Here is a 144,179-nt window from a genome sequence, read left to right as displayed (position 1 = left end):
TTAATTTCATATCACCCTCATGTATATACTAAGCAATCCCTTAGTTATTAACCCTGATGACTGTTTGTTAAGTATATTATTACGTGAACGAGTCGTTGTTTCCCATGTGAGTTCTTATAACCATGCTAATGGACGATAAAAACTAAGACGTACTTCAGACGTCGTAAACTAAAATGATGTTTGTCACCCTCGGTTGACTGTAGCTAATAGTCAAGGTGCGGGATTGTCAGTCCCGTATAGATCTATACACAAAATCACGCTCTCGCTCCAGGAGACTCTGGTTCCTAAGGAGTAGACTTCCCAGAAGTCGTGTCTCACAATGTAGTTCTCTCAACGAATTCACGAATATTACTATGAAAACCCGTTTTTGTTATTAACATGTATCCTTATGAAAATAGTACGTTTGTTTGTAGTTCAAATTTAGTAAGTTCTGCGTTCAAATGTATGTTAGCAATAAGGAAATATAATAATTAAATTATATTTTTAAACACCGATTACTTGTGCTTTTACTTGTATTCCCCCTGAAAACGTTAAAATAGTAAAAGCATAGTGGTATGAACTCACTGTTGGTTGCATGTATGTGCCGGACAATGAGACTAGATATGATGACCCTCGAGTTTGTTGTACGCAAAGCTAACGGAATCCTAATAATAATTAAACACATATATGCATTTTTATTAATAAAACCATTAATTTATAGTGTTGGAAAAACACTTGCTTTTGGTTTAGGAATGTTATCAGGACTCGATTGAATCGGAAAAAGCGGGTTTTCAACCAAGTTCACGGCTTAGGGATTGTTGTGGCCGTGAACTGTTGTCGGTCGTGAACGGTCTTTGAATGGCTTACGACCTGTTCTTGGTGTTCTTGGTGAAATATGAAGATTTGAAGGGCAAACGGCCGTGAACTAAAGAACAACAATGCTTGATTTGATGAAAAATGGATGTTTTGATGCTCCAAAATGAGTTCTAAGGCGGATAGAGTGATAGATGAAGAGAAATCTTGTGTTTTCGGGTGATGATTTTTAGAGAGAGAAAGGGTGTTCGTGGCCAGAAAAGTATAAATAAGGGTAGGAGTCACGTATATATAGGCTAGGGGTATGGTCGGTGGTAGGGTGTTCCAACCGTGAACAGGTTTAGGGCCGTGATCGGGTTCACGGCCGTGAACAGGTTTACGGCCGTGATCGGGTTCACGGCCGTGAACACTAATCAGGCCGATTTTTACTGATTTTCAAAGAAAACTCGGGTTTTTGCGCGATTTTTGGCTCCGAATCTTATATAAAAAAAAATTTAATTATATAAATTAATGATTTTCCAAGACAAAAGATTGTAACAGAACAAATAAAATTTAAAATTTTATTTAACGGAATTTGACTAATGTTAACGAGAAAAGGTTCGGGTTGTCACAACCAGAGTAAAATTTCTTCGCTCTACTACTCCATTTTGTTGCGGTGTGTAGGGAGCAGAGAAGTTGTGACTAATACCTTTGGAAACCAAGAAACTATCCAAGAGATGATTAGTGAACTCGGTTATGTTGTAACTTCGGATTCTACGAACTGGTAGCTTGATTTGGAGTTCAATTTATTTTTATGAAGTTTATCAGGACCTGCGGTGTTTCAAATTTGATTCTCTGGAAGAAGATACCTGTGACACGAGTAAAGTCATCAACTATAACTAGTATATACTTTCTGTGATGGAGACTGGTTATGGTAGATGGACTGCAAAGATCAATATGCAGCAGCTCTAGGGTTCGGTTCAAAAATAGACGAGTCAATGACAAGTGGATGGCTTCCCTTAGATTGTTTTCCACACTCACAAGCAGGGCAGAGTGTTTCGTTGCTGTACTTCAGAATTGGGAGGCCTCAGACGGGTTCTTCTATGAGAAGGTTGTTGATGTACCGAAAATTTAGATGAGCTAGCTTGCGGTGCCACAACCAGCTAACTTCGGATACTGCTTTGGACAGAAAACATAATTGTAGTTTCCTAATGATCAATGAGACATCCAAAGGATACATGGTCCCTTCAGACTTTGATTTGATGAAACAAGTGCTTCTATCGCTAGTCATGGTGTAGTAGTATTCATTATCAAACTCAACCCGATAACCTGCTTTGCATAGTTTTCCTACACTGATGAGATTATACTTGAGGCCTTCTACGTAAGAAACCTTTTGTATTAAGGAATTTCCTATTATTAATACATCATAACCTCGGATGATACTGTTTGCATTGTTACAAAAGGTGACATGTCCTCCATTATATAAAACCCTAAAATCCCGAAGGTATTCTAACCTTCCCGTCATGTGCAAGGAGCAGGCACTATCGATCATCCACTCCTCTTCTTGTTCCTCCTTGCACAAAGCCTGAAAATTACATGGTTACTTTGGGAACCCTAACAAGTTTGGAGCCCGGGGTTACAAGTAAATTCTTCCTACATACACGAACATGGAATGTGGGGACAAGTTTCGTATTAATTTTAAGACCTAGACCTGGGTGTTTTGCGGTCTTTTGAGAGTTATGAGGTTTTTGAAAGTTACGAGGTTTCTGAAAGTTATGAGGTTGGACTTTGTTTTGGCCTTTTCTGATGATAATATCCAAAGGTAAGATTTTTTTCATTTAGCCAGACACTCTACCTGGTCAGCGGTCTAAAGGGTGTGGTGTGAGGCTTGTGACATATCCAAGAATGAGATTTGACTGAGTTGACCTTGGGATTTGAAAAATTTTGGGCATTGGACTTCCTCCTATGTTTTCATCTTTTGTCAAATTGACGTGACTTTAAAAGTGTAGGAGTTGGCAAAATTCCTTTCCATTTTGGGTCATCTGAGGAATAGTTTTGAAAATGATATCTATGAAAAGACTTGACACTATTTTGGGACTTGTCAAGAGATTTTGAGAAAACCATTGGAACTGTACATTCCTTTTTGTCTGTTTTCTTGATTGGGGTGTTTTTTTAAGACTGATTTGGCATAACATGTTTTTCAGGACCCATTTGTGTTGAGATTTTGGTTTTGTTTTTTGAAAGAATTTCCCTTTTTTTTCACAAGATTTGGGTTCCTCTTTGAAAGCTTGTTTTGCCTGAGTTTTTGGGGAACCACAGTCAGTGAGGTTTAACTGAGGTTTCCTAGAAAAATTTGACTCTTTTTGAAGATGAGGAATTGAGTTGTTTGAACTAAAAGATACAGGACCCTGAGAGCATTGAGCATATTCAAAATTTTCTATGGGCAATTCATGAAGAATTAGATGAATGGTCAAAGTGCTCTTGACTGCGGTATGTGGTAAAGAAGACTGGACTACTTCATAGTAAGTCAAGGTTAGTTCTTTAGTGGGACACCTAATGGATGGTAACCGCGGTTCAAGACTACAGTTTGGGGGACTGCGGTCTGAGGGCAAAATTGGATAGTTCACAAGAACTTTGGGTCCTTCAACAAGGATTTCCTCATCGAAAACTGATGAAGTCTGAGAGTTTGGATATATTATGCCAATGATGGGTATTTGATCACATGGATGATCTAAGGTTTCAGGAAGAATTTCCTTGATGAAACAATTATTACTTGGATTGTGAAGTCGACCGAAATGGGCTCTGTTATCTTCGGGAAATGTTTTTTCATTCACAGCGAAGTGAAACTATCGGTCCGGAGAGACATAGGGACGGTCTTTGTTAAACCGAGGTGATGAGTCCTTTGCAGTGCAGTACCCATTGGACCAAACCCAAATGTACGTATTGTCTATGGTTCCATTATTAACAAGATTTTCAATGGCTTTGCTTTCGGTGAACAAATTTTCAATTAACAAATTCAAACGTATAATTTCTTTTCGTGCTAAATCCCTCTGATCTAAAGCTATTCCTAATTGGGTTTCACATAACATTCTTGCATCCTTTTCTAACACTAGGTCTTTTTCTAACATGGCTACTTTTAGTCTTTTGTCTTCAAGTCATCCTCTTACATGGAGCATTTCTTGGGACGCTATGTTCTTCTCATCTAGGGCTTTGTTATAGTCTAAAAGGACGGCAACACAAGTCTCATTAAGTTTATCTAAGAAGGGTTGACAATCATGCATGCTAGAATGAAGAGTTTGAATCATGAGTTTTACTTGCTTGACAATGCTTGGTGTTTTGTCTTTGGCCATGAAACATTAGTTCTTTTCCAGCTTTGTCAAACCATCTTCATTAGCAGTTGCCAACATGCAAATTCCAGCTTTTCCAAAACCATCTTTGTTGCATTTATGACAAATAACAGAATCATATTTAACTTCGGTCGAGGGACCAGAGTCAGTTGGCTTGGAAAACTGTGGTACCTCCTTGGCTTGATGTGTGTTCATAGGTTGTGTAGATGGTGAGGGTGTTTGGGGGTATCGAGGTTGATCGTTTTGAGGGTTGAAGTTTCGGTTGGATGGAGGTTTAGTGACCTGCTGATTTTTTGTCACACCCCCGAACCAGACGGCGGAAACGTCCGGGGGCTGTCGTGACTCAATTGAATACCATCACAATGAATATACATGAAACATAACATCATACAATACCAAGCATTGGAATATTACAACTGGTAGCGTTTACATTCAGTACATAGTTTGAAAATATTACATTCCCATAAGTAAATTGTTCGATATTAATTAAACAACAGCAAAACGTCATAGAGTACAATTCTTCCTTCACTTTATCTATTACCTGAGAATACAAGTATTTTGAAAAACGTCAACATATGAAATGTTGGTGAGTTCATAAGTAATGTTTGAAATCCAATGTTTTGTATCGTTTTGAAAACCACCAGAAAATCCGATATTTTCTGAAAATTGTATAGTATAAAAGGTGTGAAGATCCGAAAGTATGCTTGTTTGTTTCTATAAATGTAAGAGTACGATTTGTAAAACTCGGTATGTAATTCGTAGGTGTAATAATTGAAAATCCTAGGAAAACCCGACGTTTTCCCATTACTTTGCATTAAATAATTTTATGTTTCGTTATTTCGTTACGACAGGTGTATTCGTTGAGCTCCGGGGACGTTGGATTAATTGTGGATTGTGAATTGTTGTAAACGTACATTAATGAAAATGACCAGTTGACAACCGTACAAACGATTCCCTTAGGCGTCGCTCGCACTATTCACTTAACCCAACCACCCGGACTCATGTAGCCCCACGACCGAGGGGAAAAAGTGAGTGCGAAGCCCCAGGTAATTCCCTACGTCGTTCAAGGCTATAGTGAATGCGAAGGGCCCTTAGCCCAACTCGCATTGGTGAATTCTCGACTTTGCTAGCAGTACCGAAGGACCCTTGGGGACCAGCAGCACGTTGCCATTGAAAGTCCTTTTACGCTGTGTTGGATCATGTAAGACCCAACAACTCGTAAGGTTGATGTCTTCGGGCCTAAAGATCAGGTCATTGGGCTAGCTAGGCCCAACAAACAAGATTTTACACTTTTGGGCCCAAAGATGGTGTATCGACGTCTGTGCACTCTCACGTGTGTATTGAATTCCCAAATTTTCCGTGTATGAATCGAGTTGTCGTCGTGTTAGTAGTTTCGGATTTGTTATTGATTCGAGACCGAATCAATTCCTTTGATAACGATTTTTGGTGTTGTTGTGCATTGTAATTCATCGGTAGTCGCAGTGTCAATATTTGATCACAACGGATGTATTGAATTAACATTGAAATTTTTCTGTTTACAGCTCCTCTTTAGTTTGTCAATTTACTTTTTCAACCCTTTGAATAAATTAATTTCCGGTTTAGTCCTTAAACCATTTTTCTTGGCATTCTAACACCAAAACTTATTGAAATTGATATTTTTCAGCACATTTTTAGTTGAAAACAGTTCTAGTCCCTCAAAATACAGTTTTCTCGGCTGTAACCTCTCTTTTCGCAATTTTTACACTTTTGGCCCAAATTGGAAAATTTTTGCAACTTTGGTCCTTTTTAATTATGAAAAGCATTTTTAAACTTTGAAAACGACTTGGAACACTAGTAGTCCACTGTTTTACGGAAAAACACAGTTTCAGCCCCTCAAATTGGAAAATTTCGCATATTGGGCCCTATTGGGCCGAAAAGTTCATTTTTAGCCCATTAAGTTTAGAAATTTACATTTTAAACATTCTAAAGTGTATATTTCTGGAAAAATTCCTTTATGAACCTGTTTTGACACTTCATAACCTACAGAATTTGTATTTTGACATTTTGGGCCCTTAAACTTCATATTCTTAGCATTTTAAGTCCAAAAATGTGATTTTTAGCCCAAGATGTTCATCTAAACCAACTTGGTTATTTTTCTAGTAATGACTTATGTATAATGATATGTTTTAGCACTTGTTTCATGCATCATAACACAAATCTCGATTTTTAGGTCCTTTTCACTAGTTTCAACACCATAAACACACAAAAGTATGTAAATAAACATAGAAATCATACAAGGCATACACATAATGATACATCTACACATTTGCTTGTATTCCCCCCCCCCACAAAACTTATAAAAACCAAAAATAAGGGGGTATGAAGCTCACCTTAGGGTGTGGTTTCAGTTTTGGAGGAGAAATGGAAGAAAGTTTGGTGATTTTCGGCCCTAGCACCCCTTGATGAAGATCTCGGCCTTGAGGTGTTTCTAAGATACAAGATCATGATTTCTCATGAGTTAAGAAGAGATTTTTGATAGATCAAGGAACCTAGATCATAGAATTTAGTATAACCTTACCTTGGAGGGTGATTTTTGGTCAAAAATCTCCTTGGAATGCCTTTAAATCGTGAAAATTTTAGGAGAGGGATGGAGGAATGCTCTTCAAGACTTAGAGAGGTTTGGAATGAATTTTTTGGTGAGTGTAGGAGAGTGTTCGGCCGAGAATGAGAGAGGGGAAGAAGAAGAGAGGGTTGAGTTGACATACATAGATGTATGTTGGTCCATGCATGGAAGTATGGTGGACATAAATGAGGTGGCATGAAGAAGTCAACTCCTTTCTTCTTGGGCATGTCTTGGGACGAATTTTGGAAAGAAAAAGAGAGTATTGGGCTTTAATGCCCCTAAGCCCAATATTAGAGTTAGGTTGGATGATTTTTGGCCCAAATAAAAATATAATATGATTTTTACACTTTGTTGGGCTAGTTTGAGTTAATTATGATTCATAATATTTAATTTATTTCATTGTAGGCTCAATATGGCCAAAAATGTTGAAATAAATAAACGTGGGTCCAATTAGAGCCCATTTAAAGGTTCTAATCCCATGATAGTCAAATTGGAAGCTTATTGGCCCATTGAATCCAATAAGGAAGTCCTAGTCCAAAATGGACCTAAACAAGAACTTCTAGGGTTTCCAATTGCTTATTGACTATTTGTAGCATTTTTATGGTGTATTTGATTGAAATTTTGTTGTCATAGAGTAAGCATCATACATGCTCTTTGAGTTTTTGATTCTACATTTTACTTGAGTGTAGTGATTACAATACACAAAATTTCTAGTTGTGACATCATCCCCCCGTTAGAGGGAATTTCGTCCTGAAATTCTGTTTGAAAGCTAGATTTGAGAATGCTAAAATAGGTGAGGGTACTTTTGCTTCATTTGATCCTCGCGTTCCCACGTGAATTCTGGCCCACGCTTCGCGTTCCACCGTACTTTCACGATCGGGATGCAACTTTGCTTAGTACGCTTCACCTCCCTGTCCATGATTTCAACCGGCTCTTCAACGAACAGGAGATTCTCATTGATTTTGATCTCGTCAAGGGGAATGACGAGTGTTTCATCCGATAGGCACTTCTTTAGATTAGAGACATGGAAAACGGGGTGAACATTGTTTAGCTCTGCGGGTAGCTGCAGCTTATACGCCACTGGACCTATTCGGGCGACGATCTCAAAAGGTCCAATGTATCGTGGGTTCAGTTTTCCCCGTTTTTCGAAACAAATAACCCCTTTCCAGGGTGAGACTTTCAACAGTACTCGATCCCCGACCTGAAAGTCTAAGGGCTTTCGTCGTTTATCGGCGTAGCTCTTTTGTCGGTCGCGCGATGCTTGTAATCGAGCTCTGATTTGGACGATCTTTTCCGTGGTTTCACGAATGATCTCCGGTCCTGTTAGTGCCTTGTCTGATGTATGCATTTTTGCTAGTTGGGTATCACCTACCTCAGCCCAACATAACGGTGATCTACACTTACACCCGTATAGTGCTTCGAAAGGAGCGACCTTGATGCTCGAATGATAACTATTGTTATACGAGAATTCGATTAAAGGTAAGTGGGTATCCCAAGACTTCCCAAAGTCTATCACGCGTGCGCGGAGCATGTCTTCGAGCGTTTGGATGGTTCGTTCGCTTTGACCATCCGTTTGCGGATGATAAGCGGTGCTCATGTCGAGACGAGTTCCCATTGCCTTATGGAGTGATTGCCAAAAACGTGACATGAACCTACTGTCCCTATCCGAGATAATAGAAACTGGTACTCCGTGGAGTCTTACGATTTCTCGAATGTATAAACGCGTCAATCTCTCCATCTTGTAGGATTCTTTGATTGGCAGGAAATGGGCAGACTTCGTCAGTCGGTCGATTATTACCCATATGGTGTCTAGTCCATCCGACGTTTTGGGTAGCTTGGTCACGAAATCCATAGAAATCCCCTCCCATTTCCACTCAGGAATTACCGGTTGCTGTAATAACCCTGAGGGCTTCTGGTATTCCACCTTTACCTTGGCACACGTAAGGCACTTACTAACATAGGTAGCAATTTCTGCCTTCATGTTAGGCCACCAGTAGTGTTGTTTAATATCCAAATACATCTTGTCTGAACCAGGATGAACGGAGTATCGCGTCTTATGGGCTTCCTTCATAACTACCTCCCTAAATCCTCCGATTTTAGGGACCCAAATACGGTTCATGAAGAAGTATACTCCATTCTCCTTTGCCTCTAGGTTCTTCTCCATCCCACGCAATGCTTCGCTTGCCCTGTTTTCCGCTTTCATGGCCTCCGACTAGGCTACCGCAATTTGAGTGACTAGGTGAGATTGAATGGTTATAGAGAGAGTTTTCGTACGACGATTTGAGTACTCCTTCCGACTTAATGCGTCGGCTACCACGTTGGCCTTGCCTGGGTGGTACTTGATCTCACACTCGTAATCGTTTAATAATTCAACCCATCTTCTTTGCCTCATGTTCAACTCTTTCTGGTTCAAGATGAGTTGGAGACTTTTGTGGTCCGTGAAGATGGTGCACTTCGTACCATACAGGTAGTGCCTCCAAATTTTCAGAGCGAAGACCACGGCTCCCAATTCCAGGTCATGGGTCGTATAATTTACTTCGTGCGTCTTTAGTTGGCGAGATGCGTAAGCTATCACCCTTCCACGCTGCATGAGAACGCAACCTAAGCCCTGATTCGACGCGTCACAGTAGACCACGAAATCTTCCGTTCCCTCCGGTAGCGATAGTACCAGGGCGCTACAGAGAGCTTGTTTCAGGGTTCAGAATGCGGCTTCTTGTTTGTCCGTCCATTTGAATGGTACGCCCTTTTGTGTAAGCGAGGTAAGTGGCTTGGCGATCTTAGAGAAGTTTTGAATGAATCTCCTATAGTAGCCTGCTAGACCCAAGAATTGACGGATTTCCGTAGGTGTTGTCGGGATTGCCCATCCTTCAACCGCTTTGACTTTAGAGGGATCCACATGAATTCCATCTTGGCTAACTACATGACCTAGGAAGTTCACACTCCGGAGCCAGAACTCACACTTGGAGAGTTTTGCGTATAGCTTCTCTGATCGCAGCGTTTCTAGGATTTGTCGGAGATGTTGGCCATGCTCTTCTTCGCTTCGGGAATAGACGAGGATGTCGTCGATGAAAACAATGACAAAGTTGTCGAGGAATGGTCGACAGATTCGGTTCATTAGATCCATAAATGCAACAGGGGCATTTGTCAGACCGAAGGGCATTATGAAAAATTCATAATGTCCGTAGCGAGTTCAGAAAGCGGTTTTTGGAACATCCTCTTCCCGGACTTTGAGTTGGTGATACACGGACCGTAGATCTATCTTAGAAAAATAACTAGCTCCTTGGAGCTGGTCAAATAGATCATCAATTCGTGGGAGTGGGTAGCGATTTTTGACAGTGAGTTTATTTAACTCTCTGTAATCGATGCACATTCTAAAAGATCCGTCCTTCTTTTTGACAAAGAGGACTGGAGCTCCCCATGGCGAGTAACTAGGGCGGATGAATCCTTTGTCCAAGAGTTCGCTGAGTTGGCTGGATAATTCCTGCATCTCAGCAGGAGCTAATCGATAGGGTGATTTAGCGAGAGGAGTTGCTCCTGGAACGAGGTCGATTCGAAATTCCACTTGTCTCTCCGGGGGTACTCCTGGAAGATCTTCAGGAAACACGTATGGGAACTCACATGCTACGGGAATGTCTTGAACGTTAACCTCTTCCTTAGTCTTATCAACTATGTGAGCCAGGAACACCAAGTTGTTCTTTTATAGATGTTTTCGTGCCTTGATGCACGAGATGAGGCGAAGGTTCATGCTAGGTTTGTCTCCGTAAATTACTAGGGTTTCGTGATTTGGTGTAACAACGCAAATTTTTCAAACAAATTTTTCATTTTAAAAATAAAGTATTTCCATTCAAAACAAGGCATAACTAATTTAAGTGTCATGGCAAATACAAATTGTCTAAATCCCAAGATCATAAAAACATCCTTCAGTGTGTATCGATCACGCCGGCGCCTTCCCACGGTCCTCGCTAGTACCTGAAACACATGCATAACAACTGTAAGCATAAATGCTTAGAGAGTTCCCCAATATACAACTTACGCACATACGCCTTTCCAGGCCGTGACCTTCCGGTCCACAACACAACGCCTTTCGGCCCATAACATATTCGCCTTCCGGCCCATAACATATTGCCTTCCGGCCCACATAACATACATAGCACGCATAACAATTAACTTACCACATATAGCATACATATCACATATCATATCCGACCTTCCGGTCACACAGTCAAACCCTTCCGGGTACAGTATAGTGAGAAGACTCACCTCGTAAATGTTGAAAGCTAGCAAATCCTGAAATCACTCGTGCTCGATCCGTCGAGCTACAAACTCCCTATAACATCATATATCTCTTATTAACACTTTTATCTTCTAAGTTAACTGACCCTAAGAAGTCACACATAGGTCAACTTTGGTCAACGGTCAACTCGACCGGACCCGGCGAGTGCCATGGCGACTCGGCGAGTCTAGACGTCCTCCAATCCTCTAAGATTCCCCTTCTACTCGTCGAGTATCCTCCTTGACCCGACGAGTTACTCCTGGAAGAATCGCGGGGCCACCCCGACTCAACTCGCCGAGTCTGAAGAACAACTCGACGAGTCCCAGTTATTCTTCAAGCTACTCGCCGAGTCTGTTCATCGGACTCGGCGAGTCCATGCCATGCAACCGCTCAAACTGCTTCCTAAGGTCAGAACTGCTCCGACCATTCATAGGTCTGGCCTTCCTAGATTGATCCATCATGTAAGGTCCTCATTTCGGTGCTCATGATACACCCCATGACTTATAATTTACATATTGACCTAAGGCATAAGGATTCCAATCCAAAACCTTCATCAATTCCCGAAATGCACAGGCATGGGACATTCTGGACCTTCAAAGGTCCCAATACAGGGTTACAATCGTTTGGGGGACTAGGGTAACATTCAATCTACCCACAAAAGGGTTCCATAAACCCTAATTCTCTAAACACATCACCATAGCAGAGTATACTCGAATTCTTACCTGGATGATGTACTCTCTGTGTCCCCAATCCTCAGAACGTGACTCCCTTGCTGTTCCTTTAGCCAAGCCCTTCTCTTCCTTGCACAACAACTCCTTCAAAATCACCAATGGCCTTTAACCTTGCTCCAGATGCACACAATCAATTTAGGGTTCCTCTCAGAAGGCTAAAATGAACAATGACGGCCAATAAGTGCCTTTTATACGTCCCAAACCTGAACGGTTAGGGTTTTCGCTAAACAGCGCAGACTCACCGAGTCCATATCTGGACTCATCGAGTCCAGTCGCGAACCCGCGACCAGGTCTGCGATCCTACTCGGCGAGTCTAGGCTCCAACTCGCCGAGTCCCCTCTTAAAACACCCCAAAAACATAATTTTAACAATACCTGAGATTCCGGGCTGTTACAATTCTCCCCCACTAGGATTAGACTTCGCCCTCGAAGTATCACTCTAAAAATAGTTCTGGATGCTGCCCCCGCATCTCACGTTCCGGCTCCCAAGTCATTTCCGATCCCTTCCGGTGTTGCCACTGAACCAACACCAGAGGTACCTCCTTGTTCCTTAGAACCTTGATCTTCCGATCCCTGATGGCCACTGGTCTCTCAGCATAATTCAGGCTCGCATCCACCTGAATGTCCTCTAATGGGACCACTGCCGACTCATCGGCTATGCACTTCCTCAATTGCGACACATGAAAAGTGTCGTGGATCTGCCCCAACTCCGCTGGCAACTCCAAACGATAGGCTACCCGACCTATCCTTGCAATCACACGAAATGGCCCAATATACCGGGGCCCCAACTTGCCCCTCTTCCTGAATCGAATCACTCCTTTCCAAGGAGAGACCTTCAGTAGAACGAAGTCGCCGACTTGAAACTCAAGCTCCGATCGGCGCCTATCTGCATAACTCTTCTGTCGGCTCTGGGCGGTCAATAACCTCTGTCTAACCTGCTGAATCTGCTCTGTCGTTTGAAGCACGATCTCTGTGCTGCCCATCACTCTCTGTCCCACCTCTCCCCAGCAAATGGGGGGTCCGACACCTCCTACCATACAACAGCTCAAAAGGTGGCATACCAATGCTCGAATGATGGCTGTTGTTGTAGGAAAACTCTGCAAAGGGTAAATACGCATCCCAGCTACCCCCGGAGTCTAACACACATGCTCGAAGCATGTCCTCCAGCGTCTGAATTGTTCGCTCACTCTGGCCGTCTGTCTGGGGATGGTATGCGGTACTAAAATGCAATCTAGTACCCAGCTCCTCATGGAATTTCTTCCAGAATCTGGAAGTGAAACGCACATCACGGTCCGAAACAATCGAGATCGGCACCCCATGCCGAGATACCACTTCTCTCACATATATCTCCGCCAACTTCTCCGCTGAAGAACTCTCACTGATGGCAAGGAAGTGTGCACTCTTCGTCAACCTATCCATAATCACCCAAATGGCATCGACTCCTCTGGCAGTCCTCGGCAATTTGGTAATGAAATCCATAGTGATCTGTTCCCACTTCCACTCGGGAATCTCCAATGGCTGTAACTTGCCATGCGGTCTCTGGTGCTCGGCCTTAACTCTACGGCAGGTCAAGCACCTTTCAACGAACCATGCGACGTCCCTCTTCATACAGGGCCACCAATACTCTTTCCTCAAATCCAAATACATCTTCGTAGCACCGGGATGGATCGAGAATTTCGATCTATGAGCCTCTTCCATCAAAGTAATACGCGTACCGCCCACGAACGGTACCCAAATCCGACCCTGAAACGTCAGAAGCCCTCGTTCATCCTTAACGAACTCTGAAATTAACCCAACGACTCGCTCTTTCTTCTGCATCTCTGGTCTCACAGCCTCGGCCTGTGCCCCACGAATAGCATCCCATACTGGAGTCATCACAGTCAGTCTCAAACATACATCTCGCAATGGAGTGCTCTCCGCCCTGCGGCTCAATGCATAGGCTACCACATTAGCCTTGCCTGGGTGGTACAGGATCTCACAATCATAATCCTTGACTACATCCAACCACCTCCTCTGACGCATATTTAGGTTGGGCTGATCCATCAAATACTTCAAGCTCTTATGGTCCGTGTATATCGTACATCGAACCCCATACAGGTAGTGATGCCAAATCTTGAGAGCGAACACTACTGCCCCCAACTCTAAATCATGTGTGGGATATCTCGCCTCATGAGGCTTCAGCTGCCTTGACGCATAAGCTATCACATGACCCCTCTGCATCAACACTGCACCCAGTCCTGAAATCAATGCGTCGCAATATACAACAAAATCTTCCATCCCTTCCGGGAGAGCTAATACCGGGGCTTCGCACAACCTCTGGCGAAGTGTCTCAAAGGAAGTCTGTTGCTCGGGTCCCCATGAGAATGCAACACCCTTCCGGGTCAATCTGGTGAGCGGCACTGCGATCTTGGAGAAATCCTTAATAAATCTCCGATAGTACCCTGCCAACCCGAGGAAACTCCTGATCTCAGAGGGTGACTTCGGCACCTCCCAACTCATCACAGCCTCAACCTTGGCCGGATCGACCAATATCCCTTCCTGATTAACAACATGTCCTAGAAATTGGACCTCCCGCAACCAGAAATCACATTTGGAGAACTTTGCATAAAGCTTCTCCGACCTCAATACCTTAAGGACCTCCTTCAAATGCTCCTCATGCTGCTCTCTAGATCTCGAATACACTAGGATGTCGTCGATAAATACAATCACTGACCGATCCAACATCGGCCTGCATACCCTGTTCATGAGATCCATGAACACAGCCGGGGCATTGGTGAGCCAGAAAGGCATCACCACAAACTCATAATGCCCATATCGCGTCCTAAACGCTGTCTTCTGTACGTCCTCATCCCGTACTCTCACCTGATGGTACCCTGACCTCAGATCAATCTTGGAAAACCAAGATGCTCCCTGCAACTGATCGAATAAATCATCGATCCTCGGCAACGGGTAACGGTTCTTGACCGTCCACTTGTTGAACTCCCGGTAATCAATGCACATCCAGTGTGAACCATCCTTCTTCTTGACGAACAGAATAGGTGCTCCCCACGGCGAGCTGCTCGGCCGAATGAATCCCTTCCCCAGCAACTCCTGGAGCTGCGACGACAACTCTTGCATCTCTGGAGGTGCAAGACGGTAAGGCACCTTAGCAATAGGCGCGCCCCCCGGAACCAGATCGATACCAAACTCTACTTGCCTCACAGGAGGTACTCCCGGCAGCTCTTCGGGGAAAACATCTGGAAACTCACGCACCACTGGGACCTCCTCCACTGACCTCGGTCTCTCGGAAACCTCCTGCGTATCCATCACATACGCCACAAAACCCTTACAGCCCTGCTGTAGACACTGCCTCGCCCTAGCGGCCAAACAAAAAGCTGATCCTGAACGGGTACCCTCGCCGTACACCGAAAGAACTCCCCCACTATGGTCTCGTATAGTCACCAGCTGACGCTCACAGTCGATGACAGCGCTGAATCGGCTCAACCAGTCCATGCCCACGATGACACAGACATCACCCATCGCAATAGGAATCAGGTCAATCGGGAATTCGACCCCGAAAATCTCTAACACGCATCCCCGGAGAACCTCCGTGGCACAAATCACTCTCTCGTCAGCTATAGAAACCCTCAGAGGCTGACTCAACGACTCACGACTAATGCTGATATGCTGACTAAAAGCTAAAGATACAAAGGACCTACTCGCACCCGAGTCAAATAACACTAGAGCAGGCACAGAGTTCACAAGGAAAGTACCTACACATATAATAACATAAGCATAACATCTCGACTTTAAAATAAATACATGAATTACAGCATACCTGCCACAACATCGGGCGCAGCGCGGACCTCCTCCTCAGTCAGCTGAAAGGCTCTTCCACGAGCCCTCGGGGCCTCGACCTTCACCGGTCGAGTCTCAGTAGTCCTGGCAGTAGGTGCAGATCCCTGACGAAGCTGAGGGCACTCGGCCTTCCGATGGCCTGTCTGGTTGCAATGAAAGCAAACCATAAACCCCTTGGGGCACTCCCTGGCAATGTGCCCCTCCTTGCCACACTTGTAGCAAGCACCAGCTCGACACGCCCCATCGTGACCCTTGCCGCACTTTCCGCAAGTGCGGCCCTTCGGACCTCCCGTCCTCGAATCGGCGGACTTGGTCCGCTTGGCTGCCGGCTGAGACTGAGTCGGACGCCGGTCCACCTGCTGAGACTCGGCCTCCTCCCTGGCCTGGGTCTCCAACTCGATCTCGCGCTTCCTGGCATTCCCCTGAAGCTCAGTAAAAGTATGATAGGTGGAGTTCGACACAAACTCCCGGATATCCCTCCTCAAAACACCCAAGTACCGGCTCATCCGAGCCTGCTCTGTGGACACCAGCTCGGGGCAGAACATCGCCCTCTCATGAAATTTCCGCATGATCGCCGCAACCGAATCAGTACCCTGCTTGAGGGTTAAGAACTCCTGAACCAATCGTTCCCTCTCCACCGGGGGAACGTACTCGTCCCTGATCATAGCAGTAAACCCCTCCCATGTCACTGCTGTAATCTCTGCCAGAGTGAAGTTCGCCGTCACGAACTTCCACCAATCCTTCGCTCCCAGACGGAGCTGGTTCAAAGCGAACCGTACCCTCAGGTGCTCCGGGCATGAACAAGTGTAGAAGCACCCCTCTATATCCGCGATCCACCTCATCGCAGCAATCGGATCCTGCGTCCCATCGAACTCAGGTGGCTTCGTGTTGCTGAACTCCCGGAACAGCAACGAGTCACCCCCCTGTGGCCTGGCAGCGGCCACAGCTGCGGTAGCTGCAGCGGTTGCAGCCACAGTCAATGCGGCGTACCGCTCATCAAACGTCTCCATCAGGGTGGTCTTAATAGACCCAAACATCTCCGGGATCTCAGCCCGGATCGCCGCCGCTACCTCCTCGTGAATCATCTGATGAATCTCCTCGTCACTCACACCGCTCGAACTCGCTCCGTGGCGTGGTCTAACCATGATGTCTCTGAAATACAACATAAAACTATCAGAGACTCCATCGAGTGTAATCGCACTCGATAACGCAACCCTACTCAATCTCCGATATCCAGGGATTCTTACTTGGGTCTCCCACTGACCCGGTGTCTTCGGTAGTACGGGCCCAATACTACCGACCACACCGCATCAGCATTCATCCCAAATCTTCCTCCCCAAACCCCGGATAGTGAGTACTCTACTTCTGTTATGCACTATCTACCCGCACCCTAGCAAAGCATCTCATATCGGCAAACTTCCCTAGACTATGGCATCACAAATCAGGCCACTCTAGTCCTATCATGAATACCTAGTCTTCTAGCATGCATAACAATTCATATCATATAATATTGTAAGGTATTTTGGGGATCTTTACCGTTCGGGCGCTGACTGATCGTACACACTGCTTCTTTCTTGTTCACCACAAAATCATTCATAAAAGTTTATGCCTTTATTTGTAAAAGTTTTCCTCAAATCCTCGGTTTGAGTTCAGTTACGCCCGAAGGTGCACCCGAATCCCTCAAACCAAGGCTCTGATACCAATTGTAACAACGCAAATTTTTCAAACAAATTTTTCATTTTAAAAATAAAGTATTTCCATTCAAAACAAGGCATAACTAATTTAAGTGTCATGGCAAATACAAATTGTCTAAATCCCAAGATCATAAAAACATCCTTCAGTGTGTATCGATCACGCCGGCGCCTTCCCACGGTCCTCGCTAGTACCTGAAACACATGCATAACAACTGTAAGCATAAATGCTTAGAGAGTTCCCCAATATACAACTTACGCACATACGCCTTTCCAGGCCCTGACCTTCCGGTCCACAACACAACGCCTTCCGGCCCATAACATATTCGCCTTCCGGCCCATAACATATTGCCTTCCGGCCCACATAACATACATAGCACGCATAACAATTAACTTACCACATATAGCATACATATCACATATCATATCCGACCTTCCAGTCACACAGTCAAACCCTTCCGGGTACAGTATAGTGAGAAGACTCACCTCGTAAATGTTGAAAGCTAGCAAATCCTGAAATCACTCGTGCTCGATCCGTCGAGCTACAAACTCCCTATAACATCATATATCTCTTATTAACACTTTTATCTTCTAAGTTAACTGACCCTAAGAAGTCACACATAGGTCAACTTTGGTCAACGGTCAACGGTCAACGGTCAACTCGACCGGACCCGGCGAGTGCCATGGCGACTCGGCGAGTCTAGACGTCCTCCAATCCTCTAAGATTCCCCTTCTACTCGTCGAGTATCCTCCTTGACCCGACGAGTTACTCCTGGAAGAATCGCGGGGCCACCCCGACTCAACTCGCCGAGTCTGAAGAACAACTCGATGAGTCCCAGTTATTCTTCAAGCTACTCGCCGAGTCTGTTCATCGGACTCGGTGAGTCCATGCCATGCAACCGCTCAAACTGCTTCCTAAGGTCAGAACTGCTCCGACCATTCATAGGTCTGGCCTTCCTAGATTGATCCATCACGTAAGGTCCTCATTTCGGTGCTCATGATACACCCCATGACTTATAATTTACATATTGACCTAAGGCATAAGGATTCCAATCCAAAACCTTCATCAATTCCCGAAATGCACAGGCATGGGACATTCTGGACCTCCAAAGGTCCCAATACAGGGTTACAATCGTTTGGGGGACTAGGGTAACATTCAATCTACCCACAAAAGGGTTCCATAAACCCTAATTCTCTAAACACATCACCATAGCAGAGTATACTCGAATTCTTACCTGGATGATGTACTCTCTGTGTCCCCAATCCTCAGAACGTGACTCCCTTGCTGTTCCTTTTGCCAAGCCCTTCTCTTCCTTGCACAACAACTCCTTCAAAATCACCAATGGCCTTTAACCTTGCTCCAGATGCACACAATCGATTTAGGGTTCCTCTCAGAAGGCTAAAATGAACAATGACGGCCAATAAGTGCCTTTTATACGTCCCAAACCTGAACGGTTAGGGTTTTCGCTAAACAGCGCAGACTCACCGAGTCCATATCTGGACTCATCGAGTCCAGTCACGAACCCGCGACCAGGTCTGCGATCCTACTCGGCGAGTCTAGGCTCCAACTCGCCGAGTCCCCTCTTAAAACACCCCAAAAACATAATTTTAACAATACCTGAGATTCCGGGCTGTTACAATTCTCCCCCACTAGGATTAGACTTCGCCCTCGAAGTCTCACTCTAAAAATAGTTCTGGATGCTGCCCCCGCATCTCACGTTCCGGCTCCCAAGTCATTTCCGATCCCTTCCGGTGTTGCCACTGAACCAACACCAGAGGTACCTCCTTGTTCCTTAGAACCTTGATCTTCCAATCCCTGATGGCCACTGGTCTCTCAGCATAATTCAGGCTCGCATCCACCTGAATGTCCTCTAATGAGACCACTGCCGACTCATCGGCTATGCACTTTCTCAATTGCGACACATGAAAAGTGTCGTGGATCTGCCCCAACTCCGCTGGCAACTCCAAACGATAGGCTACCCGGCCTATCCTTGCAATCACACGAAATGGCCCAATATACCGGGGCCCCAACTTGCCCCTCTTCCTGAATCGAATCACTCCTTTCCAAGGAGAGACCTTCAATAGAACGAAGTCGCCGACTTGAATCTCGATATGTAGGCATCGATATTCGCATTCTGCACAGTGAGGTTCCACATCTCTTGCTCCATTTTCCGAATCTCACCTCGTGGGCAGTATTCAGCCATCATCATTTCTTTCATCTCCGCCCACGACATAGAGTTGGCTACAGGAAGTGTCATGGCTTCCACATGTCCGTTCCACCAGGTGAGCGCTTGATCGACAAAAGTTCAGGCCGCGAACATCACTTTCATCTACTCAGGACAATCGCATATCTCGAATACCGACTCCACCTTCTCGATCCATCGCTTTAGAGTGATCACTCCGCCAGTGCCGTTAAAAGTTCGTGGTTTGGCATTTGTAAAGCCCTTGTAGGTACATGTTTTAGTAGGTCCTTGATTTAAACCGTTGTTCGAACTCCCTGCCCCTTGCCCTTTGCCTCCTCCGTTATTCCCTTGGTGGAGTTGTGCCATAGCTGCGGTGACCGCAACAGACACGGCCGCCTGGAATGCAGTGGAGTCAACTTCGGGTGGGGTTGGTCCAGGGTTTCCACGAGTAGGTCGGTAAGGCATCTTCTTGTCACGAAATGGAAAGATGTTGAGTGTACGTGGTTTCCGTGAGGTTGTGGTCCTACTGACTAGGTGTATGGGACGAACTTAAGTACTTCTATCATTTAGCATACAATCATAGATTCGCAACAGATAGTAAAGCACGTAAAAGTTCACTAATATTATCCTATGCCTCTTCCACTATTGCAGACTAAACATACGTTCTCTTTTTAGTGATAAAGGGGTATAGTTTTAGGTTCCTTAGCTATCACGATCTCATCAGAACGTGTGTTAGTTTTACTTTGGAGAGAATGTAGTTGATCAGGCTACGTCCACTCCTTGGTACCACTAAGAACAGTCCTGAATTAACCGAGATACTAGCATTATTTTCTTTGGTTCGACGTTATGTTCCTTATCCCTAATGCAAGCAAAGGTGTTTTATTGTTGTATTTTACTTGTTTTGTTCAGACTTATGTTAGTCCCTCTTTTGGTTTAGAGTTGCATATCAATGTATGGTTCGATATGCTAGTTCACTATAAATAGAGCTCTGATACCAACCTGTCACACCCCCGAACCAGACGGCGGAAACGTCCGGGGGCTGTCGTGACTCAATTGAATACCATCACAATGAATATACATGAAACATAACATCATACAATACCAAGCATTGGAATATTACAACTGGTAGCGTTTACATTCAGTACATAGTTTCAAAATATTACATTCCCAAAAGTAAATTGTTCGATATTAATTAAACAACAACAAAACGTCATAGAATACAATTCTTCCTTCACTTTATCTGTTACCTGAGAATACAAGTATTTTGAAAAACTTCAACATATGAAATGTTGGTGAGTTCATAAGTGATGTTTGAAATCCAATGTTTTGTATCATTTTGAAAACCACCAGAAAATCCGATATTTTCTGAAAATTGTATAGTATAAAAGGTGTGAAGATCCGAAAGTATGCTTGTTTGTTTCTATAAATGTAAGAGTACGATTTGTAAAACTTGGTATGTAATTCGTAGGTGTAATAATTGAAAATCCTAGGAAAACCCGACGTTTTCCCATTACTTTGCATTAAATAATTTTATGTTTCGTTATTTCGTTACGACAGGTGTATTCGTTGAGCTCCGGGGACGTTGGATTAATTATGGATTGTGAGTTGTTGTAAACGTACATTAATGAAAATGACCAGTTGACAACCGTACAAACGATTCCCTTAGGCGTCGCTCGCACTATTCACTTAACCCAACCACCCGGACTCATGTAGCCCCACGACCGAGGGGAAAAAGTGAGTGCGAAGCCCCAGGTAATTCCCTACGTCGTTCAAGGCTATAGTGAATGCGAAGGGCCCTTAGCCCAACTCGCATTGGTGAATACTCGACTTTGCTAGCAGTACCGAAGGACCCTTGGGGACCAGCAGCACGTTGACATTGAAAGTCCTTTTACGCTGTGTTGGATCATGTAAGACCCAACAACTCGTAAGGTTGATGTCTTCGGGCCTAAAGATCAGGTCATTGGGCTAGCTAGGCCCAACAAACAAGATTTTACACTTTTGGGCCCAAAGATGGTGTATCGACGTCTGTGCACTCTCACGTGTGTATTGAATTCCCAAATTTTCCGTGTATGAATCGAGTTGTCGTCGTGTTAGTAGTTTCGGATTTGTTATTGATTCGAGACCGAATCAATTCGTTTGATAACGATTTTTGGTGTTGTTGTGTATTGTAATTCATCGGTAGTCGCAGTGTCAATATTTGATCACAACGGATGTATTGAATTAACATTGAAATTTTTCTGTTTACAGCTCCTCTTTATTTTGTCAATTTACTTTTTCAACCCTTTGAATAAATTAATTTCCGGTTTAGTCCTTAAACCATTTTTCTTGGCATTCTAACACCAAAACTTATTGAAATTGATATTTTTCAGCACATTTTTAGTTGAAAACAGTTCTAGTCCCTCAAAATACAGTTTTCTCGGCTGTAACCTCTCTTTTCGCAATTTTTACACTTTTGGCCCAAATTGGAAAATTTTTGCAACTTTGGTCCTTTTTAATTATGAAAAGCATTTTTAACCTTTGAAAACGACTTGGAACACTAGTAGTCCACTGTTTTACGGAAAAACACAGTTTCAGCCCCTCAAATTGGAAAATTTCGCATATTGGGCCCTATTGGGCCGAAAAGTTCATTTTTAGCCCATTAAGTTTAGAAATTTACATTTTAAACATTCTAAAGTGTATATTTCTGGAAAAATTCCTTTATGAACCTGTTTTGACACTTCATAACCTACATAATTTGTATTTTGACATTTTGGGCCCTTAAACCAACTTGGTTATTTTTCTAGTAATGACTTATGTATAATGATATGTTTTAGCACTTGTTTCATGCATCATAACACAAATCTCAATTTTTAGGTCCTTTTGACTAGTTTCAACACCATAAACACACAAAAGAATGTAAATAAACATAGAAATCATACAAGGCATAGACATAATGATAGATCTACACATTTGCTTGTATTTCCCCCCCTCCCATAAAACTTATAAAAACCGAAAATAAGGGGGTATGAAGCTCACCTTAGGGTGTGGTTTCGGTTTTGGAGGAGAAATGGAAGAAAGTTTGGTGATTTTCGGCCCTAGCACCCCTTGATGAAGATCTCGGCCTTGAGGTCTTTCTAAGATACAAGATCATGATTTCTCATGAGTTAAAAAGAGATTTTTGATAGATCAAGGAACCTAGATCATAGAATTTAGTATAACCTTACCTTGGAGGGTGATTTTTGGTGAAAAATCTCCTTGGAATGCCTTTAAATCTCGAAAATTTTAGGAGAGGGAGGGAGGAATGTTGTTCAAGACTTAGAGAGGTTTGGAATGAATTTTGTTGGTGAGTGTAGGAGGGTGTTCAGCCGAGAATGAGAGAGGGGAAGAAGAAGAGAGGGTTGAGTTGACATACATAGATGTATGTTGGTCCATGCATGGAAGTATGGTGGACATAAATGAGGTGGCATGAAGAAGTCAACTCCTTTCTTCTTGGGCTTGTCTTGGGCCAAATTTTGGAAAGAAAAAGAGAGTATTGGGCTTTAATGCCCCTAAGCCCAATATTAGAGTTAGGTTGGATGATTTTTGGCCCAAATAAAAATATAATATGATTTCTACACTTTGTTGGGCTAGTTTGAGTTAATTATGATTCATAATATTTAATTTATTTCATTCTAGGCCCAATATGGCCCAAAATGTTGAAATAAATAAACGTGGGTCCAATTAGAGCCCATTTAAAGGTTCTAATCCCATGATAATCAAATTGGAAGCTTATTGGCCCATTGAGTCCAATAAGGAAGTCCTAGTCCAAAATGGACCTAAACAAGAACTTCTAGGGTTTCTGTAACAGCCCGGAATTTCAAATATTGATATAATTATGATTTGGGGGTGTTTTAAGAGGGGACTCGGCGAGTTGGAGCCTAGACTCGCCAAGTAGGACCGCAGACCGGGTCGCGGGTTCGCGACTGGACTCGACGAGTCCAGATATGGACTCGGCGAGTCGACGCTGTTCAGCAGAAACCCTAGCCGTTTGGTTTTGGATCGTATATAACGCCTCTTAGGCCGTCATTGTCCGTCTTTTGGCCGATTGAGAAGAACCCTAATCGTTGTGGACGTCTAGAGCAGGAGAGAAAGCTTTTGGAACCTTGAAGAATTTGTTAGGCAAGAAGAAGAAGAGTTTTGGCCAAAGGAATATCAAGGGGATCGAGTTCTGAGGTTTGGAGACGCAGAGAGGGTGTTATTCAGGTAATATTTCGGATCATTTCTGCTATATTGATGTGTGCACGAATTTAGGGTTTATGAAACCCATTTGGTGAGTATATGGATTATTATATTGTTACCCAAACGTTTGTAACCCAGTAATAGGATGGTTAGAGGTCCAGAAGGTCCCATGATTGTGTATTTCGGGACCATACGTAATTCAGGAAGCAGTTGATCGTCTGCATGGCATGGACTCGCCGAGTTGTTCTTCAAACTCGGCGAGTAGCTTGAAGATATACTGGGACTCGCCGAGTTGTTCTTCAGACTCGGCGAGTGGAGTCGGGGTGGCCCCGCGATTCTTCCAGGAGAAACTCGTCGAGTAAAAAGGGGATACTCGACGTGTAGAAAGGGAATCTTAAGGAATCGGTGAGTCAAGGGCGAGTGGACTCAGAGTCGTTGAACTCGGCGAGTCTTGGGGTGACTCGGCGAGTTAGGTCGCGGGTTGAGTGAAGTTCTGAGTATGGGGACTCGGCGAGTCACAGGGTTGACTCGACGAGTAGGGTCAGTCAGGGGTTGACTTTGACCTTGTCTTTGATCAAGGATTGACCAGTGGTTCCAGGGGTATTTTGGTAATCGTTGTTTATCGTTTGAGTTCAGTGCATTGGCGGCTATCCAGGAGTGGAGATCGTATCAGTGATCGGAGCAGCTTGAGCTATCTGTTCAGTCGGCAGTTTCGAGGTGAGTTATCCTCACTATATCGCTAGGGTTTATGGCATCAATGCCAACCCTTTTTTCGGATGGAAATCCGGGTAGTTGTCAGTTGTTATATGTTATGGGCCGGAAGGCAATATATGTTATGGGCCGGAAGGCATTACTATGTGGACCGGAAGGTCATGGCCTGGAAAGGCGTATGTATGCATTTAGTATGTTGACTGATTCATAGGGTAATGTTATGATAGTGACCGGCTAGACCGGTATCTTGTTAGAGTAATGCTATGATATGTGATCTGTTGATCGATTGTTGTCTATGAACTGCTATATGATTGTTTGTTATGTTATATATGCATTTTATGCTTATGGGCCGGAAGGCAATATGTTATGGGCCGGAAGGCGATATGTTATGGGCCGGAAGGCGATATGTTATGGGCCGGAAGGCGAATATGTTGTGTGATGGACCGGAAGGTCGGCGTGGGTAGGACCGGAAGGTTTACCCAGCAGGGACGGAAGTCCCCTGAGACACATGGACCGGAAGGTCAGGGCCTGGAAAGGCGTATATGTGGTTGGTATTCTGGGGGTATCTCACTAAGCTTTCGGGCTTACAGTTGTGGTTTTATGTTTCAGGTTCTCAAGAGTCTGTGGCAAGGCAAAGGCGTGATCGTACCGTTCCTCGCGTTGGTGTTTCATGATATGAACCTGGGAAATTACTCTGTTTAATAATGTATTGAAAACCTTTTTGTAACAACGTTAATAAGATGGGCGAAATTGAAAAGTTTTAATTGTTTTGAAATTTTGGATGTTACAGTTTCTAATTGCTTATTGACTATTTGTAGCACTTGTATGGTGTATTTGATTGAAATTCTGTTGTCATAGAGTAAGCATCATACATGCTCTTTGAGTTTTTGATTCTACATTTTACTTGAGTGTAGTGATTACAAGACACAAAATTTCTAGTTGTGACAGTTAAGAATGAGAAGACGAGTCATACTTCATTCCAAAACAATTCTTTGAGTCATACTCCAAGATTGTAACATTGAGTGACATAAAGTAAGGTTTGAAACACTTATCAAATGTAGTGTAAAATGTTCCTACCCTTACATTTGAGATTGGTAAGTTGTGATGTCTTGGATGAGACAAAGACCAACTAAGACCAATTATGTGAAGTGTTAGTCTTGATAAGAATCCGCACTATCCCTTGAATATTTGTTTTGTCAAGGAATGGTTCTTGACTGGGGAAACTTATATGTCAAGGGGACAGTGGGAGCCTTAAAGATCCTGAAAGAGTTTCAAGATTTAATCAAGAGTAAAACCTGTAATTTATCACTAGCACACGACTTAAGGTTTGCAACCTATCGTGTTGACATAATTCTTATTTTTGTACCTACTTCAAATAAGTTGAATTTTCATGTGAGTTATCAGAGTCCAACTTGGAAGCATTGGTGGGCCTTGTGCTACCAAGGTGACAAGAAACTAAGATTGAACAAGTTTAATCCATGTAAGGCTGAATTTGTCACTAACCTTATCTTGTGATTATGGTTTTGACAAATTCACATGGATAGGAACTCATACACTATAAAATCTAAGTGTCATAAGGTTTCTCTCCGATTCATGAAAATGATGGTGAGGAAACGCTTTCACTAAGTAGATTTTAGGTAGATATCAATTGTGTTATTTGCATTTTCAAAAGTCGTTAGTGGAGCGCGTGTGGTTAACCAGCACACTAACATGGACTTGTGAGAAATGGCAAATGCCTAAGCAATTGAGACTATGATTACGGTATCCCTTTTCATAGTTCTGAAAATTGTTTATACACACATGTGAGCTATCTAAGAAAGGGTGTATGAATCTAAATTTCAGAAGTCCAGCAGATTTCTGGAAATATGTCAGAGCTAGTGGGAGCATAAGTGTTATGCTGATAATCATCATGTTAGTGGGAGCATGATTATTACGTTTAGTGTTGCAAGTTAGCAATGTTAATTATAGAAAACAAAGTTTCAATTCGTGAAGTTGCAGGGGTTGAAAAGTTGTCTTACTATAATTAAGGGAGTGGAAATTATACTTCATTTCAATTCTAAAGCTTATATTGAGATTTTAATCATCTTTAGTCAAGAATATACATATATATATATATATATATATATATATGTATGTATATATATATATATGAATTTTATGTTGGAATGGTTCAACTTGAAGAAATTCTATATATATATATATATATATATATATATATATATATATTGCATTTTCAAAATCCGATTATGATTATGGCATCCCTCTTCATAGTTAAATTTTGAAAACATGGAAAATAAAAAATATTGTAGAAAAAGACTTGTCTAATATCATGTCTTTATGTCAAACATCATGAATCGTGTCCCATATGCTTCGGATATAGGATCGATTGCATGTGCTATAATATTCATCTTTTCTAAATTTTCCAAATGCTTAAGGCATTGAGAAGGGAAAAGTCTAGAACTGGATATGACTAAAGTGATTAAGCAATTGTCGAGGACAAATCTGAGGTTCGCCAAAGATTGGTTGCTCAGGGAAAGTTGGAATTATGATGTAAGTTGTCAGAAAGGACCATATTGACATATTCTGAAAAGAAGTAACTCTTGTTCGGAAGTGATAGTCAAAATGGGACTATGGAAATGTCTCCATAGGTGGAAGTTATTCAATATATGTAAGATTAGAAAACCTTAATGCAAGAAGGATGTTCAAAGCAATGTACTTTGAATATGAGACTTCCATTCCATAGAAGTTGACCTTCTTTGGAATACTCTGTAATGACTGGTGACAAGGTTTTGGTGACTTTGTGAATAATCATTACAAGAGGAACATTGCATAAAAGTTTAAAATCTAACAGATTTTTTGGTAAATGATAGGAATCGGGGATTCTCACATTTAAAATAAGGATTTGGGATTGTGAAATGAGTATCATTGGAATCATGTTCAATTGATCTACATCACAATGTAAGGATCATAGACAAACATAGTGTGCATACTTGGAGTATGGCATAACTATTGTTTAGAAAACAAAGTGTACATGCTAGGAGCATGGGACGACTGTTGTTTTTATTCAAGTCTTAAGTTGATTGTTTGAAACATTATACAATGAATAATGTGTAATCAATACGGTGATAAATAAAAGGTGGTTCTATTTATATTCAAAAGGGTTCTGAGACCATATTGGTTCGACTATTATTGTGTTTCACTTTGCATGTTTTGACTTCCAAAATAGCTAGGTTATTCTTTCCGAATAACTAAGTTATTTAAACACTCCACAGTCGTTCATATGTTGGAAGTAGGTATGAATCAAGACTGTCATGAATCGAGTTTGTAGATGGCTAAATGGGTTTAGTCATAGCAATGGTTGCTGCAACATTCATGAGTGCTCATAAGTTATGAGTATTGGAATACACCCACGCTCACTTGTATCACTTTATGGAATTTATCTCGGGTGATCGTGAGACGGTAATATCATATAAATCTTCAAACCTAGAGATATGAGTTGTTACCTTTGAGTTGGTTGTGCATTGATTGCACGTAAACACATCAGTAACTTGATGTTATAAAACGTGCCTTTGTGTACAATTCAACAAGTAGTAGAACAAGCATATGAGTCGAAGTTTATATGTTCCTTCTAGAAATAGAAGCGATATCTGGGCCCCTCGATGATTTTGTTGTGACCTATGTACCGGCCAGTCAGAACAAAATTGATGTGTTCGATTAAGTTCTTTGTCAAACAAATTGAAAATCGGGAAACAAACTGCTGGACAATAAGTATGACGTTGTTCCATGTATTTGTCCGGCTGATATCATGAGAATAGAGGACTATATGATCACTTATCTAAAATGGCGCTTCATAGTTCAACAGAGTTTTCGAGAGCTACGATTGCTGGTTGGTTCTTGAAGTAACATACGCAAATATAGTTATTAGACTTATCCAAGTGGGAGTCTGTTGGATAAGGTGTCTAAGTCCATAACTTATTTGGTATATACTTGACCCGACCCGGCATGGTCCATTTGGGTTGCACTTCACCCGAACTATTTATGGATAATTTTATGAGAGTTATACACATATGTTTATTAATATATTATAAGTTATAATATATTAATATGAAGCCATGTTATTTAATTAGTCTTAGTCTTAAATTAATTATGAATTAATTTAGAGATTAAAAGGAAGACTAATTAGATTGTGGGCTATTGTTTTATATGGTGTGGGCTAACACTCATTTGTTAATGGGCTAGGCTTATGAGGAAGTCCATGGATGATCCATGGAGCTTTTAACCCATGGATCCTTGGAAAGGAAAAGACATGGGTTATTAGGGTTTCACCCTAATCATGTACACTATATAAGCATGCTTATGTTGCATGAAACGGTCACTAGTGACACTAGTGTGGTTTTGTGTGTGTGGCCGATTTTCTATGTGTGCATACACTCTCTCAAAGTTTTCCAAGTGTTTGTGGTGATTTGTGATTCCATTTGAGGCATTCACACTATTGGTGCTTGGCTCTCAAACTCCAAACAATCAACCATCATCAAAAGGTATGTATTTCTACTAGTACTTTTATGATTCATAATCCTTATGCTATGCTAGTTAGGATGAAACCTTGGAAAATATTATTTGCATGTATTTTAGAAGAAAACATAGATCCAAGGTTTATTAGGGTTGCATGCACACTTAGGAAGTGTTAGATTGCTCAAAACCCAACAGAAGGTACATACACTATTCTGTCTAAGAATTCACCCCATTCTAATTCTTGGGTCCTTGATACAGGTTGTGGTACTCACATATGTACTAATTTGTAGGGACTAAGAAGAAGTGAGAATGTGGAGCATGGGAAGACAAAATTGATCATGGGGAATAGGAAAGCTTCACCTATCACCAAGATTAGAGTTTATTCTTTGTTGCTAAGTAGTGGATTAGTATTAGATTTGAATAAATGTTGTTACTCGTCTGGAATGGTAATAAATATTATTTCCATTCATGGTTTGTACAAACAAGGTTTTACCTTTTCATTTGATAATGATAGTGGTGGTATTAATGCTTTCTTTAATAATTTCTTTTATTTTAAAGCATTACCTTGTGATGGTGTATATGAAACTGTGTCGGTTGTTGATAACCTAGGAAATAATGTATTGTGTATCGATTCTTCCACTAGCTTGGATAAAGCATATTTATGGCATTGTCATCTTGGACATGTAATCAAGAAACGCATAGGCCAACTCCAAAAGGATGGAGTCTTGGATTCGTTTGACCTAAGGTCAGATGATAGTTGTGAATCTTGTTTGCTTGGGAAAATGACAAAGCCACCCTTCACTGGTATTTGTGCTAGAGGTGAGGGTTTATTGGACCTCATACACACTAATGTGTGTGGACCCTTCAAAACCGCCACAAGAGATGCTAACCGCTTCTATGTGACTTTTACTAATGATTTTAGTAGATATGGATATGTCTACTTAATCAAGCATAAGTTAGAGACCTTTGAAAGATTCAAAGAGTTCAAGCAGGAAGTCGAGAATCAGTTGGGCAGGAACATTAAGATGCTTCGATCCGATCAAGGTGGTGAGTATCTTAGTACAGAGTTCCTTGACTATCTTAAGGAATGTGGGATTATCTCACAAATGACACCTCCTAGGACACCACGGCTTAATGGTGTGGCTGAAAGGCGCAATCAAACCTTGTTGGATATGGTTTGTTCCATGATGAGTCGAGCTTCGCTACCAATCTCATTTTGGGGGTATGCCTTAGAGACTGCCGTCCATATCCTTAATCTAGTTCCTACAATGAAGGTTGCCAAAACACCTCATGAGATGTGGTTCGGAAAAGTTCCCAATCTGGACCACATAAAGATTTCCGGTTGCGAGGCTTTTGTGAGGCGCGAGTCTCATGATAAGCTTGAACCTCGAAGTGAGAGGTGTATTTTCATCGGCTACCCACAAAGATCGTTTTGTTACCTCTTCTACAGACCTAGTGATAATGTGGTCTTTGTAGCAAGGAGAAGAGTCTTTCGCGAGAGAGAATTCATGAGCCAAGGAAACAATGGAAGGCAAATTGACCTTGAAGAAATTCAAGAGTCAAGTGGTGAAGGAACCTCAAACCCTAGCAATCAACCTGAGGAGGAAACTCCTGTTGATCCGACAGAAGAGTTTGTACCTTTGAGGCATTCCACAAGAGTTAGGAATGCACTTGAGCATTACTATGGTTTCCATATTACTACGAAAGGTGATACACTTATCAGTAATAGCACACTGGTAAGTCTGGATGAACTTAACAGCTACACGGAAGCCATGGCAGGCCCTGAGGCTGCAAAATGGAAAAAGGCTATGGATAGCGAGGGACAATCCTTGTATGACAATCAAGTTTGGAACTTGGTTGACAATGTACCGGGTCACAAGACAATCAGGTGCAAATGGATATTCAAGAAGAAGATCGACATGGGTGGTAATGTACACACTTATAAGGCACAACTGGTTGCGAAGAGCTTTTCTCAAACTCCATGAGTTGATTATGATGAGACATTTTCCCCAGTAGCGAAGATTAAGTCTATTAGGGTTACGTTAGCCATTGCTACATTTCATGATTATGAAATATGGCAAATGGATGTCAAAACCGCTTTCCTTAATGGAAAGTTGGCAGAGGATGTTTACATGAGTCAGCCAGAGGGTTTTGTCAGTACAGAGTACCCTAATAGAGTATGTAAGCTTGAGAAATCCATTTACTGATTAAAGCAAGCACCTCGTAGATGGAATCTTTGCTTCGATGAGAAAGTCAAAGAATTTGGCTTTTCGAGGAGTGAAGATGAATCTTGTGTATATGTTAAGGCTAGTGGGAGTATAGTAAGCTTTTTGGTACTGTATGTGGATGACATACTACTCATAGGAAATGACATCCCAAATCTGCAGGAAGTTAAGTCCTGGCTTGGGAAGTGTTTCACTATGAAGGACCTTGGAGAAGCTGTCTATATCCTAGGGATAAGGATTTTGAGAGACAGGAGTAAAAGACTAATTGGAGTTAGTTAGAGTACCTACTTGGAGAAGGTGCTGAATAGATTCAACATGTAGAATTCCAAGAAAGGAGAGTCACCGATCCAGAGTAACGCCAGACTGAGTAAAACTCATAGTCCAAGTACAGAGGCTGAGATAGCAAAAATGAGTCGAGTACCGTATGCTTCCGTTGTACGCTTGATCATGTATGCTATGACTTGTACTTGTCCTGATGTGGCCTTTGATTTGAGCATGGTCAACATATATCAGGGGAACCCTGTCAAGGGTCACTGGACTGTGGTAAAGAACATTCTCAAGTACCTATGGAGGACTAAGGACTGGGTCCTTACCCTCGGTGGAAGTGATGACTTGAGAGTATTAGGGTATAGTGTTGCTAGCTTCCAGACTAATTGGGATAATTTACGCTCTCATTCAGGCTGGGTCTTTACCTTAAATAGAGGAGCAATTTCTTGGAAAAGTTCCAAGCAGGAGACAATTGCTGATTCAACTTGCGAACCAGAGTATATAGCAGCAAGCGAGGCAGCAAAGGAGGCTATATGGCTAAAGAACTTCATTGGAGACCTTGGAGTTGTACCAGCTATAAAGGAGCCTATAGAGATTTTCTGTGATAGAGAAAGTGCAGTTGCCTTAGCAAAGGAACCAAGGGATCACGGGAGATCCAGACACATTGACAGAAAATATCATTTCATTAGACATCGAATAGAAGAAGGACTCTTCGTGGCTAAGAAGGTATCATCGGATGAGAACCCAGCAGATCCCCTCACGAAGGGACTGGGCAGCGTTAATCATCTCCAGCATACAAGGAGCATAGGGCTAAAGGATGATATTAGTTTTAGTAGTTAAATAGCTTTGAAATCTGTAAAGTGTAATTGACATTTGATGATGAATAAAAGTTGTATTTATTTATGAATAAAGTGTTGTTATCTTTGGTCAATCGTTTACTATCATTTCATTTTGCATGTTTTGACTTTCAGAATAATTATGTTATGTTATTTCATATTATCCAAATTCTCCATAGTCGGTCATATGATGGAAATAGTTATGAATTAAGACTGTCATGGGTTGGCTTGTAGAGGTCTGAGATGTGGGACACAACTACAACACTCATGAGTTCTCATAAGTTTTGAGTATTGGATTCACCCACGCTCACTAGTATCACTTCATGGAATTTATCTCGAGTGATCGTGAGATGGTAATATCATATAAGTCTTCAAACCTAGATATATGAATTGTTGCCTATGAGTTGGTTATACATTGATTGTACGAAAACGCATTGGTAACTCGATGTTACAAAATGTGCCTTTGTGTATGATTTAACAAGTAGTAGAACAAGCATATGAGTCGAAGTTTATCTATTCCTTCTTAGATTAGAAGCGATATCTGTGCCCCATGCTGATTTTGTGTTGACCCGTGTATCGGGCCCGGTCAGAACTAAGTTGATGTGTTCAATTAAGTTCTATGTCAAACAAATCAGGAATCGAAAAACAAACTGTTGGACAATAAGTAAGACATTGTTCCATGTATTTGTCTGGCTGATATCTAAAACAGAGGATTATATGATCACTTATCTTAAATGGCCTATCATCATCATCTTAGTTCCAAGAGACCTTGAAAGAGCTACGATTGCTGATTGGTTCTTGAATTCATTCTTGTAATTATAGTGATTAGACTTATCCAAGTGGGAGACTGTTGGATTAGGTGTCTAAGTTCATAACTATTTCTGGAATGTACTTGACCCGATTAGCATGGTCCATTTGGGTTGCATGGCATCATGAATTTGGATAGACTAAAATGAGAGAAATAACACTTAAGGTTTATTAATATATTATAAGTTCTAATATATTAATAGTATTATTTAATTAGTATTGACCAAGAATTAATTTGGAATTAATTAAGTGATCAAAAGAAGTCTAATTAAATATATGGGTTGATTGTGTAAATCATCCATACTTATATAGTGGGCTAATGCTTCACGGATTATCAAGTTGGGCTAAAACTCATCGGATGCTGTAACAACGTAAATTTTTCAAAACAATTTTTTCATTTTCAAAACATTCATTTATTCAAAAAATAAAATCACCCATATTGTATCAAATGTATTTATCACAAAAACATCTCCCCAGAATCCAAAACATAAACTTCTCAAGTGTGTACGGATCATGTCGGCACCTTCCCGCGCTCATCACTGGTACCTGAAACACATCACACAACAACTGTAAGCATAAATGCTTAGTGAGTTCCCCAAAATATCGCATACAACACATACACCACTCAAGGCTATAATACGACCCTCCGGTCGATGTGTCTCAGCGGGACCCTCCAGTCCCGTAGCTCGTTGGACCCTCTGGTCCGGTCATAGCTCGTTGGGCCCTCCAACCCGGTCTGTATCGTTGGACCCTTCGGTCCGGTCTATAACTACATACAACATACACATAACACATAACACATAATCTCATACATAACACATAAGACCCTCTGGTCTACACAATATACCACTCTAGGTAAGTATAGTGAGAAGACTCACCTCGATGTCTCGGTAAATATCTGACTGGGAATAAATGTGATCTAGCCTCCGCCTAATCACACAAAGTAATACACTCATAAATACAATTGTACTCAACCCTAAAAGTCAACAAGGTCAACGGTCAACTTTGACCGGACTCGGCGAGTGCACTAGGGCGACTCAGCGAGTCTACACGTGTCCACTGACTCTCTTGGATCCTTTCTTGACACGCCGAGTACCTCCTTGACTTGACGAGTTCCACCTGGCATGAATCGTAGGACCACCATGACTCAACTCGCCGAGTCTCAAAAACAACTCGGCGAGTTCCCGCTTGAACTCAGTCCCCCCTGACTCACCCTGACTCACTGAGTCGTTCCGTTAACTCGACAAGTCCACTCATTAAGTGATTACGGCCAAACTTCATACTACTCGTTGAGTCTGTTCTTCAGACTCGGCGAGTTCATGCCATGCATAAACTCAAAACCACTTCTGAGGTCAGATTTGTTCCATACAATCATAGATCTGGCCTCCCCAAGCATGATAATCACGTAAAGTCCAAACCTTGATGCTTAAACAACAACTATTTTCTCTTATATGATGTTCTAGCCCCATATTTCATAACCCATGGTCAAAACTCCCATGAATCCTCATAAAGCTTGAGGAATAAAGCTTCTATGGACCTCTATGGATCCCATTCCAAGCCTCATCACAAATAGGGACGAAATGGACATCAAATCTAACCAACAAAGGGGTCAAGAAACCTTAAACCCCCATGTTCATCATAACAACAGAAAGGGAACCAAAATATTACCTCCAAAGTGATGCTCTGAGCTCCGAATTCGAAGAATGTCCACCTTCCTTGCTTCCTCTTAGCTAGAACCTCATTTTCCTTGCCAAACAATGCCTCAAAGGTTAACAATGGCCTCCTCTCTCTCCCAAAACGCTCAAGATCTCTTTAGGGTTTCTCTCTGGGGTTGGTGGCCGCAAATGACACCAACTCACCGAGTCTCCTCACAAAACTCAAAAATAAAAGGATAAAAATAATACCTGGGAATCCAGATGTTACAATTCTCCCCCACTAGAATCCGACTTCGCCCTCGAAGTCTCACTCTCCAAATAACTCTGGATGCTGCTTACGCATCTCACGCTCCGGCTCCCAAGTTAACTCTGACCCTTTCCGATACTGCCACTGGACCTACACTAGTGGCACCTCTTTATTCCTCAGGACCTTGATCTTCCGATCTCCAGTCGCCACTGGTCTCTCATCATAATTCAGGCTCGCATCCACGTGAAATATCTTCTAGTGGCACTACTGCCGACTCATCGGCTATGCACTTTCGCAACTGCGACACGTAGAAAGTGTTGTGAATCTGACCCAACTCTACTGGCAACTCCAAACGATAGGCTACTCTGCCTACCCTCGCAATCACCCTGAAAGGACCAATATATCGGGGCCCCAGCTTGCCCTTCTTCCTAAATCGAATCACTCCTTTCCAAGGAGAGATCTTCAGTAGCACAAAGTCGCCGACCTGAAACTCAAGCTCGGTGTCACACCCCAAAACCAAGAATGGCGGAAACGTTCTGGGGCGGAGGACGTCATGTACAGTATCACAACAATGAAAAGTACTAAACAAGCAACAACATCATCCATTGCATTAATAATATAATTATTATACAAGTGTGTTCTGTCAAATTATAATAGACACTAAAGCATAAATCAAAATGAAAGATGAGTCTTGAACGAGCTCCATCTTCTCTAAACCTTGCATCTGTACCTGCCTATGATGACCTGAGGATACAAGTAATTTTGAAAGCGAGTATCAGCTTTGAAGCTGGTGAGATCATAAGTATTTTAGTGTCTTAATTTGTAAGTAAGTATTTGTATGTATGAATTTGTAAGTATATGAATTGTAAGTATTGAAAGTGTATATGAACTGTAAGTATGAAAATGTTTGTAAAACAACTGTAAACGTTTGAAAAACCCTAGAAATCCCTATGATTCCTATTAGTAACAAAAGGAGTCTTCTACCAAGACTTAACTGTTCTCAATGTAGTCTTCTATCAAGACCTAACTATTCTAAATGTAGTCTTCTACCAAGACCTAACTGTTCTGAATGTAGTCTTCTACCAGGACCTAGCTGTTCTGAATGTAGTCTTCTACCAAGACCTAACTGTTCTGAATGTAGTCTTCTACCAAGACCTAGCTGTATTAGTATTACCCTTTGGAACAAGGGCAACTAACAATGTTAACTGAAGACATCCATAGATGTACATTTACCTCTGCTGCTAACAGTTGGGTATAGGAATAGTCAGTCCCCAAAAGTATATATGTAATGGTATCAACCGTTGACATCCGTGGATGTGCTTTTACCTCTGTAGCTAACAGAGATTCTAGGAATGGTTAATCCCGCAACGTATCCTTTGGCACATGTGACCATATCTATGTAATAGAATGGTAATGTACTGTAATGTTCAAGCTGTACTGTACGTGCTCTCTATCTAGCAAGTATAGTAGTGTACTGTAATGTGCTAGTTGTAGTGTACGTGCTCTATATCTAGCGAGTATAGTAATGTACTGTAATGTTCTAGCTGTAATGTACGTTCTCTCTATCTATCAAGTATAGTAATGTACTGTAATGTTATAGCTATAGTGTACATGCTGTCTATCTAGTAAGTATAGTAATGTATTGTAATGTTCTAGCTGTAGTGTACATGCTCTCTATCTAGCAAGTATTGTAATGTACTGTAATGTTCTAGCAAGTATTGACTCATGAATGAACGGACTCAATGTATGGTATCGCGTTCTAGTAATAGTTCTAGTATCTTCCTAAACTACCCGCATGGTAGTTTACTAGTGATCTAACTGGTACGTATGGACATGGATGTATACCCTTGCTACCCAAGGGCATGGGATGAACTGGAAGGGCCTTTATGACTATATATGTACATATGTTATATAACTAATATTTAAACGACCTTCGGACGAGTACCCGATATCCCACCAGACCACATCTCAAGCGCGAAAAGGAAATAGGGTGGATAGCCTTCCTAAGTCTTTTAAACATTTCCTATATAAGTATACATATAGAGGCATACAATTTATAATATAAAAGCATAAATAAGTTTTGTAAAACCTTTGAACATAATTATTATCTTAAGAAAAGATCGACTTGATGTCAATCTATAAAACGGTTTGAAGGCATGGGTTTGATAAAACGGTTTAGTATAAAGAAACATTTGTTTTAAACACAATTGTAAATAAGTTTGAAAAGTAATATACGGAGAAAAATGTATAGAGAAATAAGGAGTTTTAAACACATAAAGTGTTTATGAAAGACATTTGAAGGAAACTGTTTAGTAAAACGGCTAATGAGTAGCCAATCATTTGAATGCTGCTTATTAATCACATGTGATTGATATAATAATTAGCATAATTCTACTTCTTCCCCCCCATGAAACATTTAAAAACAGTTTAAAACGTTGATTGAGGGGTAAGAACTCACCTGTAGTAAGTGGATCGGAAGGAAGTGTCAGATAAGTGTTATACGTGTTATACGTCTAATAAACAACTAATAAACAAATTTAAGACACTCTAGGACATGCTAAACACTTTATACAAGTGTTATACGTCTCAAGGGTTGCATCTAAGTGTTGTCGGGAAAGGCTAGTGTGTTTGGGGTTCAAGGGTAAACTCCCTTGGAGTTTACGGTTTTGATGATCATGACACCAAGAGTTTACGGCATCAAACTCTAGAGTTTACGGTCGTAAACTCTAGTCCTAATGACTAGGTGTTGTTTGGTGGTTTAACAAGCCTCTTGGAGAAATTCTACTAAGTGGTTTGGCCTTTGGAATGGACTAGGGCATCAAAACAACTCATTTGAGGAGTTTACGGCCTCATGGCGTTTTCCCTTAGGTTCATAAACCGTAAACACATATGGAAGAGTGTAAAGCCATGTTTTCAAGTCCCTAACACAGTTAGGGAAGTGTATGAGCTAGTTTCTAAGCCTAAGGAAGGAAATTAACCCATTTAGACATACTTTTGGGTGTTCACGGTTTTGGGAGATCCCCAAACCGTAAACACCTATATTTGTGGGTATTTGATGTTTTTCAAGGCTTAAACTCAACAAAGGAAGGTTTAAACATGTCAAGGATGGTTTAAACATCAAAACTAGGTCTTAGATAAGGACTTAGGCACACTTTGGTGCCCTTTATGGTGTTTACGACCCAAGAACATTCTTGGACCGTGAACACCTTCAATCTTGTGTTCTTGACATATTTTCTTGATGTTTAAATGTAGTACTAGCTTCAAATCACTCAAGGATAGAAGCACTTACTATTGGAAGGCTTGATTTGTGTTAAAAGGCCAAGAACACTTAGTGTGTGTTCCTGGTGTTCTTGGTGTTTTGGAAAATCTAAACAAAAACAGGAAATGAATGGATGAATAGATGCACAAACACTAGATTAAGTGTTTTACTAACTTGAAAGGGTTAAAACACTTACAAGATTGAAGATTTGGAATTAAATCTTGGATGATACTTGAGAGAAAACTTGGAGTTTACTCTTTTGACTTTTGGGGAGTAAACACAAATGACTAACTTTTTGGGGAGTAAACTCATACATAGGCATGAGTTTACGGTTTTGGTGATTTGTAAACCCAAAACATAAAAGTTTGGTCGGGTGTTTCTAATACGCGAAGTGTTTGCGGTTTTCAAAAATCAAAACCCGAGACGACACTTTCTTTCACCCGTTCGTTTAAAAGTAATATTAAAATAACCAAACGAACTTTATATTTCTTAAAAATAAGAAATAATGACATTGACTTATGATACAAAGGGGTTGACTTTTAGGGTTTGACCGAATGGAAATTTCGGGTTGTCACATCATCCCCCCGTTAAAGGGAATTTCGTCCCGAAATTAGAATTTAGATAAGGAAGTAGGCATGAATGATCAAGTCGAGAGGAGGAAACTTCCTAATCGATTGGTTCTAGAGCTCCTAAGTGAAATCGGGTCCTCGGTTGGTATTCCAATGAACCTTCACTAACGGGAGACTGCGTTGCTTAGTCCGCTTGACCTCTCGGTCGAGGGTCACTGCGGTTCAAATACGAAGGCGAGGATCTCTACGAGTGGACTTACAAGAGTCCTACCGGAAAGGTATGGTTTCACGATCGAGACGCGAAGAGTAAAATGTACGTTGCTGAGTTCCCGGAGTAGGTCTAGTTTGTGCGAGGTACAGGACTGATTCTGGTAAGAATCCTTGAGGTCCTATCTATCTTGGATTTTTCTTTCCACGCGATACGAAGCGTATTAAGCCATTCCCAAAGTGAGTTTTTCATAAAGAACTTGGTCTCTCACTTGGAGCGTCCAAGGGTTCTTTCTCTTGCTAAACTTCCCAGTCAAGGGCCACTCCTTGCTGGGTCAAAGTCGAAAGGGTTCCTGTAATTTGCGAGGAGTTCCGAATGAACTATGACAGTAGGTCTGTAAGACCTAGAATGTGGCGAATTTCTGTCGGCGTCTCTGGTGTCGACAAATTCTCAACGGTTTTGACAAATTGAAAGAGTATTCAAAATTTTCCACATCACTAATAGTGTGTCGTAGGAAATCTAACCCTTAAATTTCAAAACCCGTGTTTAGAGAACTTTGTGTAAGTTCCTCCGACGGTAATGTTTCCATGGGTTCCTTCTTACTACGAGGGTAGATAAGTAAGTCGTTACATGGAGAATGACGAACTGATCCATGTAAGAAAGGCGGACTCTGTTCCTTAAACTCATGAAAACTATGGGCGTATTGGTCCTATCTGAAGGGTATCACTACGGATTCGAAGTGTCCGCATTGAGTTCGGAAGATAGTCTTCCAGACATCTTTCGCTAACACTCGAACTGGTGATATTCGGATCTCAGACCCATTTCTGAAAGTTATTCTTTCCTTGCGTTTTCTCAACCATTTCATCTATGTGAGGCAGAGATAACGATTTCTAATGAAAAATCTTGACGAAGTCCTCGATATCCGAGGTACATATGATGCAATCCGTCGATCTCTAGAAGAATAAGACCGGGGTTCTCCAGGGTGAGATGCCTAGTCTTCTAATTCTATTTCTTCGTAGTTCGTTAAGTCGTCTGTACTGTTCTTGTATCTCCGTAGATGTTTAGACTGTAGGGCGATCTGTTTACGGGAGTCATACTGGGTTCTAAGTTTGTTCACATGACAATGCGATTACTCGTAGACTTAGGTAGTTCTCCGTCCTAAAGTTCATATTAGAATTCATACATGTTTTCACAATCACAATCTCGTGTATACGAGTCATGTATAATTAAAACTGAAAAGGTAGTCGAATAACTGATTCTTCTTTAAGCTCATATCCCATTGGAGAAAAAGAAGTTAAAGTGGAATCATCAATTCTAAACCTGTAGAACCTTGATTATATATTACCCTTATGTATACATTCCTCAGCGATAGATCAACCGTATGAATCTTTGGGTTGAACTTGACGTACTGCACGAGTAGTACTTCGGGGATTCCTTCGGAAAGAATAAAACTAAGAGGTACTCCTGGCATGAGTACTTTGGTCTTCTGATATGACGGTTTCGCTAACAAGACGTTTACTGATAAGGAGACGTACGTATGAAGCTGTTTTCGTGAGGATCAAATTGAATCTAATCGTATGATAATGTCGGAATCATACAGAAACTTTAAAGACATTAGATTTGAACATAAGGCGTTTACAGACAAAACATAACCATGCAACCATGAACTAAGTTACAGTACTTTAGATTTTCTACCGGACTATTGCTGCGAATAAGGTATACTACAAAAGTCAAGTATATGCAGCATGAGAATCTCTTTACAGACCGGATTTCGCCAAAAGGTATTACTCTAGTTGCACTAGTTTTGGATAGTTTATAAGTCTGTTACAACGAAATGCATTAATTACATTAACGTGGGTTCCGGAGCAAGTTCTCCAGCGGCTGTGATCCTGAGAATCCTCTCATCTGCGCCAGAGTTCTTTGTTATAGGGCAATCCTTCTTGACGTGCCCTATCTCCCTGCATTGGTGGCATGACTGGCTAGTACTAGCTTTGGTGACGGGATTGCGGTGTTTAGCCAGTGTTATGTGGAAACGAGTGCCTTCCTCATTACTCCACTTTGAAAATTTCTTTCTAAATCGTTCGTCGTTATAACTACTCTCGTGTGTAGGGTTAGTCCCGATGAAAGGGACTTGAGTGATGGGTTGTGCCGGTGCTCCACAGTTACGAGCATGGTGCCCTATGTTTAGGCAATTGCAACATTGCATCTCATGGCAAGCCCCATGATAATGGAAACTACACTTATCACACTTCGGGAGTTTTCCCTCGTATGGCCTGCTCGGTACGGGAATGGCAAGAGTTTCCACTTGTTGTTGTTGCATAGCCAGCCTTTGGGATTTCTTGCGTTCTTTCTGGGCTTGACGCTTTCGTTTCTTGTTCTCTGCTTTTCGGCTTTGCGAGCCTGTGACTGTTACTGTTTGGCGACTTCCTGGATGGATACCACGATTGGAAACTTCATTCCCATCAGCAGCATTGATTGTGCTGATAGCGCTACGGTGCGCAAGGACCGCGGTTACGGCAGCCACCACGGTAGTTGTAATTGCTGTTTGGAAGGTAGCGGCGTCCATAGGAAAAGCGGAGGTTTCGCTGTTCGATTGATTGTTTCCGGATGACGACATGATTCTGTAACACGAAAGATAAGGATTTTGTGAGCGATTCTGGTTGACCCTTGATGTACTTAGATTGTTCATGTAAAGAGTATGACTATGATCTCGAAAGTTTGACCTACATCCCTATGATGCAGTCCTAGCACGAATTGGAAGTATGTTCACGAAGGTTTGACCTACATCCCTATGATGCAGTCCTAGTACGGAATGGAAGTGAGTTTGTAGAATGGTCTCAAGACGTTTGTCGTTCAAGTCGAGGTATCGTGGGTTAGTGAATAACAAGATCCAACCACTGAAAGAGACTTGGAAATGTCTCCGGAGTTAAATTACTATAGTCCAATGATTTGACTAAAGCATGTTTCAGATAGACTCCAATGAAATTATGATAAGACTACTTGAATAAAGAAGGACACGGAAGTTAACCGACTATCAATATCTTTGATATTCATAACGTAAAGATTCAGGAAAATAACCTTGTAAAGGTCTTACATCATATCTAGAGAAGATAGTTCTTGACATCATAAAGATCTAACCAAAAGTACTTACAGTACCAGATAGTTTCATAGAAAATGCCACATCGGGCATAGACGGAAAAATGATTCTTTTTAATAAAGAAAATAAAGTAAAGTGTCTACTACTGGCGACGGTCATCCCTCTGGTGAACTCTTAGTTCAGCCAATTGACGTTCCACGTCAAGTAGGTGTCTTTCGTACACCCTCTGGCGTATTCGGAGCTCTATGACTTCGGCTTGTGATTCAGCCAGTGCTTGCAGCAGGGTTTCATGGTTTCACTCAGATCTCTCGCGAGCATCTTCTAGACGAATGGTGCGGAGGGTATGCATTCTCGCATTGGTGACAACTTCAGTGATCTGATGTAGGGCTGTCCTACCTTGAATCTCATTTTGGGCCACTCTGTGGACCAAGATTGGCAAGACTCTGTCTGTTGAGCCCCCATTGTTCAGGTCATAAAAGCTTCGGTCACCATCATATGGTATGGGCTGATCTTGTCCTTGGCTCCATGTTTCCAAACATTCCACCCATGGAGGCGTCGGACCATGAAAAGCCAGACGAGGGTTAGGAATTGCAATGGGAGTTGCCTGGGATAGGTTCTCAACCTTTGGTTCGGAGTTAGCCCGTCTGAAAGGTTTTCATCATGGTGATCATTTACGGGGATAGAATGTTCATTGTCTGGTTCTTCTCCAAACCAACCAGCAGTGACTTCGTTCGGAAGATACTGGTTGCCGTGGGGATCGAGTCCAGCCATGTTATCTATGCGAGAATTGGGGTAAGAAAATAATTATTAGACGAATTATCTAGATAATTATTTAGAAAATATTCATTAGTTACATCACTATTTGTGAAGTGCATACCAATTATATGTAATTGAAACAGGATAGGCCTTCGAATAAGTGATCTTAACTCCATATTCACACAGAATAGGGGTGAAGTAAAATTTTCACAGATTCTAAGTCTATAACATCCTAATTACATATAGCCTTAGTGTATCCACTTAGCAACAATCAACTTCGTAATGAAGATCCCGTTTTAGTTCTCAAGTATAAAGTACTTATAGTAACACCAAATACTCCTATAGTATTTTAAGTTTAATGTCATGTTCTACTGTTCTCATTGTGGTAGGGTTGGTAAGATTTTAGCATTGTTGCAACCACACAACTACACTTAGGCACATGCTAGTCAACCCTCGGATAATATAGGTGATCAGGCTATATCTTCCCAGTTTTAACCATATGTCTCTAAGCCCACTTGTGTTGCCCAATAATCGTAATTCTTTTGTATTGTCCTAGTGACACTGATTTTAGTATGAATGCAGGCACGTATACTTTTTTAAATATTTTATTATTTAAAGTATAAACTCTTGGTCAGAGTATTTTTAATCCCTTTTGTATTTATAGTTAGTATAACTTTTATGGATTGATATAATTAATTCACTATAAACAATGCTCAAATACCAATCTGTCACACCCCAAAACCAAGAACGACGGAAACGTTCTGGGGCGGAGGACATCATGTACGGTATCACAACAATGAAAAGTAGTAAACTAGCAATAACATCATCCATTGCATTAATAATATAATTATTATACAAGTGTGTTCTATCAAATTATAATAGACACTAAAGCATAAATCAAAATGAAAGATGAGTCTTGAACGAGCTCCATCTTCTCTAAACCTAGCATCTGTACCTGTCTATGATGACCTGAGGATACAAGTAATTTTGAAAGCGAGTATCAACTGTGAAGCGGGTGAGATCATAAGTATTTTAGTGTCTTAATTTGTAAGTAAGTATTTGTATGTATGAATTTGTAAGTATATGAATTGTAAGTATTGAAAGTGTATATGAACTGTAAGTATGAAAATGTTTGTAAAACAACTGTAAACGTTTGAAAAACACTAGAAATCCCTATGATTCTTATTAGTAACAAAAGGAGTCTTCTACCAAGACTTAACTGTTCTCAATGTAGTCTTCTATCTAGACCTAACTGTTCTCAATGTAGTCTTCTACCAAGACCTAACTGTTCTGAATGTAGTCTTCTACCAAGACCTAGTTGTTCTGAATGTAGTCTTCTACCAAGAGCTAACTGTTTTGAATGTAGTCTTCTACGAAGACCTAGCTGTATTAGTATTACCCTTTGGAACAAGGGCAACTAACAATGTTAACTGAAGACATCCATAGATGTACATTTACCTCTGTTGCTAACAGCTGGGTATAGGAATAGTCAGTCCCCAAAAGTATACCTGTAATGATATCAACCGTTGACATCCGTGGATGTGCTTTTACCTCTGTAGCTAACAGAGATTCTAAGAATGGTCAATCCCTCAATGTATCCTCTGGTACTAGGATATTAAATCCAATCTATCTCGTCGATTATGTGATTGAATCACAAGGTAAAGATAAGAATGAGGAATATATAACAGAATCTATACATATAACATGTACTAGTAGTTCTTGTAAGTGTACTCATGTAAATGTGATCATGTGACCATATCTATGTAATAGTATGGTAATGTACTATAATGTTCTAGCTGTAGTGTATGTGCTCTCTATCTAGCAAGTATAGTAATGTACTGTAATGTGCTAGCTGTAGTGTACGTGCTCTCTATCTAGCAAGTATAGTAATGTACTGTAATGTTGTAGTTGTAATGTACGTGCTCTCTATCTAGCAAGTATAGTAATGTACTGTAATGTTCTAGCTGTAGTGTACGTGCTCTCTATCTAGCAAATATAGTAATGTACTGTAATGTTCTAGCTGTTGTATACATGCTCTCTATCTAGCAAGTATTGTAATGTACTGTAATGTTCTAGCAAATATTGACTCATTAATGAACTAACTCATTGTATGGTATCGCGTTCTAGTAATAGTTCTAGTATCTTCCTAAACTACCCGCATGGTAGTTTACTAGTGATCTAACTGGTATGTATGGACATGGATGTATACCCTTGCTACCCAAGGGCATGGGATGAACTGGAAGGGCCTTTATGACTATATATGTACATATGTTATATAACTAATATTTAAACGACCTTCGGACGAGTACCCGATATCCCACCAGACCACATCTCAAGCGCGAAAAGGAAATAGGGTGGATAGCCTTCCTAAGTCTTTTAAACATTTCCTATATAAGTATACATATAGAGGCATACAATTTATAATATAAAAGCATAAATAAGTTTTGTAAAACCTTTGAACATAATTATTATCTTAAGAAAAGATCGACTTGATGTCAATCTATAAAACGGTTTGAAGGCATGGGTTTGATAAAACGGTTTAGTATAAAGAAACATTTGTTTTAAACACAATTGTAAATAAGTTTGAAAAGTAATATACGGAGAAAAATGTACAGAGAAATAAGGAGTTTTAAACACATAAAGTGTTTATGAAAGACATTTGAAGGAAACTGTTTAGTAAAACGGCTAATGAGTAGCCAATCATTTGAATGCTGCTTATTAATCACATGTGATTGATATAATAATTAACATAATTCTACTTGTATCCCCCCTCCCCCCATAAAACATTTAAAAACAGTTTAAAACATTGATTAAGGGGTAAGAACTCACCTGTAGTAAGTGGATCGGAAGGAAGTGTGTGATAAGTGCTTGGTGTCAAGTGAAGGCTTAGACACGCACGAAGATCCTAATAACATATATGGATATATGTATACACACAATTGGTCTTTAAACAACTAATAAACAAAGTTAAGACACTCTAGGACATGCTAAACACTTTATACAAGTGTTATACGTCTCAAGGGTTGCATCTAAGTGTTGTAGGGAAAGGCTAGTGTGTTTGGGGTTCAAGGGTAAACTCACTTGGAGTTTATGGTTTTGATGGTCATGACACCAAGAGTTTATGGCAGTAAACTCTAGAGTTTGCGGTCGTAAACTCTAGTCCTAATGACTAGGTGTTGTTTGGTGGTTTAACAAGCCTCTTGGAGCAATTCTACTAAGTGGTTTGGCCTTTGGAATGGACTAGAGCATCAAAACAACTCATTTGACGAGTTTACGGCCTCATGGAGTTTTCCCTTGGGTTCATAAACCGTAAACCCATATGGAAGAGTGTAAAGCCATGTTTTCAAGTCCCTAACACAATTAGGGAAGTGTATGAGCTAGTTTCTAAGCCTACGGAAGGAAATTAACTCATTTAGACATACTTTTGGGTGTTCACGGTTTTGGGAGATCCCCAAACCGTAAACACCTATATTTGTGGGCATTTGATGTTTTTCAAGGCTTAAACTCAACAAAGGAAGGTTTAAACATGTCAAGGATGGTTTAAACATCAAAACTAGGTCTTAGATAAGGACTTAGGCACACTTTGGTGCCCTTTATGGTGTTTACGACCCAAGAACATTCTTGGACCGTGAACACCTTCAATCTTGTGTTCTTGACATATTTTCTTGATGTTTAAATGTATTACTAGCTTAAAATCACTCAAGGATAGAAGCACTTACTATTGGAAGGCTTGATTTGTGCTAAAAGGCCAAGAACACTTAGTGTGTGTTCCTGGTGTTCTTGGTGTTTTGGAAAATCTAAACAAAAACCGGAAATGAATGGATGAATAGATGCACAAACACTAGATTAAGTGTTTTACTAACTTGAAAGGGTTAAAACACTTACAAGATTGAAGATTTAGAATTAAATCTTGGATGATACTTGAGAGAAAACTTGGGGTTTACTCTTTTGACTTTTGGGGAGTAAACACAAATGACTAACTTTTTGGGGAGTAAACTCATACATAGGCACGAGTTTATGGTTTTGGTGATTTCTAAATCCAAAACATAAAAGTTTGGTCGGGTGTTTCAAATACGCGAAGTGTTTGCGGTTTTCAAAAATCAAAACCCGAGACGACACTTTCTTTCACCCGTTCGTTTAAAAATAATATTAAAATAACCAAACAAACTTTATATTTCATAAAAATAAGAAATAATGACATTGACTTATGATACAAAGGGGTTGACTTATATGGTTTGACCGAATGGAAATTTCAGGTTGTCACACTCGGACTGGCGTCTGTCCGCAAACTCTTCTGACGACTCTGAGTGGTCAATAACCTCTGTCTGACCTGCTGGATCTGCTCTGTCGTCCGAAGCACAATCTCGATACTACCCATCACGCGCTGCCCTACTTCTCCCCAGCAGATAGGGGTCCGACACCTCCTCCCATACAACAGCTCAAAGGGCGGCATGCCAATGCTCGAGTGATGGCTGTTATTGTAAGAGAACTCTGCCAAGGGCAAATACATGTCCCAACTTCTGCCGAAATCCAACACACATGCTCGGAGCATGTCCTCGAGCGTCTGAATCATCCGTTCACTCTGCCCGTCGGTCTGTGGGTGGTACACAGTACTAAAATGCAGTTTCGTACCCAATTCCTCATGAAACTTCTTCCAGAATCTGGAAGTGAAACATACATCTCGATCTGAGACAATCGAAATAGGTACTCCATGCCACGATACCACCTCTCTCACGTACATCTCCGCCAAATTCTCCGCGTAAGAGCTCTCATTGACGGCCAGGAAATGAGCACTCTTTGTCAACCTATCCACAATCACCCAAATTGCATCGACACCCCCTCGCGGTTCTTGGCAATTTGGTGATGAAATCCATGGCAATTTGTTCCCATTTCCACTCGGGAATCTCTAATGGCTGCAACTTACCATGAGGACACTGATGCTCGGCCTTAACCCTGCGAGAGGTCAAGCATCTCTCTACAAACCATGCGACATCCCTCTTCATACAGGGCCACCAATAATCCTTTTTTAGGTCCAAAAACAGCTTAGTGGCCCCGGGATGGATCAAGAATTTCGATTGATGAGCCTCCTCCATCAAAATGGTACGCATCCCGCCCACGGACGGTACCTAAATCCGACCCTGAAATATCATAAGCCCCCGGCTATCGGTAACGAACTCCGATACCAGCCCGACAACTCATTCCCTCTTCTGGCTCTCAGGCTGTACAGCCTCAGCCTGGGCCCCTCGTATAGCATCCAAAATCGGGGTCATCACCGTCAATCTCAAACATACATCTCGCAATGGGGCGCTCTCCACCCTACGGATCAGTACATCGGCTACAACATTAGCCTTGCCCGGGTGGTACAGGATCTCAAAATCATAATCCTTGACCACATCCAACCACCTCCTCTGTTGCATATTTTGGTTGGGCTGATCCATCAAATACCTCAAGCTCTTGTGGTCTGTGTATATCGTACACCGAACCCGTTACAGGTAGTGTCATCAGATCTTGAGAGCGAACACTACCGCTCCCAGCTCCAAATCGTGAGTGGGATATCTTGACTCATGAGGCTTAAGCTGCCTCGATGCATATGCTATCACATGCCCCCTCTGCATAAGCACCGCTCCCAATCCGGATATCGATGCGTCACAATAAACCACAAAATCCTCCATACCTTCCGGAAGGGCTAACACTGGGGCTTTGCATAACTTCCTGCGAAGTGTCTCGAACGAGGTCTGCTGCTCCGGACCCCAAGAAAACGCAACACCCTTTCGGGTCAACTTGGTGAGTGGCACGACGATCTTGGAGAAATCCTTAATAAATCTCCGATAATAGCCGGCCAATCCCAGAAAACTCCTGATCTTTGTGGGTGATCTCGGCACCTCCCACCTCATAACCACCTCAATATTGGCCGGGTCGACTAAAACCCCCTTCTAGTTAACGAGATGCCCCAAAAACTGGACCTCTCGTAACCAGAACTCACATTTGGAGAACTTGGCATAAAGTCTCTCCGATCTCAGAACTCCGTGGATCTCCCTCAAATGCTCTTCATGCTGCTCTCTGGATCTCGAATACACCAGAATGTTGTCAATGAACACGATCACCGAGCGGTCCAACATTGGTTTGCACACCCTGTTCATGAGATCCATGAACACCGCTAGTGCGTTGGTGAGTCCGAAAGGCATCACCACGAATTCGTAATGCCTATAACGAGTCCGGAAGGCTGTCTTCTGTACGTCCTCCTCCCGCACCCTCACCTGGTGATACCCAGACCTCAAATCGATCTTGGAGAACCAAGATGTTCCCTGCAACTGATCAAACAAATCATCGATCCTTGGCAACAGGTAACGGTTCTTGACCGTTAGCTTATTCAGCTCATGATAATCGATGCACATCCGGAGCGAGCCATCCTTCTTCTTGACAAAAAAGGATAGGCGCTCCCTAAGGCGAACTGCTCGGCCTGATAAATCCCTTCCCTAACAGTTCTTGAAGCTGCGAGGACAACTCCTGCATCTCCGGAGGCGCAAGGCGATACGGCGCCTTAGCGATAGGCGCAGCTCCTGGAACCAACTCAATACCGAACTTTACTTGCCTCTCCGGAGGCACACCCGGCAAGTCCTCTGGAATCACATCCGGAAACTCACGCACTATCGGAACCTCATCAACTGACTTCGGTCTCTCAATATCAGCCCTCGCATCCATCACATATGCCACAAAACCCCTACAGCCCTGTTGTAGACTCTGTCTCGCTCTGCCGGCCAAACAAAATGTTGACCCCGTACGTGTACCCTCACCGTACACCGTAAGAACTCCCCCACTAGGGTCTCGAATCGTCACCAATTGACGCTCGCAGTCTATCATAGCTCCATATCGGCTCAACCAATCCATACCTACTATAACACACACATCCCCCATCGCAATCGGGACCAGATCTATTGGGAACTCCACACCGAAGATCTCAAGGACACATCCTCGAATCACATCTGAAGCATACACAGCTCACTCATCAGCTATGGAAACTCGCAGAGGCCGATCCAATGCCTCTCGATGGGTGCTAATATGCTGACTAAATGCTATGGAAACAAACGACCGACTCGCACCTGAGTCAAATAACACCAATGCAGGCACAAAATTCACAAGAAAAGTACCTACGCATATGATCATATAAGCATAAAATATTAACTCAAAAAAAAGATGAAAAGAAAACACATACCAGCCACAACATCGGGCATCGCGCGGACCTCCTCCGCAGTCATCTGGAATGCTCTCCCACGAGCCCTCGGGGCCTCAGCCTTCACCGGCCGAACCTCGGTAACCCTAGCAGCAGGCCCAGATCCCTGCGTTGATCCCTGAAGAAGCTGCGGGCACTCAGCCTTCCGATGGCCGGTCTGGTTGCAATGAAAGCAAACCGAGAATCCCTTGGGGCATTCCCTCACGATATGCCCCTCCTTCCCACACTTGTAACATACCCCAGCTCTGCATGACCCCTCATGGCTCTTACCGCACTTCCCACAAGTGCGGCCCTTCGTGCCCCCAAATCTCGAATCAGCGGATCTAGCCCGCTTGGCTGTCGGCTGAGACTGGGCCAGCCGCCGATCCATCCTCTGAGACTCGGCCTCCTCCCTGGCCTGAGTCTCCAGCTCGATCTCCCTCTTCCGACCATTTGCTTGGAGCTCAGCAAATGTCCGGTAAGTCGAGTTCGCCACGAACTCCCGAATATCTCTCCACAGAACACCCAGATAACGGCTCATACAAGCCTGCTCAGTCGACACCTGCTCAGGGCAAAACATCGCCCTCTCATGGAACTTCCTGGTGATGACTGTCACCGAATCAGTATCCTACTTGAGGGTCAAGAACTCCTGGCTCAACCGTTCCCTCTCTACCGGGGGAACATACTCCTCTCGGAACATAGCGGTGAACCTCTCCCAGGTCACCTCAAAAATCTCAGCCAAAGTAAAGTTTGTCGTCATGAACTTCCACCAATCCTTCGCTCCTAGGCGGAGCTGGTTCAAGGCGAACCGAACCCTCAAGTGCTCTGGACAAGAGCACGTATAGAAACATCCCTCGATGTCAGAGATCCACCTCATAGCGGCAATCGGGTCTTGCGTCTCGTCGAACTCTGGTGGCTTCGTGTTGCTGAACTCTTGGAACAACAACGAGTCACCTCCCTGAGTTCTGGCAGCAGCGACAGCAGCAGTAGCTGCAGCTGCAGCAGCCTCAGTCAACGCTTCGTACCGCTCATCAAAAGTCTCGATCAATGTGGTCTTGATGTCCCCAAACATCTCAGGAATCTCAGCTCGGATGGCAGCAGCCACCTCCTCATGAATCATCTGACGGATCTCCTCATCGCTGACACCACTGGTCCCAGGTGTGTGTCGAGTCCCAACCATGATGACTCTGAAATACAACAAAAATTATCAGAGATCGATCGAACATGCTCATACTCGATGACGCAACCCTACTTGTCCTCCGTCGTCTAAAAGATTCTTACTTGAAATGACCACTGATCCGGTGTCTTCAGTAGTACGGGCCCAATACTACTGACCACACCGCACCAGCATTCACTTCAAGTCCTCCTCCTTGGATCTTGGATTACAAGTACTCTATTCTCATGAGCTCCTAACTGCTATCACTCACCCTCAAAGCATCTTAGTAGCAGAAAACTCCTAGGCTAAGGCATCACAAATCAGGCCACTCTAGTCCTAATATGTATACTTAGCCTACTCTAGCATGCATAATATAACATATCTCGTAACACATAAAGTAAGGGTACTTTTGGGGAATTCGTCGTTCGGGCGCTGGCTGATCGTACACACGGCTCTGCTCTGTTTGTCTCAAAACTCTGTTACTCTTTTCAAAAATTTTACTTTATTATAAAAATTCTCCTCAATTCCTCAGTTTGAGTTCAGATACGCCCGAAGATGCATCTGAATCCCTCAAACCAAGGCTCTGATACCAACTTGTAACAACGTAAATTTTTCAAAACAATTTTTTCATTTTCAAAACATTAATTTATTCACAAAATAAGATCACCCATATTGTATCAAATGTATTTATCACAAAAACATCTCCCCAGAATCCAAAACATAAACTTCTCAAGTGTGTACGGATCATGTCGGCGCCTTCCCGCGCTCATCACTGGTACCTGAAACACATCACACAACAACTGTAATCATAAATGCTTAGTGAGTTCCCCAAAATACCGCATACAAAACATACGCCACTCAAGGCTATAATACGACCCTCCAGTCGATGTGTCTCAGCAGGACCCTCCAGTCCCGTAGCACGTTGGACCCTCTGGTCCGGTCATAGCTCATTGGGCCCTCCAGCCCGGTCTGTATCGTTGGACCCTTCGGTCCGGTCTATAACAACATACAACATACACATAACACATAACACATAATCTCATACATAACACATAAGACCCTCTGGTTTACACAATATACCACTCTAGGTAAGTATAGTGAGAAGACTCACCTCGATGTCTCGATAATATCTGACTCGGAATAAATGTGATCTAGCCTCCGCCTAATCACACAAAGTAATACACTCATAAATACAACTGTACCCAACCCTAAAAGTCAACAAGGTCAACGGTTAACTTTGATCGGACTCAGCGAGTGCACTAGGGCGACTCGGCGAGTCTACTAGTGTCCACTAACTCTCTTGGATCCTCTCTTGACACGCCGAGTACCTCCCTGACTCGACGAGTTCCACCTGGCATGAATCGCAGGACCACCATGACTCAACTCGCCGAGTCTCAAGAACAACTCGGCGAGTTCGTGCTTGAACTCAGTCCCCCCTGACTCACCCTGACTCACTGAGTCGTTCCCTCAACTCGACAAGTCCACTCACTGAGTGATTACGGGTAAACTTCATACTACTCGCCGAGTCTGTTCTTCAGACACGGCGAGTTCATGTCATGCATAAACTCAAAACCACTTCTGAGATCAGATCTGTTCCATACAATCATAGATCTGGCCTCCCCAAGCATGATAATCACGTAAAGTCCAAACCTTGATGCTCAAACAACAACTATTTGCTCTTATATGATGTTCTAGCCCCATATTTCATAACCCATGGTCAAAAATCCCATGAATCCTCATAAAGCTTGAGGAATAAAGCTTCTCTGGACCTCTATGGATCCCATTCCAAGCCTCATCACAAATAGGGACGAAATGGACATCAAATCTAACCAACAAAGGGATCAAGAAACCCTAAACCCCCATGTTCATCATAACAACAGAAAGGGAGCCAAAATATTACCTCCAAAGTGATGCTCTGAGCTCTAAATTCGAAGAATGTCCACCTTCCTTTCTTCCTCATAGCTAGAACATCCTTTGCCTTGCCAAACAATGCCTCAAAGGTTAACAATGGCCTCCTCTCTCTCCCAAAACGCTCAAGATCTCTTTAAGGTTTCTCTCTGGGGTTGGTGGCCGCAAATGACGGCCATAAGCCCCTTTAAATAGGTCTCAAACCCTGGAAATTAGGGTTTCATTAAACAGCATGGACTCGCCGAGTCCAGATGCGAACCCGCGTGCAAAACCGCGATCCTACTCGGTGAGTTTAGACTCCAACTCGTCGAGTCTCCTCACAAAACTCAAAAATAAAAGGATAAAAATAATACCTGGGAATCCGGATGTTACAGATGCTCCATGGAGGCTCCATGGTGTTTATAGAACCCAAGGGTCATGGAAATGAAAAGTCATGACAATTAGATATTACATGGTGTAACCCTAATTGTAACACACTATATAAGCTTCATGTTATTCACCAAAATCGGCCACTAAGTAATACAAGTGACGGCTAGCCGATTTCTAAGTGTTCTTCATTTCTCTCTAAGTTATTCCAAGTGCATTTGGTGTTGTGTGAGAAATTTGAGGCATCACACTTGAGGTGCTAGACTCACAAGGTTTTCAAGGAATCCAATCTACTACAAGGTATGTTTTATTGCTTACTTTTAGCTTTAAAAGTTCCCCATGTATGCTAGATAGGATATAAACTTTGGAAAAACAAATTTTGCATGTATCATAGATAAAACGTAGATCCAAGGTTTCTAGGGTTGCATGTACACCATAGGAACGTTGGAATGCTCAAAACCCTTGAGTGGTATCAGAGCCTAGGCTTATTTGTTTGATACTTGATGCAAAATTGTGAAAAAAAACTCGGTTTTTCTGCACTCTGTAGCATGAACTCGCCGAGTCCATGGGGGGACTCGACGAGTCCATGAGTAAACTTATCCTGCTCGTCGAGTAGGTTCTTGCACTTGATGAGTAGGACCCACAGAATGCAGTTTTTCGAGTTTTGCTGCTGGAAATGGACTAGAAACATTACCATAAACTGTTTTGGTGCTATAAAACTTGTTTTAGATGGTGTAGTGGTTATGTTAATCGATTTTCAATAGCTATTATCAAAATTTCATGTTCTATAGGGTTAATTTTATAATTCTTGAAATTGTTGATATGCATGTTCATGAACTTATGAGTTTAGAAGATCATAGGAATTAATTGAAACTTACTTGTTAGTTTAATTCTTGATCATTATGTTTTAATGGAATCCATAATTTGTCCTCAAGTTATGGATTACCAAAAGTCACTCTTTTAAAGTCGATTATTAAACACATAGGTTACATACAATGAAAAGTTACTCATTTTATTAACCCATTAACTCATAAGTTATGAAAGATGAAAAGGTTTGAATGTTACAAAACTTGACCTCAAGTTTTGGAACATTTAAGTAGTGGTACGAAGATACATGTTTTCACCAGGCTCCTAAGTCCGACCTATTCAGCTTCTTTGTATCACAAGTAGTGGTACGGAGATACATGAATTTTGATCTTTGGATCTCATGAGCGATTCAAGTAGATATACTCCATTAGTTTAATAAGATATTGTAAGGCTTATTAAGACTAGTTTATGCTTATGTTTTTTATAAGTTGTGACATCCCATGTTTTTTTATGAAAACCGTTTCATCGGAAAAGTTTTGGTTTAAAAAAAAATTGGAACAAATTCCACAATAAAAGAATAATTTGAATTAAATAAGCATCAAGAAAAAGTTTTAATTGGCCGTGAATTTGTAATTTCGAGGACATCTAGATTTAAACTTAAAATGCTAAGCGATGATCATGAGATGCGTGTCTATTTTATTTAAGGTTGTATAACTGAATTGACACAAGCACTAGCTTACTTTAGGATAGAATGCCTAATTTGATGTAATGTACTACATGATTTATATTATAGCATGCCTTAGGTTACCTACCTAAATTGCTATTACTTGAGTAGATCTAAGGTCTATTGCCGAACTTGATTTGGAAAATTTATGTGTTCAGGATTCTAAACATAAAATTAGTGTATCGGAAGTGGCATATAACTTTTAGGGTGATAAGGAGGATTATGCGTCTAAACATAACTAAAACCTTATTTATCATTATATACCCACGATTCTAGGAACGTACACGACTATGTGGTATACAAAATATCATGATGAAAACTCATAGCAGATTGGGAAATGGCAACAAGAATCAGCAGCCTGAACCCCGATATGCAATCGAGCATGCACCATAAGTAGTGCCAACAGTTGAACCAATCATGATGGAAGGAGCTCAAGCCTTAATGTAGGTAACGCTAGTTGAGAAAATGGAGCAGACCAGCCAACTGCTATAAGGGAATAGAAGATAAGTCACTACACCGATTGAGCAACCTGAACTGAATGAGGAATGGTCCAAGAAGGAAAATATAGTAGGATTGTTGGCCAAGCTAAATATAGGAGGTTAAGGGTGACGGAGCCTATTACTTTATGGACCGAATCTTGACTCCACGCCATGGAGGTTTTAGGGATTTGGTTATTAGAGAAGCACACAACGCTCGTTACTCCGTCCACCCGGGTTCAGATAAGATGTATCTGGATCTCAAAAAGCTATACTGGTGGCCAAACATGCAAGCGGAGATCGCTACCTTTGTAGGTAAGTGCCTTACTTGCGCGAAGGTCAAAGTAGAATGTCAAAAGCCATCAGGACTCCTCCAAAAACCGGAAATACCAGAATGGAAGTGGGAGCGAATCACAATGGACTTCATCACCAAGCTGCCCAAGTCAGCAGGTGGATTAGATACCATTTGGGTCATCGTTGACAGGTTGACCAAGTCCGCCCACTTCCTACCCATCAAAGAGACGGATAAGATGGAAAAGCTCACTAGAACTTATATAAAAGAAATAGTGCGATTGCATGGCGTCCCTATATCTATTATATCAGACAGAGATAGTAGATTCACCTCTAGATTTTGGCAATCATTACAAAAGGCACTAGGGACGAGGCTGGATATGAGTACAGCCTACCATCCGCAGACTGACGGACAAAGTGAGAGGACGATCCAAACATTAGAAGACATGCTGCGAGCTTGTGTGATCGACTTCGGGAAATCGTGGGATACACACTTACCTCTTGTGGAGTTTTCCTACAACAATAGTTATCACACGAGCATCAAGGCAGCTCCATTCGAAGCTCTCTACGGCCGAAAGTGCAGATCCCCTTTGTGCTGGGCCGAGGTGGGAGACACTCAGTTAGCTAAAGGACGAGTTCCTGACAGCACCCTCACTGGTCCAGAGATCATTCGAGAGACGACCGAGAAAATTGTACAGATACGTGAACGACTAAAAGCCGCTAGGGATCGACAGAAAAGCTACGCCGACAAACGAAGAAAACCCTTGGAATTCCAACTCGGAGACCGAGTTCTTCTAAAGGTCTCGCCCTGGAAAGGCACGATACGCTTCGGGAAGCGTGGAAAGTTAAACCCAAGGTACATAGGGCCTTTTGAGATTATTGCTAGAATCGGCCCCGTAGCTTACAAACTAAACTTACCCCGCGAGCTAAGTAACATTCATCCTACCTTCCACGTCTCAAACTTGAAGAAATGTCTGTCGGACGAGACTCTCGTGATCCCCCTCGACGAGATCGAGATCAATGAGAGCCTCAACTTCGTGGAAGAACCTGCTGAGGTTTTGGATCGTGAAGTAAAACGGACGAAACAAAGCCGCATCCCAATTGTGAAGGTTCAGTGGAACGCCAAGCGAGGGCCGGAATTCACTTGGGAGCGCGAGGATCAAATGAAACTCAAATACCCTCACCTCTTTGCTTAGTAATATTGTAATATCGTATCTGCTGTATTCTAAATTTCGGGACGAAATTCCCCTAACGGGGAGATGATGTGATAACCCCAAATTTAACTCTGTTACAAACCCCGTTTTCACTAACGGAACGTGTCACTATACGTTATTTTATGTAATATTTGAAATCGTCAATATCCGAATGTCTAAATTTAAACATGGCTTGATATTATTATAAGAAATATACCTCGTATGTGTTAACCCCGTTTAACCTAATAGAGTTGTATTACCTTTTCAACCACTTCACCCGGGTAAAAAGTTTTAACCCAGTTAACTTTAAACATCGGGTAGCCGTGTATCGGGTGCGATTCCCGAGACATATGCAATGGGTGTGCACAACATTTGAACACTCATTTACTACACACCCACTCTCTCTCACTACCTTCTCTCTCTAGACTCGAAAACGACCCCGATTCCGCTAATTTCCGACTTCCAAACGTAAGTACTCATCCTCTATCTTATTCTAGACATGCTTCATTGAATTTGAGGGCCAAAAATCATAGGAATCAAGGTCCAAAGAGGAGTTTACGGCCTAAGAAGCTCCTTAGGCCGTAAACCCCCAAAACCAAGCCAAAGACCAAGTTTTTCCTTCTTGTGAGTTAGTATACTAATTAAGGCTTATAACTAGAAGAGTTTGGACATTAAAACACTAGAAATTGATGCTTAAAAAGGAGTTTACGGCCCAAGCATGTGCTTAGGCTATAAACACCTCAAACACCCCATAAATCTATGTTTTAAGCCCCAAAAGCACTTCTAGGATGTTTGGTAAGTTAGACTTGACTCCAAGGAACACTTAAATGCATCAAACAACTCCATTTGAGGCCAAAAAGAGGAGTTTACGGCCTAGCTTAAGCTTGGGCCGTAAACACCCAAATTTTTGTGTCAAACAAGTCCCTAAACTACCCTAGTGCATGAAAGGAATTTATCTAAGGCCTATGGAAGTGTGTTGTACAATTAAACTTCACATTTGGGAACAAAATGAAGAGTTTACGGCCAAGGATGTTCTTGGGCCGTAAACTCCCCAAAAATGTATGCCAAATTGTTCCAAACTCACTATAGGGCCTTCTAGGATTTTTCTAAGCCATTTGGGACCATGTTGTACAAGTAAAACCTACATCTTGAAGGGTCTATAGGAGTTTACGGCCCAAGAACAAGTCTTGGCCGTAAACTCCCTAAAAATGACACAAATTATGATGTTTAATCCTTCCCTCTTGGTCCAAAACACACACCACTAAATTAAGGAAGTGAGATAAGGCCGTAAACACACATTTTGGAGTGTCACAAGAGTTTACGGCCAAGCCTAGGGGGCTTACGGCCGTAAACTCCCAAAGAATGGCTTTTAGGCCATAAACTCTAAGAGAGTGAACTCAAGGACCCTCCCGTAAATCATCCATGGCCTCGTACCACTCCCGGGAACCCTATCTAGGCCTTAAAACCCCGAAAACGACACTAGAATGTCCAAATACTATAATGAAAAGCACAAGATGATTAACTTCTTGTAAAATACATATTTCATATGACATTAGGGTCCTAAAAGGTGCTCAAGTGGTTATTTGGTACCAAACGCTCAATCGACACTATTACCCGATTTACCCGATTCACCCGATTTCTGCGATTTCAGGTGAGTTCATACCCCTTTAATGAACCTTTCAGATGTTTTAAATTTTTTAGGGGGGAGATACAAGTTGCTTATGAATGTTTATGTAAAGTTTTACAGAACGATTTCAGTGTTACAAGGATTAATCACATGTGATTCATTACCTTTAGTTCAAATCACATGTGATTTGTCCTTATGCCTTAAAAACGGGTTTCGCCTTTTTCAAACTATTTTTAAACAGTGAATCAGAATTTAAATGTTCTTTTGGAAAAAAAAAATACTTTTATTTAATCAATTTGCTTATAAAATGTAACCATTCTGATACATTTATATAAATAAGACTTGGAGGACTTAGGACCGATATCTCGCCTTATTTCCTGTTCTTGTTTGATTGTGGGCTTAGGGTAGTAGTTATCCGTCCGACTGTCGTTGATTTCTTACTTATATAAAATATGTATATCAGTATGGGATACGAATATTAATGCTTTCACTTAATGCTAAAGTTACTAACGTGCTAAGAAACATCCCCACTAAGATAACCATAATAGGTATGGTTAGGGTCGCTACCGCTACTACTCGCTAAAGTTATTACTATCTACACTATAATACTCACTATTAGTAGACGATACACTAGTAAGAGAATACATGATCAATACTAAAAGATTACTACACTATAACCATAGAGAAAACACTAAACAAACAATAATACACTAACCTGCTATGAGATACTCTATTCGCTATTCACTACGCCCGGAGTGTTCCAGCAGGAGACGACTCTACATGTATAGATCTATACGGGGCAGACGCTATTACATCCCGACTGTTAATCTCAGTCCGCGCCGTGCAGGCCCAGGGATGCCACTACTCACTATACTGTGCATGACCGGGGAGGTCATGGGATCCTCTATTATCTTCACTATTAGTAATATACAAGGAATACGCTACAACTACTCTAAAATACCACACTAAATGCTAAACTGCATCCCGAAGTAAGTAAGTATCTATCACTAAAGGAAGCTTGCACCTCTATCACTGATTACAGGCTCAACCTATTCCATCACACTTGTTATTTGGAGATTCGCCAATATGTTTTTACAATAATCTGTTTCAAAGAAATGAAGAATGTATATTTTTCACCGATTGTCACTTACAATGTATTTCTGGAAAATATGGGATTTTCTAAAGTTTCTACTACTTATGAACATAAATGATACATTTTTAGCACTAATGCTTTGTATACAAAACTCACACTAAACTCTTATGAACTCACCAGCTTTATGCTGATAATTGTTTTCAAAATAACTTGTATCTTCAGGTCAAAGATAGACAGGTACAGCCGCGGCATTTTTGGAGAAGGTGGAGCACACAAGACCCATCTCTTATTTTTGAATTGCTTTTGGGTGATTGTTAAACATTACAAAACACGCATGTAATTAAATTCACTATGTAATACTATGGTTGTATGTTTCTTGTTTCTACTATTATGCAATTGTGATGATACTGTTCACTACGTCATCCACCCCGAAACGTATTCCGCCGTTATCGGTTTTGGGGTGTGACAGATTGGTATCATAGCATTGTTTATAGTGAATCAAGTATATCAACCTATAAAAGATATACGAACTATAAACACTTCGGGACTAAAACACTCTGAGCAAGAATATATACTGTTAAGTATCTAAAAGATCTAACTAAGTATATATACACTCACATCACTACAAAACACAGGAATCCGTATTATTCTAGAACAAAACAAAAGTATTAAGATTGTTGGGCAGCGCAATTGGGTTTAGAGACATATAGTCACATTCAAGACGATGTAGCCTGATCAACTACGTTTTCCTAATAGTGACTAGCATGTGCCTAAGTTTGGTTGCGATGTTTCAACAAGTCTAAAACTTACCAACAATACCACAATAACGCTACCATAAGAATACTATAGGAGTATTCTGTATCTCTAGATTATACGTAAGTGTTAACAAAAAGGGTCGTTATTGGTAGGACAATAGTTGCTAAGTGGATACACCACGATAACATGTGATTAGGGCGCTATAGACTCAGAATCTGCAGCCTTTACTTCATTCCCTGTTCTTGTTTGATTGGGGGTCTGAAGTTAGGGTGGTTTATTCGAAGGACTATCTTGCTTCGATTACATGTAATCGGTATGCACTATGCAAGTATTGGGTCAACTAGTAATGATTCTCCCTATAAGTATCTTAGAATAGTACATCTATTAATCTTCTTTTCCCCCTTTCTCGCGTAGATAGCATGGCTGGCTTCCACCTACCCGGCGATCCGTACTTTCCGAACCAGGGCAATGGAGGATGGCTCGAAGAAGAGTCTGACGACGATCACCCTATTCCTTTGGATGATCATCATGCCGAAGGCTTCTCGGATAGCTCGAGCTCCGAGCCAGAAGTCAACAACCAACCTCCTAAAGCCCCAAACCCTAACCCCCGACCCGCATTTCAGGGCCCCACTCCTATGTGGGCAATGTCCTTGCATCGATGGAGCGAGGAGCAGGGTCAGCCCTTGCCTTACAATGGAGACCGAAGCTTCTACAACATAAGCGAAGGAGGATCAGCAGATCGGGTTCTGCCCATCATGATCCGAAGAATTGCCAGGAATGTTGAGCAAAGTCAAGCTGCCATTGGTCGAGTGGTAGAAGTGGATGGCAACTCAAACCTCAACACTGTTCGCATCCGCCAACTCGAAGAAGCCATGGACAGGACAAGGAGGACCAACGAGGCTCTGCAGCATCAACTGGCAGCATCCCGAGCTGAAGTTAGGGAACTCCGAGCACGCCAAAGGACTCAGGATCGACACCTTCAAGAAGTTACGCGTCAACTGGAGGATCTGAGGATTCGCCCGACAAGCAGCCGTCGCCAGTAGAATACATCTAGTTACCTCACTCTTTTGTTTAAAGGACTAGCCTTTTATCTCTATGTTCCGTAGGTCCCTTGTCTGTAAACATTCCTAGTTTAAAAGTACTCTAGCTGAACCTCTAAACTGCCAACATTTTCTCTATGGTGTGATGTAAGACCTACTGCTAGGTCAATTTTCATGAACTTGTGTTGCATCATTAATACCAGTATATTGGCAGTTGATCTCTCTATTGCTATAACTCTTACCCTGATCTTGGGTTATGTTGATTTAATCCATGAGACACTCTATTCATATTCGCAATAGTCTCTTACTATTGCTATCATTTCTATGATCTTCCAGTGAAGGATGCCTCCACGAAAGCGTCCCAGCAGAGGAAGACCTGAAACTCAAACCCCTCCTCCACCACCTCCTCCTCCATAGTTCGATCCGGTGTTGTTCCAAGCGGCTGTGACTGCGGCTGTAACAGCAGCCATGGCCCAAATGAACTCGGGTGATGCGAGCAGTGGAAATTCTAGATTTGGTGAAGTCCACCAACGAGTGCAGGGATGCACTTATAAAGACTTCATGAATTGTAAACCTGCTTTCTTTGATGGGACCGGAGGAATTCTGGCATTGTCCCAATGGTTCGAAAGAACCGAAGCTGTATTCGAGATGTGCTCTTGTCCCGAGGAGAGCAAAATCAAGTTCGCTGCTGCTACCCTCACTAACAGGGCTTTGTCATGGTGGAATGGCCATGTCAACGCACTCTCGTTGGTCACAGCCAATGCCATGGGCTGGGACACTCTAAAAGATCTTATGAGAGGAGAGTACTGCCCTAGGGGCGAAGTTCAGAAGCTTGAGGAAGAACTCTGGAACCTCAAGATGAAGGGGACCGACATAACGGCTTATACGGCCAGGTTTTGCGACTTGGCGGCTATGTGTCCCAACATGATCCCCTCTGAAAGCAAGAAGATTGAACGTTACATCTAGGGTTTAGTGCCCCCGTATCGAGGAAATGTTCTGGCTTCACGCCCTACCACTTTCGACAGCGCCAAGGAATTGGCCCAGAGTCTGATCAATCACGAAATCTCCTCCACTCCAGCAACAACAACCACAACAACCACTGCACTATCCGGATCATCCGACAGAAAGAGGAAACGATGGGATAAGAAGAAAGGCAAGAAAACTCAAACCGCCTCCAGGGATCAGCAAATTGTGGCGGTTCATGCTGCCACCACCCCGGCCGCACCAGCTGCTCCAGCCCCACCGAAAGCTTATAGTGGGAATTTGCCTAAGTGTCCCAAGTTTCCTTTTCACCACAACGGTCCATGCCGTGAATTGCAGTGTTCCAACTGCGGACGGAAGGGCCATACTGTCCGATTTTGCAAGGCCCCTCCCAAACCTATTACACAGGTTCCTGGTACGGGAGTGACCCCGACGTGTTATGGCTGCGGCGAAGCGGGCCATTTTAAGAAGAACTGTCCGAAGACTGCAATTGCTGGGGGAACTGGAAGGTTACTTGCGATCGGTCACAATGAAGCGGTAGCCGATCCCACAGTGGTCACGGGTACGTTTCTTCTCAACAACTCTTATGCCTGTGTCTTATTCGATAGTGGTGCAGAAAGAAGCTTCATAAATCAAAACTTTAAACACCTACTCAAACAAACCCCTCAACCACTAAAAGAAACATTCGTTGTAGAAATGGCTAATGGGAAGACATAAAGCTCTAATGAAATCTATATAGGTTGTACTCTCACGTTAGATGATCACCCCTTTTAATCGATCTTATACCAGTCTCAATCAAAAATTCCGATGTCATTGTTGGTATGGATTGGCTGAGCCTTCACTACGCCAACATCCTGTGTTCCGAGAAAGCCATTCGCCTGAACTTTCCGAATCGAGAGACCCTAGTGATATACGGAGATAAGCCAAGTACAAACCTTCGTATCATCTCTAGTATTCAGGCTCAGAAATACTTGCGCAAGGAATATCGCGCCTTTCTTGCTCATGTCGTCGACACTAACCAGAAATCGAAAGATCCAAAAGACATTCCAGTAGTATGCGATTTTCCTGATGTCTTTCCGAAGGATCTCCCAGGCCTACCTCCTAAACGACAGGTTGAATTCAGAATCGACCTAATCCCAGGAGCTACCCCCGTAGCTAAGTCGCCCTACCGCCTAACGCCCGCCGAAATGCAAGAACTATCCGGTCAACTCAACGAACTGCTTAGCAAGGGTTTTATAAGACCGAGCTTCTCACCTTGGGGAGCTCCGGTCTTGTTCGTGAAGAAAAAGGATGGGTCGTTTCGGATGTGCATCGATTATAGGGAACTCAATAAACTCACGATCAAAAATCGCTATCCTCTCCCTCGTATCGACGACCTATTCGACCAACTCCAAGGAGCCAGTTACTTCTCCAAGATTGATCTTAGATCGGGGTACCATCAGTTGCGGGTGCTCGAGGAAGATGTTCCAAAGACAGCTTTCCGAACCCGATACGGGCATTTCGAGTTCGTAGTGATGCCCTTTGGACTGACTAACGCCCCCGCAGTATTCATGGACTTGATGAATAGGGTGTGTCGTCCATATCTAGATCAGTTCGTCATCGTCTTTATTGACGACATACTTGTCTACTCTCGGAGCGAGGAAGAGCACAGAAGCCATTTACGATTAGTCCTGGAAACCCTGCGATCCGAGAAGTTGTATGCGAAGTTCTCTAAGTGCGAGTTTTGGATCCGGAGAGTAGAATTCTTAGGGCACGTGGTCAGTGAAGACGGAATCCACGTGGACCCCTCCAAAATCAAAGCTATTGAGAACTGGTCAGCACCAAAGACGCCTACGGAAATTCGTCAATTTCTAGGCCTCGCTGGCTACTACCGTCGGTTCATCCAAAATTTCTCTCGGATTGCGAAACCTCTCACCATGCTAACACAGAAGGGTGTATCATTCGACTGGGAAGAGAAACAGGAGAAGGCATTTCAGACCCTGAAGCGAGCCCTATGCACCACACCAATATTATCCCTTCCCGAGGGGACAGAGGATTTCGTCGTATACTGTGATGCATCCAATCAGGGACTCGGTTGTGTCTTGATGCAATGAGGCAAGGTTATCGCCTATGCCTCGAGACAGCTAAAGAACCATGAAGTGAACTACACCACTCACGACCTCGAGTTAGGAGCGGTCGTCTTTGCATTAAAAATCTGGAGACACTACTTGTATGGGACGAAGAGCGTGGTGTATACTGATCATAAAAGCCTCCAACACATACTAAACCAAAAAGAACTCAACATGAGACAGCGCCGATGGGTCGAGTTACTTAACGATTACGACTGTGAAATAAGATATCATCCGGGGAAAGCCAACGTAGTAGCGGACGCCCTGAGCAGAAAAGAATATTCCGGACGAAGGACCAAGTCGCTAACCATGACCATACACTCACATCTATCTACGCAGATCAAAGAGGCTCAGCTGGAAGCTCTAAAGCCTGGAAACGTGACGGGAGAATTCCTGCGTGGAATGGATAAAAATCTGGAGGTTAAGGGTGACGGAGCCTATTACTTTATGGACCGAATCTGGACTCCACGCCATGGAGGTTTTAGGGATTTGGTTATGAGAGAAGCACACAACACTCGTTACTCCGTCCACCCGGGTTCAGATAAGATGTATCTGGATCTCAAAAAGCTATACTGGTGGCCAAACATGAAAGCGGAGATCGCTACCTTTGTAGGTAAGTGCCTTACTTGCGCGAAGGTCAAAGTAGAATGTCAAAAGCCATCAGGACTCCTCCAACAACCGGAAATACCAGAATGGAAGTGGGAGCGAATCACAATGGACTTCATCACCAAGCTGCCCAAGACAGCAGGTGGATTAGATACCATTTGGGTCATCGTTGACAGGTTGACCAAGTCCGCCCACTTCCTACCCATCAAAGAGACGGATAAGATGGAAAAGCTCACTAGAACTTATATAAAAGAAATAGTGCGATTGCATGGCGTCCCTACATCTATTATATCAGACAGAGATAGTAGATTCACCTCTAGATTTTGGCAATCATTACAAAAGGCACTAGGGACGAGGCTGGATATGAGTACAGCCTACCATCCGTAGACTGACGGACAAAGTGAGAGGACGATCCAAACATTAGAAGACATGCTGCGAGCTTGTGTGATCGACTTCGGGAAATCGTGGGATACACACTTACCTCTTGTGGAGTTTTCCTACAACAATAGTTATCACACGAGCATCAAGGCAGCTCCATTCGAAGCTCTCTACGGCCGAAAGTGCAGATCCCCTTTGTGCTGGGCCGAGGTGGGAGACACTCAGTTAGCTAAAGGACGAGTTCCTGACAGCACCCTCACTGGTCCAGAGATCATTCGAGAGACGACCGAGAAAATTGTACAGATACGTGAACGACTAAAAGCCGCTAGGGATCGACAGAAAAGCTACGCCGACAAACGAAGAAAACCCTTGGAATTCCAGGTCGGAGACCGAGTTCTTCTGAAGGTCTCGCCCTGGAAAGGCACGATACGCTTCGGGAAGCGTGGAAAGTTAAACCCAAGGTACATAGGGCCTTTTGAGATTATTGCTAGAATCGGCCCCGTAGCTTACAAACTAAACTTACCCCGCGAGCTAAGTAACATTCATCCTACCTTCCACGTCTCAAACTTGAAGAAATGTCTGTCGGACGAGACTCTCGTGATCCCCCTCGACGAGATCGAGATCAATGAGAGCCTCAACTTCGTGGAAGAACCTGCTGAGGTTTTGGATCGTGAAGTAAAACGGACGAAACAAAGCCGCATCCCAATTGTGAAGGTTCGGTGGAACGCCAAGCGAGGGCCGGAATTCACTTGGGAGCGCGAGGATCAAATGAAACTCAAATACCCTCACCTCTTTGCTTAGTAATATTGTAATATCGTATCTGCTGTATTCTAAATTTCGGGACGAAATTCCCCTAACGGGGGGATGATGTGACAACCCCAAATTTAACTCCGTTACAAACCCCGTTTTCACTAACGGAACGTGTCACTATACGTTATTTTATGTAATATTTGAAATCGTCAATATCCGAATGTCTAAATTTAAACATGGCTTGATATTATTATAAGAAATATACCTCGTATGTGTTAACCCCGTTTAACCTAATAGAGTTGTATTACCTTTTCAACCACTTCACCCGGGTAAAAAGTTTTAACCCAGTTAACTTTAAACATCGGGTAGTCGTGTATCGGGTGCGATTCCCGAGACATATGCAATGGGTGTGCACAACATTTGAACACTCATTTACTACACACCCACTCTCTCTCACTACCTTCTCTCTCTAGACTCGAAAACGACCCCGATTCCGCTAATTTCCGACTTCCAAACGTAAGTACTCATCCTCTATCTTATTCTAGACATGTTTCATTGAATTTGAGGGCCAAAAATCATAGGAATCAAGGTCCAAAGAGGAGTTTACGGCCTAAGAAGCTCCTTAGGCCGTAAACCCCCAAAACCAAGCCAAAGACCAAGTTTTTCCTTCTTGTGAGTTAGTATACTAATTAAGGCTTATAACTAGAAGAGTTTGGACATTAAAACACTAGAAATTGATGCTTAAAAAGGAGTTTACGGCCCAAGCATGTGCTTAGGCTGTAAACACCTCAAACACCCCATAAATCTATGTTTTAAGCCCCAAAAACACTTCTAGGATGTTTGGTAAGTTAGACTTGACTCCAAGGAACACTTAAATGCATCAAACAACTCCATTTGAGGCCAAAAAGAGGAGTTTACGGCCTAGCTTAAGCTTGGGCCGTAAACACCCAAATTTTTGTGTCAAACAAGTCCCTAAACTACCTTAGTGCATGAAAGGAATTTATCTAAGGCCTATGGAAGTGTGTTGTACAATTAAACTTCACATTTGGGAACAAAATGAAGAGTTTACGGCCAAGGATGTTCTTGGGCCGTAAACTCCCCAAAAATGTATGCCAAATTGTTCCAAACTCACTATAGGGCCTTCTAGGATTTTTCTAAGCCATTTGGGACCATGTTGTACAAGTAAAACCTACATCTTGAAGGGTCTATAGGAGTTTACGGCCCAAGAACAAGTCTTGGCCGTAAACTCCCTAAAAATGACACAAATTATGATGTTTAATCCTTCCCTCTTGGTCCAAAACACACACCACTAAATTAAGGAAGTGAGATAAGGCCGTAAACACACATTTTGGAGTGTCACAAGAGTTTACGGCCAAGCCTAGGGGGCTTACGGCCGTAAACTCCCAAAGAATGGCTTTTAGGCCATAAACTCTAAGAGAGTGAACTCAAGGACCCTCCCGTAAATCATCCATGGCCTCGTACCACTCCCGGGAACCCTTTCTAGGCCTTAAAACCCCGAAAACAACACTAGAATGTCCAAATACTATAATGAAAAGCACAAGATGATTAGCTTCTTGTAAAATACATATTTCATATGACATTAGGGTCCTAAAAGGTGCTCAAGTGGTTATTTGGTACCAAACGCTCAATCGACACTATTACCCGATTTACCCGATTCACCCGATTTCCGCGATTTCAGGTGAGTTCATACCCCTTTAATGAACCTTTTAGATGTTTTAAATGTTTTAGGGGGGAGATACAAGTTGCTTATGAATGTTTATGTAAAGTTTTACAGAACGATTTCAGAGTTACAAGGATTAATCACATGTGATTCATTACCTTTAGTTCAAATCACATGTGATTTGTCCTTATGCCTTAAAAACGGGTTTCGCCTTTTTCAAACTATTTTTAAACAGTGAATCAGAATTTAAATGTTCTTTTGGAAAAAAAAATACTTTTATTTAATCAATTTGCTTATAAAATGTAACCATTCTGATACATTTATATAAATAAGACTTGGAGGACTTAGGACCGATATCTCGCCTTATTTCCTGTTCTTGTTTGATTGTGGGCTTAGGGTAGTAGTTATCCGTCCGACTGTCGTTGATTTCTTACTTATATAAAATCTGTATATCAGTATGGGATACGAATATTACTGCTTTCACTTAATGCTAAAGTCACTAACGTGCTAAGAAACATCCCCACTAAGATAACCATAATAGGTATGGTTAGGGTCGATACCGCTACTACTCGCTAAAGTTATTACTATCTACACTATAATACTCACTATTACTAGACGATACACTAGTAACAGAATACACTATGATCAATACTAAAAGATTACTACACTATAACCATAGAGAAAACACTAAACAAACAATAATACACTAACCCGCTATGCGATACTCTATTCGCTATTCACTACGCCCGGAGTGTTCCAGCAGGAGACGACTCTACATGTATAGATCTATACGGGGCAGACGCTATTACATCCCGACTGTTAATCTCAGTCCGCGCCGTGCAGGCCCAGGGATGCCACTACTCACTATACTGTGCATGACCGGGGAGGTCATGGGATCCTCTATTATCTTCACTATTAGTAATATACAAGGAATACGCTACAACTACTCTAAAATACCACACTAAATGCTAAACGGCATCCCGAAGTAAGTATGTATCTATCACTAAAGGAAGCTTGCACCTCTATCACTGATTACAGGCTCAACCTATTCCATCACACATGTTATTTGGAGATTCACCAATATGTTTTTACAATAATCTGTTTCAAAGAAATGAAGAATGTATATTTTTCACCGATTGTCACTTACAATGTTTTTCTGGAAAATATGGGATTTTCTAAAGTTTCTACTACTTATGAACATAAATGATACATTTTTAGCACTAATGCTTTGTATACAAAACTCACACTAAACTCTTATGAACTCACCAGCTTTATGTTGATAACTGTTTTCAAAATAACTTGTATCTTCAGGTCAAAGATAGACAGGTACAGCCGCGACATTTTTGGAGAAGGTGGAGCACACAAGACCCATCTCTTATTTTTGAATTGCTTTTGGGTGATTGTTAAACATTACAAAACACGCATGTAATTAAATTCACTATGTAATACTATGGTTGTATGTTTCTTGTTTCTACTATTATGCAATTGTGATGATACTGTTCACTACGTCATCCACCCCGAAACGTATTCCGCCGTTATCGGTTTTGGGGTGTGACAGAGTGAAAACCCTAATTGTCTTATGTGTCACTATGTAAGTAACATGATGGCCTCATTTCTAGCCACCATTTCTAGCCTCCAACTCCCCTCAAACCCTAAATCTCGTTTCCATAGCTTGTGTGAGCATTTGTAGCTTATTGAGTGTTCTTGTAGAGTTCTTTTGTGAAGAAGGAACCTTGAAGGAAGAAGAGTGGTGTCCAAGCTTTTGGATCTGAGTTTCTCTGTGGTTGGTGCATCATCTAGAGGTATCAAGCTCATAGCTTTCTCATTGTTTTGATTAGTTTTGGTCCTTTTTTACGGATTTATATCCCAAGCTTGAAAATTTATGAGTTTGATGAAGTCCAGAGCATAATACATGTGCTTTTAAATGTTTTTTGTCGTTTGGATTCATAAAAATGACATCTTGGTCATCAAGATCCCTCCATGCATGAGATATGTGGACCTTTGTAAGTAAATGATTATAGTTTATGAGTTTTGGACTTGCCCAGCCATGCTAAGGCTAAAAGTCACCAACCTTGTGAAGTAATAGGCACTAGTTAGCCAAGATCTGAGATTATAGCAATTGTCATAACGAATTCTGACGATGAGAGTAAGAAAAGTGAGTTTGGGACGTACATCGTACGTACCCTAGTTACGTGCAGCATACCGTTGAGTCCACCCTCATGCATGCATTACCAGTTTTACGCCCAACGGAGAGGGCTATACGCGCATCGTACGTGTTGGGTGTTGACATTCGTTGACTTTTAGGGTTTTTGTCATGTTGTGGACTTTGAAGGCCATGGAGGGGTAAAATGGTCTTTTACCCCTTTGAGGTTTAGTAGAGAAACCTAGCCAACATCTTTGAGGGGTGTTAATATCAATTCATAATTAGAGTTATATGTGACATATGTTAGGCGGAGTTTAGACTGATAGTTCGGGTTCGGGATTTACTTGCTTTACTTCGGGATGAGTCTTCTCACTATACTTACCTGAGTGGTAATTTACGTGTGATCGGAGGGTCTTGATCGTGTTACCGACCGGAGGGTCTTATTCGTGTTATTGACCGGAGGGTCTTATTTTCTTATACTAAGTTATGTGTTATTATGCTTCTTGTCATTGTGACTTATGATGTTATATTATTCTGTGTATATATTGAGTTATGGCTAGAGGTTCCATACCGACACGTGAGTCCGGAGGGTCTTCACTGAGACATATCAATGGAGGGTCCTTATCAAGATATAGCCATCAGAGGCTAATTATTTGTGTATGTGGTATTTTGGGGAACTCACTTAGCTTCGTGCTTACTGTGTATGTGTGAAATGTGTTTCAGGTACATCTCAGGATCACAGGAAGGCGTTGGCATGATTGTACACACCAACTTGATGATTTGTGTTTATGTGGATTCTGGGAAAATTTTCAAACAATTTCTGATGTTTTGTGTTTGAGAAAATTCAAATTTGCATGAGAAACGCTAAACTATTTTTGTGTGAACTTTTAAAATGAAAATTTTGTTTGCAAATTTAGAGTGCTACAAGTTGGTATCAGAGCCTTGGTTTGAGGGATTCGGATGAACCGTCGGGTATGTATGGACTAAAACCATGGAGTTGATAAATTTTCAAAAATAAATGATTTTCTAAATCGGCAAAGAACGTTTAATAGGAAAGCGAGACGAAGCAGTGTGTACAATTAGCCAGAGCCCAAGCGCCAAAATAACCTTACTTGAGTATATTATGAGATGATTCGGCACTGTCATCGACTGTGAGCGTCAGCTGGTGACCATACGAGACCATAGTGGGGGAGTCCTTTCGGTGTACGGCGAGGGTACCCGTTCGGGATCAGCTTTTTGTTCGGCCGCTAGGGCGAGGCAGTGTCTACAGCAGGGCTGTAAGGGTTTTGTGGCATATGTGATAGATACGCGGGAGGTTCTCGAGAGACCGAAATCAGTTGGGGAGGTCCCTGTGGTGCGTGAGTTTCCAGATGTTTTCCCCGAGGAGCTGCCGGGAGTACCTCCTGTGAGGCAAGTAGAGTTTGGTATCGATCTGGTTCCGGGGGCCGCGCCTATTGCTAAGGTGCCTTATCGTCTTGCACCTCCAGAGATGCAAGAGTTGTCCTCGCAGCTCCAGGAGCTGTTGGGGAAGGGATTCATTCGGCCGAGCAGCTCGCCATGGGGAGCACCTATTCTGTTCGTCAAGAAGAAGGATGGTTCACACCGGATGTGTATTGATTACCGGGAGTTGAACAAGTTGACGGTCAAGAACCGTTACCCGTTACCGAGGATCGATGATTTATTCGATCAGTTGCAGGGAGCGTCTTGGTTTTCCAAGATCGATCTGAGGTCAGGGTACCATCAGGTGAGAGTGCGGGAGGAGGATGTCCAGAAGACAGCGTTTAGGACGCGATATGGGCATTATGAGTTTGTGGTGATGCCTTTCGGACTCACCAATGCCCCGGCGGTGTTCATGGATCTCATGAACAGGGTATGCAGACCGATGTTGGATCGGTCAGTGATTGTATTCATCGACGACATTCTGGTGTATTCTAGATCTAGAGAGCAGCATGAGGAGCATTTGAGGGAGGTCCTTGAGGTATTGAGGTCGGAGAAGCTTTATGCAAAGTTCTCCAAATGTGACTTCTGGCTGCGAGAGGTCCAATTTCTAGGACATGTTGTCAATCAGAAAGGGATATTGGTCGATCCGGCCAAGGTTGAGGCGGTGATGAGTTGGGAGGTGCCGAAGTCACCTTCTGAGATCAGGAGCTTCCTTGGGTTGGCAGGGTATTACCGGAGATTCATCAAGGATTTCTCCAAGATCGCAGTGCCACTCACCAGATTGACCCGGAAGGGTGTTGCATTCTCATGGGGGCCCGAGCAGCAGACCTCCTTCGAGACACTCCGCCAGAGGTTGTGCGAAGCCCCGGTATTAGCTCTCCCAGAAGGGATGGAAGATTTTGTGGTATATTGCGACGCATCGATTTCGGGACTGGGTGCAGTGTTGATGCAGAGGGGTCATGTGATAGCGTATGCGTCGAGACAGCTGAAACTTCATGAGGCGAGATACCCCACGCATGATTTAGAGTTGGGAGCAGTAGTGTTCGCTCTCAAGATTTGGCGTCACTACCTGTATGGGGTTCGATGTACGATCTATACGGACCATAAGAGCTTGAAGTACTTTATGGATCAGCCCAACCTAAATATGCGTCAGAGGAGGTGGTTGGATGTGGTCAAGGATTACGATTGTGAGATCCTGTACCACCCAGGCAAGGCTAATGTGGTAGCCGACGCGTTGAGCCGCAGGGCGGAGAGCACTCCATTGCGAGATGTATGCTTAAGACTGATTGTGATGACTCCAGTATTGGACGCTATTTGTGGGGCACAGGCAGAGGCTGTGCGACCAGAAATGCAGAGGAAAGAGCGGGTTGTGGGGTTAATTTCAGAGTTTGTTAAGGATAGTCGAGGGCTTATGACGTTTCAGGGTCGGATCTGGGTACCGTTCGTGGGCGGTACGCGTATTACTTTGATGGAAGAGGCTCATAGATCGAAATTCTCGATCCACCCCGGTGCTACAAAGATGTATTTGGATTTGAGGAAGGAGTATTGGTGGCCCTGTATGAAGAGGGACGTGGCATGGTTCGTTGAGAGGTGCTTGACCTGCCGTCGGGTTAAGGCCGAACACCAGAGACCGCATGGCAAGTTACAGCCATTGGAGATCCCCGAGTGGAAGTGGGAGCAGATCACTATGGATTTCATCACCAAATTGCCGAGGACTGCCAGGGGAGTTGATGCAATTTGGGTGATTGTGGATAGGTTGACGAAGAGTGCACACTTCCTTGCCATCAGCGAGAGTTCTTCAGCAGAGAAGTTAGCAGAGATATATGTGAGAGAAGTGGTATCTCGGCATGGGGTGCCGATCTCGATTGTGTCAGACCGTGATGTGCGTTTCACTTCCAGGTTCTGGAAGAAATTTCATGAGGAGTTGGGTACCAAATTGCATTTTAGTACCGCATACCATCCCAGACAGACGGTCAGAGCGAGCGGACGATTCAGACGCTGGAGGACATGCTTCGAGCGTGTGTGTTAGACTTCGGGGGTAGCTGGGATGCATATTTACCCTTAGCATAGTTTTCCTACAACAACAGCCATCATTCGAGCATTGGTATGCCACCTTTTGAGCTGTTGTATGGTAGGAGGTGTCGGACCCCCAGAGCCGACAGAAGAGTTATGCTGACAGGCGCCGATCCGAGCTTGAGTTTCAAGTCGGCGACTTCGTTCTCCTGAAGGTCTCTCCTTGGAAAGGGGTGATTCGATTCAGGAAGAGGGGCAAATTGGGGCCCCGGTATATTGGGCCATTTCGTGTGATTGCAAGGATAGGCCGGGTAGCCTATCGGTTGGAGTTGCCAGCGGAGTTGGGTCAGATCCACGACACTTTTCATGTGACGCAGTTGAGGAAGTGCATAGCCGATGAGTCGGCAGTGGTTCCATTGGAGGATATTCAGGTGGATGCGAGCCTGAATTACGCGGAGAGACCAGTGGCTATCAGAGATCGGAAAATCAAGGTTCTGAGGAACAAGGAGGTACCTCTGGTGTTGGTTCAATGGCAACACCGTAAGGAATCGGAAATGACTTGGGAACCGGAACGCGAGATGCGGGAGCAGCATCCGGAACTATTTGCAGAGTAAGACTTCGAGGGCGAAGTCTAATCCAAGTGGGGGAGAGTTGTAACAGCCCGAAATCTCAGGTATTGTTTAATTATGTTTTTGGGGTGAGTTAAGGGGGGGACTCGGCGAGTTGGAGCCTAGACTCGCCGAGTAGGATCGCAGACTTGGTCGCGGGATCGCGACTGGACTCGACGAGTCCAGATATGGACTCGGCGAGTCGACGCTGTTCAGCAGAAACCCTAACCGTTCGGTTTTGGATCGTATATAATGCTCTTATATGCCGTCATTGTCCGTCTTTAGTCGATTGAGAGGAACCCTAAACGGCTGTGGGCATCTAGAGCAAGATTGGAGGATATTAGGGCTTGAAGAGATTGTTGGGCAAAGAGGAGAAGGGTTTTGGCTAAAGGAACAGCAAGGGATTCGAGTTCTGCGGTTTGGAGACTCAGAGAGGGCATATTCCAGGTAATATTTCGGATTCCAATTCTATTATTTGATGTGTATGCGAAATTAGGGTTTATGAAACCCATTTAGTGATTAGATGGGTTATTATGTTATTACCCGAATGTTTATACCCCAGTAATAAGATGTTTAGAAGTCCAGAAAGTCCCATGATTGTATATCTCGGGATCATACGTAATACAGAAAGCAGTTGCTCGTCTGCATGGCATGGACTCGCCGAGTTGTTCTTCAGACTCGGCGAGTAGCTTGAAGATTTACTGGGACTCGCCGAGTTGTTCTTCAGACTCGGCGAGTGGAGTCGGGGTGCCCCGCGATTCTACCAGGGGTAACTCGTCGGGTCGAGGAGGATACTCGACGAGTAGATAAGGAATCTCAGAAAGTTGGAGGACGTCTAGACTCGTCGAGTCGCCATGGTGCTCGCCGAGTCCGGTCGAGTTGACCGTTGACCGTTGACCAGAGTTGACCTAAGTCTGACTTCTTAGGGATAGTCACACTTAGAAGATATAAGTGCTAATGAGATATGTAATGTTATAGGGAGGTTGTAGCTCGTCGGTTTGTGCACGAGTGATTTCAGGATTTGCTAGCTTTCAGCATTTACGAGGTGAGTCTTCTCACTATACTGTACCCGGAAGGGTTTGACTGTGTGACCGGAAGGTCGGATATGATATGTGATATGTATGCTATATATGGTAAGTTATTTGTTATATGTGCTACGTATGCTATGGGCCGGAAGGCGATTATATTATGGGCCGGAAGGCAATATGTTATGGGCCGGAAGGCGATATGTTGTGTGATGGACCGGAAGGTCGGCGTGGGTAGGACCGGAAGGTTTACCCAGCAGGGACGGAAGTCCCCTGAGACACATGGACCGGAAGGTCGGGCCTGGAAAGGCGTATGTGCGTAAGTTGTATATTGGGGAACTCACTAAGCATTTATGCTTACAGTTGTTGTGCATCTATTTCAGGTACTAGCGAGGACCGTGGGATGGCGCCGGCGTGATCGATACACACTGAAGAATGCTTTTATGATCTTGGGATTTTGATTATTTGTATTTGACAGAATACTTAAACTATTTATGCCTTGTTTTGAATGGAAAGAAATACATTTTTAAAATAAAAATTTGTTTGAAAATTTGAGTTGTTACAGAGAGAGTAGTTATATCCATGAGGGATAGAGTACCTGTGAATTGGGATCCTAAGAGGAGGACGTGAGCGAATGTGGGTTGGTGTGGAAGGTAGTATTGGGCCCGTACTACTGAAAGCACTTGATCTATACGCGACTCAAGTAAGAATCTCGGGATACTAAGAAGAATTTAAGGATGTGTAAATGTGTGTGTGCTTTAGCCTATCCCTGATGATTTCTGTGTTGATGTTTCAGAGAGAGAGAGACTATGGTGGTTACCCGAGGTTCAGGCTCCAACAACCCCGAGAGGGTGAGTACCAGTGATGATGAGATCCACAGGATTATTGCGGTGAGGTGGCCACATCTATCAGGGAGGCAATTCTAGAGATGTCTAGGTCTATTAAGACCATGTTGATTGAGACTTTTGACGAGCGTTATGATGCCATCACTGAGGTTGCCACTGTCGCTGCCACCGCAACCCTTGCAGCAGCAATGCCACAAGGGGGAGATTCGTTGATATTCTGAAAGTCCAACAACATGAAGCCACCAGAGTTTGACGGGACCTTGGACTCGATTGTTGCAATGCGATGGATCTCTAATATCGAGGTATGCTTTTATACTTGTTCATGCCCTGAGAACCCGAGGATTTAATTTGCGCTGAAGCAGCTTCGCTTGGGAGCAAAGGAATGGTGGAAGTTTGTGATTATTGATTATCCTCCTACAGATCATGCTGCAGTGACTTGGGAAAGATTCAACCAACTATTTCAAGATGAGTTTGTTCCCCAGGTGGAGAGGGAACGGTTGGCCCAGGAGTTTTTATCTCTCAGGCAGAAGACAGAGACAGTGACGGAGATCACGAGGATGTTTCATGAGACGGTGTTATTTTGCACTGAGCACGTGTCTACTGAGTAGGCATGTGTGAGTCGGTACTTAAGCCTTTTGAGGAAGGACATTCGGGAGTTCGTGGCGAACTCATCATATTGGACATTGGCTAAGCTACAGACCAATGTCAGGAGGAGGGAGATCGAGCTGGAGACTCGGACGAGGGAGAGTCTCAAGGGAGAGACACAAGACTAGTACAGTCGCAACCGGCGACCAAGCATGCTAAGCCCGCTGATACTAGAGTGGGAGGCCAAAAGGGCCACAGTTGTGGGAAGTGCGGTAAGAGTAATGAGGGATCTTGTCGAACGGGATTTGTTTCAAAGGCGGCAAGGAGGGGCATATGGTGAAGGATTGGCCCAAGGGATTTTTAGTTTGCTTTCATTGCCCTCATACTGGCCACCGAAAGGCTGAGTCTCCGCAGCTCACTCAGGGATCATCCCAGGCCCCTGCTCCTGCTACCTTGCATGTCACTAATGGTCGGCCCGGGAACACCGAGGCTCTGAGAGCTCATGGGAGAGCTTTCCAGTTGACTGCGGAGGAGGTCCGTGCAACACCTAATGTTGTTGCTGGTATGCATCTCCTTATTCATGTTGTTATTATAGTTATTTTATGCTTATATTGTGTTTAATATAGGTACTTTTCTTGCGAATTTTGTGCCTGCCTTGGTGCTATTTGACTCGGGTACGAGTTCATCCTTCGTCTCTTTATCCTGTAGCCATCACATTATTGTTAGACGCGAGGCTTTGAGTCGACCATTGAGGGTTTCTATAGCCAACGAGCATGCGGTTTTTGCTACTGATATATTCCAGGATTGTGTTTTGGAGATTTTTGGTGTGGAGTTCCCAATAGATATGGTGTCGATAGCGATGGGAGATTTCTGCGTCATAGTGGGAATGGATTGGTTGAGCCGATTTGGAGATGTGATTGATTGCGGGCATCAGATGGTGATGATTCGAGACCCTAGTGGGGGAGTACTTACTATTTATGGCGAGGGAACTAGATCGGGATCAGCCTTCTGCTCTGCTACTAGGGCAAGACAGAGTCTGTAGCATGGATCTATTGTCTTTTTAGCTTATTTAGTGGGTACCCAGGTTGTCAAGGAGAGGTTGATTTCTGATTCCAATGTTGTAGTGGTATGTGATTTCCAGGATGTTTTTCCCGAGGATTTGCCTGGTGTGCCTCCTGAGAGGCAGGTGGAGTTCTGGATCGATTTGGTTCCAGGGGCGGCACCTATTTTCAAGGCACCATATCATCTTGCACCGCCCGACATTAAGGAGTTATCCTTGTAACTTCAGGAGCTGTTAGGAAGGGTTTCATTCGGCTGAGTAGTTTGGCGTGGGAGCGTCGATCCTTTTTGCCAAGTAGAAGGATGGTTCACACCAGATGTGCATCGATTACTGGGATTTGAACAACTTGAAGGTTAAGAACCGTTATCCATTGTCGAGTATCGACGACTTATTTGATCTGTTGAAGGGAGCGTCTTGGTTTTCCAAGATTGATTTGAGATCTGGATACCATTAGATGAGGGTCTACGAGGAGGATATTCAGAAGACGAACTTTCAGACTTGTTATGGGGATTATGAGTTTGTGGTGATGCCTTTCAGACTCACTAACACACCGGCAACGTTCATGGACCTCATGAACCGGGTGTGTGTAGGCCCATGTTAGACCAGTTGGTGCTCGTGTTCATTCACGATATTTTGGTATACTCGAAGTCTAGGGAACAGCACGAGGAGCATCTTTAGGAGATTCTTGGAGTGTTGAGGATGGAGAGGCTTCATGCCAAATTCTCCAAGTGTGATTTTTGGTTACGAGAGGTTCAAGTCTTAGGACACCTCGTTAATCAGAGATTTCTCCAAGAATGTTGTTCCTCTCACCGAGTTAACCCAGAAGAATGTCATTTTTACTTGGGGCCCTGAGCAATAGGTATCATTCGAGACTCTTCGTCTGAGGTTGTGTGAGGCTTTAGTGTTAGCTCTCCTGGAGGAAGTAGAGGACCTCGTAGTCTACTGTGATGCATCCATACCGGGGTTGGGTGATGTGTTGATGTAGAGAGGGCATGTGATAGCATATGCGACGAGGCAACTAATGCCTAACGAGACGAGATATCCAACCCATGATCTGGAGTTGGGGATAGTGGTATTTGCCCATCGAGATTTGGTGTCACTACCTTTATGGTTTTCGATGTACCATATGCACGGACCATGAGATGGTTGGATGTACTGAAGGACTACGATCGTGAGATTTTGTATCATCCAGGCAAGGTTAATATGGTAGTTGATGCCCTGAGCAACGAGTGCTCCGATTCGAGACATGTGTACGAGGATGACGGCGGTGACTCCAGTCTTAGATGTCATCCGAGAGGTCCAAGCGGTGGCCATGAGACCAGATAACCGCAACAGAGAGCAGGCGATCGGGCAAATTTATGGGTTTGATATGGATAGTCGGGGGCTTATGACCTTCCCTGGGCGGATATGGGTACCATATGCGGGTGGAGCTCGACATATTTTGATGGAGGAGGCCCATAAATCGAGGTTTTCCATTCATCATTGGGCCACAAAGATGTACTTGGATTTGAAACACGATTATTGGTGGCCCTGTATGAAGAGAGATGTGGCATGGATAATTGAGAGGTTTTTGACTTGTCGCAAGGTCAAGGCAGAGCACTAGCGTCCTCATGGCAAATTGCAGCCTCTAGATCTTCATTTATGGAAGTGGGATACTGTAACGCCCGGGTTTCAGGGCTAAGCATATTTGTCAATGTAATAGTCTAGTTCGACTATTGTAACTCTTTTTGAAGTAATAAAGATGAAATATTTGAGTATTATGTGAATTATGTGTGTTATTGTGCTTATTATTTAATTATAAATGTATAATTAATAAAGAATAAAAATAAGCGTTAAAATTAAAGTGTGAGATAAACCCAATATCTCTACATAAATTTGTAGTGGTCGAAAAAAGGATTCTGGGGATATAAGGAACACCGAAATCCGAGTTATAACGTAGAAGTTATGACCCGTCGAAGTTTCGCAACAGAACCGGCACAATACCGGGAAGCGTAAATACTAAATTTACGATAGAGCGAGATTTAGCCTTAGCGCTCTAAAAGAAAGTCGTAGAATATGTTAAACTAAGAACATCGATAAAAAGAACGCCCAAATCTGACTTCGTATGAGGAAGTTATGATTTTTCTAAGATTTAGCATAACAGTGCACAGCCCGAAATCTGAATTTTAGATCGGTCGATTTTTAGCTGACGGGATCTAAATGAAAGTTGTAGTACTCGTAAATACCAACGCGTGGATATAAAGAACATTGAAAATAGAGCTCGTATGCGAAAGTTATGGACGAAGCTTAGTCCCTACATTTCGAGCGCGGCGAATTCGATACAGTTTTGTAAATCCGAGATAGAATGAGAATTAGCCAACGAGGTCTAAATGAGAGTTGAAGATCTCATTAATAGGAACTCAAAGGTAAAAAGACAGACAAAAACGGATCTCGTATGCAAAAGTTATGGACAAAGCTTAGTCTCTACTTTTCGAGCGCGACGAATTCGATACAGTTTTGTAAATCCGAGATAGAATGAGAATTAGCTAACGAGGTCTAAATGAAAGTTGAAGATCTCATTAGTAGGAACTCAACGTTCAAAAAAGACAGACAAAAACGGAGCTCGTATGCAAAAGTTACGGACGAAGCTTGGAGACTACTTTACTATACACTTCCTACAAATAAGAGATGAACTCTTCATTATTTCCTCACACCTTCAAACCTTTCTTTCTCTATCTAACTTCTCTCTAACCTCCCTAAACCCCTCCCAAGTCTAGGGAACCTCCCTATCATGAGAAGAAAGCCCCGGAGCGCCCGACGGCTCCGAGAAGAAAAGCTTTCGGCTCGGAAACGCTGCTCCCGCGAAGCCCGGTTTTTAATAAAAACCCGTTGTAAGTGAGTTACGTCTATACTATATTTAATATAGCTTTTATTTAATTATAGTAACATTATTAGGACCTTAAAATAATTATTTGGGCTATTATTATGAGTTATATTGAGTGTTATTTAACTCTTATATAATAGTAATAATAGCTAGACTATTAATTAGTCGCGATTAACGTTAAAACTAAACTCTAGTGGTATTAATACTAGGTTTTGGTCAAGGAAAAATTGTTTTAAGAAGTAACGAAGAGTTGTCCGAGTGCCGAGTCACCAACTTACCAGGTGAGTGCATAGTTACTTTCAGCTTACACATAGATACGGAGTATTTTATATAAATTACGTGCTATGTGTGCATATTATCTGAACACTTGCTATCTATGTTGGATGAACATTGTTATACATGTTTTCAATGATTTAAACTGTATATGTATTTTATATCTACGAAAATGTGGGGGTAAAACATGGGTAGATGTAATAGGTGATGTGTGATAAAATGGTGAGAGGCCTCGATGTTGATGTTGTTGATTCTGTCATCTAGCGGAGTATGGATGACGACCACAGACTCTTCTACATAGTCCGGTGGAACACTAGCAGGCTCGCAACCTATAGGTGTTTATGAACGATGTGTTCACCGGTGTACTCCATCCCCCACATGGTTGCCTTTAGGACATTTATTTTTAAGGAATCCCCTTAGCAGTAGTGTCCATCCGAATGATGATCCTTAGACTAGGTCCCTTATGATAGGTGTTTAGGGACGTAAAGTGAGGATAACGGGAACGGGTAATTGGGTTATTATTGATTGATGAATTAATAAACTTATTTATTGTGGGTTGAAAACCCTATGTGCTCACCAGGCTCTCGAGCCTGACCCACTCAGTTTTATGTATTACAGGTAGTGGCGCTTGAGCATAGATATGATGTTTGGACGAGGATTACGGATATAGGCCTGTAGATATGACATAATGTAGTAAGGCTTATATTGTACTGTTTATGCTTTTGATCTGTACGAACATGACATCCCAATTCTTTTAATGAAATACATTTCTATGGAAATGCTTTTGATAAATCTTTATCATATTTTGTTTTGGGACAAATTCCGCAACACTTTTATTTAAAATGTTACTCTGATTTTCAAACGAAGCATAAACAAAATCGGTCTTTTCTGGCCGTGAAAATGGGGATGTCACAGTTGGTATCAGAGCACTAGTTTAAGCGAACTAGGAATTTGTAGGATTTCTAGACTTAAACTTAGAATGCTAAGTGATGATTGTGAGGTGTGAGCACTAGCTTATTTTAGGAATTGTTCCTAAAATGCTTTTATGTGCTAAATGCTTTGTGCATGATATGCTGTTATTTGTTCGGATCTATGGTCTGTTGCCGACCGGATCTGGAAACCTTATGTGTTTAGGATTCTAAACGTACGACAACGATATTAGAACTAGCATGTAAACGTTTCGGAGTGATAAGGACGATTTAAATGTCTATCCTAAATAAAGATCTAAATTCACCTTACTTAGTGTATAGATCTGCAACGACCCGTAGCAGAAACGTGAACGCAAATGGAGATAGGAACCAACCCCCAGTGGTTCAGCAAATACCTGTTGTTGAAGAAGTTGCACCTAAGCCAGTCACGATGGCCGGAGTGCAAGCGATGATCCAGGCGATGTTGGATCGTCAAATGGAGGAAACTAGACGTTTGCTCCAGCAAAATCGAGAGGAAGAGACTATTCAGATCAAACAGCCCGAGTTGAACAAAGGGCAGACTGAGGAGGGAAACTACAGTGGGACTGTTGGTCAATCCAACCCACCGATAGTTAGGCAAAACCACCAGGATGGAGGAAATGACGGACGTGGATGCAAATACAAGGATTTCATGGCATCCAAGCCACCAAGTCTATCTGGAAGCCCGACACCAGTGGAAGTCATGAACTGGATCTCTGAAATGGAGACAATGTTTGAGAGTTGTGAGTGTAGCAACAGGCAGAAGACCGCTCTCGCGATTCCTCTATTGAAATCTGGAGTACTAAGCTGGTGGGAGCTACTAGCTGATTCAATGCCCAAAGGTGAAGCAAGCAAGATGTCGTGGGAGGATTTTTTGGTACAGTTGAAGATGCAATAATGCTCTGAGCAGGATCTTCTGGAGATCAACAACGAGTTTCAGAATCTAAAGAAGGGAAGGATGAGCGTTACTGAATACGCTGCAAGCTTTACTGAGAAAATGAAGCTTGTTCCTCACCTCGTTCCAACTAAACTCTCCAAGGTTAACAAATTTGCCCTCGGATTACCAGCAGACTACGGTCCAATGGTCAAGCAAACTACCACTCTGAAACCTGCCATCTGGGCTGCTAAGAATGTGGAGACCCAGAAACGAGAGAAGGGTCTGGAGAGAGTGGAGGTGGGAGAAAAAAGGAAATCTGACGGATCCTTGAGGTCCGATAAGAAGGGTAGATTCTCAAAGTCTGGTTCGAGAGGAGGAGGATTAGAAGCGAATTGGTGTGACAAGTGTAAGAAGAAGCACTCTGGGAAGTGTGACGGAGGGGTCACTTGTGTCAAATGCGGAAAGCCTGGGCACTATGCCAACGAATGCACGTTCACTAAGAAGGTATGTTATGAGTGCAACGAGGAGGGGCACATTTCAAAGGATTGCCCGAAGAAGAAGGAGGCAGGAAGACCCAACATACCACCAAAGCCGAAGGCGAGAGCCTTCCAGATGACGCTCGAGGCTGCGAAGGAGGCAGCAGACGTCGCTTCAGGTACCTTTCTTGTAAATGGTTTGCCTGCGAATATACTATTTGATTCCGGAGCCAACTACTCCTTTGTGTCTCATAAATTTGGTTGGAAATTAGCATTGCCTGTAGAAAAACTAGATAATACCCTGATTGTAGAAGTTGCCAGTGGAAAATTCGTACCTGTTAGTAATCGTATTATGAACATCGTCATTAACCTAAACGGAAACGAATTCCACGAACAGCTATTACCCATAGAGTTAAACAGTTTCGACATCGTTTTGGGTATGGATTGGCTTAGCGCCAACGATGCTGAGATTCAATGCCGAAAGAAGATAGTAAGGGTGAACCCACCCAAAAAAGAATCATTTATGGTGTATGGGGACAAGCGCAGAGTGAATTCTGGAATCATATCCCTGATGAAAGCCAGGAAATGTTTGTCCAAAGGATGTGCATCGTACTTGGCATTCGTAATCGATGCTAAGAAGGAGAAGAAAGAGGTGCAGAATATACCGGTTATGTGTGATTATCTGGAAGTCTTTCCCGAAGATCTTCCCGGATTACCACCTGATAGGCAAGTGGAGTTTCGTATAGACATGTTACCAGGAACAACACCGATAGCAAAGGCACCTTACCGATTAGCACCGACGGAGATGAAGGAGCTTCTGACGCAACTTCAGGAGCTTTTGGACAACGGCTTCATTCGACCTAGTTCATCACCCTGGGGAGCTCCGGTGTTATTCGTGAAGAAGAAGGACGGAAGCATGAGAATTTGTATAGACTACCGAGAGCTGAATAAGGCAACGGTGAAGAACAAGTATCCATTGCCGAGGATTGATGACCTATTCGATCAACTGCAAGGTTCGAGCTACTTCTCAAAGATCGATCTTAGGTCAGGATATCATCAACTGAAGGTAAGTGAGCAGGATATTGAGAAGACTGCATTCAGAACACGATATGGACACTACGAGTTCTTGGTTATGTCATTTGGACTAACCAATGCTCCTGCAGCATTCATGGATTTGATGAACAGGGTTTGTAAACCATTCCTCAAAAAATCCGTGATAGTGTTCATCGACGACATTCTCATCTACTCGAAAAGCCAAGAGGAGCATGGCAAGCATCTACGGGAAGTATTAGAAGTGTTAGAGAAGGAGAAGCTTTTTGCAAAGTTCTCCAAGTGTGATTTTTGGATCTGAGAAGTTCAATTCTTGGGTCATGTTGTTAACCAGGAGGGAATAATGGTGGACCCGCAAAGATCGAGGCTGTGATGAAGTGGGAACGTCCGAAAAGTCCCATGGAGATTCGAAGCTTTCTAGGATTAGCCGGATATTATCGACGATTTATCCAAGGCTTTTCTTCGATAGCTGCTCCATTAACAACTTTGACCCATAAAGGAGCTACGTATACGTGGAGTGAAAAACACAAAGAGGCATTCGAGAAGCTAAAGAAGAAGTTATGTGAAGCACCGATACTTTCTCTACCCAATGGAGTTGAAGATTTCGCGGTTTATAGTGACGCTTCTGGAGTCAGTTTGGGTTTTTTTCTAACCCAAAGAGAAAAGGTGATAGCATACGCATCTCGACAATTGAAAGAGCACGAAAAGAACTACCCCACTCACGATTTAGAGTTGGCAGCGGTAGTTTTCGCTCTAAAGATATGGAGGCATTACCTCTACGGCACGAAGTGCAAGTTGTTCACTGATCATAAGAGTCTCCAGTATCTCTTTAATCAGAAAGAATTGAACATGAGGAAACGACGCTGGCTAGAACCACTTAAGGAATACGATTGTGAGATACTTTACCACCCAGGTAAAGCAAATGTTGTTGCTGATGCTCTCAGTCGGAAAGTCAATCTTGAAAGGAAAAGGCCAAGAGCATTGAGAATTGAAGTCATCTCGAAGATTGTGGAAAGTATCAGGAAAGCTCAGGAAGAAGCTTTAGAGAAGAATGACCGAAAGGAAGAACGTTTGGGAAGAACGTTAGTGTTCCGTACAAACAGTCGAGGACTGAAGGTATTCCAAGATCGAATTTGGGTACCTAAGACGGGAGGAATAAGAGACCTTCTGATGGAAGAAGCACATAAGACCATGTACTCAATTCATCCCGGTAGCACTAAAATGTATAGGGACCTAAAACCCTACTACTGGTGGCCGACAATGAAGCTCGATGTTGCGAAGTATGTGGCCGAGTGCATAACATGTGCAAGGGTTAAGGCACAACATCAAAAACTGTATGGGAGTTTAGAACCTTTACCTGTACCCATGGGTAAATGGGAAGACATCACCATGGATTTTGTGACCAAACTATCTAGGACAAAGAGCAGTCACGGCATGATTTGGGTGGTCGTGGATCGTTTCACCAAGAGTGCACACTTCATAGCAGCCAACAAGAAGTGGTCTATGGATAAGCTCGCAAATGCTTACGTAAAGGAAATTGTAAGACTTCACGGTGTTCCTCTTACAATTGTATCAGATCGTGATAGTCGTTTCACATCAAGGTTTTGGACGAGTCTACAAGAGGAGTTGGGTACGAAGTTGTGTTTGAGTATTGCTTACCATCCACAGACTGATGGTCAGAGCGAAAGAACGATTCAAAAACTGGAAGATATGCTGAGAGCATGTACCCTCGAGTTCCAAGGGAATTGGGACGAGCACTTACCTCTGGTAGAATTTTCCTACAACAACAGTTTCCACTCGAGCATCAAGATGGCACCTTATCAAGCCTTGTATGGACAGAAGTGTCGTACGTCGTCTTGTTGGCTTGAAGTCGGAGAGAAGCAGTTTATGGGCCCCGAGATAGTCCATGAGACTGCTGAGAAGTTGAAAGTGATTAAGGAAAGGATGTTAGCAGCCCATGATCGTCAGAAGAGCTATGCTGACAAGAAAAGACGACCGATAACCTTCGAAGTTGGGGATTCGGTTTTGCTAAAACTGTCACCATGGAAGGGACTTATACGATTTGGGAAACAAGGAAAATTGAGTCCAAGGTTTATTGGACCGTTCAAAGTTTTTCAAAAGATTGGTAACCAAGCTTACAAGCTGGAATTGCCCGAAGAACTCAATGATATTCATAGCACCTTCCATGTGTGTTATTTGAGGAAATTCACGGGAGATGTTCCCGACATAATTCCAATCTCAGAGTTAAGGATGGATGAAAATAAAAAGCTGATCGAAGAGCCTGAGGCAATTGTTGACCGTAAGACTAAGAAGTTACGACGCAAGATGGTCGACTTAGTGCTAGTCCGATGGAAACATTCGAATGGGCCGAATCTCACTTGGGAAACAGAGGATGACATGATGAGTCGCTATCCACATCTATTTGTTGATACATGATTCCGGGACGGAATCATCCTAAGGGGGAGAGAATTGTAACGCCCGGGTTTCAGGGCTAAGCATATTTATCAATTTAATAGTCTAGGTCAACTATTGTAACTATTTTTGAAGTAATAAAGATGAAATATTTGAGTATTATGTGAATTATGTGTGTTATTGTGCTTATTATTTAATTATAACTGTATAATTAATAAAGAATAAAAATAAATGTTAAAATTAAAGTGTGAGATAAACCCGATATCTCTACATAAAGTTGTAGTGGTCAAAACAAGGATTCCGGGGATATAAGGAACGCCGAAATCCGAGTTATAACGAAGAAGCTATGACCCGTCGAAGTTTCGCGACAGAACCGGCACTATACCGGGAAGCGTAAATACTAAATTTATGATAGAGCAAGATTTAGCCTTAGCGCTCTAAACGAAAGTCGTAGAATATGTTAAACTAACAACATCGATAAAAAGGACGCCCAAATCTGACTTTGTATGAGGAAGTTATGATTTTTCTAAGATTTAGCATAGCAGTGCACAGCCCGAAATCTGAATTTTAGATCCGTCGATTTTTAGCTGACGGGATCTAAATGAAAGTTGTAGTACTCGTAAATACCAACGTGTGGATATAAAGAACATTGATAATAGAGCTCGTATGCGAAAGTTATGGACGAAGCTTAGTCCCTACTTTTCGAGCGCGGCGAATTCGATACAGTTTTGTAAATCCGAGATAGAATGAGAATTAGCCAACGAGGTCTAAATGAGAGTTGAAGATCTCATTAATAGGAACTCAAAGGTAAAAAGACAGACAAAAACGGATCTCGTATGCGAAAGTTATGGACGAAGCTTAGTCTCTACTTTTCGAGCGCGACGAATTCGATACAGTTTTGTAAATCCGAGATAGAATGAGAATTAGCTAACGAGGTCTAAATGAAAGTTGAAGATCTCATTAGTAGGAACTCAACGGTCAAAAAAGACAGACAAAAACAGAGCTCGTATGCAAAAGTTACGGACGAAGCTTGGAGACTACTTTACTATACACTTCCTATAAATAAGAGATGAACTCTTCATTATTTCCTCACACCTTCAAACCTTTCTTTCTCTCTCTAACTTCTCTCTAACCTCCCTAAACCCCTCCCAAGTCTAGGGAACCTCCCTATCATGAGAAGAAAGCCCCGGAGCGCCCGACGGCTCCGAAAAGAAAAGCTTTCGGCTCGGAAACGCTGCTCCCGCAAAGCCCGGTTTTTAATAAAAACCCGTTGTAAGTGAATTACGCCTATACTATATTCAATATAGCTTTTATTTAATTATAGTAACATTATTAGGACCTTAAAATAATTATTTGGGCTATTATTATGAGTTATATTGAGTGTTATTTAACGCTTATATAATAGTAATAATAGCTAGACTATTAATTAGTCGCGATTAACGTTAAAACTAAACTCTAGTGGTATTAATACTAGGTTTTGGTCAAGGAAAAATTGTTTTAAGAAGTAACGAAGAGCTGTGCGAGTGCCGAGTCACCACCTTACCAGGTGAGTGCATAGTTACTTTCAACTTACACATAGATATGAAGTATTTGATATAAATTACGTGCTATGTGTGCATATTATCTGAACACTTGATATCTATGCTGGATGAACGTTGTTATACATGTTTTCAATGATTTAAACTGTATATGTATTTTATATCTACGAAAATGTGGGGGTAAAACATGGGTAGATGTAATAGGTGATGTGTGATAAAATGGTGATAGGCCTCGATGTTGATGTTGTTGATTCTGTCATCTAGCGGAGTATGGATGACGACCACGGACTCTTCTAGATAGTCTGGTGGAACACTAGCAGGCTCGCAACCTGTAGGTGTTTGTGAACGATGTGTTCACCGGTGTACTCCATCCCCCACATGGTTGCCTTTAGGACATTTATTGTTAAGGAATCCCCTTAGCAATAGTGTCCATCCGAATGATGATCCTTAGAGTAGGTCCCTTATGATAGGTGTTTAGGGACGTAAAGTGAGGATAACGGGAACGGGTAATCGGGTTATTGTTGATTGATGAAATTAATAAACTTATTTATTGTGGGTTGAAAACCCTATGTGCTCACCAGGCTCCCAAGCCTGACCCACTCAGTTTTATGTATTACAGGTAGTGGCGCTTGAGCATAGATATGATGTTTGGACGAGGGATTATGGATATAGGCCTGTAGATATGACATAATGTAGTAAGGCTTATATTGTACTGTTTATGCTTTTGATCTGTACGAACATGACATCCCAATTCTTTTAATGAAATACATTTCTATGGAAATGCTTTTGATAAATCTTTATCATATTTTGTTTTAAGAAAAATTCCGCAACACTTTTATTTAAAATGTTACTCTGATTTTCAAACAAAGCATAAACAAAATCGGTCTTTTATGGCCGTGAAAATGGGGATGTCACAGATACGATCAAGGTGATTGTGGACCGATTGACATAGAGTGCTCACTTCCTGGCTATAAGTGAGAACTCTTATGCGGAGAAGCTAGTCGAGGTCTACGTTCAAGAGGTGGTGGCTCGGCACGGAGTGCCGACATCGATAGTGTCTGACCATGATGTGCGTTTTACTTCCAGGTTTTGGAAGAAATTTCAAGAGGAGTTGGGTACCCGACTACATTTTAGCACCATATACCATCCACAAATAGAGGGGCAGAGTGAGCGAATGGTTCAGATGCTCATGGATATGCTACGCGCTTGTGTTATGGACTTTGGTGGGATTTGTGACTCCTATATGCCCTTGGCTGAGTTTTCATATAATAACAGTCATCACTCTAGCATTGGGATGCCTCCCTTTGAGCTTTTGTATGGGAGGAGATGTCATACTCCTATCTATTAGGGAGAGGTCGGACTGAGAGTGACGGGGAGCATCAAGATAGTGCTCAAGATGACAAAGTAAATCCGTCAGGTTAGACAAAGGTTGCTGACGGCCCAGAGTCGTTAGAAGAGTTACGCATATAGAAGGCATTATGAGCTAGAGTTACAGGTCGGCGACTTTGTTCTCCTGAAGGTATCCCCATGGAAACGGGTGATCCGATTTAGGAAGCGGGGCAAGTTGTGTTGGATTAATGTGTAAGTCCATAACTATAATTGGTAAGACTTGACCTGACCCGACATGGTCCATTTGGGTTGCATGGCGTCATGCATTTGGGTAGACTAAAATGAGAGAAATAAAACTTAAGGTTTGTTAATATATTATAAGTTCTAATATATTAATAAGATTATTTAATTAGTATTGATCAAGAATTAATCTAATATTAATTAAGTGATCAAAAGAAGACTAATTAAATATATGGGTTGATTGTGTAAATCATCCATACTTGTATAGTGGGCTAATGCTCCATGGATTATCAAGTTGGGCTAAAACCCATAGGATGCTTCATGGATGCTCCATGGTGTATTAGAACCCATAGATCCAAGGAAATGGAAAGTCTTGACAATTAGTGTTTACCATAATTGTGACACTATATAAAGATCTTATTGGTGACAAAATCAGCCACTATGTGATACATGAAAGGGCTAGCCGATTTTATGAAGTGTGGATTTCTCTCTAATCTATTCCAAGTGTATTTGGTGTTGTGTGAAACATTTCAAGTGTCACACTTGGGGCACTAGGAACTCAAGCTTCATGAAGACATTCTACATCAAAGAGGTATGTAATTCTAACTTGATATATTCATATGAATCAATGTTATTATGCTAGTTAGGATGATTACCTTGGAAAGTCATATTGTAACAGCCCGGATTCCCAGGTATTATTCATTTATTTATTCTGGTAAATTGTGAGGAGGCTCGGCGAGTTGGAGCCTAGACTCGCCGGGTATGATCGCGGATTTGGACGCGGGTTCACGTCCGGACTCGGCGAGTCCACGCTGTTTAATGAAACCCTAATTTCCCAGCCTTGAGCCCTATTTAAAGGACCTTATAACCCTTCATTGCGGCTAACTTCGACCTTGAGAGCACCAGAGCAGCTGGGAGTCCTTGTGAGTGAGATAAGAGGCCATTATTCACCATTTTTGTGTGTGTTTGCAAGAAAGAAAGAGGAAGGCCAAGCTAGGAGAGCTGGGGAGCTTGGATCTACTTCCATTTCGGCAGAGGAAGCTATTTGAGGTAATATTCAGAGCTTATTCTCGTGTTTTTATGGATAGGGTCAAATCTAGGGTTTCTTCATACCTTGTTTGCCTTGTTTATGGAGTGTGCGAGGTCCCATGGGGAAATGTTACCTAGATCTGGACCTTAGTAGGTCCAGAGAGTCCCAAATACTCTGCTTTATGCCTTTCTTTTTGAGTTGGGGACTTAGGTTACCATTTTAGTTGTCATTTCACCAAAAGAAGCCTTGTAGGCGTTTCATGGTAGCCAAGATTGTAACTTTACGTGATGAATGTGCTTGGAAGGACTGGATCTATGAGTTAATGGAACGGATCTGACCTCAGAAGCGAGATTGAGTTGATGCATGGCATGGACTCGCCGAGTCTGAAGAACAGACTCGGCGAGTAGCATGAAGATTGTCCTTAACCACTCAACGAGTGGTCTTGCCGAGTTAAGGGGGGTTGACTCAGTGAGTCAGGGAGAGTTAGAGAGGGTTGACAGATGGACTGAGTCGAGCTGGAACTCGCCGAGTTGTTCTTGAGACTCGGCGAGTTGAGTCGTGGTGGCCCCGCGATTCATGCCAGGTGGAACTCGTCGAGTCAGGGAAGTGCTCGACGTGTCAAAAGAGGATCCTAGGGAGTCAGTGAACACGTATAGACTCGCCGAGTCGCTCTAGTGCACTCGCCGAGTCCGATCAAAGTTGACCGTTGACCAGAGATGACCAGTGTTGACTTGATGGGAGTAGTCAACCTTAGTTGAGAATGTGTTAATTAGAGATGTATTGTGTTATAGGAGGACTATAGCTCGGAGGATTGAGCACGAGTGTTTTCCGGGATTTGCGAGTTATCAAGATACGCGAGGTGAGTCTTCTCACTATCTTTACGTTGAGTAGGTAACCAGAGTTATGTGGTAGAGTATGTGTATGCTGTGTATGTTATGTGTTGTACTGCATTATTTCTATGTGATTTATGTTGTGCATGTTTACAAAGTTAGAACCGGAAGGTTCCTAGAGTTAGAACCGGAAGGTTCACAGAGTAGGGTCCACGGACCCACAGAGTTATAGCCTCGAGTGGCTAATATGTGTTATGTGTGGTACTTTGGGGAACTCACTAAGCTTCGTGCTTACAGTGTTTTGTGTTATGTGTTTCAGGTTTCTCTCAGGATCACGGGACGACACCGGCTCGATTGTACACACCAGAGAAAGAATCATGTTTTGAGGATCCTGGTTTATTATGCAAGTGAAAATGAAGTTATATTTTGTAATTCGATTATGAATGAGATTCTAAGCAAAGTGTTTCTAAGAATTAAACGATTATTTTTAAATGAAAAATTGTTTTGAAATTTTCGGCGTTACACATATTTACATGTATAATAGAGAAAACATAGATCCAAGGTATTTAGGGTTGCATGTACACTTAGGAAGTGTTAGAATGCTCAAAACCCTTCAGTGGTATCCGATCGTAGGCTTGCTTTCTCTTATACTTGATGCAAATAGATTTTTCGAAGCCAAGAATCTGTCAGGGCCTAAAACTCGACGAGTTCTGGTACAAAACTTGACGAGTTCATGTATTAGGGCATGAAGTCGACGAGTTCCATGAAGAACTTGACGAGTTTGGCCTCCAGACAACATATCTTCATGGTTTTTGGCTGGAATTGGACTAGGAACATTACCATGAGCTATTTTTGAACTTATAAACTTGTTTTTGATGTGGTAACGTTCATGCTAATCCAATTTCAAAGATAATTGTCAATAGATTCATGTTTTGTATTAGTTTAAGGTTTAGACTAATTACATGAAAAACTTTGATTTGAATTATCTTGTTCTTCTGAGTTGCTTAGATTAATAGAAAGTTATGTGAAATTGTTGTTTTATGTGACAACCCGAAATTTCCATTCGGTCAAACCCGAAAAGTCAACCCCTTCGTAATCATAAGTCAATGTCATTATTTCTTATTTTTAAGAAATATAAAGTTCGTTTGATTATTTTAATATTATTTTTAAACGAACGGGTGGAAGAAAGTGTCGTCTCGGGTTTTGATTTTTGAAAACCGCAAACACTTCGCATATTAGAAACACTCGACCAAACTTTTATGTTTTGGGTTTAGAAATCACCAAAACCATAAACTCATGCCTATGTATGAGTTTACTCCCCAAAAAGTTAGTCATTTGTGTTTACTCCCCAAAAGTCAAAAGAATAAACCCCAAAATATCCTCTCAAGTATCATCCAAGATTTAATTCCAAATCTTCAAAGTTGTAAGTGTTCTAACCATTTCAAGTTAGTAAAACACTTAATCTAGTTTTTGTGCATCTATTCATCCATTCATTTATGTGTTTTGTTTAGATTTTCCAAAACACCAAGAACACCAAGAACACACACTAAGTGTGCTTGGCCTTTTAGCACAAATCACGCCTTCCATTAGTAAGTGCTTCTATCCTTGAGTGATTTTAATCGAGTATTACACTTAAACATCAAGAAAATATGTCAAGAACACAAGGTTGGAGGTGTTCACGGTCCAAGGATGTTCTTGGACCGTAAACACCATAAAGGGGCACCAAAGTGTGCCTAAGTCCTTATCTAAGCCCTAGTTGGATGTTTAAACCATCCTTGACATATTTAAACCCTTCCTTATAGTGTTTAAGCCTTGAAAAAGCACCAAAACCTCCACTTTTATGTGTTTACGGTCTAGGGATGTCCCAAAACCATAAGCACCCCCAAAAGTGTGTAAATGTCCGTTAAAAGCCCCATGGTTGTTCCTTATGGCTAAATCTAACCTAGACTAGTACCATGATTGAGCTAAGGACTTGAAAACCCCAAATACCATAAACTTATGAGTTTAAGGTAGTTAACTCATGAGAAATGGTCGTTAGACCGTAAACTCCATTTAGGAGTGTTTTGATGCCACACAACACTTCCTAAGGCTAATTCATGAAGTAGGAATACTTGGAATAGCTTAGTAGCCTTCAAAACAACAAATGGTCATAAAGTGTAGAGTTTACAACCGTAAACGCTTGAGTTTACTGCCGTAAACTCCTTGAGTAATGGTCATGAAGACCGTAAACTCCAAGGGAGTTACCCTTGAACCCCAAACACACTAGCCTTTCCCTACGATACTTAGATGCAACACTTGTATAAAGTGTTTAGCATGTCCTAGAGTATCTTAACTTTGTTTATTAGTTGTTTAAAGACTAATTGTGTATATACATATATCCTTATATGTTATTAGGATCTTTGTGCGTGTCTAAGTATTCACTTGACACCAAGCACTTATCCGACACTTCCTTCCGATCCACTAACTACAGGTGAGTTCATACCCCTTAATCAATGTTTTAAACTGTTTTTAAATGTTTTATGGGGGGATACAAGTAGATTTATGCTAATTATTATATCAATCACATGTGATTAATAAGCAACATTCAAATGATTGGCTACTCATTAGCCGTTTTACTAAACAGTTTCCTTCAAATGTCTTTCATAAACACCTTATGTCTTTAAAACTCCTTATTTCTCTGTACATTTTACTCTGTATATTACTTTTCAAACTTATTTACAATTGTGTTTCAAACAAATGTTTCTTTATACTAAACCGTTTTATCAAACCCATGCCTTCAAACCGTTTTATAGATTGACATCAAGTCGATCTTTTCTTAAGATAATAATTATGTTCAAAGGTTTTACAAAACTTATTTATGCTTTTATATTATAAATTGCATGCCTCTATATGTATAGTTATATAAGAAATGTTTAAAAGACTTAGGAAGGCTATCCACCCTATTTCCTTTTCGCGCTTGAGATGTGGTCTGGTGGGATATCGAGTACTCGTCCGAAGGCCGTTTAAATATTAGTTATATAACATATGTACATATATAGTCATAAAGGCCCTTCCATTTCATCCCATTCCCTTGGGTAGCAAGGGTATACATCCATGTCCATACGTACCAGTTAGATTACTAGTAAACTACCATACGGGTAGTTTAGGAAGATACTAGAACTATTGCTAGAACGCGATACCATACAATGAGTCAGTTCATTCATGAGTCAATACTTGCTAGAACATTACAGTACATTACTATACTTGCTAGATAGAGAGCACGTACACTACAGCTAGAACATATACAACTATACTAGAAAGAGAACACATACAACTATACTAGAAAGAGAACATATACAACTATACTAGAAAGAGAACATATACAACGATACTAGAACGAGTAACAATACATTACATATACATATATACATTGACAAAATTGTGATCCACTGTATCGGAGCATGCCTTAAATGTCATGGCCCGAGTTGTAGCCAGAGTCTCTTGGAGGGAGAGCGTGAGTTTGCGTATAGATCTATACTGGATTGACTATCCTACACCTTACTGCTAGCTACAGCCGGACCTATAGGTCTGCGGGTGCCAAACATCATTCCTTTTTACGACCATACTTATGTCGTTGTTACCAGTCAATAGTATGGTGCAATTAATCACATGATGCCTTAATATAAATCCGGTTTAAGGTAGTTAGTGCAACAGTAGTTCTTACAACACTACACTACAGTACTACATTAATTTTCCCTTTACATATATTTAGTGATCTTTTCACTTAAGCCTTAAATGTAAAAACTATATTTTGTTAATGATAGTTACACTTGGAAAATTACACACTTTTACAAGAAACATACATTCAGAGCAGTTAGGTCTTGGTAGAAGACTACATTCAGAGCAGTTAGGTCTTGGTAGAAGACACCTTCATATAATAGTAGGAATCATAGGGATTTCTAGGGTTTTTCAAACATTTACAGTTGTTTTACAACCATTTTCATACTTACAGTTCATATACACTTTCAATACTTACAATTCATATACTTACAAATTCATACATACAAATACTTACTTACAAATTCTTACATACAAATACTTACTTACAAATTAAGACACTAAAATACTTATGATCTCACCAGCTTTAAAGCTGATACTCGCTTTCAAAATTACTTGAATCCTCAGGTCATCTATAGACAGGTACAGATGCAAGGTTTAGAGAAGATGGAGCTCGTTCAAGACTCATCTTTCATTTTGATTTATGCTTTAGTGTCTATTATAATTTGAAAAAACACACTTGTATAATAATTATTTTATTAATGCAATGGATGATGTTGTTGCTTGTTTACTACTTTACATTGTTGTGATACTGTACCTGACGTCCTCCGCCCCAGAACGTTTCCGCCGTTCTTGGTTTTGGGGTGTGACAGATTGGTATCAGAGCATTGTTTATAGTGAATTAAGTATATCAACCCATAAAAGATATACTAACTATAAATACATAAGGGATTAAAAATACTCTAACCAAGAGTCTATACTTTAAAATAATAAAATATTTAATTAAGTATATGTGTTGCATTCATACTAAAATCAGTGTCACTAGGACAGTACAAAAGAATTACGATTGTTGGGCAACACAAGTGGGCTTAGAGACATATGGTCAAAATTGGGAAGATATAGCCTGATCACCTATATTATTCAAGGGTTGACTAGCATGTGCCTAAGTGTAGTTGTGTGGTTGCAACAAGTCAAAAATCTTACCAACCCTACCACAATGAGAACAGTAGAACATAAAATTAAACTTAAAATACTATAGGAGTATTTGGTGTTACTATAAGTACATTATACTTGAGAACTAAAACGGGATCTTCATTACGAAGTTCATAGTTGCTAAGTGGATACACTAAGGCTATATGTAATTAGGATGTTATAGACTTAGAATCTGTGAAAATATTACTTCACCCTATTTTGTGTGAATATGGAGTTAAGATCACTTATTCGAAGGCCTATCCTGTTTCGATTACATATAACTGGTATGCACTTCACAAATAGCGATGTAACTAATGAAGATTTTCTAAATAATTATCTAGATAATTCGTCTAATAATTATTTTCTTACCCCAATTCTCGCATAGATAACATGGTTGGACTCCATCCCCACGGCAATCAGTATCTTCCGAATGAAGTCACTACTGGTTGGTTTGGAGAAGAACCAGACAACGATCATCCTATCCCCGTGAATAATCACCATGATGAAAACCTTTCAGACTGGCTAACTCCGAACCAGAGGTTGAGAACCTACCCCAGGCGGCTCCCGTTCCAATTCCTAACCCTCGTCTAGCTTGTCATGGTTCGACGCCTCCATGGGTGGAATGTTTGGAAACATGGAGCCAAGGACAAGATCAGTCCATACCATATGATGGTGACCGAAGCTTTTATGACTTGAGCAATGGGGGCTCAGCAGACAGAGTCTTGCCAGTCTTGGTCCGCAGAGTGGCCCGGAATGAGATTCAAGGCAGGATAGCCCTACATCAGATCACTGAAGTTGTCGCCAATACGAGAATACATACCCTCCGCACCATTCGTCTAGAAGATGCTCGCGAGAGATCTGAGAGAAACTATGAAACCCTGCTGCAAGCACTGGCTGAATCACGAGCCAAAGTCATAGAGCTCCGAGTACCCCAGAGGGTGTATGAAAGACACCTACTTGACGTGGAACGTCAATTGGCTGAACTAAGAGTTCACCAGAGGGATGACCGTCGCCAGTAGTAGACGCGTTACTTTATTTTCTTTATTAAAAGGAATCGTTTTTCTGGCTATGCCCGATGTGGCATTTTCTATGAAACTATCTTGTACTGTAAGTACTTTTGGTTAGATCTTTATGTTGGATAAGGTGTCTATGTCCATAACTTATTTGGTATATACTTGACCCGACCCGGCATGGTCCATTTGGGTTGCATTTCATCCAAACTATTTATGGATAATTTTATGAGATTTATACACATATGTTTATTAATATATTATAGGTTATAATATATTAATATGAAGTCATGTTATTTAATTAGTCTTAGTCTTAAATTAATTATGAATTAATTTAGAGATTAAAAGGAAGACTAATTAAATTATGGGCTATTGGTTTTATATGGTGTAGGCTAACACTCATTTGTTAATGGGCTAGGCTTATATGGAAGTCCATGGATGATCCATGGAGCTTTTAACCCATGGATCCTTGGAAAAGGAAAGGTCATGGGTTATTAGGGTTTCACCCTAATCATGTACACTATATAAGCATGCTTATGTTGCATGAAATGGCCACTAGTGTGACTAGTGTTACTAGAGTATGTGTGTTAGTGTGTGGCCGACTTTATAAGTGTGTATACACTCTCTTAAAGTTTTCCATGAGTTTGTGGTCATTTGTGATTCCATTTGAGGCATTCACACTATTGGTGCTTGGCCCTTAAACTCCTTAAGAATCAAAGTCATCAAAAAGGTATGTAATCTCATCTAATACTTTTATGTTTATAAGTACCCCATGCCATGTTAGATAGGTTATGAACCTTGGAAAATTATTATTTTGCATGTATTTAGACAAACATAGATCCAAGGTTTATTAGGGTTGCATGCACACTTAGGAAGTGTTAGATTGCTCAAAACCCAACAGTGGTATCAGAGCCTAGGCTTGCTTGTTTGAATACTTGATGCAAATTGCTGAAAATCGAAGATTTTATGCTGTCTGCATAGCTGACTCGCCGAGTCCATGAAGGGACTCGACGAGTCCAAGGCAAAACTCATCCAACTCGGCGAGTTGGTTCATGCACTCGACGAGTTGGACCCCCAGATAGCATATCTTCGAGTTTTGGTGTTGGAATTGGTCTAGAATCATTACCTTAAACTGTTTTGGACTCATAAAACCTATTTTTGATGTGGTAATGATGATGGTGGACCAATTTCAAAGTTATAATCAAAATTCCATGATTTTATAAGTTCATATAATTCTTGAAATTTTGATGATCATGTTCATGTTCTTATGAATTTAGAAGATGATACGAATTATTTGCTGAATTGTTTAGAATTAATTCTTGATCATTTATGTGTTTTAATGGAGTCCATAATTTTTCCTCAAGTTATGGGTATCCAAAGGTCACTTTTCTTTAACACACATTTAAACACATAAGTTACATGAAAATGAAGAGTCTTCATTTTTATGAACCTTTAATTCATAAGTTATGAAATGAAAAGTTTTGAAGAGTTACAAAACTTGCCCTCAAGTTTTGGAATTTGGAAAAGTTTCACAGACTTTAATAAACTTTAATTCCAACACTTAGAATTTTAAAAGTTAAAAGTCAACACTTATACTATTTATGACATTAATGGTTAATTATATATATATATATATATATATATATATATATATATATATATATATATATATAAGCACAAGTCGTTTTACCGTTAGTAGGCCTCATTCACAAAGTCGGTCTATAAGGTGGGTATAAGGTTGTTGCCTATAAAATGGCGACTTAATGGGTGTCCACTCTTACCCACCGCTTGCTTGATCGGTGGAGGGTCGTTAGCCGAACGGGTACGACAATGACTTTAAATTCTCATTAAAAGTATAATGATTATTATAAAGTAACTAAATATTTTTTTTATTTAATTCCCAATCTTAGTTGCTTTAGGAAAAATGTGAATTTGGTGCTAGCCCATGGAATTCACACTTTGTACCTTACCAAGTCGTTGGTAGAGCGTGTGTGGTTAACCGGCACACTAACTTGGACTAGTAAGGATCACGAAGGGTGACTTAATGTTTGTCATAGATCAATGGAGCGTGTGTGGTTAACCGGCACATTGATTGGGTGATAATATTAAGGGTACCAAGTGAATTGGTATGATTATTCACACCTTGTTTTGTGATCCTCGGCATCCCAGTCACAAAATTTGAGAGGGCACACTTGAGATTGAAACATGCCATTGAAAAGTTCAATGAATCTCAAAAGATCTAGGAATTTCAAATCCAATTAAAACCTAATAAATTATTTCGTTTTTCATGGTGGAAATTGGTGAATCGTCATTCGCCTACCTTCAAATATTTTATAGCTTGGATTACGGCATCCCTCTTCCAAATTATAAAATATTGTTGGGTCCTAGCCTTAATATTTCATATTGGGTGTTATATTAAGGACTTTGAATCAACTAACTTGATTTTCTCCCATTATAGATGTCTGGTTCAGACAACTATGATCTTCCCAAATCTCTTGAAGATGGTGTCCCTCAACATCATGCTTCACTTCCTCCACCTCCTCCAACTATTCTCCCTCACCCACAAGTTCTTGAAAAGTTTAAAGTAACTCAATCCCTATTGGCAAGCATAGTCTATGTGTACTCACATTTTGGAGATAAAGTCACATATTGACAAGCCGAGAGAGTTGGGTGTCAAAGTCTCGTGAAAGTTGGATGTTCAATCACTTTCTTAGTAACATAGTGAATCTCTTTGGGACTACTATGAGACAGACTATGACATGACCCTTAATGATGTTATCTATTTGCTTGGTGTTGTGGAATCAACAATGATTTGGAACACTAGTAAAGCAAATTTGATTAAAAGAACAACTTCCCAAGTCTTAAATGGACATTGACAATGGTAGCATTGGATATCTAGAAAAAGATTTCTCTTCCCAATGGAAAGGGATCGACTATAGTCAACTCGGTTGACCAAATAGTAAAGAGAAAGGCAAATTCTGAGATAGTCTCATGTGCCATTACCAAAGGGTCCATGTGTTTTGTTGCCAAAGGAAGGGGCATTGGTTGCGAAGCTGCCCTATTCACCTGAAAGTTCATAAGGTTGATCAAGTCAAGAGGTTTGACTCTACTTCGGGTAAATTACACTGTCTAACTCTATTAAGTTCCTATTTGGAGATTCTTATTACATAATGTGAATGGGTCACATACTGATGTTCTTAAGAATCAAAGAAAAGATAGGAAGCTTAAAGTAAGTATATGTTGATTCTGATTGCAAAGGTGGGTTTCGATCGCATGGTTCGATAATCAGAATTTTGAGCTGTTGCTTAAGAGTTATAATATATTGCTTATGAATAGATAATAACAAGGTTTTCATGTGGATTGTAAGGATAAGTTTTTCCGCAAAGTTTTAAAATAAAAGAAAAAAAGGGTTTTAATTTTATTTATTTTTAAAAAAATATCCTTACAATGGCATCTGTGGAAAATTGTTGCTTATATGTTTTCAGTAATAGCAATATTGGAAAAGTGGATTTGATTCTTTCATTTGTGGTAGTGTCTGAATTTACCAAATGAAGAAAGTTTTTCATCACCCAAGTTTCAATTGGACAGAAACTTGGAATCATACAAGTTGTATTGTATGATGAATGAGAATTTTCATCTTTGAAAATTAAGACTAATTCTTTGATCACATGTATATGTGAGTCAATTCAAGGACTAAGGAATTAGGTACACTGGGTGTGCGCTCGTCAAGGTCCACCACAAAGATTGATTTGTCATGATTTACAAAAGATTAGTAAATATGATTATACTTATAAGGTTAAGTATAATTCTGTAACATTGGAAAGGTTACAATGTATGACAAAAACAAATGAGAAGAATCAAATTAGGCAGAAAGATAAAAGTTTCTCAAATCTGAAAGGATGGGAGAGTACTTTAGTATCGTGTTTCATGATCATCTTAATGATTATGAAACCATATCACAAATTCATGCTCTAAGGACGTCTTAGTGCATTGTTATGGCTAAGAAGAGAGGTCATGAATTGTTGGATTGGTTAAAATCAAGAAGATGAGTCATACTTCGTTCCAAAACAATTGTTAGAGTCATACTCCAAGATTGTAACATTGAGTGACATAAAGGAAGATTTATTAACACTAGTCAAATGTAAGAGTAAAATGTTTTCTACTCTTGTACATTTGAGATTGGTAAGTTGTGATGTCTTGGATGAGACAAAGACCAACTAAGACCAATTGTGTGAAGTGTTAGTCTTGATAAGAATCCGCACTGTCCCTTGAGTATTTGTTTTGTCAAGGAATGGTTCTTGACTAGGGAAACTTATATGTCAAGGGGACAGTGGGAGCCTTAAAGATCCTAAAAGAGTTTCAAGATTTAATCAAGAGTAAAACCTGTAATTTATCACTAGCACACGACTTAAGGTTTGTAACCTATCGTGTTGACATAATTATTATTTATGTACCTACTTCAAATAAGTTGAATTTGCATGTGAGTTATCAGAGTTCAACTTGGAAGCATTGGTGAGCCTTGTGCTACCAAGGTGACAAGAAACTAAGATTGAACAAGTTTAATCCATGTAAGGCTGAATTTGTCACTAACCTTATCTTGTGATTATGGTTTTGACAAATTAACATGGATAGGAACTCATACACCATAAAATCTAAGTGTCATAAGGTTTCTCTCTGATTCATGAGAATGATGGCGAGGAAACGCTTTCACTAAGTAGATTTTATGTAGATATCAATTGTGTTATTTGCATTTTCAAAAGTCGTTAGTGGAGCGCGTGTGGTTAACCGGCACACTAACATGGACTTACGAGAAATGGCAAATACCTAAGCAATTGAGACTATGATTACGGCATCCCTTTTCATAGTTCTGAAAATTGTTTAGACACACATGTGAGCTATCTAAGAAAGGGTGTATGAATCTAAATTTCAGAAGTCCAGCAAATTTCTAGAAATATGACAGAGCTAGTGGGAGCATAAGTGTTATGCTGATAATCATCATGTTAGTGGGAGCATGATTATTACGTTTAGTGTTGCAAGTTAGCAATGTTAATGATAGAAAACAAAGTTTCAATTCGTGAAGTTGCAGGGGTTGAAAAGTTGTTTTGCTATAATTAAGGGAGAGGAAATTATACTTCATTTCAATTCTAAAGCTTAGATTGAGATTTTAATCATCTTTAGTCAAGAATATATATATATATATATATATATATATATATATATATATATATATATATATATATATATGAATTTTATGTTGGAATGGTTCAACTTGAAGAAATTCTATATATATTGCGTTTTCAAAATTCGATTATGATTATGGCATCCCTCTTCATAGTTAAATTTTGAAACCATGGCAAATAAAAAATATTGTAGCAAAAGACTGGTCTAGTATTATGTCTTTATGTCAAACATCATGAATCGTGTCCCATATGCTTCGGATATAGGATCGATTGCATGTGCTATAATATTCATCTTTTCTAAATTTTCCAAATGCTTAAGGCATTGAGAAGGGAAAAGTCTAGAACTGGATATGACTAAAGTGATTAAGCAATTGTCGAGGACAATCTGAGGTTCGCCAAGGATTGGTTGCTCGGGGAGAGTTGGAAATATGATGTAAGTTGTCGGAAAGGACCATATTGACATATTCTGAAAAGAAGTAACTCTTGTTCGGAAGTGATAGTCAAAATGGGACTATGGAAATGTCTCCATAGGTGGAAGTTATTCAATCTATGTAAGATTAGAAAACCTTAATGCAAGAAGGATGTTCAAAGCAATGTACTTTGAATATGAGACTTCCGTTCCATAGAAGTTGACCTTCTTTGGAATACTTTGTAATGACTGGTGACAAGGTTTTGGTGACTTTGTGAATAATCATTACAAGAGGAACATTGCATAAAAGTTTAAAATCTAACAGATTTTTTGGTAAATGATAGGAATCGGGGATTCTCACATTTACAATAAGGATTTGGGATTGTGAAATGCGTATCATTGGAATCATGTTCAATTGATCTACATCACAATGTAAGGATCATAGACAAACATATTGTGCATACTTGGAGTATGGCATAACTATTGTTTAGAAAAACAAAGTGTACATGCTAGGAGCATGGGACGACTGTTGTTTTTATTCAAGTCTTAAGTTGATTGTTTGAAGCATTATACAATGAATAATGTGTAATCAATATGGTGATAAATAAAAGGTGGTTCTATTTATATTCCAAAGGGTTCTGAGACCATATTGGATTCGATTATTATTGTATTTCGCTTTGCATGTTTTGACTTCCAAAATAGCTAGGTTATTCTTTCCAAATGACTAAGTTATTTAAACACTCCACAGTAGTTCATATGTTGGAAGTAGGTATGAATCAAGACTGTCATGAATCGAGTTTGTAGATGGCTAAATGTGTTTAGTCATAGCAATGGTTGCTACAACATTCATGAGTACTCATAAGTTATGAGTATTGGAATAAACCCACGCTCACTTGTATCACTTCATGGAATTTATCTCGAGTGATCGGTAGACCGTAATATCATATAAATCTTCAAACCTAGAGATATGAGTTGTTACCTATGAGTTGTTTGTGCATTCATTTGCACGTAAACGCATCAGTAACTTGATGTTATAAAACGTGCCTTTGTGTATAATTCAACAAGCAGTAGAACAAGCATATGAGTAGAAGTTTATCTGTTCCTTCTAGAAATAGAAGCGATATCTGGGCCCCTCGATGATTTTGTTGTGACCTATGTACCGGCCGGTCAGAACTAAATTGATGTGTTCGATTAAGTTCTTTGTCAAACAAATCGAAAATCGGGAAACAAACTGCTGGACAATAAGTATGACGTTGTTCCATGTATTTGTCCGGCTGATATCATGAGAACAGAGGATTATATGATCACTTATCTAAAATGGCGCTTCATAGTTCAACAGAGTTTTATTCATAGTTCAACAGAGTTTTCGAGAGCTACGATTGCTAGTTGGTTCCTGAAGTAACATATGCAAATATAGTTATTAGACTTATCCAAGTGGGAGTCTGTTGGATAAGGTGTCTAAGTCCATAACTTATTTGGTATATACTTGACCCAACCCGGCATGGTCCATTTGGGTTGCATTTCATCCAAACTATTTATGGACAATTTTATGAGAGTTATACACATATGTTTATTAATATATTATAGGTTATAATATATTAATATGAAGTCATGTTATTTAATTAGTCTTAGTCTTAAATTAATTATGAATTAATTTAGAGATTAAAAGGAAGACTAATTAAATTATGGGCTATTGGTTTTATATGGTGTAGGCTAACACTCATTTGTTAATGGGCTAGGCTTATATGGAAGTCCATGGATGATCCATGGAGCTTTTAACCCATGGATCCTTGGAAAAGGAAAGGTCATGGGTTATTAGGGTTTCACCCTAATCATGTACACTATATAAGCATGCTTATGTTGCATGAAATGGCCACTAGTGTGACTAGTGTTACTAGAGTATGTGTGTTAGTGTGTGGCCGACTTTATAAGTGTGTATACACTCTCTCAAAGTTTTCCATGAGTTTGTGGTGATTTGTGATTCCATTTGAGGCATTCACACTATTGGTGCTTGGCCCTCAAACTCTTTAAGAATCAAAGTCATCAAAAAGGTATGTAATCTCATCTAATACTTTTATGTTTATATGTACCCCATGCCATGTTAGATAGGTTATGAACCTTGGAAAATTATTATTTTGCATGTATTTAGACAAACATAGATCCAAGGTTTATTAGGGTTGCATGCACACTTAGGAAGTGTTAGATTGCTCAAAACCCAACACTTTATGCTGTCAAGAACTATCTTCTCTGGATATGATGTAAGACCTTTACAAGGTCATTTTCCCGAATCTTTACGTCATGCATATCAAAGATATTGACGGTCGGCTAACTTCCGTTTCCTTCTTTATTCAAGTACTCTTATCATAATTTCATTGGGGTCTATCTGAAACATGGTTTAGTCAAATCATTGGACTATAGTAATTTAGCTCCGGAGACATTTCCAAGTCTCTTTCATTGGTTGGATCATGTTATTCGCCAACCTAAGATACCTCGGCTTGAACGACAAACGTCTTGAGACCTTTCTACGAACTCACTTCCATTCCGTACTAGGACTGCATCATAGGGATGTAGGTCTAACCTCCATGAACATACTTCTATTCCTTACATACACAGTCGAACTAAGTCTAGGTTCAACCCTGCTCGCTCACAAATTCATTTTCTATCCATGAAACAGAATCATGTCGCCCAAGAAAAACGATCAACCCCTCAACCAAACACCAACTCCTCAGATTGATGCAGCTACCTTTCAAGTTGCAGTCTCGGCTGTCGTGTCAGCTATTCTGACCCACTTTAACGCTAACAACGCGAATGTTAGCGGGATTGTTAACAACAATTCCAATCCGAGTAACAATCAAACACCTCAACGAGTAGCAAACTACCACGACACCCCGAGTTCCAAGACGAAGAGTAATAAACGGAAGTTTTGGGCTAGAAAGAAGGACAAATCGCTTAGAGGGATGAACAAGAAACAACCACCGGTAACGACCTTCACAGCTACTACATCTGTACCTCCTACTACCATCCCTTCGGATATACCAGTTGTCCCTAACCCAGCCTGACAATATGCTGGAAATCTCCCAAATTGCATCGAATGTAATTATCACCACCATGGACCTTGTCGGGAGATGCAGTGCTCAAACTGCAACAAAAAGGGGCACATCAAACGTTACTGCAAGAGCCTAATGAGACCAATCAACAATTTGCCCAACGCCGGTGTGAACCAGACTTGCTACTGTTGTGGCAAGGTAGGGCACTACAAAAGGAAATGCCCAGAGGCAGCAAAGGCTAGCACAAACGGAATTATACTACCGACCACCACCGGTATAGCCAGCCAGGGTTGCCATCAGTGTGGTGAGTTTCGGCACTATAAAAGAGATTGCCCGAAAAAGGAAAGAACCCGCGTCCCCATAACTCCTACTAAACACTTCACTTCCACTACCAAGGTGGGTGCTGTCCATATATGTCACCAATGCGGTGAAATTGGACACCTCAAGAAGGATTGCCCAATAGCAAAGAACTCGGGTGCAGATGGGAAGATTCTTAGGATCACAGCTGCAGGAGAACCTACTCCGGAACCTACATTAATGTAATTTAGGCGTTTCATTGTAACAGGCTTACAAACTATCCAAAACTAGTGCAACTAAAGTCTTACCTTTTGCGAGATCCTGTCTATATAGGGATGCTCGTGCAACGTATACTTCTCTTTTGTAAGTATACCTTATCCGCAGCATTAGTCTTGTAGTAAATCTAAAGTACTGTAACTCTGTTCATGGTTGCACAGCTGTGTTTTGTATGTAAACGCCTTATGTTCAAATCTAATGTCTTTAAGTTTCTATATGATTCCGACATTATCATACGACTCGATTCAATTTGATCCTCACAAAAACAGCTTCATACGTACATCTCTTTATCAGTAAACGTCCTTTTTAGCGAAACCGTCATTACAGAACACCGAAATACCCATGACTAGAGTACCTCATAGTTCCTCTCTTTTCCAAAGAAATCCCCAAAGTACCACTCGTGCAGTGCGTCAAGTTCAACCCAAAGATTCATACGGTTGATCTATTGCTGAGAAATGTATACATAAGAGTAATATATAATCAAGGTTCTACAGGTTTAGAATTGATGATTCCACTTTAATTTCTTTTTCCCCAATGGGATATGAGCTTAAGGAAGAATCAGTTATTCGACTACCTTTTCAATCTTAATTGTACACGACTCGTATACACGAGATTGTGATTGTGAAACCATGTATGAATTCTAAGACGAACTTCAGGACGGAGAACTGCCTAAGCCTACGAGTAATCGCATCGTCATGTGAACAAACTTAGAACCCAGTATGACTCCCGTAAATAGATCTCCCTACATTCTAAACATCTACAGAGATACAAGAACAGTACAGACGACTTAACGAACTACAAAGAAATAGAATTGGAAGACTAGCCTTCTCACCCTGGAGAACCCCGGTCTTATTCTTCCAGAGATCGGCGGATTGCATCGTATGTACCTCGGATATCAAGGACTCCGTCAAGATTTTTCATTATAAATCGTTATCTCTGCCTCGCATAGATGAAATGGTTGAGCAAAAGCATGGAAAGAATTACTTTCAGAATTGGATCTGAGATCCGAATATCACTAGTTCGAGTGTTAGGGAAGGATGTCCGGAAGACTATCTTCCGAACTCGATGCGGACACTTCGAATCCGTAGTGATACCCTTCAGATAGGACCAATACGCCCATAGTATTCATGAGTTTAATGAATAGAGTCCGTCTTTCTTACTTGGATCAGTTCGTCATTCTCCATGTAACGACTTACTTATCTACCCTCGTAGTAAGAAGGAACCCATGGAAACATTACCGTCGGAGGAACTTACGCAAAGTTCTCTAAACACGAGTTTTGAAATTTAAGGGTTAGATTTCCTACGACACACTATTAGTGATGTGGAAAATTTTGAGTACTCTTTCAATTTGTCAAAACCGTTGAGAATTTGTCGACACCAGAGACGCCGACAGAAATTCGCGACATTCTAGGTCTTATAGACCTACTGTCATAGTTCATTAAGAACTCCTCGCAAATTACAGGAACCCTTTCGACTTTGACCCAGCAAGGGGTGGCCCTTGACTGGGATGTTTAGCAAGAGAAAGAACCCTTGGAAGCTCCAAGTGAGAGACCAAGTTCTGTAGGAAAAACTCACTCTGGGAATGGCTTAATACGCTTCGTATCGCGTGGAAAGCAAAATCCAAGATAGATAGGACCTCCGGGATTCTTACCAGAATCGATCCTGTACCTCGCACAAACTAGGCCTACTCTGCGAACTCAGCAACGTACATTTTACTCTTCGCGTCTCGATCGTGAAACCATACATTTCCGTTAGGACTCTTGTAAGTCCACTCGTAGAGATCCTCGCCTTCGTGTTTGAACCGCAGTGACCCTCGACCGAGAGGTCAAGCGGACGAAGCAACGCAGTCGCCCGTTAGTGAAGGTTCATTGGGATACCAACCGAAGACCCGATTTCACTTAGGAGCGTTAGAACCAATCGATTAGGAAGTTTCCTCCTCTCGACTCAATCATTCTTACCTACTTCCTTATCTAAATTCTAATTTCGGGACGAAATTCCTTTTAACAGGGGGATGATGTGACAACCCAAAATTTCCATTCGGTCAAACCCTAAAAGTCAACCCCTTCGTAATCATAAGTCAATGTCATTATTTCTTATTTTTAAGAAATATAAAGTTCGTTTGATTATTGTTGGGTTAAAGTTTTATTTGAAGATTGCGTCTTTGGGCTCGGCTATTTGTTTATTTAATTTGTATTCCGGTTTGGGCCTGTCCAACCGAGAGCCCATTATGTTTACTATATAAGTATATGCTTGCATGCATATTAGGTTAATGATTTAACGATTGATCTAGAGCATAACAATAGTATTTACAGATTTCTTTGATCGTTCTTGTAAACCTACCAATCCTCTACAGTTGATGTTCTTAATCGAGCTCTTCTGAGGATTTTGTTTTAATCATTCGACACGTTTGATTCATCGTTGAGTTGTTCTTTATTTTGCATTCGTTCTTACTGTTTAAATATTTATTCACCTGTTTAAGATCTAATCGATCTACTAGATTAAGTTTTAATCTCATCAATTGGTATCAGAGCAGGAGGCTGTGTAATCGATACACATCTTTTCTGTGAAAAGGTTTCAATTAGGGTTTTTCCGCAACTACCGATATTTATTGAGTCGTCATCTCATTATTGACGTATCTTGATATTTATTGTTTTGCCCTAATCTGCTTTATTACAAGTCTGATCTTTGAACAGGTTTTTCGATCATAATGGATGAGTCGCAATCAAATCCTATCAATATTTCCAACAGCATCGGTTCAACCACGAAGATTCCAATCCTATATACCCATGACTATGAAGTCTGGGCGCATCACTTCGAAGACTACGTGATAGGATCTGAGGATAATGGATACCTCATATGGGAAGCTATCATTAATGGACCTTTCTCTCATTCTGCAACGTCCAGGATTATCAAAACTCAAAAGGAGTACAATGATCTGCTGAAGGATGTTAAAGATATTGCACAAGATGAAAAGGATAAATTCCAGTGCAATATCAAGGCGTTAAGATTGATAAGATTCGCCCTTCAGTCCGACACCTTCAGGTTGGTCAGCTCATGCACGACGGCAAAGGAAGTTTGGGATAGACTTCGCGAACTGTACTCTACAGACGAGGATCTTGAACATTCCATCCAAACCTTGCTCTTATCTGAGTTTGGAGAATTCAGGCAAGGAGCAGAAGAAACCGTGACCCAGACGTTCGATCGCTTTAATCATCTTCTCAGCAGGATGATCAAACATGACATCGAAAGGAAGCTTATCGAGCAAAAGGTTACATTCTTAAATGGTTTGAGGTCTGAATGGAGAGCAGTGGTGTCTACAGTCAAAGCCCATGAGCAGTTTAAATCATATTCTTTGGCGAAACTGGTGGGTATTCTTAAGTCCCAGGAGAAGATTGTACTGCAGGAGAAGAACGTTGTTTCAAGCCTTGGTTCGCTGGCCCATCTGTCAAAAAGTAAAGCTGTGATGGAGGATGAAGACCTTAACTTGGAGGAGTATGACCTCACGTCTGAGGATTATGCTATGATGCTGTCTAACCCCAAGAGGTTCATAAAGAAGAGATTCCCCAGCAATAAAAACCGAAACTGGCAGGGGAGTTATAGTTCAGAAAAAGTTAACAATGAACCGAAGGTTGAAGAGCCCAAGAAGGAACCGAAGGTGGATGGTGATTCTGGAGTAAGCTGTTACTACTGTGGTGGGAAAAACCACTATGCTAAAGATTGTGTCCTTAAAAGGATGGCTGAAAAGGATGATGAAAAGGATGAGGAAGTTGTGCTGCAGAAAAGGCTCAATGAGATGAGAAAGAAGAAGTCTACCACTAACCCTTCCATGAATGCTCTTATTGTGCAGGGTTCGGTTGCTGATGACGAGTTCGGTAGCGTGGAAGTTTGGTCTACTGACTCAGAAGACGATGAAGTGAGGAAGCCTACTCATGGAAAGGCTTATGTGGCAAAGGAGGAGAGAAGTGGAGGAAGATGCTTCATGGTGTCTGATGTATCTCAGATGAGGGGATAAAACACTAAGGGTGGAAGCAATGAACCGAAGGGGCAGGAGGACATGTGCTTTACGGCCAAACCACTCAGCCAGCAGTTCAATGAGCTTGATGAACTGATAAAGAAGGTACAATCGGTTTTCATTTCATTTAAAGTACCACAATCCTCATATGAGAAGAACTAAAAAATGTTAATACAAGAATTTCTCATCTAGATAGTAGCTTAACTCAAACTCGAGTCACCAATTCTAACCTAACTGATCAATTAAGCAGGGTGTCTTCGAAGAGTGAGGAGCGGCGCATGTGGATCGAGTTGAAGGAGTCTGAATTAGTTAAAATTAAAGACGAAAACATTTATTTACAAAGAGACAATTTAAAGTTGTTAAAACAGCGGAATGTTTTTTGTTTAATTGCAAAACGTCTTTATTCTAATATTACTCAGCTTCACTTGGACTGTGAAATAGGCCAAAAGATCCATCGCATGATTTTGCCCTTCCTTGAGTTTAAGGAGGATGAAATTGATGCCGAAGATTATAACTGTGAGAGTGTGATATCATCTGATGATGTCAATCCGACCTACATGTATGGACTGGACAAAATTGAGTCCTTCATTAAATCCAAGGACCACAAGGACATGCTTAAAAACCTTTTGGATGAAAATGATAGACTTAAACTGAGAACCGAAACCATACAAAAATTTGACTCTTTAAACGCCAACGTAAGCTCAGAAAACAAAATTGATGTTGAAAATGCATCTGAGCTTAACGAGGACGACAACATGAGTGAAATTTCCGTAGAGGACACGGTTGACTGCTCAGAATTTGTAAAAAGTGAACATGAAAACCGCAAGAATCTAATTTCAGAAAATTCAGTGGAGTTCGCTCGATTGTCCCAACAAAAGTCCCCGATCTTAGCAGACAAAGCAGTTGTGTATCAAAAGGTTAGGACCACTCCAAATCAAGTATACAAGGTCACTGGAGTAATCGAACATCAGACGGCTGAACTCACAACTATTGTAAACGAAGACAATGCTGATGGCTGTGATGAGTACTTCTGGTCAGCTCCGATAGATAATGCAAACGAAACGGTAGGCTTATCAGAAAGAACCTCTTGGATGAGTAAAGGTAGATACATACCTGAACCCTTGAATAAGCCAGATAATTTCGATGAGCCAAGCACCAGTGGTACGAAAGACATTCCTCAGGAGAATGAAAGTTCGGCAAAAGAAGACGTTCCCTCTGCTTCCTCAGTTCAAAGTGAAACTCCCACATCTCAAAGTGAACCTGCTAAGGAGAAACCGAAAATGAAAGCTAATATTCATCATCAACCGAAGCAGATGAGGAATAAGAAACGTGAAAGAAACCAAAGATACAGGAAGAATCTCTCTGAAAGGAAACAATTCTGGCAATCCCAGAACGCATATTTCTCACATCAAGACAACAATCTGAAGTTTGAGAACAATCCTGTCAAAAAGCATGAGAGCCACAACAACCGAAGGCTACGGTTCGGTTCAGAAGATAATAACACCTGAAAGCCATGGTTCGGTTTAGAAGAGAATACCAACCGAAACCAAAGGTTCGGCTCTGAGAATGACTCCAACCAAAAGCATAGGTTCGGTTCAGAGAACTGCTTCAACCGAAAGCAAAGGTTCGGTTCTGAAGTTAAAAGAGATCAAAACTCTAAGGTCAGTCCCACCAATAATCAAAAGCAAAAGGGTCACCTAGAGTCTCCAGCCAAGAAGTCCTCTCAATCTAGACCCACTCCTTCTAGTTCATCTAATTCTTCTACTTCTACCAATTCATCTCCATCTTGCTCTAAAGCTAATTCTGTTCGTTCTAAAAAATCTCATTCATTAGCTGAACAAAAGGGCAAACAGAAGGTTAATAAATCCAAACCAGAGTCTAAACCGAACGCACCTAATCCTAATAAAATAAAAGTTTTTACCATTAAAAAGAAAGATGAAACAACACTTATAAAACGAACATATCTTGTTGACATCTCTCTTACTGTTCCTGTTCCCATGAAAAGCTCACGTGGACCCAAGAAACTTTGGGTTACTAAATCTGCTTAATTTTTGCAGGTTATAAGTGACGAGCAGTTTGACGAAGAATGGTACATCGATAGTGGCTGCTCACGTCACATGACAGGGAGGAAAGAGGAGCTCCGGGAATACATATCTCTTTCAAATGGTGGCAACGTCAAGTTTGGAAACAATTCTTTCGGCACCATAAAGGGATACGGAATGATAACTAATGATGATTTTACAATAAGGAAGGTGGCATATGTGGAAGGACTCCAACACAACCTCATCAGTGTATCTCAGCTTGTTGGAGGTACAGGTCTCAAAGTCTCATTCGACGATGAAGGTTCTGAAATTATTGAGAAGAAGACAAAGAAAGTAATTCTCAAGTCGGAGCGAAAGGGTAAAATGTTTCCTCTAAACCTTAAACCCATCAAAGGAAACCCAGCTATATGTTTATTATCAAAAGCTCAATCTGACGAAAGCTGGTTGTGGCACCGAAGACTCTCTCATCTCAACTTTAAAGATATCAACCGAATTGTCACTGGAGGTCATGTTAAGGTTCTTCCATTGCTCAAGTTCGATAGAGAACATTTGTGTGCTGCATGCGAAATGGGGAAGCAGAGTCGTCAAAGTCATCCATCTGTAATTAACACAAAAGTTGTTAAACCACTCGAATTACTTCATATTGATTTGTGTGGTCCTTCATCTATCGAAAGCATCGGTGGTAGCAAGTATATTCTTGTTATTGTTGATGACTTTTCACGATTTACATGGGTGTTCTTTCTAAAGCTCAAATCTGAAGCGACTCATAAGTTGAAAATGTTTATCAAGCAAATTGAAGTACAGCTCAAGAAGGTCGTTCGCAACATCAGGAGCGACAATGGTCTGGAATTCAAAAACAGGGATTTTGAAGAATTTCTAGCAGAACAGGGAATAAGTCACAACTTCTCAGCTCCTTACACACCTCAACAGAACGGAATAGTCGAAAGACGAAACCGATCTTTGTGTGAAGCTGCCCGAACTATGCTAAGTTTCGCTTCCTTACCTCTTTATTTTTGGGCTGATGCTATTTCTGCTGCTTGTTTTACACAGAACAGGTCCTATCTCAACAAGCGATTCACGCTCACACCTTATGAGATACTAAACAACAGAAAGCCTAATGTGAAATTTTTCCATGTGTTCGGCTCACGGTGTTTCATCTTTAACTCTAAAGAACACCGCAACAAGTTCGATGTCAAAGCCGACGAGGGAATCTTTCTGGGCTACTCTCTCACATCCAAAGCATACAGAGTCCTAAACAAGCGTTCGAGAAAAATTGAAGAGACATATTACGTGACCTTTGACGATAGCTATGTCAAAAAGCTACAAGCCAAAGAAGACACCGCTGGGGAAATCTTTCCTCAAACTGGCCAAGTCACAGTCTCGATCGCTAATCTATACGAGAAATTTCTGGAGCTCTTTGACGAACCAAAGAAAGCTACTCTCTCAGAAGCAAATACAGCCGACAACAAGGTAGACCACATGAAGCAAATTGTCGAAGAAGCTGCCAGGAGAATGAATGAAGGAGGATCGAATTCTGATGCACCTCCATCCAACGATGCTTCAGCCGAGGGGGAGCCAAGCTGAAATATCGAGGGGGAGCCAAGCTCAAATGTCGAGGGGGAGCCAAGCTCTACAACTCCAACCACAAGTGCTTCTCCACCCGAAAGTACATCTCCAACCGAAGATGCATCAACGCCTGAAAGTCCAGCACCATAAGAAACCTCTGAGCCTCAAGTTTCTCATAGCACATCAATCGAGGGGGAGCATGGTGATATGACGCTCGACTACGAAAGCCAATCCGAGCCGGAAGAAATGATCAACACTGAACTAGACCCCACCTGTGATCCAAATTACCCTCCTCTTGTCAAATGGACCAGAGATCATCCTATCTCTCAAGTGGTTGGTGATGTCTCTGAAAAGGTACTGACCCGATCACAACTCAAGGCAAAGCAGACATCCTTATTTTCAAAGGTTGAGTTTTGTATGTTCAGCTCATTCGTATCAAAAGTTGAACCAAAGACAGTTAACACTGCTCTCGATCACTCTGATTGGGTTCAAGCAATGCAAGACGAATTGAACGAATTTGAAAGGAACAAAGTCTGGCGCCTCATTCCAACTCCTCCAGATGCTTCGGTTGTTGGTCTTAAATGGGTCTTTAGGAATAAAATGGACAAGGAAGGGAATGTTATTAGGAACAAAGCTCGGCTGGTAGTAAAGGGATATTGCCAGGAGGAAGGAATTGATTATGAAGAGACTTTTGCTCCCGTAGCTAGGCTAGAATCTGTCCGAATATTTCTTGCTTACGCTGCCCACAAAAACTTTGAAGTTTTCCAAATGGACGTCAAGTGTGCATTTCTTAATGGTGAACTCGAAGAAACCGTGCATGTGGAGCAACCTCTTGGGTTCGTGAACGAAAAGTATCCAAATCATTGCTATATTCTGGATAAAGTTGTGTATGGCCTTAAACAAGCTCCGAGAGCCTGGTATGAAACGCTAACTAAATTCTTATAGATGTCTAAATTCAAACAAGGTTCGGTTGACCCAACCTTCTTTCGCAAAAAGGAAGGTAACCACCTTATGATAGTTCAAATTTATGTCGATGACATCATCTTTGGCTCTACGAATCCCAGCCTAACAGCTGAATTCAGAAAGTTGATGGAGACTAAATTTGAAATGAGCTCAATGGATCCTATTAACTTTTTCCTTGGTTTAAATATTAGACAGGGACCCGAAGGCATCTTTATCAATCAGGAAGCTTACACGAAGACTCTCCTAGCAAAGTTTGGTATGATGGGAGACTCCAAAGTCAAAGTCCCAATGGCATTCGGCACCAAGTTAACCCCATCCCTAGACAAACCGGCCGTTGATATCACGCTCTATCATCAAATGATAGGCTCACTAATTTATCTTACTGCTAGCAGGCCTGACATCATGTTTTCTGTGTGTTATTGTGCTCGATTTCAGGCAAACCCACGCGAACCTCACATGCTTGCAGTGAAGAACATTCTACGCTATCTGAAGCGAACTGCCTCCTTAGGTCTATGGTATCCTTCCAACTCAGGCTTCTTCGTTCAAGCCTATTCTGATGCTGATCTTGGAGGATGTGGACTCGACAGAAAAAGCACTACTGGTGGTTGTCAATTCCTTGACGGGAAGTTGGTTAGCTGGCAATCCAAGAAACAAACGTGCGTGTCATTGTCTACTGCCGAAGCGGAATACATAGCCGCTGCTTCCTGCACGTCACAAGTGATTTGGATCCAGAGTCAACTTCAAGACTATGGACTCAATATGAAGAAGATCCCACTATATTGTCACTCTGAAAGTGCAATTAGGATCTGTCATAACCCAGTGCAACACTCTAAAACCAAACACATAGCACTGAGGTATCACTTCATCAAAGATCACATGGAAGATGGAAACGTCGAAGTTCACTTCGTAAGGACCACTGATCAACTGGCTGACGTCTTTACCAAAGCTCTTCCTGAAGCATCATTCAACAGAATACTGCAAGGGCTAGGTATGATGGAATCAGAGTCAGTACCTCACACTACCTCTCAACCTCAAACGTAAGAAGCGAAACCAACCGAACGTTCGGGTTCGGTTAAACCATCTGACTCGCTCATCACTTCAAAGGTAGTTTTTTTTTGGTTGTATATTTCTTGTACATAATTGTTTTTTTTTTGTGTTGAAAGTATTTTTCAATTGCATGTCTAAATTCCTTGGTTTTCTTAAAATTTTCCAAAACCGAAACCTACCGAAGGTTCGGGTTCGGTTTCTTAAAATTTTCCAAAACCGAAACCTACCGAAGGTTCGGGTTCGGTTTCTTAAAATTTTTCAAAACAGAAACCTACCGAAGGTTCGGGTTCGGTTTTTCAAAATTTTATGGAATCAAAACCAACCGAACGCTCGGGTTCGGTTTTTCAAAATTTTCTGGAACCGAAACCAACCGAATGCTCGGGTTCGGTTTTTTCAAAATTTTCTGGAACCGAAACCAACCGAACGCTCGGGTTCGGTTTTTCAAATTTTTCCAAAGTTTTTTTTTACTCTTTCTAAGTCTTATTTCTTTTACTTCATTTCTTTTCTTACTATTTTTTTCTTTTATTTTTTTTAATATATCTCAAAAACTCCAAAAATATTTTTATTTTTTATTTTTCTTGTTGTATGTTCGTTCGTTTATGGGGATATAATTATTGGATTACTTAAGTGTCCCTAGAAGCATGCTGTTGTATGTGTCCCAAGCCCCATAAGATTTTGAATAATAGCCTTCATGACCTGGTATACACAAACCTTGTCTTCCCAATAAGGCTACCACATTTATTCTAATCGTGAGCTACCTCACTCTCTTCTCACATGAGATAAGAGTTTTCTGCTTGGTCCTTTATTTCGCAGCAGAGGTACTTTATCTTCTTACACCATCTCCATTACATTTCTCCATTACATTCGTTTCATCAACGTAACCCTTGAGACTCTCAGACATTACCACTGAGGTTTATGGTTACACAACATCTGTGTTTATGATCTTAGTTTCGTGCCACTACGAGCTGAGTGAAACCCAAAATTCAACACCAAATCTGAATTGACGGTGACCAATTAATTTGCTCAAGTTTTCCCCAAAGAATTGACGAATGTACCTTCATGAAATCTCAAATTTTATTTTGTGTGATTCCTATGAAATTGTTAACCACCATAACATTTCTTCCCTTGGGATCCAGTTTTTAATTTTTTCATCTGAGATTTTATTTTTTTCCAAGCCAATTTAAAATAAATTCCTACCTACTTGTTCAACAGACTACACCGGTCTCACAAGTACTATTGATGGGATTAAAACAACTTTTAATCTATGAAGATCGTTTAGATCTCGAACAAGTATATAAATATAAAACAACAAGAACGCAATAATAAGAACAAAACAGCTTGAATCAAACGTGTCGAATGATTAAATAAAATCCTTAGAAGAGCTCGATTAAGAACATCAACTGTAAAGGATTAGAAGATTACAAGAACGATTAAAGAAAAATATTGTTCTCTGGACGAATCGCTATATCGATAATCTCAGCAATCTTAACCTAATCTGCATGCAAGCATTTAACTTATATACAATACATAAAAGGCTCACGGTTGGACAGGCCCAAACCGGAGAATACAAGGCTAAACACGAGCCCAAAAGACGCAACATCAAAACTATCTTCAGCCCAACAATCTCCCCCTTTGCGTCAATTTAGAGCGAGACCTTCACTTCTTACTTGGGCCGGCAGCTGAAGCTGGTACCTTCTTTTTCACGGTGCTAAACAAACACTTGGTTATGGAAAGGATGGTCTGTCTAAACCGAATGTACCAACTGATCATATCATTGAAGTACTTGATATCATCAGCCGAATTGTCCTTACACCGCTTGACGATTGATAAGACGTGCTCTAAGCAAGTTGTGGTGTAAAGATGTTTGTCAGCCAGAGCGAAGAGACATTTCTGTCCTTCGGCTCTAGTGAACATCACTGAGTTTCGCCTCGGATCAATCTTACCCATTTGCATTTGATTTAGATCACTGGCCGATCCCACAGGTGCGACTTTCGGTTTCTTCTTAAAAACTGTGGCGACCTCCTGATCCATTAGGGCAACCTCCATGATGTAGCAAGCCAACATCCTTTTGACATGGTCTATGATGGGACCATATTCAGATTCATTTGTCAGCAGGATATTGTACAAGACTATCCAATCATGAGGGTTCAGATTGGGCAGATCCGCCAGGGAGATGATGTGGGCAGTTCTTGCAGATCCTCGGATGAGCTTGAACTTAACGTTTGTGAATCTCCCCACGGCGTAAGGCTTCAGCACCCGAACATTAACAATCTTCTGGGCGCTCCATGTAAGGTATTGAGGGCGAGCGGCCTCTAGGTAGAAGTCAATGAGCTCCATGTCAAGCTCATCATTCGGATGCGGGACTTCAAAAATGTTAGAGAAGGCGTGGAAGATGAACGCCTTTCGAGTTAGCGGCATATCAAACTGCGAATCGATAGAGTTGTTGCAGTCGAATGATATCACCGACTCGAGCCATAGTATGCTTGGAGTCTCTATGGCCTCTTTTATCATACGATCCCTGGTCCAGGCAGGGAAGAGCAACTTTCGGCTCTCAAGGAGATCGTGGGCTTCTTTTTGCTTACGTTCGGCTTCTTCAGCCTCACGCGCCACACGACTGGCATCACCTTCAGCATTGCGACTGTTCTTTCTTTTTAACAAGTCCGCAATGGTCTCCTTGTCTTCATCTTCATCTTCATCTTCATCTCCTCCCTCAGCTATATTTTTGCCCTTGTTCTTCACACCCGAACCCGAGGCATGACCAATTGGGGGTGGTTCGGTTGTGTGAGTAGCTTTGAGGAAGGAGGTGGTTTCGATCCTTTCTTCTCATCTCCCCCTTGTTTCGGAATGGACACGAAACTCGGTAGGCCTTCAATGTTGCTTAAAAGGTCCATGGCCGGAGAGAGTTTTTCAGCGAGGGTACGCCTCACTGAGTGGTTAAGGATGGGGTCGTGTGCTTCCAGGATGTTTGAGAGAGCTGCGTGGACATCCGAAACACATGTCTTTATGACCTCCCTCTCGGATCGAAGAGCTTCCAATTGTTGCTGGGAGTTGGAAAGCTGTGTGCTCTTGACCTTAAGGGCGGTAGTCTTACTCGCCAAGACGTCCATCAGAGAATTTTCTGCCGCGAGATCCTCTTGAAGCTTTGCCAAGCGGGCATCGATGGAGGCACGAAGTGCCGAGTTGTCGTCGCTAAGATGTTGTCTGAGAGTAGCGAACGAAGACAGCTCCGTCGAGACAAACTGGGCCAATTGTTGAACAACTGGTTCCAGAGTTGTCTTAGTGGCTTCGGCGTTCTCCTGCAAAGACTGTAGCAGGACAGAAGCGTCAGTGAATAGTTTATCGACTTTTGCGGTCGCTGCCTCACAGGCTTGGGTGGAGGCGTCTATAGCAGCAGTTGCTGAGGCCACAGAATCATGTTGAGCCCTGGAGAAGGCATCAACGATCTTCTGAAGGGCATCTTCAGACAAAGATGACTGCTGGTTGGAAGAGGAGGCGAGAAGTTGATCAACCTTCTCGTTAAGCTCGCGAAGATGCTTTCGTGTCACTGGAGCATCATCCTCCTCATCACTCTGAACTTGAAACGGACTATAGTAGACCGAATCGAAGTGCATGTGATCACCACCAAGGTATTGATCACCGCCATCAGAGGCGTCTTCTGGAGATTGAGGTGGTGGAGAAGCTGGGGGTGTTATTGGTTTGGTTGTTTCTGGTTGAGTGGGTGGGGGGTTAGTTTCGGATGGTGGTTGTGTATGGGTAGTTTGGGTGGTATGTGTTTCGGTTTGAGGAGGTTCGGTTACTGGAGGGGTTTCGGTAACTGGTGGTGTTTCGGTTGCTGTGGTGAATATGGGTGGAGGTATAGGGATAGAGGTTGGGGGAATAGTGGGATTTATGGTGGGAATGGAAATAGGAATTGTGGGTGGAGGTGAAGGAACTGGGGATTGATGAAGTTCCATGTCTGGGGTTGGAGACCGAGGGGGTGTGTTGCCTCGTTGAGGAGATTCGTCTCCTTGTGATCCCTCAGAGTCCGAACTCTCACCTTCGGATTCGATTGAAGAGGAGGGAATAACGAGCTTTCGCTTCTGTTGGGTCTTCCTCCTTTTCGGCTGTGGGGATGAAGCCGCCTTCGGTTGTTTGCGCTTCTTGGGAGAAGGTCCCTTTGGAGCTTTGGACACTTGCTTCCCCTTCTCTGCCTTTTTGCCCCTGGCCATCGGTTTATCGGCATCATGAATTGATCGTAGCATGTCCGGTGTCAGTTCCCTCGGACCAGTTGGCCTAAACTCCTTGATTGTTCTGATCAGTCTGCTGTCGGAGGGCACATCGCCATACATCGACTCCGGGATAGAGCCAATGAAAGAAAATTTTGATGCATCGGATACATTGATCTTCTTGGTATGAAACGTACCAATAGAAGACATCGATGCACCATCGGCTGTTGGAACATTGAACTTGTCCATGGCCCATCTTGTGATCAAGATCCAGAACCGGGCTAACGACACCTCGGAGTGTCGGGAAGAGGAAGAGAGGCTCTGAATCAGCTGTTGCCAAAGGACAAACCCATAGTCCAGGTTTATCCCATTGTACACCCCATACATTATCGAAAGGAAAAGACGACTTGCACCGTCAGACCCTGAGCCCCTCTCTGACAGTCCCTTGAATAGAACTGTAAATAACCCATTCCACTGGGGCGGTAGGCAGGACTTCTTAAACTTGGCGACGGAGGTGAGAACCTCTGTGTAGCCCATGTTGTAGAACATGTTGTACAACATCCCAACCGGAATCGTCTCCGGGTGAACTCGCGATGGGTCAGCAGCAAACCCTAACATAGTGCAGAAACGGGGGCGAGAAATTGAACTCTTGTGTTCTCCCACTTCAAAGAATACCCGGTCGACGGCCTTGTCGTAGTAAGCCGTTGCATAGACCTGAGATAAGGCCACCATTGGCACCGTTTCAATTTTTGACAGTGCAGGAGCAAGCTGGGAATATTTGAGGCATTCTATGACCGGCGACATGTAGGAATCATACGCCAGTGGGTTCAGATCAATGACTAGGCATTGTTGGGGTCGAATGGGAAGAATCTGAGAAGTTGCATGAACAGAAGAAGATTCAGCCATTGTTGCAGGTTTGGAGAAGAAGATGAACGGGAGAGAGTTTGGAAGTATTTTTGCTCTGGGAATTATGGAGGCAGTAAAGAGGTAAAAGGTGGTGTTGATGGCTTTTTATAGTGGATGATAGGAGAGAGAAAAATCGTTTCAAATCTCTTATGGAAATACGAAACGGGTTTTGAAGTGACTGATTGGTGACAGTTGGGGCGTGCGATGATCACGTAGGAGAGTGAGTGTTAGTTTCCTAGGATTACGCCGCCCAATAAGCGCCGGTTCAGAGAAAGGAACCGTTTCCATTTCTACACGCGCCTCAAATGCCAGATTGATAACGCTTCAATATCGCACACGCGTCCTTTAATAGTCAGAAAAAGCGCGGCCGATTCAAATTCACGCGCCCTCCTTTTTACCGTCGTTTGAATTCTTATCCTTTTAACTTCCGCCGAGTCAGCAACTTTTTGTCTTTTCCCCTTTTAAACGGCTGTTTTCAATTAATGACCCACGTGGCTAATTTGTGACCACAACTGCATTAGTAACCATCCAGTAATAATCCAGCCTGTAAAATAATTAGTAAAGGAGTTTTTGAAAATCTAGGATTTTCGTGCAAAGAGTGTAAAAGAAAAAGAAATAAAGCAACTCTTTTTAGGATAATCTGTGATGTCAATAATGACACGAAACTGATGATCCCGGGCACGAATCTCTTCCTTCAAGGTCAAGAAAGACCTTAAAGTGTTAGTGTGGTATCCCGTTGAATTACGATCAAACATTTATAAAGAAATGTTGAAAGGCTTCTTTTAATTAGGCTTACTAAGGGTGGTTTCGCTTTGATTCATCAATTCAATTCTTGATATAAGAACGAAAGTGAACAAAGTACTTGTGAGACAGGTGTAGTCTGTTGAACAAGTGGGTAGGATTTGATTTTATAGTTGCTTGGATTAATATGAAATCTCAGATAAAAATTTAAAACTGGATCCCTTGGGAAGAAATGTTATGGTGTGTAACAATTTCATTGGAATCACGCAAAAAGAAAAATTGAGATTCCATTAAGGTACATTCGTCAATTCATTGGTGAAAACTTGATCAAATTAATTGGTCACCGTCAATTCGTTGGTGTTGAATTTTGGGTTTCACTCAGCTCGTAGTGGCACGAAACTAAGATCATAAACACAGAAGTTGTGTAACCATAAACCTCAGTGGTAGTTTCTGAGAGTCTCAAGGGTTACAGTGATGAAACGAATGTAGTGGAGAAGTGTAATGGGGAAGGTGTAAGAAAGCATAGTACCTCTGCTGCGAAAATAAGGACCTAGCAGGAGACTCTTAACTCATGTGAGAAGAGAGTGAGGTAGCTCACGATTAGAATAATTGAGTTAGCCCTATTGGGAAGACAAGGTTTGTGTATACCAGGTCATGAAGGCTATTATTCAAAATCTTATGAGGCTTGGGACACATACAGCAGCATGCTTCTAGGGACACTTAAGTGAGTCATCAAATATATCCCCATAAACGAATGAGCACACAAAGAAAAAGAAATTAAAATATTTTTGGAGTTTTTGAAATTTATAATAAAAATAAAAAAAATAAGAAATAAAAAAAATAAAAAAAAAATAGTTAAAATAAAAATAAGACCCAAAAAAAACTCTGAAAAAAAAAATGAAAAACCGAACCCGAACGTTCGGTTGGTTTCGGTTCTAGAAAATTTTGAAAAACCAAACCCGAACCTTCGGTTGCTTTCGGTTCCACAAGATTTTGAAAAACCGAACCCGAACCTGCGGTTGGATTCGGTTCCACAAAATTCTGAAAAACCGAACCCGAACCTTCGGTAGGTTTCGGTTTTGGAAAATTTTGAGAAACAACGGAATTTAGATATACAAGTAATAAATACTTTTAATCATAAAGAAAACAAAATAGTACAAGAAATATACAAGACAGAAAAACTACCTTTGAAGTAATGAGCGAGTCAGATGATTGAACCGAACCCGAACGTTCGGTTAGTTTCGCTTCTTACGTTTGAGGTTGAGAGGTAGTGTGAGGTACTGACTCTGATTCCATCATTCCTAGCCCTTGCAATATTTTATTGAATGATGCTTCTGGAAGAGCTTTGGTAAAGACGTCAGTCAGTTGATCAGTGGTTCTTACGAAGTGAACTTCGACATTTCCATCTTCCACATGATCTTTGATGAAGTGATACCTCAGTGCTATGTGTTTGGTTTTAGAGTGTTGCACTGGGTTATGACAGATCCTAATTGCACTTTCAGAGTCACAATATAGTGGGATCTTCTTCATATTGAGTCCATAGTCTCGAAGTTGACTTTGGATCCAAATCACTTGTGATGTGCAGGATGCAGCGGCAATGTATTCCGCTTCGGCAGTAGACAGCGACACACATGTTTGTTTCTTAGATTGCCAGCTGACCAATTTCCCATCAAGAAATTGACAGCCACCAGTTGTGCTTTTACGGTCGAGTCCACATCCTCCAAGGTCAGCATCAGAATAAGCTTGAACGAAGAAGCCTGAATTGGATGGATACCATAGACCTAAGGAGGTGGTTCGCTTGAGATAGTGTAGGATGTTCTTTACTGCCTGCATGTGAGGTTCGCGTGGGTTAGCCTGAAATCGAGCACAATAACACACAGAGAACATGATATCAAGCCTGCTAGCAGTTAGATACATCAGTGAGCCTATCATTTGACGATAGAGCGTGATATCGACAGCCGGTTTATCTAGTGAAGGGGTAAGCTTGGTGCCGAATGCCATTGGGACTTTGACTTTTGAGTCGCCCATCATTCCAAACTTCGCTAGGAGAGTCTTCGTGTAAGCTTCCTGATTGATAAAGATGCCTTCGGGTCCCTGTCTTATGTTTAAACCAAGGAAAAAGTTAATAGGACCCATTGAGCTCATTTCAAACTTAGTCTCCATCAACTTTCTGAATTCAGCTGTTAAGCTGGAATTCGTGGAGCCAAAGATGATGTCATCGACATAAATTTGAACTATCATAAGGTGGTTACCTTCCTTTTTGCGAAAGAAGGTTGGGTCAACCGAACCTTGTTTAAATTTAGACATCTTTAAAAATTTTGTAAGCGTTTCATACCAGGCTCTCGGAGCTTGTTTGAGGCCGTACACAGCTTTATCCAGAATGTAGCAATGATTTGGATACTTTTCGTTCACAAACCCAGGAGGTTGCTCCACATACACCGTTTCTTCGAGTTCTCCATTGAGAAATGCACACTTGACATCCATTTGGAAAACCTCAAAGTTTTTGTGAGCAACATAAGCCAGAAATATTCTAACAGATTCTAGCCTAGCTACTGGAGCGAAAGTCTCTTCATAGTCTATTCCTTCCTCCTGACAGTATCCCTTGACCACCAGACGAGCCTTGTCCCTTATGACATTACCTTCCTTGTCCATTTTGTTTCTAAAAACCCATTTAAGACCAACAACTGAAGCATCTGGAGGAGTTGGAATGAGGCGCCAGACTTTGTTCCTTTCAAACTCGTTCAGTTCGTCTTGCATTGCTTGAACCCAATCAGAGTGATCGAGGGCAGTGTTCACTGTCTTCGGTTCAACTTTTGATACGAATGAGTTAAACATACAAAACTCAACCTTTGAGAATAAGGATGTCTGTTTTGCCTTTAGTTGAGATCGGGTCAGAACCTTTTCAGATACATCACCAACTACTTGAGAGATAGGATGATCTCTGGTCCATTTGGTAAGAGGAGGGTAATTCAGATCGAAGGTTGGATCTAGTTCGGCGTTGATCATCTCTTCTAGCTCAGATTGGCTATCGAAATCAAGCGTCATATCATCATGCTCCCCCTCAATTGATGAGTCTTGAGAAACATGAGGTTCAGGGGTTTCTTGTGGTGCTGGACTATCAGGCGTTGAAGCACCTTCGTTTGGAGGGGCATCTTCGGTTGGAGAGGTACCTTCGGTTGAAGTAGTAGAGCTTGGCTCTCCCTGGACTTGTGAGCTTGGCTCCCCCTCGACTGAAGCATTGTTGGTTGAAGATTCATCAGTGGGCGATTCTCCTTCATGCATTCTTCTTGCAGCATCTTTGACAATTTGCTTCATATGATCAACTTTGTTGTCAGCTGCACCTGCTTCTGAGAGAGAAGCTTTTTCCAGTTCGTCAAAGAGTTCCAGAAAATTCTCGTACAAATTGGCAATTGAAACTGTGACTTGGCCAGTTTGAGGAAAGATTTCCCTGGTAGTGTCATCTATGGCCGGTAGCTTCTTGACATAGCAATCGTCGAAGGTCACATAGTATGTCTCTTCAATCCTTCTTGATCGTTTGTTTAGGACCCTGTACGCCTTGGATGTGAGTGAGTAACCCAGAAAGATTCCCTCGTCGGCTTTTACATCAAACTTGTTGCGGTGTTCTTTAGAGTTAAAGATGAAACACCTTGAGCCAAACACATGGAAAAATTTCACATTGGGTTTTCTGTTATTTATTATCTCATATGGTGTGAGCGTAAATCGTTTATTGAGATAGGACCTGTTCTGTGTATAACAAGCAGCAGAAATAGCGTCAGCCCAAAAATAAAGAGGTAAGGAAGCGAAACTTAGCATAGTTCGGGCAGCTTCACACAAGGATCGGTTTCGTCTTTCGACTATTCCGTTCTATTGTGGTGTGTAGGGAGCTGAGAAATTATGACTAATTCCCTTTTCTGCAAGAAACTCTTCAAACTCCCTGTTCTTGAATTCGAGACCATTGTTGCTCCTGATGTTTCGAACGACCTTCTTGAGCTGGACTTCAATTTGCTTGATAAACACTTTCAGCTTTTGAGTCGCTTCAGATTTGAGCTTTAGAAAGAACACCCATGTAAATCGTGAAAAGTCATCAACGATAACAAGAATATACTTGCTACCACCGATGCTTTCGATAGATGAAGGACCACACAAATCGATGTGAAGCAATTCCAGTGGTTCAACAACTTTTGTGTTGATTACAGATGGGTGACTTTGACGACTCTGCTTTCCCATTTCGCATGCAGCACACAAATGCTCTCTGTCGAACTTGAGCAATGGAAGACCCCTAACATGACCTCTAGTGACAAGTTGGTTGATATCTTTGAAATTGAGATGAGAGAGTCTTCGGTGCCACAACCAGCTTTCGTCGGATTGAGCTTTTGATAACAGACATATGGCTGGGTTTCCTTTGATAGGTTTCATGTTCAGAGGAAACATTTCACCCTTTCGCTCTGACTTCAGAATCACTTTCTTTGTCTTTTTCTCTATGATTTCAGAACCTTCATCATCGAATGAAACTTTGAGACCTGTACCTCCAACGAGCTGAGATACACTGATGAGGTTGTGTTGGAGCCCTTCCACATAAGCTACCTTCCTTATTGTAAAGTCACCATTCGTTATCATCCCGTATCCCTTTATGGTGCCGAAAGAGTTATTTCCAAAATTAACGTTGCCACCATTTGCAAGAGATCTGTATTCCCTGAGCTCCTCTTTTCTCCCTGTCATGTGACGCGAGCAGCCACTGTCGATGTACCATTCTTCGTCAAACTGCTCGTCACTCATAACCTGCAAAGATTAAGCAGATTTAGGAAGCCAAAGTTTCTTGGGTCCATGTGAGCTTTTCATGGGAATAGTAAGAGAGATGTCAACTAGATATGTTCGTTTAATTAGAGTTGTTTCATCTTTCTTTTTAATGGTAAAGACTTTTATTTTGTTAGGATTGGGTATGTTCGTTTTGGACTCTGGTTTGGATTCATCGACCTTCTGCTTTCCCTTCTGTTCAGCTGATGAATTAGGTTTTTGAGAACATGCGGGATTAGCTTTAGAGCAAGATGGAGATGTATTGGTGGAAGTAGAAGAGGTAGAAGAACGAGAAGAGTTAGAATGAGAGGTTTTGGATGGAGAGGACTTCCTGGCTGATGACTCTAGGTGACCCTTTTGCTTTTGATCATTGGAGGGGCTGACCTTCGAGTCTTGTTCTCTTTTGACTTCAGAGCCGAACCTCTGTGTTCGATTGGAGTTGTTCTTGGAACCGAACCTTTGGTTTCGGTTGAAGTCCTTTTCAGAACCGAACCTTTGCCTTCGGTTGGTATCTTCTTGTGAACCGAACCTTGGCTTTCGGTTGGTATTTTCTTGTTTTCTTACAAGATTGTTTTAATACTTCAGATTCTTGTCTTTGTGTGAATAGTATGCATTCTGGGAGTGCCAGAATTGTTTCCTTTCAGAAAGGTTTTTCCTGTATCTTTGGTTCCTTTCTATCTTCTTATCCCTCATCTGCTTAGGTTGATGATGAACGTTCGCTTTCGTTTTTGTTGTCACCTTGGCTGGTTCCTTTTGAACTTCAGGAGTTTTACTATGAGCCGAGGGAGCAGAGGGAATGTCTTCTTTTGCTGAATGATCATTCTCCTGAGGAATATCTTTTGTACCACTGGTACTTGGCTCATTGAAGTTATCTGGCTTATTTAATGGTTCAGGGATGTATCTTCCTTTGCTCATCCAGGAGGTTCTTTCAGACAAGCCAACGGTTTCGTTTGCATTATCAATAGGAGCTTCCCAGAAGTACTCATCACAGCCATCAGCATTGTCTTCGTTGACAATAGCTGTGAGTTCAGCTGTTTGATGTTCGGTTACTCCAGTCACCTTGTATACCTGATTCGGAGTGGTCCTGACCTTTTGATACACAACAACTTTTTCTACTAAGTTCGAGGAGTTTTGTTGGGACAATCTAGCGAATTCCACAGAATTTTCAGAAATAAGATTTTTGTGGTTTTCATTTTCGCTTTTAACAAACTCTGAGCAGTCAACCGTATCCTCTACATAAATTTCACTCATGTTTTCGTCCTCGTTAAGCTCAGATGCATTTTCAACATCGATTTTATTTTCTGAGCTTACATTGGCGTTTAGATAGTCAAATTTTTGCATGGTTTCGGTTCTCAGTTTAAGTCTGTCATTTTCGTCCAAAAGATTTTTGAGCATGTCCTTGTGGTCTTTGGATTTGATGAAGGACTCGATTTTGTCCAGTCCATACATATACGTTGGGTTGACATCATCAGACGATATCACACTTTCACAATTGTAGGCTTCAGCATCGATTTCATCCTCCTTAAACTCTAGGAAGGGCAAAATCATGCGATGGATCTTTTGGCCTATCTCACAATCCAAGTGAAGTTGAGTAATATTGGAATATAAACGTTTAGCTATTAAACAAAAAACATTTCGTTGTTTTAACAATTTCAAATTGTCTCTCTGCAAATAAATGTTTTCGTCTTTAACTTTAACTAATTCCGACTCTTTTAACTCAATCCACATTCGCCGCTCCTCACTCTTTGACGCCACCCTGCTTAATTGATCAGTCAGGTTAGAATTGGTGACTCGAGTTTGAGTTAAGCTACTATCTAAATGAGAAATTCTTGTATTAACATTTTTTAGTTCTTTCTCATACGAGGGTGATGGTACTTTAGATGAAATAAAAACAGATTGTACCTTCTTTATCAGTTCATCAAGCTCATTGAACTGCTGGCTGAGTGGTTTGGCCGTAAAGCACATATCCTCCTGCACCTTCGGTCCATCGCTTCCTCCATCGGTATTGTATCCCCTCATTTGAGATACGTCAGTCACCATGAAGCATTTTCCACCACTGCTTTCCTCCTTAGCCACATAAGCCTTTCCATGAGTAGGCTTTCTCACTTCTTCATCTTCTGAGTCAGTAGACCAAACTTCTGTGCTACCGAACTCATCGTCATTAACCGAACCCTGCACAATAAGAGCATTAATAGAAGGGTTAGCGGTAGACTTCTTCTTTCTCAACTCATCCAATCTCTTCTGCAGCACGGCTTCCTCATCATTTCCATCGTCCTTTTTAGCCATTTTCTTAAGAACACAGTCCTTAGCATAGTGGTTCTTGCCACCACAGTAGAAACAGCTTACTCCGGAATCGCCATCTGCCTTCAGTTCCTTCTTGAGCTCCTCAGCCTTCGGTTCATTGTTCACTTTTTCAGAGCTGTAACTCCCCTGCCAGTTTCGGTTTTTGTTGCTGGGGAATCTCTTCTTTATGAACCTCTTAGGATTGGATAACATCATGGCATAATCCTCAGTCGTGAGGTCATATTCCTCCAAGTTCAGCTCTTCATCCTCCATCACAGCTTTACTTTTAGATAGGAGGGCCAACGAACCAAGACTCGAGACAACATTCTTCTCTTGAACCACAATTTTCTCTTGGGACTTTAGAATGCCCACCAGTTTCGCCAGCGAGTATGATTTAAACTGCTCATGGACTTTGATTGTGGAAACCACTGCTCTCCATTCAGATCTCAGTCCGTTCAAGAAAGTAACCTTCTGTTCGATGAGCTTCCTTTCAATGTCGTGTTTGATCATCTTGCTGAGAAGATGATTGAAGCGATCAAACGTCTGGGTCACCGTTTCTTTGGCCCCTTGCCTGAATTCTCCAAACTCAGATAGAAGCAAGGTTTGGATAGAATGTTCAAGTTCTTCGTCTGTGGAATACAGTTCGCGAAGTCTATCCCATACTTCCTTTGCCGTAGTACATGAGCTGACCAGTCTGAATGTGTCTGACTGAAGGGCGAATCTGATCAACCTTAACGCCTTAATATTACACTAGAATTTGTCTTTTTCGTCTTGTGCAATATCCTTCACTTCCTTAAGCAGATCGTTGTACTCTTTTTGTGTCTTGATGATTCTGGATGTAGCAGAATGAGAAAACGGTCCATTGATGATGGCTTCCCATATGAGATAACCATTGTCCTCCGATCCAATCACGTAATCTTCAAAATGATGCGCCCATACTTCATAGTCATGGGTGTATAAGATTGGAATCTTTGTCGTCGAACCGATGCTGTTGGAAATATTAATAGGGTTTGATTGCGTCGCGTCCATTATGATCGTAAAAACCTGTTCAAAGATCAGACTTGTAATAAAGCAGATTAGGGCAAAACAATAAATATTAAGATACGTCAATTAAGATGACGGCTCAATAAATATCGATGATTGCGGAAAACCCTAATGGAAATCTTTTTCACAGAAAAGATGTGTATCGATTACACAGCCTCCTGCTCTGATACCAATTGATGGGATTAAAACAACTTTTAATCTATGAAGATCGTTTAGATCTCGAACAAGTATATAAATATAAAACAACAAGAACGCAATAATAAGAACAAAACAGCTTGAATCAAACATGTCGAATGATTAAATAAAATCCTTAGAAGAGCTCGATTAAGAACATCAACTGTAAAGGATTAGAAGATTACAAGAACGGTTAAAGAAAAATACTGTTCTCTGGACGAATCGCTATATCGATAATCTCAGCAATCTTAACCTAATATGCATGCAAGCATTTAACTGATATACAATACATAAAAGGCTCACGGTTGGACAGGCCCAAACCGGAGAATACAAGGCTAAACACGAGCCCAAAAGACGCAACATCAAAACTATCTTCAGCCCAACAACTTTGATCCCTTTCTTTCTTATTTCAAGATTAGAATTGATGCATCAAAGCGAAAGCCACCCTAAAGTAGCCTAATTAAAAGAAGCCTTTCAACATTTCTTAAAAAGTGATTGATCGTAATTCAACGGGAATCCACATTAACACTTTAAGGTCTCTCTTGACCTTGAAGGAAGAGATTCGTGCCCGGGATCATCAGTTTCGTGTCATTATTGACATCACAGTCAATCCTAAAAAGAGTCGTTTTATTTCTTTTCTTTTTACACTCTTTGCACGAAAATCTTTGATTTTCCGAAATTCCGTTACTAATTAATTTCAGGCTGATTTATTGCATTGGTGGTTAATAATTACCACGTGGTAAACAATCCTCCACGTGGGCAGTTTATTCAAAAGATGCGATTCAAAACGATAAGACGAAGGGTTGCTGACTCAGGAGGGAAATAAAAGGATTGAATTTCAACCGGTAGTAAAAAGGGGCGCGTGTGAATTTCAAACGTCCACTCTTTTGCTGACATTGTGGACGCGTGTGCGAATCTCAAGCGACACTCTTCTGGCATTTAAAGGCGCGTGAGGATTTGAAACGGCTTATTCTGAAACGACGCTTGTTGGGCGGCGTGATCCTAGGAATCTGACACTCTCTCTTCTACGTGATCATCGCATGCCTTAACTGTCACGCATCTGTCATTCCGGAAACCTTTACGTATTTCCATAGAAGATTTGAAATGATTTTTCTCTCTCCGATTCACCCACTATAAAAGGCAGTCAATACTTCCATTTACCTCTTTACTGCTTCAGAATTTACAAGAGAGCAAAAACTCGAAAAAGCTTCACTGTTCATCTTCTTCTACCTACAACAATGGCAGAATCTTCATCCGTCCATGCCACCTCACAAATCCTTCCCATTCGTCCTCAACAATGCTTGGTGATTGACCTAACACCGCAGGCGTATGACTCTTACATGTTTCCGATCATCGAGTGCTTGAAGTACTCGCAAATCGCTCCTGCATTATCACGGGTTGAGTCTGTGCCCATGACGATGCTCTCGCAGGTGTATGCGACTGCCTATTACGACAAAGCAGTCGAGCGGGTGTTCTTTGAGGTTGCTGATCACAAGACCTCGATTTCAAGGCAGCGCTTCTGCACTCTGCTAGGGTTTGCTGTTGACTCTTCAAGAATCAATCCGGAGACGATTCCGGTGGGTCTTCTTTACAGTATGTTTTACAATATGGGGTACACGGAGGTGCTCATCTCCGTCGCAAAGTTCAAGAAATCCTGCTTGCCGCCGCAGTGGAACGGCATGTTCACAGTCCTCTTCAAGGGCTTGTCGGAACGGAGCTCAGGATCCGACGGTGCTAGTCGACTTTTCTTGTCGAATCATGTATGCAGTTTACAACGGAGTCAACTTAGACTTTGGGTTGGTCCTCTGGCAACAGCTCATCCAGAGCCTTTCTTCTTCATCACGACATTCTGAGTTGTCGTATGCCCGGTTCTGGACTCTCATTACAAAGTGGGCAATGGATAAGTTCGACGTCCCCACTCCTGCAGGTGCATCGATGTCTTCAATCGGTACGTTTCATACCAAGAAGATCATCGTCTCTGATGCGTCCAAGTTCTCTTTCATTGGCTCTATTCCGGAGACAATGTACGGTGATGTTCCTTCTGACAGCAGGATCATCAGGACGATCAAGGAGTTCAAACAGTCAGGGCCAAGGGAACTCACACCGGAAATGCTCAAGTCCATCCACGATGCTGACAAACCGATGAACAGGGGCAAAAAGACGGAAAAAGGGAAGCAAGTGACCAAAGCTCCTGAAGGTCCTTCTCCCAGGAAGAGGAAACAAACAAAACCTACACAGTCACCACAACCGAAGAGGAGGAAGACTCAACCGAAGTGAAAGCTTGTTATCCCTTCTTCTTCGAGTGACTCAAAGGCGAGAGTTCGGATTCGGACGGCTCTTAAGGAGGCGAAACCCCTCAAAGAGGCAACACCCCACCCCGATCACCTACCCCAGACATGGACATTCATGTCTCACCAGTTCCTTCACCTCCTCAAACCATCCCTACTTCCATTCCGACCATAACCCCCACTACCACTATTCCACCAACCTCTTTCCCTATACCACCACCCATTTTCACAACCGCAACTGAAACACCACCTGTAACCGAAACACCACCCGTAACCGAACCACCTCAAGCCAAAACCCAGCATACAACCGAACCTACCCATACTCAACCACCACCCAAAACTACCCCACCCCATACTCAACCTGAACCTACCCAAACAACCACACCCCCAGCTTTACCACCCCCACCATCTCCAGATCATGCCTCTGATGGAGATAACCCGTTTCTTGGCGGTGACAACATGACCTTCGATTCGGTGTACTATAGTCCGTTTCAGGTTCAAAGTGACGAAGAGGATGATGCTCCAATGACAAAGAAGCATCTTAAGGAGCTCAACGAGAAGGTTGACTTACTTATCGCTTCATCTTCCAACCAACAGTCATCTCTCTCTGAAGCCGCTCTTCAGAAGATTGTTGATGCCTTCTCTAGGGCTCAGCATGATTCGGTAGCCTCAGCCACTGCCGCCATAGACGCCTCCACAAAAGCCTGTGAGGCAGCGACCACAAAAGTCGATAAACTATTCTCAGACGCCTCTTCCCTGTTGAAGTCCTTACAGGAGAGCGTTGATGCCACAAAGACAACTTTGGAACCGATTGTTTAGCAACTGGCAAAGTTCGTCTCAACGGAGTTGACGTCATTCGCTTCACTTCGCCAATCCATTAGCGACGACAACTCAGCCCTTCGTGCCTCCATTGATGAGCGCCTTGCTAAGCTTCAGGAGGATCTCGCAGCTGAAAACTCATTGATGGACGTTCTAGCTAGCAAAACCACCGCCCTCAAGGTCAAGAGCACGCAGCTTTCAAACTCACAACAACAGCTTGAAGCTCTTCGATCTGAAAGGGAGGTCATCAAGACATGTGTTTCGGATGTACACACTGCCCTATCCAACATCCTTGAAGCACACGATCCGATTTTAAACCATTCGGTGAGGCGTACCCTTGCTGAAAAACTTTCTCCTGTCATGGACCTTCTCAGCAAAATCGAAGGCTTACCCAGTTTCGTGTCCACTCCGAAACAAGGGGGAGAAGAGTTGAAGTCCGGATCGAAACCACCTCCTTCCTCCAAAGCTACTCACACAACCGAACCACCTCCGACTGGTCAAGCTTCGGGTTTGGGTGTGAAGGATAAAGGGAAAAACATAGATGAGGAAGAAGATGATGATGAAGATGATGAAACCATTGCTGACATGTTGAAACAAAAGAACAGTCGCAATGTTGATGATGATGTTAATCGTGTGGCGCGAGAGGCTGAAGAAGCTGAACGCAAGCAGAAGGAAGCCCACGATCTCCTCGAGAGCAGGAAGACTCTCTTCCCTGCCTGGACTCGGGAGCGAATGATCAAAGAGGCCATAGACACTCCCAGCATCTTATGGCTCGTGCCGGTGATTTCGTTCGACTGCAATAATTCTGTCGATTCGCAGTTCGACATGCCGTTAACTCGAAAGGCGTTTATCTTCCACGCCTTCTCAAATATTTTTGAAGTCCCTCATCCGAACCCTGAGGTTGATAGGGAGCTCATCGAATTCTATCTAAAGGCTGCTCGTCCTCAGTATTTAACATGGAGCGCCCAGAAGATAGTGAACGTTCGGGTACTGAAGCCTTACACCGAAGGAAGATTCATTAATGTTCGGTTCAAGGTGATTCGAGGATCTGCAAGAAATGCACATCATATTTCCCTGGCAGATCTACCGAACTTAAATCCTCATGATTGGATCGTTCTGCATAACATCCTCTTGACAAATGAAGCTGAATATGGTCCGATTATAGACCATATCAAGAGGATGATTGTCTGTTACATCATGGAGGTTGCCCTTATGGATCAGGAGGTTGCCACAGTCTTCAAGAAGAAACCGAAGATAGCTCCTGTGGGATCGGCCAGTGATCTCAATCAAATGAAGATGGGCAAGATCGACCCGAGACGCAATTCAGTCATGTTTACTAGAGCGGAAGGACAGAAATGTCTCTTTGCTTTAGCTGACAAACATCTTTACACCACTGCTTATCTGGAGCATGTGTTATCAATCATTCGAAGGTGTAAAGAGAATTCAGCGGATGATGTTAAGTACTTCAATGACATGATCCAGTGGTACATCAGGTTTAGGCAGACGATTCTGGCTCTTATCTCTCGTCTGTTTAACACCGTGAAGAAGAAGGTACCTGCCTCCGCTGCTGGCCCAAGTAATAAGTGAAGATCTCGCTCCAATTGACGCAAAGGGGGAGATTGTTGGGTTAAAGTTTTATTTGAAGATTGCGTCTTTGCGCTCGGCTATTTGTTTATTTAAATTGTATTCCGGTTTGGGCCTGTCCAACCGAGAGCCCATTATGTTTACTATATAAGTATATGCTTGCATGCATATTAGGTTAATGATTTAACGATTGATCTAGAGCATAACGATAGTATTTACAGATTTCTTTGATCGTTCTTGTAAACCTACCAATCCTCTACAGTTGATGTTCTTAATCGAGCTCTTCTGAGGATTTTGTTTTAATCATTCGACACGTTTGATTCATCGTTGAGTTGTTCTTTATTTTGCATTCGTTCTTACTGTTTAAATATTTATTCACCTGTTTAAGATCTAATCGATCTACTACATTAAGTTTTAATCTCATCAATTATTTTAATATTATTTTTAAACGAACGGGTGGAAGAAAGTGTCGTCTCGGGTTTTGATTTTTGAAAACCGCAAACACTTCGCGTATTAGAAACACCCGACCAAACTTTTATGTTTTGGGTTTAGAAATCACCAAAACCGTAAACTCATGCCTATGTATGAGTTTACTCCCCAAAAAGTTAGTCATTTGTGTTTACTCCCCAAAAGTCAAAAGAGTAAACTCCAAAATATCCTCTCAAGTATCATCCAAGATTTAATTCCAAATCTTCAAAGTTGTAAGTGTTCTAACCATTTCAAGTTAGTAAAACACTTAATCTAGTGTTTGTGCATCTATTCATCCATTCATTTATGTGTTTTGTTTAGATTTTCCAAAACACCAAGAACACCAAGAACACACACTAAGTGTTCTTGGCCTTTTAGCACAAATCACGCCTTCCATTAGTAAGTGCTTCTATCCTTGAGTGATTTTAATCTAGTATTACACTTAAACATTAAGAAAATATGTCAAGAACACAAGGTTGGAGGTGTTCACGGTCCAAGGATGTTCATGGACCGTAAACACCATAAAGGGGCACCAAAGTGTGCCTAAGTCCTTATCTAAGCCCTAGTTGGATGTTTAAACCATCCTTGACATATTTAAACCCTTCCTTATAGTATTTAAGCCTTGAAAAAGCACCAAAACCCCCCACTTTTATGTGTTTACGGTCTAGGGATGTCCCAAATGCGTAAACACCCCCAAAAGTGTGTAAATGTCCGTTAAAAGCCCCATGGTTGTTCCTTATGGCTAAATATAACCTAGACTAGTACCATGATTGAGCTAAGGACTTGGGTAATGGTCATGAAGACCGTAAACTCCAAGGGAGTTACCCTTGAACCCCAAACACACTAGCCTTTCCCTACAACACTTAGATGCAACCCTTGAGACGTATAACCCTTATATAAAGTGTTTAGCATGTCCTAGAGTATCTTAACTTTGTTTATTAGTTGTTTAAATACTAATTGTGTATATACATATATCCTTATATGTTATTAGGATCTTTGTGCGTGTCTAAGTCTTCACTTGACACCAAGCACTTATCTGGCACTTCCTTCTGATCCACTAACTACAGGTGAGTTCATACCCCTTAATCAATGTTTTAAACTGTTTTTAAATGTTTTATGGGGTGGGGGGATACAAGTAGAATCATGCTACTTATTATATCAATCACATGTGATTAATAAGCAGCATTCAAATGATTTACTACTCATTAGCCGTTTTACCAAACAGTTTCCTTCAAATGATTTTCATAAACACTTTATATGTTTAAAACTCCTTATTACACTGTACATTTTACTCTGTATATTACATTTCAAACTTATTTACAATTTTGTTTCAAGCAAATGTTTCTTTATACTAAACCGTTTTATCAAACCCATGCCTTCAAAACCCTTTTATAGATCGACATCAACTCGATCTTTTCTTAGAAAATATTTATGTTCAAAGGTTTTTACAAAACTTATTTTATGCTTTTATATTATAAATTGCATGCCTCTATGTGTATGGTTATATAAGAAATGTTTAAAAGACTTAGGAAGGCTATCCACCCTATTTCCTTTTCGCGCTTGAGATGTGGTCTGGTGGGATATCGGGTACCGTCCGAAGGTCGTTTAAATATTAGTTATATATCATGTGTACATATATAGTCATAAAGGTCTTTCCAGTTCAGCCAATGCCCTTGGATAGCAAGGGTATACATCCATGTCCATATGTACCAATTATATTACTAGTAAGCTACCATACGGGTAGTTTAGGAAGATACTAGAACTATTGCTAGAACGCGATACCATACAATGAGTCATTTCATTCATGAGTCAATAGTTGCTAGAACATTACAGTACATTACTATACTTGCTAGATAAAGAGCACATACACTACAGCTAGAACATATACAAATATACTAGAAAGAGAACACATACAACTATACTAGAAAGAGAACATATACAACTATACTAGAAAGAGAACATATACAATGATACTAGAATGAGTAACAATACATTACATATACATATATACATTGACAGAATTGTGACCCACTGTATCGGAGCATTCCTTAAATGTCATGGACCGAGTTGTAGCCAGAGTCTCTTGGAGGGAGAGCGTGAGTTTGTGTATAGATCTATACTGGATTGACTATCCTACACCTTGCTGCTAGTTACAACCGGACCTGCAGGTCTGCAGGTGCCAAACATCATTCCTTTTTACGACCATACTTATGTCGTTGTTACCAGTCAATAGTATGGTGCAATTAATCACATGATGCCTTAATATAAATCCGGTTTAAGGTAGTTAGTACAGCAGTAGTTCTTACAGCACTACACTGCAGTACTACATTAATTTTCCCTTTACATATATTTAGTGATCTTTTCACTTAAGCCTTAAATGTAAAACCTATATTTTGTTAATGATAGTTACACTTGGAAAATTACACACTTTTACAAGAAACGTACATTCAGAGCAGTTAGGTCTTGGTAGAAGACTACATTCAGAGCAGTTAGGTCTTGGTAGAAGACACCTTCATATAATAGTAGGAATCATAGGGATTTCTAGGGGTTTTCAAACATTTACAGTTGTTTTACAAACATTTTCATACTTACAGTTCATATACACTTTCAATACTTACAATTCATATACTTACAAATTCGTACATACAAATACTTACTTACAAATTCTTACATACAAATTCATACATACAAATACTTACTTACAAATTAAGACACTAAAATACTTATGATCTCACCAGCTTTAAAGCTGATACTCGCTTTCAAAATTACTTGTATCCTCAGGTCATCTATAGACAGGTATAGATGCAAGGTTTAGAGAAGATGGAGCTCATTCAAGACTCATCTTTCATTTTGATTTATGCTTTAGTGTCTATTATAATTTAACAGAACACACTTGTATAATAATTATTTTATTCATGCAATGGATGATGTTGTTGCTTGTTTACTACTTTACATTGTTGTGATACTGTACATGACGTCCTCCGCCCCAAAACGTTTATGCCGTTCTTGGTTTTGGGGTGTGACATTTTCAATCCAAATTAATCTAAGAGTTGATTCTAAAATGTGTTTTTGTAACTTGTCCTCAAGTTATATGAAAAGTCACATTTAAGTTTCATAAAACTCATAAAAGTTGGCAATGGTTACAAAAAATGAAGAGTCTTTTCCTCATGTTATGGAGGTTCAAGAGTCACTTCATTAAGTAATAAAATGTGTAACCTTAATTAATTCTATAAGTTACAAAATAAAGAAAAGTTACATTCTTTTATTAGTTTAAAGTCTTCCATAACTTGTCCTTAAGTTATGGAATTAATTAGTTTTGAATAGTTTCAAAACTTGCCCTCAAGTTTTGGAATTTGAAAAGTTTTCACTTATGAATACTTTAATTCCAAGTTATCCCATAGAATTTTAAAACTTAAAATTCAACCCTTATACTTTATAATATTATAAGTTAATAATATGTATATATATGTATAAGAGTAAAGTCAGTCTTACCGTTAGTAGGCCTCACTCACGAAGCCGATCTACAAGGGGGGTATAAGGTTACTGCTTATAAAATGGCAATTTAATGGGTGTCCACTCTCACTCACCGCTTCCTTGACTGGTGGAGGGTCGTTAGCCGAATGGGTAGGACAAGGACTAGAATTCTCCCTTCATTAAAAGTATTAATGATAAATACTAAGTAACTAAACTCTTCTTAATTCCCAATCTTAGTTACTTAGGAAAAAGTGAATAAGGTGCTAATCCATGAAATTACACTTTGCACTTTGTTTAAGTCGTGAGTGGAGTGGGTGTGGTTAACCGGCACACTAACTCGTATTTAACAATGTAGGCAAAGGGTAACTTAATTTTTATCATAGTATCGATGGAGCGTGTGTGGTTAACCAGCACATCGATTGAGGGGTAAACACTTAAGGGTACCAAGTAATTTGCATGGTTACTTCACACCTTGTTTTGTGATCCTCGGCATCCCAGTCACAGAACCTGAAGGGCACACTCGAGATTGAAACATGCCATTAAACAGTTCAATAAATCTCAAAAGAATCTAGGAGTTTCAAAACCAATTAAAACCTAACAATACATTTCGTTTATCTTGGTGGAAATTGGTGAATTGTCATTCACCTTGTTGGGTCAAAATATGGTTTATACTTTGCTTTTCTAGGCAAATGTATTTTATCTGTAATATTTTTGGAGTTTACGGTCATGTTTACGGTTGAGTTTACGGCCGTAAACCCATTTACGGCCCATGTTATCCAAGTATAAATATAGGTGTTAGGGTGAGGAGTAGAGATTGATGAACCCTAGAGAGATTGTACGACCAAGAGAGAGAGGAAGAGAGAGCATATTGTGTGAGAGAATCTATTGTAAGGAATTTCATTCATATTATCAATACAATCAAGATTCTTAATATTCTTCTTCTCCTTCTCTTTTATTTTATCTGACATCACCCGTTTGATTGGGATTCCGCACCATCAAACGGATCTGATTGATACACAGGCAAATTAGGGACTTACAATTGGTATCAGAGATAGGTTGTATCAGTCAATTTTGTCAGATTTGGAGCATTATTTGATCTTATTTTCGAAATATTCTTGCGTTTTTTGGATAGATCTCTGAAAAATAAGGGGGGTTTGTTCTTTGAGTTTTTTATAAAAAGGGGTTATTGATCGAGTTTTGGAGCAAAAATGTCGAAAAATCGGTGTTTTTTGCGAGGAGTTTGCTGCCGGCGGCTAGGGTTCCGAAGAGCTTGCGGCCGGTGTTTGCGGTCCGAGGAGTTCGCGGTCAGAGGTTACGTTCCGAGGCCTCGCACGTTTACGGCCCGAGCTTGTGGCCTCGGCCTCGGTGGTTTACGGCCTCGCAGCTCATCCTCGCACCTCGGCCTCGCAACCAGCTGCACATCGCATTAAAAATAAGACGCGCATTGGAGGTGTCGGGGATCGAACCCACGACCTCCAGCTCCCAAACACAGCGCCTTACCATCTCAACTAGCAAGCTTCTTATGTCATTCCACCGAAAATTAAAACATAACCCGTCTTTTTCGCTTCAAGTTTCACATTTTTTACACTTTCAGCCCAAAATCCAATTCCTTTTAATTGTAAATTCTTTTTTCATCCAAAATAAAAAAAAATAAAAAAATTATAATAATAATAATAACAATAATAATCATAATAATAATAATAATAATAATAATAATAAACTAATTAATTAAATTAAAATTAATAAATAAAATTATATTTTAATTTTTGACTTTTATTTTTTAACTTTTGACCTTAAATTTTGACTTTGACTTCCAAGTTTGACCTTTGACTTTAAACTTTGACTTTTTAGTTTAATTTTCAAAATTTCAAATTCAGTTTTTCGGTTTGACTTTTAGGTTTGACTTTTCAAGTTTGACTTTTGAGTTTAACTTTTTAAATTTGACTTTTAAGGTTGACTTTTGAGGTTTATAATCAAAGGGTCTGACTTTTAAGTTTGACTTTTGAGTTTACCTTTTTAAATTTGACTTTTAAGGTTGACTTTTGAGGTTTATAATCAAAGGGTTTGACTTTTAAGTTTGATTTTGGTTTTTAGTTGTGTTTTTTAATTAATTTTAAGGTCTATGAGGGAGTTGAAAACATGAAAGAGAGTCGTCAGGATATGTTAAGACAAAATTTCAACATTTTCGATTATATCCCTGGAGAAACCCTCGAAACTCAGTTGCAGCGATTTACTACACTTACTACTAAGATGAATATAGTTGGGATCTTCTTGTCTAAGTTTGAGATAAACAAAAAGCTACTGAATTCACTTCCGAAATCATGGGATATGAACGTGGCTATCATCAAGAAGATAAAAGATCTCAATCATCTTAGTCTTGCTGATGTAATTCAAGAACTTGATGCTTCGAAGTGTAGAGAAACAATGAGTTCTGAAAACATTCCGGTCACTGAAGTTACATGTACTCCAGCTTGTGAAGCCACGATTAAATTTCTTCGGGAACAAATTGATTTATTAAAAAGAGAAGTTGAGGACCTGAGATATGAAGGATATCAACTCAGGAAAGGACAGAAACCCCTGAAGGCTGAATTATAAGGAAAAACCAAGGACTTTAGGAAACTTCAGGAAGAGTATAGCAACAAGTGTGAAAATTATGACTATATTAAGAGACAACTTGCTGCTATAACTGAAGAACTTGACGCTTTAAAAATTAAGTGTGGAAAAACAGACGTTAGTTTTAAAAATTATACTGCGTCAAGTCAGACAGTCGAGTCTTTATTTGAAACCCAATTAAAATTCAAAGATAATCAAAACAACGGTCTAGGGTATGATAGTGTTCCTCCACGTTTCAATCATAACTACACATCCATCCCAATGACACAGGAAGAAATTGACAGGGAGGCACATCTTCGATATGGCAAACCAGCTGGATTTGTGTGTCACACCCCAAAACCAAGAATGGCGGAAACGTTCTGGGGCGAAGGACGTCATGTACAATATCACAACAATGTAAAGTAGTAAACAAGCAACAACATCATCCATTGCATTAATAATATAATTATTATACAAATGTGTTCTATCAAATTATAATAGACACTAAAGCATAAATCAAAATGAAAGATGAGTCTTGAACGAGCTCCATCTTCTCTAAACCTTGCATTTGTACCTGTCTATGATGACCTGAGGATACAAGTAATTTTGAAAGCGAGTATCAGCTTTGAAGTTGGTGAGATCATAAGTCTTTTAGTGTCTAAATTTGTATGTAAGAATTTGTATGTATATGAATTGTAAGTATTGAAAATGTATATGAACTGTAAGTATGGAAAATGTATATGAACGTTAAGTGTAAAAATGTTTGTAAAACAACTGTAAACGTTTGAAAAACCCTAGAAATCCCTATGATTCCTACTATTATATAAGGGTGTCTTCTACCAAGACCTAGTTGTTCTGAATGTAGTCTTCTACCAAGACTTAACCGTTCTAAATGTTCGTTTCTTGTAAAAGTGTGTAATTTTCCCAAGTGTAACTATCATTAACAAAATATAGTTTTTACATTTATTGTTTAAGTGAAAAGATCACTAAATATATGTAAAGGGAAAAATTAATGTAGTACTATAGTGTTGTATTATAGGAACTACTGCTGTACTAACTACCTTAAACCAGATTTATATTAAGGTATCATGTGATTAATTGCACCATACTATTGACTGGTAACAACGACATACGTATGGTCGTAAAAAGAAATGACGTTTGGCACCTGCAGACCTACAGGTCCGGCTGTAGCTAGCAGCAAGGTGTAGGATAGTCAATCCAATATAGATCTATACACAAACTCATGCTCTCCCTCTAAGAGACTATGGCTACAACTCAGGCCATGACATTTAAGTCATGCTCCGATATAGGATCACAATTTTGTCAACGTATTTATGTATATGTAATGTATTGTTACTCATTCTAGTATCGTTGTATATGTTCTTCCTCTAGTATAGTTGTATATGTTCTTCCTCTAGTATAGTTGTATATGTTCTTCCTTTAGTATAGTTGTATATGTACTCATAGTAATGTAATGTATATGAACGTATGCCTTTTCTACCCAAAGGTACTGAACTGACTGAAAGGAACTATTATGTCCATATATATACATGATATATAACTAATATTTAAACGGCCTTCGGACGGGTACCCGATATCCTATTAGACCACATGCAAATCGAGGAAAAGGAAACAAGGTGGATAGCCTTCCTAAGTCTTTTAAACATTACTTATATAACTATACATATATAGACATGCTTATAACAGAATCTCTATGTAAACGTAATCATGTAATTGTATAGTAATGTACTGTGTTCTAGCTGTAATGTATGTTCTCTCTATCTAGCAAGTATTGACTCATGAATGAACTGACTCATTGTATGATATCGCGTTCTAGTAATAGTTCTAGTATCTTCCTAAACTACCCATATGGTAGCTTACTAGTAATATAATTGGTAAGTATGGACATGGATGTATACCCTTGCTATCCAAGGGCATTGGCTGAAGTGGAAAGACCTTTATGACTATATATGTACACATGATATATAACTAATATTTAAACGACCTTCGGACGGTACCCGATATCCCACCAGACCACATCTCAAGCGCGAAAAGGAAATAGGGTGGATAGCCTTCCTAAGTCTTTTAAACATTTCTTATATAACCATACACATAGAGGCCTGCAATTTATAATATAAAAGCATAAAATAAGTTTTGTAAAAACCTTTGAACATAAATATTTTCTAAGAAAAGATCGACTTGATGTCGATCTATAAAAGGGTTTTGAAGGCATGGGTTTGATAAAACGGTTTAGTATAAAGAAACATTTGTTTTAAACACAATTGTAAATAAGTTTGAAATGTAATATACAGAGTAAAATGTACAGTGTAATAAGGAGTTTTAAACATATCAAGTGTTTATGAAAATCATTTGAAGGAAACTGTTTGGTAAAACGGCTAATGAGTAGTAAATCATTTGAATGCTGCTTATTAATCACATGTGATTGATATAATAAGTAGCATGATTCTACTTGTATCCCCCCACCCCATAAAACATTTAAAAATAGTTAAAACATTGATTAAGGGGTATGAACTCACCTGTTGTGGGTGATACGGATGAACTGAAGAGGTAGGATGGCTAGGTGTCAAGTGAAGTCTTGAACACACTCTATGATCCTAGTTAACATATAATTTCACATAGATGTAACAAATTAGTCTATAAACAACTAATAAACAAGTCCAGATACCTTAGGACATGCTAAACAGCTTTATCAAG

General features: G+C 41.3%; 1 protein-coding gene across 1 annotated transcript; it reads left to right on the top strand.

The window, feature by feature from the left end:
- Nucleotides 1-76,923: 76,923 nt before the first annotated feature.
- On the top strand, nt 76,924-77,632 carry LOC145076085 (uncharacterized). The gene is made up of 2 exons (XM_079022090.1): nt 76,924-77,152; nt 77,217-77,632. Exons 1-2 carry the CDS (start codon nt 76,924-76,926, stop codon nt 77,630-77,632), a joined length of 645 nt encoding a protein of 214 aa, XP_078878216.1.
- Nucleotides 77,633-144,179: the final 66,547 nt, after the last annotated feature.

This window comes from Lactuca serriola, chromosome 9 (assembly GCF_051521515.1).
Source record: "Lactuca serriola cultivar US96UC23 chromosome 9, Lser_US96UC23_V15, whole genome shotgun sequence".
NCBI lineage: Eukaryota > Viridiplantae > Streptophyta > Magnoliopsida > Asterales > Asteraceae > Lactuca > Lactuca serriola.
The sequence above is the reverse complement of the archived record's forward strand: the minus strand, read 5'-3'. Positions and strand labels throughout refer to the sequence as shown.

Coding starts and splice junctions, on each gene's coding strand:
- LOC145076085 (XM_079022090.1), top strand. CDS start 76,924: ATGGTGAAGGATTGGCCCAAGGGATTTTTAGTTTGCTTTCATTGCCCT. Junction 77,153..77,216: donor AACACCTAATGTTGTTGCTG/GTATGCATCTCC, acceptor TGTTTAATATAG/GTACTTTTCTTGCGAATTTT.